At 31.9% G+C, this 144,179-nt stretch overlaps 3 protein-coding genes and 1 long non-coding RNA gene across 4 annotated transcripts; 2 read left to right on the top strand and 2 right to left on the bottom strand.

Moving 5' to 3' along the window:
* Positions 1-10,056: 10,056 nt before the first annotated feature.
* LOC135953513 (dnaJ homolog subfamily C member 2) lies at positions 10,057-12,228 on the top strand. The gene is made up of 3 exons (XM_065503445.1): positions 10,057-10,396; positions 10,450-10,595; positions 10,665-12,228. The coding sequence occupies exons 1-3, from the start codon at positions 10,155-10,157 to the stop codon at positions 12,170-12,172; spliced, it is 1,896 nt and encodes a 631-aa protein (XP_065359517.1). The 5' UTR covers positions 10,057-10,154; the 3' UTR covers positions 12,173-12,228.
* Positions 12,229-45,337: 33,109 nt separating this feature from the next.
* Positions 45,338-113,016, bottom strand: ICA69 (islet cell autoantigen 1-like protein). The gene is made up of 3 exons (XM_065503855.1): positions 112,379-113,016; positions 46,144-46,386; positions 45,338-46,082 (listed from the first exon to the last, which is right to left on the bottom strand). Exons 1-3 carry the CDS (start codon positions 112,958-112,960, stop codon positions 45,612-45,614), a joined length of 1,296 nt encoding a protein of 431 aa, XP_065359927.1. The 5' UTR covers positions 112,961-113,016; the 3' UTR covers positions 45,338-45,611.
* Positions 113,017-115,071: 2,055 nt separating this feature from the next.
* LOC135953288 (uncharacterized) lies at positions 115,072-115,912 on the bottom strand. The gene is made up of 3 exons (XR_010576204.1): positions 115,772-115,912; positions 115,614-115,700; positions 115,072-115,536 (listed from the first exon to the last, which is right to left on the bottom strand). It is a non-coding gene; the product is annotated as an uncharacterized LOC135953288 (long non-coding RNA).
* An 18,312-nt stretch (positions 115,913-134,224) lies between these two features.
* Positions 134,225-136,493, top strand: Sk2 (Sphingosine kinase 2). Its single transcript, XM_065504252.1, has 3 exons — positions 134,225-135,189; positions 135,255-135,354; positions 135,412-136,493. Exons 1-3 carry the CDS (start codon positions 134,309-134,311, stop codon positions 136,339-136,341), a joined length of 1,911 nt encoding a protein of 636 aa, XP_065360324.1. The 5' UTR covers positions 134,225-134,308; the 3' UTR covers positions 136,342-136,493.
* The last annotated feature ends 7,686 nt before the right edge of the window (positions 136,494-144,179 follow it).

The raw sequence follows: 144,179 nt of genomic DNA, 5'->3' as shown, positions 1-144,179 counted from the left end.
CTCTTCAGTGGAGCTTCACGTTTTTTCTGATGCCTCGGGGGAGAAATTTTTACTAATTTGCTTAATTGCAAGACAAAAGTGATTCCGATAAAATTGGTTACTTTACCGCATCTTGAACTTTGTGCTGCAGTTTTGGCTGATCTCGGTTTTAAGGGAAATTGATATTTATTGACAAATATATTAGAAATTGACAAATATATTGTTGGACAGATTATACAATCGTCCTTTTATGGTTAAAGAAAGATCCAAATTCTTGGGCTACATTTGTTGCAAGTAGAGTTTGAAAATTATTGACATAACGTGAAATCAGTTTCACCTTAAACTATAAAACATGCGTAGTTTCGAAATAACATTTTTTCAAATCAGATTGTAGATAAACAAATTTAAACCACTATTATTGTTATTATTTTCTTGTAATGCAGTTTATTTTTCCAGCTGAGGTATGACTCAGCCTGTCCAGGTTCGTTTCAGAGGTCTGCTTCCTTTGAAATAAAACACGAATATTTTTTGGATGTTACATAAAAATATTCAAAACAAAGCTTTTATTAACGAAACCTAATCTACTTATTAAATACTTAAATCTACGAAGTTATTCAGCAATTCAAATGCGTTGAAACGAGGAAACGTTGTAGCGGCGGGACGGTAGAAACTTATACGATGTTGAAACGGCGGAGTCGGTACGCAAGGTGAGTGGTGAAACGATGATGGAAAACGGTTGATCCTCGGCTTAGTGAAAAGAGAAAACAGACGAGAGTTTGTAGTGAAGTATTATAAATGGTTCGGGTTGTTGAGCAGTCTAGTATCTACGATCGGCTAAAACTACAACGAAGTCAAGAAGAATTCGGAAGTTCTTGAATTCGGCTACGGAAGCAAAATACAATTGTAAGAAGAATTCGGGAGTTATTACGATCGACTAACTACAACTAATTCGGCTACGGATGCAAAAATACGATTGTAAGAAGAATTCGGGAGTTCTTACGATCGGCTAAAACTACAACGAAGTCAAGAAGAATTCGGAAGTTCTTGAATTCGGCTACGGATGCAAAATACGATTGTAAGAAATATTCGGAAGTTCTACAACCGGCTACGATAATTCTATACTACGGTTAGTATGAATGCAAGAAAAATTCGGGAGTTCTTACATTCGGCAAACTACAAGAGCAGGTATCGGGTTAGATTCGGGTTATACTTCGGAAGTACAGCACGAAGACAATAACAGCTCTCCCGTTTATCATTAAACTCTGAATACTTATCTAAAAATAAAAATAAACTATTTGGGAATTATATCAACGTACATCAAACTGTAACTACTTAAGTAAAAACAAAATAAGAATTATAACATACAACCTGTATAAAACCAGTTTGTACGTATTACTCTCAGCTAGTGAGTTTGTGTGTGTGTGTTCTATTATTACCCAGCAGTTTGAAAAGTGTCAATTGGAAACCTTTCACTAGTTATACTACTACATGTACAACAAGGTTATATTATTACCCAGCAGTTTGAAAAGTGTCAATTGGAAACCTTTCACTAGTTATACTACTACATGTACAACAAACTTATTCGATATGGCAGAACTAGTGCAATGAACTGCAGGGTACTTATAGAACAAACTGGTTCGTATTACTTACATATAGCTAGTGTTTTTATTGTTACATATTAGATTTTATTATTATATATATATGTTTGTAACGACACGTTACAAATTAATTTCCTTAAATGTTTTAATGTTAGGCACCTTAATAATTCCTTTAAGAACATACAATTTAAATTTTATTCATTCTTAATAACCGAATTTTTCTACTGTGCACTATGGCCGAAAAACCCAAAGTAGCGGCAAAAACTATTTCCCGACAAGCTAGACACTCCAAATTTGGTATGCAGTCTCTGTCAAACTATTCGATTTGAGTAAAAATGGGCGGTCCACGTCGCCTTTTTTGTAGTGGGCCGCTCATAAGGAGGTTTTTCAAAAATAATTAATGCTTACTCTCTAAAACTCCCCCTTTATAATTTGATAGATAAATTTCTATAAACCTTAGACACAATTACGAAAGTCGTATCAGTTTTTTCGTGGGGCTCCCATATGAACTTACCTTTTGCAAAAGCATCATTAAGTCGTGAGTTTGCAACTATTTGTTATCCACGGGAGTTCAACTCCACAAAAGCTCATGCTCTCGGAAGAGGGCATGGATTGCAATGAAGCCGTCGATCCAACCGACATTGAAGATACCAACTCAGTTTCCGAACTAGTTGGTACCTTCTTTGAACGGATGGATGAGGTGGTGGACGAAGACGCCCTCCTGAACTCTGACCAGGAGGACGCCGACGTCACTGTTGTAAAAGTGGAGCATGGTGAGGGTGACACAGATAAACCTTCACCACTCTAAAGCAGCATCCGCTGCACTGCTCCTCCGAATTGCTAAGAACGGGGAGGAGTTAGTCATGGTCCAGGAACCTTGGATCCATCAGGATCGTATCTGTGGACTATGTTTGAAGGGCTATAAGCTCTACTACGCTAAAGGCGCAGGTAAAATTAGATCCTGTATACTGGCTAAAAGCTCTTTGAATATCTTCATTCTGTCTGATTACAGCAATGAAGATACAGTAGCAGTCTCATGGGAAACTAATGAAGGCTGTTTGTTATGGTTGATATCCAGCTATATGGCGCATGATCACGGATAGCATCCGCCAAACGATGCTGTCCGTAGTATTGTGAAGAAGGCGAATGAGTCCAGGATACCTTTGGTCATCTGTGCTGACGCTAACTCGCACCACATTACATGGGGTAGCAGCGACAGCAACACATGAGGTGAGAGTCTTTTCAGTTTCATACTTAATAGTAGTTTGGAAGTAGTAAATAGAGGTTCAGAACCTACCTTCATTGTTTCGAACAGAAGGGAGGTTCTTGACTTAACACTTGTGAGTGCTGAGCACCACAGCATGATTAATAATTGGGCTGTCTCTGAAGACTGCTCTTTTTCTGATCACCAATATTTTGATTTCAATATTAGTGTAACGTATAGGAGTGATAACATCATTCTAAATAGGAGAAAGACCAATTGGGAGATGCAGTGTAATATACTCTCTCGGTCTTTATCAAACTCTCCCCCCATTGAAAGTAGGGAAGATATTGAGGTAGCAGTTGAGACACTTACAGAAGCGTTCCAATCAGCTACTAATTTGGCCTGCAAGCCGAACATCCGCAGGGGTAGGAATAAACCTCCCTGGTGGAATCCTGAGATTGCGTACTCAGAACGGCATAGGCGACATGACGGTCTGTTCGTTCTAGACGCAAACGACGGTGTAGCTCCTTCAGCCGGTCTTGATAATCAACCCTATTATGTATGTCGTCGACGTCGACATCACTTTGTAGTCGTTATCACTTCGAGTCGACATCAACTCGACGCTAAATTGGTATTTACTAACAATGTTGTGTTGATGTCGACTCGTTATCGATAATCCAAAAGAAATCAGCCTTATCATGTAAGGCGTAGTCGTTTTACGACAACGACAGTTTCGTACTAGATTAAAGAAATTATTCAACCTGCTTCATTAATCTAGTACGAAACTGTCGTCGTAAAACGCCTACGCCTTATATGATAAGGCTGAATAAGTATCATCCCTATGCATTTCGTGAAAGCTGTTGAATTTTATTTATTATTCGTATAAAAAATGCCTTTTTCTATTAGATTCCAGTGAAACAAACAAATCCTTAAGCTTCAATGTAATGAAAAGAAGCTATGATTTGAATATTTTGAACACCGGCTTCGCTGGTAAATATTTTCATATGCAGCCGGCACTCAGCCGGGCGAAGTAAGCGCTCGTTCCTCTATGTTTGGTAGTGCCAATTGTTTTGTCAGTATCAGTTAGGAATGACCGTCGTCTGTCACTTCTTTTTATTGGCTTCATTTCATTGTATGAAATAAATACAACTAATGCAGCAATGTCCACCATATTAAAAAACATGGCCAATGGCCAGCGGTTTGTTGAGCGCTTGCATGTATATTTGCCAAGCATCTGGTAAATGGTATCAACGTCCGATTTGTTGGCGTTGTAATCCAAAATATAATGTTGTGTCGACAGCAAAATTACCGCTTTGTTCTTCTTGGGCACATAGTGCTATATCGCCTTCGTTGAAGCCGAAAAATGTGCTGTTGACAAGACGCGTATGATTTTTTTGGAATTCCCGAGGCACATATGTCTTATTCGAGCGCACTGTTCCAACATATGCGGTTTTCTTCCTGCATAAATTGTGCGGCCTGTATTTAAATATCTCTCCGAAAGTTGAAGTACAACATTCTGCCCTTGATTCACCTCTCGTGCCTGGTCAGGCAATTTCCCAGAGTAAATCATTCCTTTGACAGGATAAAATGATTTTGAGTCGCACAGCCACCATATCTTTATACCGTACTTGGCAGGAATCGATGGAATGTATTGTGTTAATCGGGTGCGGCCTCTGTATGGGAATAACTGCTCATCAAAGGTCACTGCATCATGCGGAGTGTAAGCTGCTGCCAAGTTAGACTGCAACATTTGCCAAATATCATCAATAGCCGCAGTTTTGCTGTTGATTAGTCGCTGCTGTCGCGTATTTCCATTGTCGAATCTAAGGCATTTTTTATGCACTTCATACGATCTAATGATAATGCAGCTTTATATATTGGACAGCGCGTTGGGCCCCATAACTCTTCAAGAGGTTCACTATTCGATTTAGTGAGTCCAGCATACAAAATAATAGCCAAAAAAGCATTGAACTCTTTCAAAGTGATCGGTTTCCATTCCTTTGTGTTAGTTGGATGTGCCAAATTCCATGCAGCGTTCACTTCCCTGCCTTTCCGATTTGATGTCTTCGGTGATGAGCGAGCGGAATATGGTAAAGGGATCATATGTGGTTCCTGCGTCTATGTGAGAGTAAAAGTAGGTATGAGTAAGCGTAAAAATTAAGGGTAAATTCGAACAACTCAAAAGGGACGGTAATAAAAATTCAAAAAAGGACGGAAAGTTTATTATGTTTCAAGGAAAGGCACAATAAAATAATCCAAAAAGTAACTAAAATTCAAGGAACACGTTTGTGATGTGTTCAAACAATAAAACAAGCCAAAAGACAGTGCATTTGTTAACGATTTCTTGAAATTTCAGTACACCTTTCAGCGGACCTTTTCACACGTTCCCGTAAACATTTAAATCTCAATAGAAACTAAACTATTGGTCGGATCGCTTTGATTTTTTTAAACGATTCTAGATAAAATTTCCTTGGAATACATGTGGGGGCGGGTATACTTCCCATGGACCATCAAGGAGTAATTTCAGTTTGAAAATAACGTAATTGTCAAATTTGATTGACTCCATAAAATTTTGCGAATTGCCATAGTCTGCTTTTACACACAGCAAAGTTTACTTGAAGCAAGTCTCTTCGATTCCCTTTTAAACTTGCTCGTCTGTTTACACACAGCAAGTCTGTGCTCAATTTTGTACTGAAAATAGTAAATACATCGTTGGAAACAGGAATTTTTCCAGAAAATTGGAAAACATCAATGGTAACACCAATTGAAAAGGTGGCAAAAACAAATAAATGTGATGAATTTCGTCCGATAAATGCATTAAAACTATGTGAAAAAATTCTGGAAAAAACTGTTAAGATACAACTAGAAGATTACTTAGAAACAAATAATATATTATCAAAATATCAATCCGCGTTTAGAAGACGTCACCAAAAATTGGTCGATTCAATGCCAAGACGATTAAAAGAAGTCATTAAAAAGATAGGCTACTCCACAAAATATTAAACTATTAAAAAAAAATATTTTCCTATTAAAAATTAGAAATTGTGTGAATATTTTTGTCCCCTTAAAATCGAACTTCAAAACATTAGTTAAATTTTTTTTCTGAAATGTGCCAACTTATGTTTAGTTTTTCCATATATTTCAATAAGTTATACGTAAATAAATATTTTAAAAATATGGAAGATTAAAGATAAATCTGTATGCTGTGTGAATATTTAAGTCCGGCACTGTATGTACCCCTCTTCTTTCTTCTTGCCTCACTCTCCTATAAACTTAGACTTGCGACAAGAAAACATTCCATGTGTAAAAGCAGATATATGTATGTATCAATTCATTGAGCATTGCCACAGCAATAAGCAGTCAGTTCAGTTGTCATTAATGTAATTTTTGTCTTTCTATGAGTCGCTGTGATTAATGCATACACATTTAATTTATTTAAGTACCAAAAAGTAAAAAAGCTAATGAAAAAATCCTTAAAAACAAAATGTTAGCAAAATCTCTCTTGTTCATACTGCAGATGCGTCTAAACTGGCGTTTACAAAGTTGGTGTATCAGCTTTTCTTCATTTAACCCCATCGGTTGTTAAACCATGAGTTTTAACAACTATTTCATGAAATGACCTTTTGGCATGACAGCAGTCATTATGTTGCTTTTTTTATTTACATACACGATTTCACAAATATGTACACTACACTAAAATCATAAAGAAATAAAACACGATTTTTTAGAATTTGCTTCGCTGACAATCAAAAACTAATGAAATATCAACATTTACATATTAAAAACATAACATGAAGTCTTAACATCATGTTTTAACAGCATGATGTTAACATAGTCCCCTTTTACAATGCAGAAATTGAAAGGCAGACAGACGAAGTTTGTGGGCAAGTGGTTGAAGAGGTAGAGTGTGTTTTACACAGGTTTAGGTTAGTTCAAAAGAGAATGAGAAAAATGTCTGCCTTTCAATTTCTGCATTGTAAAAGGGGACATACAAAGTTGAAAAAATCGAAAATAGTCGGAAAGTCGAAAATAGTCGATTAACTATAAAGTCGAAAGTTCGAAAAGTGGACTTTTTAAAATCGGAAAAAGTCGAAAGGTCGAAAAGTCGACTTTTGGTTTCAGCTTTAGAACCCTAATACGCAGCACTTCTTTAGCACGAAATTAAAAAGACAGCTAACTGTCAAACAGCATGTAAAATTTTTCGCATGAAAAAACCATAATTTTTCGCAAATATGAACAGAGTACTAGGATTAACGTCTATGGCGAATCATGTAATTCAGTTCGTCATTGGGGGTTGAATGACGATTGAGAGCGTGAATGGCGAATAATGCCGCCGTGAGAACGCTTTGATTCGCCATACAAAATTTCAAGTGCGAATTACCTTGTTCGTACGTTATTCAGTTTGAATTACCTTACGAATTACGAACAATTAAGTCTCATCTCTAATTTTTATCGAGTGTTTTGTCAATGTCAGCTGTCAAAACAAAAGTACCAAAACAAAACGAAGAAAAAAAATTTCAATAAAACAAGAAGAAGAAATAAATGTCAAATTGAATTACGAATCTGTCATGAGAACGGGTTGTTTCGCAATATTAATTCAGATCGTGAATTAAGTAATTCAACCGCTCGTCAGAACATGGTATTAACATCATGTTTAAACAGCACCTCATGTCTGTTGTAGACACGGTGTAAAGCAGCCAGCAATCGATGTGCTATTTTGCTTACCCTGCACCAGAGCTGTAAGTGAATCATTCTTTTTTGATTTTAATTCATTATGAATTAGCTAAATTTTGAATTAATTCATTGAATTGAAAAAATGAATTGAATGAAATTTGAATCAATTCAAACGAATTAGGTAGTCTTTTAATTTTAATTTTCCAAAACCTTTTTCTTTTGCAAAAATCCCAAACACTTGTTGCCGCTGCTTGTGTGCCGACAGATACATTAGATCAGCACATTTGTTTGATTGCGACATTTTCATGTTGCAATCGATAGTCAAAAAATATTAATCAGCTCAAACTGTTGTTTATGCCAGAAACAATAAAAACCAATATGTTGCAATATTTTGGAATTGAAATATGATATTTTGCTTTTTTACAGCAGAATAAATTATTGCTGAGTGGGAACTATACAAATACAAAATTTGAAATATTTTTTTTAAAAAAAACTTAAGTCCGGTTTACACCGTTTCCCTAACTTACACATGTAAGTACACAAAAATGTGTTTCTAAATTATTTTTTTAAATTCAGCAGTTTTAAGCGCCACACTTTACTTTTTGTTTTATATTTAAATGATGACAATCAATAAAACATAATTGTTATATTTTGGCATTTTAAATTTTTTTAGCCTTTCACTGTTTTGGTTTTATTATAATTTCTTTCTTTCGTTGACGTTTGTCTTACCTTTGACACTTGAAACAATGGAATTTTTTGTTTCACACTTCATGTGTGAAGTTTTCCGATGCGAGAAATACAGAAACGAGCTACTGGTTATCAAAATTTACAAAAATTGAAAGCTGTGAGGAATACAAATTGGCAGCAGAATAAAAGATTTAAAATACACATGCAATTTAAAATACACAAGAGTTATAACTTAAAAACTACCCAGCAGTTCAAAGAGACTGTCCCGTACTAGTGAATTTACCTATTTTCAATTAGGATGACAACTTTTGGATTACGATTAGACTGTCTAACAGACTGTCAACATTAAGATTTTATTTTTCTTATTTAAACTTGCATTCGCGTTTACTCACAAATATTTTTATAGCAGACAGTTTTATTTTTTATACATACATATGTATGTGTAGGTTTGTGTATATGTAAGTATTCCCAGGAGACAGTACCGAATTAGTGATTTTATCCATCATTTAGGGTGTCATTTTAACACGGGCATGTCCTAGGCAGGGGATCAATTGTCTCTTTTTGATTACAATTTATAGCTGGTCCAAAGTAGGCAACGCGTTGGATTCACATACTGGTTACATAGCGTCTGTTGCAGTCGTCCACAATTGGTTAATGTTAAATACTAGCATTTATTTATTCTTATTTTCCTTTATGTATTCTGTTTGTCTACTCTCAAGTAATGTTAACTTTAAATATTGTTTTTGATTTACTTTGTCTTCTATACATATGTATATACCTACGTACGTATTTGTAAAACTAACGGGCACTTTGAATTTGTCACGTAGATATATTAAACACATTAGACTACTTTAAAATAGAATGTAATTAGTTAGTTGGTTTTTAACTGCAGAGAAGGCAAACACAATAAAATTTTAAAGGTCTCTCTCTCTCTCAGTCTCTATCCTTTAATAACCTTTTTAAACAATATATAATTAAATAAAATAAATTGTTATTAAATAAAACGAAAAAATCGAGTACTGCTAAAATTAATTTTTGTCTCTGTCGCAAGTCAACAGCGTCAGTTACCTTGCTAGCTTTGTAACTGATTACTTGATCAGCTACTTGACTATTTTAACACGTGCATGTCCTAAGCATGACCCCCTGCTTTGATTGACCCTTTTGATTACAATGTGACTATCGGATAGCTGATCGAAAGTAGTCAATGCTTCTGGTGGGTAAAAAATGAAGTGCAGTACAAAAAAAAGTTTGAGGTGACTTCACCATAGATTAATAAGAGACACTTAAGTGATTATTGACTTCATGCTATGTTACATGGGATATCAGTATACTTAAGCATAAATAAAAATAAACTGTATGAGAATTATATTAACACAATTTGTAAAAAACCAGTTTGTACAAAGTGCACACACGTGTCAAATGACCAAAATATATAAAATGGAGTCAGCCAAGTGATAAGAAATTTGTGACAATTACTGTCTTTAAGGGATACATTGACTACTTGCTCAACTGCTGGGTTACGAATGAACTATTCATCTTCCCTCTCTTGCCAATAAAGTAAACTTTCATGCGAGAAAAATCTTACTGTGTAAACGATGACTTATGGGTGTTGATTGATATAAAATAGTAAGTTTACCTTCTGGTTGGTAAAATAACTACTTTATATAGTGCAGTACAAAATATACGTTACAAAATAATTGTTTTCCCCATATAGAAGAACATGAACAAAATTGTTCATAATTCTACATAAGTTTTGTTCTTGTGCGCACAAGACGATGTCTTGTCAAGACATGTGGTGACAACAAACGTCGTCAATTGTTGACAAATATTTGTAAAGTATAGACATGGTTACCGATAATTTGTCTGGCAACACTTATTTTTATTTGTCTATCACATTGTTCATAAATTAAAATCTGGCAATATTGCTTTAAGAGCATAACTTGACATGTGCGAATTTCACATTTTTTTTTATTAAAATTTAAGTAACACGAACTTTGATAATAATCGTAAAAATGGCTGATTTTATAGAAATTGAATGTAGTTTTTTAACAGTCCGAAGAAAAGTGCAAAGAGTTGGTAATGCGTATCTAAATGCGAAAAAAAAGTTTCATTCAGATCACATTGAACGCAGCGAATCTGAGGAGAAATTACTTGCGGATGAGTTTGTTGTAGATATTAATTATTTAAAATCGTTGGATCCAAAAGAATGGAAAGACCAGGATCATTACGCTGTCTTAGGATTGCGGAACCTAAGGTAAATTATTAAAAAAAAGTGAAAAATATTTTTTTTATCAATTTAATTCTTAGGTCCGAGGCTACGGATGACGATATTCGCCGTGCATATCGAAAAATGGTTTTGCAGCACCATCCCGACAAGCGTAAAGCTAAAGGAGAGGATGTTAAAACGGATGATGATTATTTTACTTGCATTACTAAGGCATATGAAACTTTAGGCAAGCAAAAAAAAAACTATTGGCCAATAATGTGTAGTTACATTTATATACGTATTTTTCTATTTATAGGAACACCAAAAACCAGGCGGTCTTTCGACTCCGTTGATCCAGAATTTGATGACTCTCTCCCAACACAGTCGGATATCGAAAATAATTTTTATAAATCTTTCCAAAAATATTTCAACTTGAATTCTAGGTGGAGTGAGAAGAAGGGAGTGCCCTCATTTGGTGATGAAAATTCTGTCCGTGAAGATGTTGAAAGATTCTACAGTTTTTGGTACGATTTCAAGTCCTGGAGGGAATTTAGTTATTTAGATGAAGAAGACAAGGAAAAGGGACAAGATCGTGATGAACGAAGGTGGATTGAGAAAGAGAACAAGGCAGCACGTATAAAGAGAAAAAAGGAGGAAATGATGCGCATTCGATCTCTTGTAGACTTGGCTTATAACAATGACAAGCGTATACAAAAGTTTAAGAATGAAGAAAAGGAACGTAAGTTGGCAGCTAAAAGAGCAAAGATGGACGCAGTACAAGCGCAAAAGGCAGAGCACGAAAGAGCAATTCGAGAGGCACAATTGGCAAAAGAGCGTGCGGAAAAAGCGGAACAAAAGCGCATAGAACAAATACGTATAGAAAAAGAACAAATTAAAAAGGCTATAAAGAAAGAACGTAAACTTTTACGAGACAAAGCCAAAGAAAGCAAGTATTTTGGTAATAACGATAAGGATGTTCTTAAGAATATGGAAGGCGTTGAAAAGATTTGCGAAACATTTAACATATCCGAATTACAAGAGTTGAACAAGAAAATGTTGGAAAAAAGTGGAAGGGATGCATTTTTTGTTGCTCTTAAACAGGCCGATATTAAAATTAAAGCTGAATTGGATGAAATCAATCAATTACAAAACAAAAATAAGCCTGCTGCTGTAAAAACAGAAAATGTGGTTAAAGAGGTTAAAAAGGGTGAACTATGGTGCAATGAAAAAGTACAACTGTTGATTAAAGCTGTTAATTTGTTCCCTGCTGGCACGTCGCAGAGATGGGATGTAATTGCCTCATTTATTAATCAACACTCATCAGGCAACAGTAATGTTTCAGCTAGAGACGTACTTAATAAGGCAAAGGCTTTACAAAACAGCGATTTCTCAAAAAGTACTCTTAAAACACAGGCCAATGCAAGCGCGTTCGAAAGTTTTGAAAAATCAAAAAAGGATGTCGTTGTATCTTCAGATATAACTGTCAACTCTGAAGTTGGCAATACCGATACCATCAGTGACACCAAAGAGAACCAAACAAATGGTAACAATATTAGCAACTGTCCGAAAAATACGCCACCTTCAAACACAAATTCAACAAAAACTTCGAAATCTTCCTCTGCTGCAACTGCGAAAACTTGGACAAAGGAGGAACAGGCCTTATTGGAACAAGCGATCAAGACTTTTCCGATAGCTACTCCCGATCGTTGGGATCGTATTGCTGAATGTATACCTAATAGAACAAAAAAAGATTGTCTTCGTAGAGTTAAGGAACTCGTTGAGTTAGTTAATTCAAAAAAAGAAGCTCAACAAGCTGTGAAATGATTTCATTCTATAATTTCTATTCTATTTAAATAAACAGTTTTCAAAAATGATACATATTTCAAATATTTTTACAATTATTGAAGAATTTAAAAAACATATTCAACACTAATTAAAAATCATTAGTTCTATAAAGAACTACTTCGGATTCTTTCATAACATCCATATAACTATTGTTAGGAAGTCGAATTTTTTTCCAAATGGTTTCAATTCAGTAGTTTTTTATCGATTTCGTTTTAGGTTCTTCAGATTATTTATTCCAAAAGTATGCTTTTACACAGGGCAAGTTTTCTTGCCGCAAGCAGTGATGTAATATACTTTTTTGAGAAATCTTTACGCAGCTCGAAAAAAAATCCCTATTTTTCCCTACGCGCTCAAAAAATTGTCTACAAAAATCCCTACAATTTTAAATGCTAATACCATAGAGAAAACACATACTCGTATATCAATGCAAATAAAACCCTTTCATACAGCCCAATTATGGATAAAAATTCCCCGAGAGTTTTTCTCATTTTTCCCGCGTAAATTGCCTAGTGTGAAAGGGGTCTTACAATCGTACAGGTGTAAAGCTACGTATACACGGTTGTCATATTCTTACAATATTGTCAGAAAATGTTCAATAAATGGTTAACACCCATATGTTTCAACATAAGTTCTAATGGTTGTGTTAACCATTTTATGAGCATGTTCGGACAATATTGTAAGAATATGACAACCGTGTATAAGTAGCTTAAGAATACCATTCTTACTGTTTCTTTAATGTAGTACGAAACTGTCGTAGGCGTATGACGTTTACGCCAACCACGATAAAGGGTGATTGCTATATTTGTGGAATCATTTGCTGGTAATTTTAAAAACTGGAATAAATTACTGGATGATCCTAGTATCAGATTTCGTGGTTGTCCTTGCGCCATTTTAGTAGACCACGTGTTATTCAAATTTCAATTTAATCATCTACATTGTTGCTCCGTAGCAAACTTTTGCTCCTAAAAACGAAAATATTCGTTGAGCACCAATATGGAAACATTTTCAGAATAGAGGACGAAAATACCTATTTATTGATGTATCGATCATTTTTCCAAGTACTTTCATTCAGAAGTGATATTGCAGCAAACTTTTGAAAAATAAAAAAATAAGTAAATTTTGTTTTTTTTTCTAAAATTAAAATATAAGTTGAGCACCAATATGGAAGTGAGTTCGGAATAGGGACAAAAATACCTATTTATTGATGTATTGAAGCGTTTTGCTTGTCTGCAGTTACACACAGAGTCTCTGGCGGGAATCGAACCCGCAACCCTCAGATTAATAGTTCAGTACACTATCGACTGGTCTATCGGGGCAAACTTTGATAAAATCGAATTAAATATACCTCTCTATCTATGTGTGTGCACTAGAGTGCTCCAAGATTGTATGGACGAAAAAAAATGTTCTAGGTACAGGCCGTCCCCCCTCTAGAATGCTTCTATGTATTGTAGAAACTCGTGTAAAATATTAGGATGATAGGATAACGCTAACTGGTGCCGCAACGACGCTGAAGTTTTGAGGTGCATTTACAAGGGGGAAAAATGCAATTTTTTCGGTTTTTGTAAAAATTTTGACATTAAATAATTACTTTTGCAATTTAATTTAAAAGAATCGAAATGTACACGTAATTGTCGTTCTAATAAGATATAAAAGACAAAAATTGGTTAAAAAATGTTAAAGTTATTAAAAAATCGCCAGTCAATTAACGTGTCGCAGGCCACTAGTACAAGAAATGTAGAAACAAAATAAACATATTTTGATAAATATTATAATAAAAGTACATTTTTACTTAAAATATATCCATATTTACTTGTATATGAGTTTTTGTCTTCGTAGGATACCGTTAACCTATTCGCAGTTATGACCAAAAAAAAATATTTTTTTTAAAGGCAGTTTCAAAACTCCAATTTCAAATTTTTAAAAATTTTGTTAAACAAATTTCAAAATTTTTTGATCATCACATTGGGATTTATTGAGAACATAATAGGTTATAAAAATATGAAAAAAGTACGAAAATACCTCTTATAGTTTTTCCGTACCTGCGATTTAAATTTTGAGATTTTCGAGAAAAACTATTTTATTGGCCATATTTTGGCGAATGAGGCGAATTTCTTTACTGTTATGATTTTTAAGCAAAAGCTATTCAGAATATTATATTCTAGGTAATTTTAAATATAGTCTGAAAGTTTTACTAAAATCGGAAAACGTTAACCCTTAAATCGTGAAGGTCAAAGGTCAAATTTTTCAATATTTGTAATTTCTCATGGAAAGATAGCAAAATGTTATATATTTTTGGGCCGATTTTGATGAAACTTAAGAAAAATATAACACATAGTCTAGTATTTACAAAAACTGCAGACAAATTAAAATTAACCTTTAATAGCACTTGGGGTTAAAATTAACCTCAACTTTTAAAATCACGAAAAACACAGTCAATATGAATGGTGCTAACTTTAATATTTTTCAGAATTAAATAAACTGAATCATTCGAGTTATTTTTTAAATCTAATAAATCAAAAGTGCACTAAAGGGTTAAAATCAATTTTATTATTCAAAAATCCTCAATAAAATATTAAATACGTTATTAAAGCAAAAATCAGGTATAAATAAAATATTTTGTCCTTTGAAAAATGTGTGGTCAAAATTGAACAAAATTGGGAACATTTTTCAGAATGGATTAGTAATACTATTTTCTAATACACAATACAATATTTTAAAGTTTGTTTCCTATAAAAATCAAATTTTGATCAGCACTATTGAAATTAACAATTATTTTATGGTTTTAGAAGTTTGGGGTCATTTTAACCCCAAGTGCTAGTAAGGGTTAATTTTAATTTTTCTGCTGTTTTTGTAAATACTAGACTTTGTGTTATATATTTCTTAAGTTACATCAAAATCGGCCGAAAAATAAATAACATTTCGCTAAGTTTCCATGAGAAATTCCAAATATTGAAAAAATTTACCTTTGACCTTCACGATTTAAGGGTTAACGTTTTCCGATTTTAGAAAAACTTTCAGACTATATTTAAAATTACCTGGAATATAATATTCAGAATAGCTTTTGCTTAAAAATCATAACAATAAAGAAATAAGGCCTCATTCGCCAAAATATGGCCAAAAAAAATAGTTTTTCTCGAAAATCTCAAAATTTATATCGCAGGTACGGAAAAACTATAGGAAGTATTTTCGTACTTTTTTCATATTTTTATTACCTATTATGTTCTAAATAAATCCCAATGTGATGATCAAAAAATTTTGAAATTTGTTTAACAAAATTTTTAAAAATTTTAAATTGGAGTTTTGAAACCGCCTTTAAAAAAATTAAATTTTTTTGGTCATAACTGCGAATAGGTTAACGGTATCCTACGAAGACAAAAACTCATATACAAGTAAATATGGATACATTTTAAGTAAAAACGTACTTTTATTATAATATTTATCAAAATATGTTAATTTTGTTTCTACATTTCTTGTTCTAGTGGACTGAGACACGTTAATGGACTGGCGATTTTTTAATAACTTTAACATTTTTCAACCAATTTTTGTTTTTTATATCTTATTAGAACGACAATTACGTGTACATTTCGATTCTTTTAAATTAAATTGCAAAAGTAATTACTTAATGCCAAGATTTTTACAAAAACTGAAAAAATTGCATTTTGTCCCCTTGTAAATGCACCTCAAAACATTATCCTAATATTTTACACAACGAGTTTCTACAATACATAGAACCATTCTAGAGGGGGGGGGGGGGGGCGGTCAAAATTCGCAATTTTATTTTTTTTGTAGCATTCTAGCAAGGCGTATTTAACAAGGTGACAGCAGTGGCGAATTGAAATAAATACAGGCGAATTCACTTATTTTTTATATATAGAGTTTGACATACGGACGTACGGGCGAATATTTTTTATATATGCAGTTTGACATTTGTGCGAGCTATTTCTATAATCAGCTGTGCTGCCGATGGCACCTTGCCAAAGTAAATTCAAAGTAAATTAATAAAGTTGACTCAGTAGAACAGCTGACTATTTTTTTTATTCAGTCTGAACTGTCAATTCACTTGTGGTTGTTGTGGCGAAAAATACAACAAGCCCAAAAGCAAAAACAACAACAGGCAACTTTGACAGGTCAGACCTTAAACCAAAAACAAAATTGCTTGTGGTTTTGTAAATGTTGTATTTGTTGTAGTACTGTCGCAACTTTATTAATTTACTTTGCACCTTGCATTCTAGTGTGCACACATCAAGGTGCATTTAATAAGGTGCCATCGGCAGCACAGCTGATTATAGAAATAGCACGCACAAATGTCAAACTACATATATAAAAAATATTCGCCCGTACGCCCGTATGTCAAACTCTATATATAAAAAATAAGTGAATTCGCCTGTATTTATTTCAATTCGCCACTGCTGTCACCTTGTTAAATACGCCTTGGCACACATGTACAAGCATAGCGGCAAACCGTATATAAAAAATGTTAACAAAAATTAACAAAATATAGCATTATTCATTAAATTACAAACAGCTCATTCTAGGAACTATTTTAATTTTAAAAACTGTAATTAATTACTGGATGGTCCTATTATCAGATTTCGAGGTCGTCACTTGCGCCATTTTAGTAGACCACGTGTTATTCAAATTTCAATTTAATCATCTCAATTGTTGCTTCGTAGCTGACTTTTGGTCCTAAAAACGAAAATATTTGTTGAGCACCATCAAGGTGCATTTAATAAGGTGCCATCGGCAGCACAGCTCAAAGTAAATTAATAAAGTAGCGACAGTACTACAACAAATACAACATTTACAAAAACCACAAGCAATTTTGTTTTTGGTTTAAGGTCTGAGCTGTCAAAGTTGCCTGTTGTTGTTTTTGCTTTTGGGCTTGTATTTTTCGCCACAACAACCACAAGTGAATTGACAGATCAGACCAAAGAGAAAAAAAATAGTCAGCAGTTCTACTGAGTCTACTTTATTAATTTACTTTGGCACAGCTGATTATAGAAATAGCGCGAACAAATGTCAAACTACATATATAAAAAATATTCGCCCGTACGCCCGTATGTCAAACTCTATATATAAAAAATAAGTGAATTCGCCTGTATTTATTTCAATTCGCCACTGCTGTCACCTTGTTTAATACGCCTTGAGCACCATTATGGAAACATTTTCTGAATAGAGGACGAAAATACCAAGGTATATTAATTATAAGGTAGTGTCATCGGCGAATTCAGAATACCGAGCGAATTGGTTATATTTTTTTATATGTAGTTTGACATTGTGCCTGCATTTGAAGGCGAATTGGCTGGGAGGGAAAAATGTCACAAAAAAGATCACAAATAAATCAAAGCGAATTTTTCTTAAACAAAAAATGTGTATAAATTTGAATCTGTATGTAATTTAATTTGATGTTTTTAAAAATAAAACTAATTTCGTGTAGTATTATTATTGGTTTTAAAACATAAACGAATTTAACAGTAAAACAAAGTTTGACATTTATAATGCACTACGGCAAAAAATTAACATAGTAGCAAAAAACGATCAGCTGGTCTGATAACACTACCTTATAATTAATATACCTTGGAAAATACCAAAGTAAATTAATAAAATAAAGTAGCGACCAAGGTGCATTTAATAAGGTGCCATCGGCAGCACAGCTGATTATAGAAATAGCACGCACAAATGTCAAACTACATATATAAAAAATATTCGCCCGTACGTCCGTATGTCAAACTCTATAGATAAAAAATAAGTGAATTCGCCTGTATTTATTTCAATTCGCCACTGCTGTCACCTTGTTAAATACGCCTTGGTAGCGACCAAAGTAAATTAATAAAGTAGACTCAGTAGAACAGCTGACTATTTTTTTTACTTTGGTCTGAACTGTCAATTCACTTGTGGTTGTTGTGGCGAAAAATACAACAAGCCCAAAAGCAAAAACAACAACAGGCAACTTTGACAGCTCAGACCTTAAACCAAAAACAAAATTGCTTGTGGTTTTTGTAAATGTTTTATTTGTTGTAGTACTGTCGCTACTTTATTAATTTACTTTGGTAGCGACAGTACTACAACAAATACAACATTTACAAAAACCACAAGCAATTTTGTTTTTGGTTTAAAGCGCACCATACACTATCAAAATACTCATCAAGCACTATGGTAGTATTAGTGAAAATGTGTTTGTATGTGTGACACCGACAACGCTTGATGGAAAATCAAAAACATTTTGATTTTTAGCATGCTTGATGTCACTTTTTGATAGTGTATGATGTTTTCTCATCAATCACGAAGTCATTTACAAAAATATTTCAAGGCGTGAGGTTGATGAGCGTGTCGGATGAAGAGAATAATTTTTTATATTACATATTTCGCTTATTATTTTGGTTTTTTTCTTTATTCTCAACATGTTCTCGTTATTGCAATTAAAGTTGCATACGATATTGACATTTTTAAATACATTTTAGTGCAAATAAAAATTAAATATAATTCCCGCTATTGGTGTTAACACCACAAAATCGAAAATAAAATGCAGATTGACGAGTCATCAATCAAGTGTACATCAAAGCATCAAATTACACGTACACGAAAGTGACATCAAGCATTTTGATAGTGTATTTTGACTATTTTTTTTATTCAGTCTGAACTGTCAATTCACTTGTGGTTGTTGTGGCGAAAAATACAACAAGCCCAAAAGCAAAAACAACAACAGGCAACTTTGACAGGTCAGACCTTAAACCAAACACAAAATTGCTTGTGGTTTTGTAAATGTTGTATTTGTTGTAGTACTGTCGCAACTTTATTAATTTACTTTGCACCTTGCATTCTAGTGTGCACACATCAAGGTGCATTTAATAAGGTGCCATCGGCAGCACAGCTGATTATAGAAATAGCACGCACAAATGTCAAACTACATATATAAAAAATATTCGCCCGTACGCCCGTATGTCAAACTCTATATATAAAAAATAAGTGAATTCGCCTGTATTTATTTCAATTCGCCACTGCTGTCACCTTGTTAAATACGCCTTGGCACACATGTACAAGCATAGCGGCAAACCGTATATAAAAAATGTTAACAAAAATTAACAAAATATAGCATTATTCATTAAATTACAAACAGCTCATTCTAGGAACTATTTTAATTTTAAAAACTGTAATTAATTACTGGATGGTCCTATTATCAGATTTCGAGGTCGTCACTTGCGCCATTTTAGTAGACCACGTGTTATTCAAATTTCAATTTAATCATCTCAATTGTTGCTTCGTAGCTGACTTTTGGTCCTAAAAACGAAAATATTTGTTGAGCACCATCAAGGTGCATTTAATAAGGTGCCATCGGCAGCACAGCTCAAAGTAAATTAATAAAGTAGCGACAGTACTACAACAAATACAACATTTACAAAAACCACAAGCAATTTTGTTTTTGGTTTAAGGTCTGAGCTGTCAAAGTTGCCTGTTGTTGTTTTTGCTTTTGGGCTTGTATTTTTCGCCACAACAACCACAAGTGAATTGACAGATCAGACCAAAGAGAAAAAAAATAGTCAGCAGTTCTACTGAGTCTACTTTATTAATTTACTTTGGCACAGCTGATTATAGAAATAGCGCGAACAAATGTCAAACTACATATATAAAAAATATTCGCCCGTACGCCCGTATGTCAAACTCTATATATAAAAAATAAGTGAATTCGCCTGTATTTATTTCAATTCGCCACTGCTGTCACCTTGTTTAATACGCCTTGAGCACCATTATGGAAACATTTTCTGAATAGAGGACGAAAATACCAAGGTATATTAATTATAAGGTAGTGTCATCGGCGAATTCAGAATACCGAGCGAATTGGTTATATTTTTTTATATGTAGTTTGACATTGTGCCTGCATTTGAAGGCGAATTGGCTGGGAGGGAAAAATGTCACAAAAAAGATCACAAATAAATCAAAGCGAATTTTTCTTAAACAAAAAATGTGTATAAATTTGAATCTGTATGTAATTTAATTTGATGTTTTTAAAAATAAAACTAATTTCGTGTAGTATTATTATTGGTTTTAAAATATAAACGAATTTAACAGTAAAACAAAGTTTGACATTTATAATGCACTACGGCAAAAAATTAACATAGTAGCAAAAAACGATCAGCTGGTCTGATAACACTACCTTATAATTAATATACCTTGGAAAATACCAAAGTAAATTAATAAAATAAAGTAGCGACCAAGGTGCATTTAATAAGGTGCCATCGGCAGCACAGCTGATTATAGAAATAGCACGCACAAATGTCAAACTACATATATAAAAAATATTCGCCCGTACGTCCGTATGTCAAACTCTATAGATAAAAAATAAGTGAATTCGCCTGTATTTATTTCAATTCGCCACTGCTGTCACCTTGTTAAATACGCCTTGGTAGCGACCAAAGTAAATTAATAAAGTAGACTCAGTAGAACAGCTGACTATTTTTTTTACTTTGGTCTGAACTGTCAATTCACTTGTGGTTGTTGTGGCGAAAAATACAACAAGCCCAAAAGCAAAAACAACAACAGGCAACTTTGACAGCTCAGACCTTAAACCAAAAACAAAATTGCTTGTGGTTTTTGTAAATGTTTTATTTGTTGTAGTACTGTCGCTACTTTATTAATTTACTTTGGTAGCGACAGTACTACAACAAATACAACATTTACAAAAACCACAAGCAATTTTGTTTTTGGTTTAAAGCGCACCATACACTATCAAAATACTCATCAAGCACTATGGTAGTATTAGTGAAAATGTGTTTGTATGTGTGACACCGACAACGCTTGATGGAAAATCAAAAACATTTTGATTTTTAGCATGCTTGATGTCACTTTTTGATAGTGTATGATGTTTTCTCATCAATCACGAAGTCATTTACAAAAATATTTCAAGGCGTGAGGTTGATGAGCGTGTCGGATGAAGAGAATAATTTTTTATATTACATATTTCGCTTATTATTTTGGTTTTTTTCTTTATTCTCAACATGTTCTCGTTATTGCAATTAAAGTTGCATACGATATTGACATTTTTAAATACATTTTAGTGCAAATAAAAATTAAATATAATTCCCGCTATTGGTGTTAACACCACAAAATCGAAAATAAAATGCAGATTGACGAGTCATCAATCAAGTGTACATCAAAGCATCAAATTACACGTACACGAAAGTGACATCAAGCATTTTGATAGTGTATGGTGCCCTTAAGGTCTGACCTGTCAAAGTTGCCTGTTGTTGTTTTTGCTTTTGGGCTTGTAGTATTTTTCGCCACAACAACCACAAGTGAATTGACAGTTCAGACTGAATAAAAAAAATAGTCAGCTGTTCTACTGAGTCTACTTTATTAATTTACTTTGGAGTCTACTTTATTAATTTACTTTGGAAAATACCTATTCATTGATCCAAAGTAAATTAATAAAGTAGCGACAGTACTACAACAAATACAACATTTACAATAACCACAAGCAATTTTGTTTTTGGTTTAAGGTCTGAGCTGTCAAAGTTGCCTGTTGTTGTTTTTGCTTTTGGGCTTGTTGTATTTTTCGCCACAACAACCACAAGTGAATTGACAGTTCAGACCAAAGTAAAAAAAATAGTCAGCTGTTCTACTGAGTCTACTGAGACCAGTGATGTTCATCCCATACAACAATTGTTTAAAAAATTTAAACACATTTGTTACGCTCTTTTAAAGAGCGTAATAAATGTCTCATTTTTTCAGAAATTCAATAAGCATTGTTGTTGGTTGGTTTTTGGATGAAGCATAGCAAACACACGCGTTTCAATTACAATTGAACACAAAAAAAACAAAGTTAAAAATAAATAAAAAATTTGAGAGTATTTCGGCCGTATAATGTATATTCTTTCATTTCCTTAAAATTTAAATTATATTCATTTAATAAGTGAATTCGCCTGTATTTATTTCAATTCGCCACTGCTGTCACCTTGTTAAATACGCCTTGAGTGATGTTCAAAAATAAAAATGAAGATATTTGGTGAGAGAGCTACCCAGCAAACATAATGTCAAACACTTAAAATAACAACAAAATGAAGAAAGTTTAAATTTAGAATTTTTGTCAAATAAAACCAATTTATTAAATGAATATAATTTAAATTTTAAGGAAATGAAAGAATATACATTATACGGCCGAAATACTCTCAAATTTTTTATTTATTTTTAACTTTGTTTTTTTGTGTTCAATTGTAATTGAAACGCGTGTGTTTGCTATGCTTCATCCAAAAACCAACCAACAATAATGCTTATTGAATTTCTGAAAAATGAGACATTTATTACGCTATTTAAAAGAGCGTAACAAATGTGTTTAAATTTTTTAAACAATTGTTGCAAGGCGAATTTATACAAGGTGGAGTCCAAGGTGCATTTAATAAGGTGCCATCGGCAGCACAGCTGATTATAGAAATAGCTCGCACAAATGTCAAACTACATATATAAAAAATATTCGCCCGTACGTCCGTATGTCAAACTCTATATATAAAAAATAAGTGAATTCGCCTGTATTTATTTCAATTCGCCACTGCTGTCACCTTGTTAAATACGCCTTGGTGGAGTCAGTCAAACAGCTGATAATTTTTGTTTTCGCTTTTTGGTTCTAACAACTGTCAAAGCTTGTTTTTATTTTTAATTATCTACATATTCTAAGCTTATTAACAAAATATTTATTGTTTACATAAATAAGTAAAGCCCTCACTATTCAATTATCTACACTATATTAAGTTTAAATACTTATTTGTTAAATTTTTCATTTTGGTTTTTTGACATTTGTTAAGACCAATCGTTGTTTTTGTAGAACTGACACCACCTTGTATGAATTCGCCTTGAATTGTTGTATGTGATGAACATCACTGATCTATAGATAATTTTCGCAAGTACTTTCAATCAGAAGTTATCACCAGAGCACGAAGTCGATCGGCTAAAAGTCGGCTATTAGCCTCCGCCGACATATATTGCATCACTAAAGTCGGCTAACCAGCTAAGCTGATTTATTTTATATTTGTATAAAAACAACAAGCTTTCTACACCCAGCAGCAATAAAGAAGCAGTTGTTCGTACTTGACAACAGGACGATAGTCGAAATCTTCTTATCAAATTGACTTGCATTAGTCGATATTATTTGAAATATTGAATTTTATTAACTTTTTTAGTTTTTTTGTTTAATTTAAATTTGATATATTTAATTTTGTTATTGTCCGTTACCGACTTAGTCGACTTTAGCCGCCGCTGAATTTTTTGTTATTAGCCGCCGCCGAAAATTACTCGACTTTAGCAGACTATTAGCCGCCGCCGTATTATTTATAAGTTAGCCGCCACCAGCGTTAATTACGGATCGGCTTCGTTCTCTGATTATCACTTTCTAAACTTTGAAAAAATCTAATATTTTCAGTGAATTTATCAAATTAAAAATTGGGAATTTAGCATAAAAACAATTTTACTAAAATACTAATTTTGTATTCCCGAATAACCAAATAGAAATTAGTTTAATTCGGCTACAGCGGCAAAAGCAATCGTGTGGTCGTGTAGCTGTGCTGTCGTCAAAAGAATCGTCTTCATATAAACGTGTGTATTCTAATTTTGACAGATTGCAGTTGGTAGCCTGCTGTCTTCAATGTGTTCCATGCATAATTTCTATTTTTGTCAACTACAAAACAGAAATAGTGTTGCGAATATAATAAAAAAATGTAAATCAAATTAGTGCTTAAAAAAATATATTTTTTTACTTAATTAAGAGAAGTTTCTGATAACCATATTGAAATAAATTAATAACAGGTACAAAATTAATTATAACCATATATATATTTTTACTGAAAATAATTGTTTCAATCTTAATTACTTTGGAATTTTGTACGGTTTTTTTTTACCAATGAATTATAAATCCGCTGTTTACTTTGTAGCTGTCGTCTTTAAAATAATTCAGTAGCTGCCACACGACTACAACTGTAACCAGCGGAATTTGTGTTCGTGTAGATTGTTGTCTTGAATGTGTTTAATACATTAATTACGCTTAGTACATATAGTTTTATGTAAATTATATGGCAACACCTCAATAAAATAATGCACAGTGAATGGCTTGTTCTTCTTCTTTTTAATATATGGGAGAGGATTTTTGAGTTAACAAACTACTTTTCACTGTTTGTCAAAATTTACAAGCTACACGCAGTGTTGTCAGATTAGGGGATTTTTCCCCAAATTGGGGATTTTATTTTGTAAATGTGGATAAATAATTGGGTTTGGGGAGATGGGGAACAGTTGGGGCAATGTTGTATGTTTTGGGGATTTTTATTACGTTTTACTTTTCGTATTTACGGAATTGTTCTATTTAATTTATGTAATATATACGATTTACGGCCATTTTCACAATGTACGATTATTTCATTTTAACCGGAAAATTAACTAACTGTCGGTTTGTTTAACGGGGACCATTTAACCAACGGTTACCGATTTACGTTTCACCATCATTTGATTACTTAACCAAAGCATTCAGTAGAAAGTATGGCAATAATGCATACATTTGTTTACGAAAAATAGTGTAATGAAAGATTGAAATATAAAAAATTGTCTAAAAGACGGCATAAAAAATAATAATTTGTGTTTTCTTAGTGGTATAATAAAAAAACGTATAAAACTCAAAAATATTAAGGTACCTAACTGTAAAATTTACAGAACAAACTGAACAACAATTACTGAAAACCAACAAGGAAAAGTGCACATTTGTTGTTTGGTTTGTAAGTGCAATATCCGGGTGGTATATGGATCACCCCGTGCAAAATTTACTTTTCTTCGCTTTACACATTTAAAAATTATAATTATTACAAAAATATAAATGTTTTTCCATGTTCTTTTATTATATTTCTTACAATTAAGATGCTAACCGGCGAAATTTGTTCGGTTATATTTAACAGCAACTTTGTTGTTAAATAGTGTCAATTAAGAATTAATCGTACATTGTGAAATTCAAATTAGCCTAACTTGCGGTTAAAGTTCACGTTGACTTTTAATCGTACATTGTGAGAATGGCCGTTAATGTGTAATAAAGAACTAAGATTAAATGAAATGATCTAGCAGTAAGAATTTAAAAGCTATCAATAATTGCGGGTTTCATCATACTACTTAGTTAATAATCGATTTTCGATCAACCATTTTCATATCGATTTTTACAGTCGATTAATCGAACCCAATAATCGATTTTTTAATAATCGATCTGCATTTTTAGGAACTATAGCAAATGACCCATAACGTTATAATTACGGAAAAAAAACATATTTTGGGAGAGTTTTATAACTCAATTATTGAGAGGTGCTCATTTTATAAATGCAAACATTTGACAACAATTTTGTGGACAAAATACTCCGAGCATAAAAATCGGAGTATATAATTGATCAGGAAAAAATCGTTTTTAGACCCTGAAATTCGATTTTCGACCATAATCGTAATCGATTTACATAAGTTTAGATTCAATGGATTTGGGATACAATGTTGAAGAAGAAATTAAAAATCAACCATTGATTTTGTCGTTTAAAATAAAGATTTTATGTCACGTTTTTGATTTTATAAACCAACATCATATTTAACTTATATCATTGGTCACTGTGAAAGTATTGTAGTACAAATAAAGTACAAAGTAAAAAAATTAAACTATTATTTTTAATGGGGATTTTTGGGGATAGCACAAACTGTTTTTTGGGGATAGCACAAACTGTTTTTTGGGGAATTTCGGGGATGAAAATTTTAAAATTGGGGATAAGTCACGAAAAAAATCTGGGAACACTGGCTACACGCAACATGAAAGCAATTTTAAAGGGCACCATACACTATCAAAATGCTTGATGTCACTTTCGTGTACGTGTAATTTGATGCTTTGATGTACACTTGATTGATGACTCGTCAATCTGCATTTTATTATCGATTTTGTGGTGTTAACACCAATAGCGGGAATTATATTTAATTTTTATTTGCACTAAAATGTATTTAAAAATGTCAATATCGTATGCAACTTTAATTGCAATAACGAGAACATGTTGAGAATAAAGAAAAAAACCAAAATAATAAGCGAAATATGTAATATAAAAAATTATTCTCTTCATCCGACACGCTCATCAACCTCACGCCTTGAAATATTTTTGTAAATGACTTCGTGATTGATGAGAAAACACCATACACTATCAAAAAGTGACATCAAGCATGCTAAAAATCAAAATGTTTTTGATTTTCCATCAAGCGTTGTCGGTGTCACACATACAAACACATTTTCACTAATACTACCATAGTGCTTGATGAGTATTTTGATAGTGTATGGTGCGCTTAACAAAAATGTAATCAGCTGTTTTTTTGATTGAAAAATGAAAAAACAAGGACATTGCCCTATCAAAATGCATTAGTCGTTTTTTGGCACCACGAAAGATATCGGTTTTAGGAATGAAAAACTATATATATATAGTGTTACTCTTTTTACAACTTTATATGGTATACCCTGTAAACGGCTAATTTTTCGAAAGTGACAACACCCTAGCGCGGTTCCTAGGACATTGCCCTATCGAAATGCGTTATAAATCAGCTGTTTACTTTGTAGCTGTCGTCTTTAAAATAGTTCAGTAGCTGCCACACGACTACAACTGTAACCAGCAGAGTTTGTGTTCGTGTAGCCGTGTAGATTGTTGTCTTGAATGTGTTTAATGCATTAATTATGCTTAGTACATATAGTTTTATGTAAATTATATGGCAACACCTCAATAAAATAATGCACAGTGAATGGCAAAGTAAATTAATAAAGTAGCGACAGTACTACAACAAATACAACATTTACAAAAACCACAAGCAATTTTGTTTTTGGTTTAAGGTCTGAGCTGTCAAAGTTGCCTGTTGTTGTTTTTGCTTTTGGGCTTGTTGTATTTTTCGCCACAACAACCACAAGTGAATTGACAGTTCAGACCAAAGTAAAAAAAATAGTCAGCTGTTCTACTGAGTCTACTTTATTAATTTACTTTGGTGAATGGCTTGTTCTTTTTCTTTTTAATATATGGGAGAGGATTTTTGAGTTAACAAACTACTTTTCACTGTTTGTCAAAATTTACAAGCTACACGCAACGTGAAAGCAATTTTAACTGTTTTCTTGATTGAAAATTGAAACAAGTTCGTTTCAATTCTTAAAAGTGTGAGGCCAGTTTTCTCAAGAAAAAACGTTGCTGCACGTACATATATCTATATATGGGGGATTTCATGTCAAGTGAACCAACTTTTGAAATCGATGTCTTCCGATCGGGATGAAATTTGCACCAATGTTTTGTAACTCAAGACATACAATTTTTGTGTTAAAACATTTATTTTGATAGATATCCCACTCGCATCCCACTAAGGGACTAAAAATATCTTAAAGGAATGGACCTAGGCTTTCTTTTGAGCAAAAAAAAAAAATTAAAAAAGGGCCCATATTGGAAAAAAATTTTGATTTTGCAAAAAAAAATTAAAAAATTGTATTCTTGCGTTACAAAATATTTATTTTGATAGATATCCTACTCGCATCCCACTAAGGGACTAAAAATATCTTAAAGGAATGGACCTAAGCTTTCTTCTGACTACAAAAAAAATTTTAAAAAAAGGGCCCATTTGGAAAAAAAATCGTATTTGCAAAAAAAAAAGTCAAAAATTGTAAGTCTTGAGTTAAAAAATATTTATTTTGATAGATATCCCACTCGCATCCCACTAAGCGACCAAAAGGGTCTTCAAGGATAATATCTAAGCTTTTGTTTGACCTAAAAAAAAAGATTAAAAAAGGGTCCATTTTGAAAAAAAAAGTCAAAGTTTTTGATTTTGCAAAAAAAGTCAAAAATTTTATGTTTTGAGTTACAAAATATTTATTTTGATAGATATCCCACTCGCATCCCACTAAGCGACCAAGTAGGTGTTCAAGGAAAATATCTAAACTTTATTTTAAGAAAAAAAAATAAATAAAAAAAATAGCATATTTTAAAAAAAAGTCAAAAAAGTTTTTGATTTCGGAAAAAAAATATTAAAAATTTTTTATTTTTTTTTTTAAATATTTTTTTTCGAAAGATCGAAGAAATAGCTATCTATACTATTTGGAACACATTTTTCTAAGAACAATAGGTAATAAGTTACATGGATAAGAAAAAACCCCTGTTTGACCAAATTGTCAAAATTTTACCCCCTATAACTCAGAGAGTTCTCGACCGATGTTGTTGAAAAATTGTGTCTGAGTTACTATCCAATAGAGCTAACCTTGGTGCAAATTTCATCCCGATCGGAAGACATCGATTTCAAAAGTTGGTTCACTTGACATGAAATCCCCCATATATAAAAGAGTAACGTTACTGACTGACTGACTGACTGAATGACTGACTGATTCATCATCGCACAGCCCAAACGGCTGAAGCTAGAATCACGAAATTTTAACTGTGGGTTCCTCCCTCCCCAAAACGATCCGATAAGAAGGGATTTTTGGAAATTCGAACGTTTAGGGGGTAAAAAAGGGTAAAAACGGGTAAATTCGGTAACCTTATATCTTCAAAACTAATAAAGATACAAAAAAACTTAAAATAGCATGTTACTCCATTTAAAAAATAAGCTGACAGGTGTTTCGTACTTTTTGGAAATTCGAAACTTTTAGGGGAGAAAACGGGTAAAAACTGTATTTTGGTACTTTTTTTGCACCCTATGTATCTTTTAAACCAATAAACATAGAAACAAATTTTAAATCGTATTCTTTAACTAACAAAAAATAAAAAATATAAGTTTGGTACTTTTTGGAAATTCGAACCCTTAAGGGATAAAAATTGTGTTAATTTTTGGTACTTTTTCATAAAATATGTTTTTCTATAATTTGACATAGACATACGAATATTTTATTATGAGCTCCCACCACGTTACAGAAATTTATTTGAATGAAATTGTACCACCTCAATGGGGATAAAAAAGGTACCAAAAAGGGGATAAAATCGGGAAAATACATTATATTTGAAATTATTAAGCCAATTTTGATAATTTTTTTTAACGTTGGTTCCTGGATTCATACAAAAATTAACTAACAGCGTGTTATTTGGAACTCGAGTACCAAGGTGTATATTGGGCCAAATCCGGGTAAACAGTTTGGTACTTTTTTTAAAACATATTTATTCTTGGGCACATTAACACAGATTTTAATATTTTGATACATGCCTATAGCATAAACAATTTTGGCAAAATGGAATATTTTTAAATTTCAAACTTGAGGGGTGTTCAAGTAAGAAAAGGGAAATTGGTACTTATGTAACATGTATGGTCCTAAGTGAGTGAGAATTCTATCGGGAGACTTTTTGGTACTTTTTCTTTATTGGAATGGTACTTTTTGTAATTTCTTCACCAATGAACCTAGAAACATGAAATAAAGCTTATATATAAACCGAGTGAGTGGAAAACCACAAGTGTGGGTTTTTAGGTACTTTTTCTATATTCTAATGGTACTTTTTTGAATTTTCTATAACAATGGAATTAGAGACATGAAATTAAGCATATATGGTCCTAAGTGAGTGAGAATTCTAGGGGAGACTTTTTGGTACTTTTTCTTTATTCGAATGGTACTTTTTGTAATTTCTTCACCAATGAACCTAAAAACATGAAATAAAGACCGGAGTGAGTGGGAATCTACTTTTTGGTACTTTTTCTATATTCGAATGGTACTTTTTGAATTTTCTGTAATAATGGACATAGAAATATGAATTTAAGCATATATGGTCCTAATAGGGGGGTCAGACGGCATGTATTGCTTGTGTATTGGGACATGTATTCAATACATATGGAATTCCATGTGTATGTCAAAATTCACGTTATACATATGATTCATAATTTCCACGTTCAAACGTACATATGTAATTGCATGTGACATAACCTCTATTAGTTTATATGTTTGTTGTTTTTAACAATATATTTATTTAAAACATTTTTAAATCACAATATATATATTTAATGCAATGAAATTAATTTTGTTATGATTTTTCTTTACTCTTTTTTGTTTTGTTTTTTTTATTTTGCACTCATACAGTGTTGTATTTCAAAATACAACTCTGTTATACACACGAAAATAGAACATGCTCTAATTGCCAAAAATGTCACGAGTAATACACATGTATTTTACATACACAAATTTTCATATGGATCACACGGCATGTATATGTTTACATATGGAAAAATGTCCCAATACATGGCACAAAACACAAGCAATACATGCCGTCTGACCCCCCTTTAAGTGAGTGAGAATTCTAGGGGGAGACTTTTTGGTACTTTTTGTTTATTCTAATAGTACGTTTTTGAATTTTCTATAACAATGAACTTATAGGGGGGTCAGACGGCATGTATTGCTTGTGTATTGGGACATGTATTCAATACATATGGAATTCCATGTGTATGTCAAAATTCACGTTATACATATGATTCATAATTTCCACGTTCAAACGTACATATGTAATTGCATGTGACATAACCTCTATTAGTTTATATGTTTGTTGTTTTTAACAATATTTTTATTTAAAACATTTTTAAATCACAATATATATATTTAATGCAATGAAATTAATTTTGTTATGATTTTTCTTTACTCTTTTTTGTTTTGTTTTTTTTATTTTGCACTCACACAGTGTTGTATTTCAAAATACAACTCTGTTATACACACGAAAATAGAACATGCTCTAATTGCCAAAAATGTCACGAGTAATACACATGTATTTTACATACATAAAGTTTCATATGGATCACACGGTATGTATATGTTTACATATGGAAAAATGTCCCAATACATGGCACAAAACACAAGCAATACATGCCGTCTGACCCCCCTTTTAGAAACATGAAATTAAGCATATATGGTCCTAAGTAAGTGAGAATTCTATGGGGAGACTTTGTGGTACTTTTTCTTTATTCGATTGGTACTTTTTGTAATTTCTTCACCAATGAACCTAGAAACATGAAATAAAGCTTATATGGAACCGAGTGAGTGGGAAACTACAAGTGTGTGCTTTTTGGTACTTTTTCTATATTCTAATGGTACTTTTTGAATTTTCTATAATATAATGGACCTAAATATGAAACTAAGCGTATATGGTCCTAAAAGGGGGGTCAGACGGCATGTATTGCTTGTGTTTTGTGCCATGTATTGGGACATTTTTCCATATGTAAACATATACATACCGTGTGATCCACATGAAACTTTGTGTATGTAAAATACATGTGTATTACTCGTGACATTTTTGGCAATTAGAGCATGTTCTATTTTCGTGTGTATAACAGTGTTGTATTTTCAAATACAACACTGTGTGAGTGCAAAATAAAAAAAAACAAAACAAAAGCGAGTAAAGAAAAATCATAATAAAATAAGTTTCATTGCATTAAATATATTTATTGTGATTTAAAAATGTTTTAAATAAATATATTGTTAAAAAAAATAAACATATAAACTTATAGAGGTTATGTCACATGCAATTACATATGTACGTTTGAACGTGGAAATTATGAATCGTATGTATAATGTGAATTATGACATACACATGGAATTCCATATGTATCGAATACATGTCCCAATACACAAGCAATACATGCCGTCTGACCCCCCTATAAGTGATTGAAAATTCAAGCGGATACCTCATGGTACCTTTTGTTTATTCTAATGGTACTTTTTTTTAATTTTCTATAGCAATGGACTTAAAAACATGAAATTAAGCATACATGGTCCTAAGTGAGTTAGAATTCTAGGGGAGACTTTTTGGTACTTTTTCTTTATTCGAATGGTACTTTTTGTAATTTCTTCACCAATGAACCTAGAATCATGAAATAAAGCTTATATGAACCCGAGTGACTGGAAAACCACAAGTGTATACTTTTTAGTACTTTTTCTATATTATAATGGTACTTTTTTGAATTTTCTATAACAATGGACTTAGAAACACGAATTAAACATATATGGTCCTAAGTGAGTGAGAAGTCTAGGGGGAGAATTTTTGGTACTTATTCTTTATTAAAATGGTACTTTTTGTAATTTCTTCACCAATGAACCTAGAAACATTAAATAAAGGTTATACGGACCCGAGTGGGTGAGCAACTACAAGTGGGTGCTTTTTGGTACTTTTTCTATATTTTAATGGTACTTTTTGAATTTTCTATAACATAATGGACCTAGAAATATGAAATTAAGCGTATATGGTCCTAAGTGATTGAAAATTCAAGCGGATACCTCATGGTACCTTTTGTTTATTCTAATGGTACTTTTTTTTTAATTTTCTATAGCAATGGACTTAAAAACATGAAATTAAGCATACATGGTCCTAAGTGAGTTAGAATTCTAGGGGAGACTTTTTGGTACTTTTTCTTTATTCGAATGGTACTTTTTGTAATTTCTACACCAATGAACCTAAAGCCATGAATTTAAGCTTATATGGACCCGAGTGAGTGGGAAACCACAAGTGGGGGATTTTTGGTACTTTTTATATATTCTAATGGTACTTTTTTGAATTTCCTATAATAATGGACCTAGACTTTCCAAAAAATCGAAGAATTTCAAAACCGCGGTTTCGGTTTTAAAAAATTAAAAACCGATCGGTTTCGGTTTTGTGATAATTTATTAAATCTTAAGTATTATAGAAACAAAATTAGTTGATAATATAGGAAATGATATACAAATCTAAAATTCAAGCTTGACGGGTTATGGTTTAGTGAATGCGAATTTAAAAGTGATAATCAATGGTACTATTTCCTTATTGCAATGGTACTTTTTGAATATTTTATAATAATAAACATAAAAATTTAAAATTCGGAACACATTTTGCATTTTCTATAATAATGGAAATATGAAATTAGACATTTACAATTAGATTCACAAAGTGAGACTTGATAGTACTATTTATTTCTTCTAATTGGGGTGGCGAAGCGCACCGGGTCAGCTAGTTTATATATAAACCAGCGAAATGCAAACGCACACCACTACAGTTTTTAGATATTGTAGCTGTATGAGTTGAGAATTATTCTCTGGCAAAAACAAAAACAACTAGCTGAAATAATGAAATAAACAAGCATAAAAGCGTAACACAACCTGCTTCTATCAATGCTCATGCGAGACCACAAAGTATACAGAGGCGTCACGAGACAGAAAATAATATAGTTCTATATTTGTTTCATTTTTAGTAACTGCCCTTTTCATTTTGTTTTAGTCTTAATTTTCTGCCGCAATAATTCAATTTCTTTATGATTTAGTTTGATGCAATCATTTATTTTTGTAATATTTCACTTTTAATTGCCATTGTACATGTGGAGTTTTATTTTGCAAATGTAAAAAACAACAAAGAATTTTGTTTCATTTAAATTTACACGTAAACAATACACACATTTTTATAATTTTCCATTTTAAAAAATTTTGTGCCACAGACTACGAAAAAATTGTCTTTCAAATTTATTTGTTTGTTTTGTTCACATTTCTTTGTCTACCAAATTCGTGTTGTATATAGCGTTTTGCTTTAACACATCACTGATATTGTAGTACAAAATATATTGCTATCTCTTTTTATGAGAACTGCCCTAACATCTGATTTGGCGTTTTTTAAACGTCAAATTTGACACTTCTGTATATTCTGTGTGCGAGACTGACTGTTTTTATACAATCTGTGTGCTTGCGTACATGTGAAAATAAAAACAAGAGAGCTCATTTGAGAGCTCATTGCATTTCGCTGATATAAAGTTTATATTATAAACATACCTTTCATTTTCGTTGTCCATATTATATAAAAAACACTTTTTAATAATTTTTTAAACTTTTTCTTACAGTTTGGCTATTTTTTAAAAGAAAACTGTTTTTATATTTTTAAGCAAATGTCAAATGTTACCAGCGTTGCCAGAAAAATGTTGAAAACAGAGTTGCATGCAAAAACTCGTTGTTTGTAACTAGTTTTTCTCAAAAGATAGTTACAAACCTGTTTTTGTTTTGTATGGATAAACAAGTTTCTCAAACTTTGGTTTTCTCAATATACGAACAAAAAACATTATTTTCAGATGGCAATACCTCTCAAAATAGATGTGAAAGTTGGGAACCCTGCCTTCAAGTGACAACTAGGGTTCTATAAGTCGATTGTTCGATTGTTCGAACAATCGACTTTTTGCTGAAAAAGTCGAAAAGTCAATCGACTTTTTGGTCGGAAAAAAGTCGAACAATCGATTATGTTATCTAAAAAGTCGAAAAAAGTCGAATAGTCGATAAAAGTCGAAAATAGTAGATAAAAGTCGAAAAAGTCGAATAGTCGATAAAAGTCGACTTTTTAGATTATATATTAGATTAAATAAATGTTTATAAATTAAAGCTTTTTTCTACACAACATTCTTCTAACTATTATCGCCTTGATAAATTTAATTTTTATTGCCAAAATGCGCATAAATGTAGAAACTACCCAGCAAAAATTTTGTGAATTTTTGTACTGACAACTACTTATTTCATCCATTCATTTGTAAGGAGTGGTGGTTACCCAGCACATTATTTTATTTACTAAAATAAGTACTTATTTTTATACCGGCTGGTAATGAACTTTTACATTTAGCACAGCTATCTAGTGTGTTTGACTGGAAAACGGGAGGTTAGTGGTTCGCCACCTGTCAAAGCCATCAATTTTTTTTTCATATCATATTCATTTATATGTTGATGTTAAAACTATTGTTAACATCCAATAAAATAACTCGTACATGGAGCAGTGAGTTAGCAGCTTGACTATCAAACACAAGCAAATAATGTGACTGTTCGATTCCCACACAAGGCAATATTTTTTGTGTTTTTTTTAGCTACATATTCTTGTTGTGAATTTACTACTTATTTCTCAACTGATTGTAAGTACTTTTGTAAGCTTGACCCCTGAATTTTTTAAAAATCTCGAACAACGGTAAGTAGTGTTTCAGTCAAATAATAAGTAGTTATCGCTTTGCTCCAATTATACTTGCTGGCTTACTAGGTAAGTAAAGTTTTTGCTGGGTATGTATTTTTTACATGAAATGGTAAAAAGTTGAAAAAAGTCGAAAATAGTCGGAAAGTCGAAAATAGTCTAAAAAGTCGAAAGTTCGAAAAGTCGACTTTTATAAATTACCAAAAGTCGAAAGTTCGAAAAGTCGACTTTTTAAAAAACGAAAAAAGTCGAAGTTCGAAAAGTCGACTTTTTAAAAAACGGAAAAAATCGAAAGGTCGAAAAGTCGACTTTTTGTTTCAGCTATAGAACCCTAGTGACAACATGTTTATATAAATTTACTACAGGTGACGTTAATAAGCCAGCTGACTATTTTTTGCTCGATATGTTTTTTATACCCGTGAAAATAACAAACTTTTTGAACAAACTTTTTTGTTTTCACTCATTTTGAAGAGAGTAAATAAAAAATACTCTCTGAGAATAATTTGAAGCAGACAATTGAGTGGTTTCTGCTTTACAAACTGAATTTTCAGTGCTGCCAAGTTTAAATACACAAATTTACTATATAATTTATATAAACTATCAATCAACATTGAATGCCCATTCTTCTTCATTTGTGTGCATGGGAGAGGATTTTCGGCCTCTAACAAACTTTTATTCATTTTCTAACAAACTTTACAGTCACTTTAACTAAATTTTATTTAATTTATTTAAAATGATAATAAGAAATAAAATAAATTACATTTTTAATTTATATATTAAAAAAAAAATTATTTTAAAAACACTCATGTTATGTATGCTTCAAAAGCAAATAATAACGTTTATACAAAAAAATCACTCAAACCACTTTTTAGCCTATTGTTTAAAAATGTGGCCTTGTGCTAAAATTTGGAAAACGGGGCGTGATAGAGGAAGGTCTTGGCTACATTCCCCTATACTTGGTTTTTTCCTGTACGGATAGGCCTTCCAACAAATTTTTCAAAAAACTGTTTTTTGAAAAATCACTCTAACTATTTGTGGACATATATGGCAAGAATGGTTATTTGTGCCAAAATTTGGAAAACGGGACGTGATAGGGCATGTTCTTGGCTACATTTTCCCATACTTGTTTTTTTCCTGTACGGATAGGTGTTCGAACAAATTTTTAAAAAAAACTGTTTTATCAGGTATGTTCTGTAATCCACGTGATTTCAAATCACATACCGTTTTAAAATCACACATGTGATTTGTGCCTGTTCTGTAAATCACACTGTTATTATATTTTTCGGTGTGATTTTAAATTTTCGAAAGCACAAGAAAACAGCTGATTCGTTTATTTTAAATGTTTTGTTTTGCTAATAATTTTGTAGAAATATTAAAGTGAAAATAAAAAAATGCCTGGAGCTTCTGTTATATCTTTAATGGAATTAAAAAGAATGGAACTACATTTTATAAAAATTTTGCAAAAACTATGGCGCAAGCTCAACCACTATGTCAAAAAGAAAACAAAACAGTAAAGCTGCCACAGTACACAATTGCTTTTGGTTACCACTTGCTTCAACTTTGTTGCATTTTTTTTTTCCAATTTGCGCAAAAAACTTAACGCATATTGATAACTTATAATATAATCTAACAAATATTATAAATTTTATGACGAATTCTATAATTAATTTAAAGATATTGAACATATTTTAGACAAACATTAAAAAATTTTAGTCCGGCAAGCTTCCATGTATTTTCGAAAATCATAAACAGCTGACAACTGAAAACAAACCTGAAACCACAAAAGAAATCACAAAAGCAAATAAACTTATTACAGCAGAAAAGGTGTCTCTAGATTTTTATTAAATTGTAGGTGTTTTTTTAATAAAACAAGTAATTCTATAAGAAAATTAATAAAGGACATATTGTTTAATTTATTTAAATAATTTATTTTAATATTTTCCATTCAATAGCCGCAGAAATAACCAAGTGATTTGAAAACATTAGTGACTTTGTTGAACGTTTTAAAATCACAAAATTATGTGCTCAGAACACCATTTTTATAAAATGTGATTTGCAGAACATACCTGTATGAAAAATCGCTCAAACTATTTAGGGACATATAGGGCAAAAATGGTTGTTTGTGCCAAAATTTGGAAAACGGGGCGTGATAAAGGAAGGTCTTGGCTACATTTTCCCATACTTGGTTCTTTACTGTACGGATAGGCGTTCAAACAAATTTTTCAAAAAACTGTTTTTTGAAAAATCACTCAAAGTTTTTGGGGACATATAGGGCAAAAACGGTTACTTGTGCCAAAATTTGGAAAACAGGCTGTGATAGGGGATGATCTTGGCTACATTTTCCCATACTTGGTTTTTTACTGTACGGATTGGCGTTCGAACAAATTTTTCAAAAAACAACAAATTTTTCAAAAATCACTCAAAGTTTGACATATAGGGCAAAAACGGTTACTTGTGCCAAAATTTGGAAAACGGGACGTGATAGGGGATGATCTTGGCTACATTTTCCCATACTTGGTTTTTTACTGTACGGATAGGCGTTCGAACAAATTTTTCAAAAAACTGTTTTTTGAAAAATCACTCAAAGTTTTTGGGGACATATAGGGCAAAAACGGTTACTTGTGCCAAAATTTGGAAAACGGGCTGTGATAGGGGATGATCTTGGCTACATTTTCCCATACTTGGTTTTTTACTGTACGGATAGGCGTTCGAACAAATTTTTCAAAAAACAGTTTTTTGAAAAATCACTCAAACTATTTGGTTATATATAGGGCAAAAATGGTTGTTTGTGCCAAAATTTGGAAAACGGGGCGTGATAGAGGAAGGTCTTGGCTACATTTCCCCATACCAAGTTTTTTTCTGTACGGATAGGTGTTCGAACAAATTTTTCAAAAAACTATTTTTTGAAAAATCACTCAAACTATTTGGGGACATATAGGGCAAAAATGGTTGTTTGTGCCAAAATTTGGAAAACGGGCTGCGATAGGGGATGATCTTGGCTACATTTTCCCATACTTTGTTTTTTACTGTACGGATAGGCGTTCGAACAAATTTTTCAAAAAACTGTTTTTTGAAAAATCACTCAAACTATTTGGGGACATATAGGGCAAAAATGGTTGTTTGTGCCAAAATTTGGAAAACGGGCTGTGATAGGGGATGGTCTTGGCTACATTCCCCAATACCAAGTTTTTTCCTGTACGGATAGGCGTTCAAACAAATTTTTCAAAAAACTGTTTTTTGAAAAATCACTCAGTTTTGTGGACATATAGGGCAAAAACGGTTACTTGTGCCAAAATTTGGAAAACGGGACGTGATAGGGCATGGTCTTGGCTACATTCCCCCATACTTTGTTTTTTCCTGTACGGGTAGGCGTTCGAACAAATTTTTCAAAAAACAGTTTTTTGAAAAATCACTCAAACTATTTGGGGACATATAGGGCAAAAATGGTTATTTGTGCCAAAATTTGGAAAACGGGCTGTGATAGGGGATGGTCTTTGCTACATTCCCCCATACCAAGTTTTTTCCTGTACGGATAGGCGTTCGAACAAATTTTTCAAAAAACAGTTTTTTGAAAAATCACCTAAACTATTTGGGGACTTATAGGGCGAAAATTGTTGTTTGTGCCAAAATTTGGAAAAAGGGCTGTGATAGGGGATGGTCTTGGCTACATTCCCCCATACCAAGTTTTTTCCTGTACGGATAGGCGTTCGAACACGTTTGTTTATTTCCTTTAAATAAACCGGATACTTTTGATTGCAAATAAAAGCCGTTTGTTTAGTAGTACTCTTTATTTATTTAAAATGTACAACAACAGAATTAAATAGTCACTCAATGTTTTTTTTATGCACGTTTATAAATTCGCAGAAATACAGACATATTTTATAATGTACACGAATTCACTTGAAAAACACAGCACACTTTAAGGCACTCAGTTGATGTTTATTCGAAAAGCGTCTCTGATAAACTCACTAACGACTGCAATCTCTGCCACTATTTATAACACTGCCATCTGCACTCTAGATTGCTCTTTAACTGTCAAAGCTCGTATATTCTAGAGCTTTCTAATACATACGCCATCTGTGGTGTACTTTCTACAATGTTCTTTAACTGAATATTCGAAATCAAACAGCGTTGCCAACTTACGACCAATGGTCAACTGAAAGCTTTTATTTAATAATGCCCACAGATATGTTACAGTTTGCTATTACAGCACTGTTATTTAAAAGCATTATTCAACTTTTAAATCAGCCGTTAAAATCGTTATATTTGAATTCAAGTACAATTTCGTCACAATATTATTTAATACATTGTCGCCTTGATAATTTCAAAATGCGCATCAATAAATGTATAAACCATTAATTGTTTACAAGATATAGTAAAAAGTCGATTAAAAAAACAAGTCGAATGTTAGAAAAGTTGACTTTTATAAATTACAAAAGGTCGAAAAGTCGACTCTTTAATAGTCGATAAAAGTCAAAAGGTCGAAAAGTCGAGTTTTTGTTTCAACTAATAAATCCTATTATTCCCAAATTAAATTTTACACAAACGAAAAACTTTTAAAGCAAATCAGAAAATGTCTTTATTAGTATTTCAGAAATTTGTAATAATATTTATTAAATTTATTTTATAAAAATTACTATTACATATATTTTTATTGGAAATTTCAAAAAAAATAAATAAAATAAGAAATTTCTGAAATATAACCAAAATTTTCTGAAATACAATTAGAAATATCTGAAATACAGTATAAAATATATATTGAAATGTAGTTGTACAAATCACATAGAGCGGAAACTTGAAAAAACTCAAACAAAAATATTACTCAAATTAATCACACATACGAGTATTGTTTTTGTTTTCACATAGTTTTTTCTACTAATACATTTTCACCTCTTAGGTTTTTGACATCTGAGTTAGGTCTTTGGCAGGAGAGTTTCCGCTCTATGTCTATTCTCTATGTTTAAAATGTTTGTATGAAAAACACTCAAAAATTATTTGAAAACTGAGTGATTTTCATACAAAAATTATAATATCGTTTTCCTTTCGTGTTTCTGAATTAGGCCCTTCTTTACACAAAATTTCATGTAAAAGTTTTCTAATTTCAAGATTTTCAAAAATATTTTCTTAAGAAAATCTGATGTACAAAAAGATTTTCTTAAGAAAGTCAGTTAAATCAGTTGATTTTCTTAAAGGGATGTAGCCAAGACATTCCTCTATCACGCCCCGTTTTCTAAATTTTGGAACAAATAACCATTTTTGCCCTATATGTCCCCAAATAGTTTGAGTGATTTTTCAAAAAACAGTTTTTTGAAAAATTTGTTCGAACGCCTATCCGTACAGTAAAAAACCAAGTATGGGAAAATGTAGCCAAGATCATCCCCTATCACAGCCCGTTTTCCAAATTTTGGCACAAGTAACTGTTTTTGCCCTATATGTCCCCAAAAACTTTGAGTGATTTTTCAAAAAACAGTTTTTTATAGGCTAAAAAGTGGTTTGAGTGATTTTTTTGTATAAACGTTATTATTTGCTTTTGAAGCATACATAACATGAGTGTTTTATAACATAAAATTTTTTTTTAATTTATAAATTAAAAATGTAATTTATTTCATTTTTTATTATCATTTTAAATACATTTTTAAATAAATTAAAAATTTAGTTAAAGTGACTGTAAAGTTTGTTAGAAAATGAATAAAAGTTTGTTAGAGGCCGAAAATCCTCTCCCATGCACAAAAATGAAGAAGAACAGGCATTCACTGTTAATTGACTTTTATATAAATTAAGTAGTAAATTCGTGTATTTAAACTTGGCAGCACTTAAAATTCGGTTTGTAAAGCAGAAAACACTCAATTTTCTCTGCTGCAAATTATTCTCAGAGAGAATTTTTTATTTACTCTCTTAAAAATGAGTAAAAGCAAAAAAGTTTGTTGGCCAGAGCAGCGTTGCCGCTTTGGTCCAATTGGACCAAAATTGGTAGTTTGAAGTTAACAAATTGACTTTTGGTAGTTTGGTTGGTTTGTTCCGATATTTGTCGTATTTTGGTAGGCTACGATATTTCTGAATACAGAAGTATTTTTAAGAACAAAATAATTAAAATAATAACGAAAAAACTACTTATGTTAAGCCAAAATAATAAAACTACATATTTGCAAAATATGAAGATAGCATTTTCTAAAATATTTAGTTTAGTCAGGTAAATGTGTATTTATTTAGTAGTGTTGAGTTCAAAAAATGCCAAAGGGCTCTCAAAACTTTTATTTTCTAATAATATGTGTTAAACTCTGCTTCAATATCATTCTTCCTCTGGATAATTTTATAGCAGCAATAATATAAGTTTAAGCTAACTATTAATTTTGAAACGAATTCATATAGCATTTCTCAAATATTTTTTAAATTTGGTAGGTTTTGGTAGGCTTTGGTAGTTTTTAATTAGAAATTTGGTAGGAAAAATATTTTATGAGTGGCAACGCTGGGCCAGAGCAAGGCGTATTTAACAAGGTGACAGCAGTGGCGAATTGAAATAAATACAGGCGAATTCACTTATTTTTTATATATAGAGTTTGACATACAGACGTACGGGCGAATATTTTTTATATATGTAGTTTGACATTTGTGCGTGCTTTTTCTATAATCAGCTGTGCTGCCGATGGCACCTTATTAAATGCACCTTGGGCCAGAGTTTGTTATCTTCTCGGGGGCATTAATTTAAATTAACGTTTTTGTTTCTTTTAATAAAAAATATAAAATAGTAGAAAAGTGAATAATTGATAATATAAAAGTGAATGGAGTACTTATTGAAAGTAAATTTCACGTATTTATTTATTTTCACCCGTATTTGATTTTTGCAGTCTGCGGTTGTTAGCAAATAATCATGGTGTAATGATATACAAGGTGGTGTCGGTGGCGAATTCAGTAAAATACGAGCGAATTCATGCATTTTTTATATATGGAGTTTGACATTCAAAACCACTCTCTCATTGTTTCGAATGTCAAACTTCATATCAAGGCGTATTTAACAAGGTGACAGCAGTGGCGAATTGAAATAAATACAGGCGAATTCACTTATTTTTTATATATAGAGTTTGACATACGGACGTACGGGCGAATATTTTTTATATATGTAGTTTGACATTTGTGCGAGCTATTTCTATAATCAGCTGTGCTGCCGATGGCACCTTATTAAATGCACCTTGCTCCATATATAAAAAATGCATAAATTCGCTCGTATTTTACTGAATTCGCCACCGACACCACCTTGTATATAAATTCGACCGTATGTCAAACTCTATATATAAAAAATAAGTGAATTCGCCTGTATTTATTTCAATTCGCCACTGCTGTCACCTTGTTAAATACGCCTTGCCTGTAAGTAAATATGTCTTGGACACCCGGAATCAAGGCGAATCTATAGAACACAGAATATACAGAAGTGTCAAATTTGACGTTTAAAAAACGCCAAATCAGATGTTAGGGCAGTTCTCATAAAAAGAGATAGCAATATATTTTGTACTACAATACCAGTAATGTGTTAAAGCAAAACGCTATATACAACACGAATTTGGTAGACAAAGAAATGTGAACAAAACAAACAAATAAATTTGTAAGACAATTTTTTCGTAGTCTGTGTCACAAAATTTTTTAAAATGGAAAATTATAAAAATGTGTGTATTGTTTACGTGTAAATTTAAATGAAACAAAATTCTTGGTTGTTTTTTACATTTGCAAAATAAAACTCCACATGTACAATGTCAATTAAAAGTAAAATATTACAAAAATAAATGATTGCATCAAACTAAATCGGAAAGAAATTGAATTATTGCGGCAGAAAATTAAGAATAAAACAAAATGAAAAGGGCAGTTACTAAAAATGAAACAAATATAGAACTATATTATTTTCTGTCTCGTGACGCCTCTGTATACTTTGTGACACCGGCTTCTCTAAAATCACTTTTTCTGTATATCAAAATCACAGATACCCAGATAAGAAACCATTGACAGCTGTCAAAATAGTAATATCGAACCGTATGGTTTTGTTTACATTTTTTGTTTACCATTTTTTTAATTCCACCATTAAGGCAGATCTAAGAGCGAGAGAAAAAATAAAATGTAGTAAAAAATCGATGAGTGTGTGAGACGAGATATAGAAAGATAAATAAATAAAAGATACATTTATATGTTTGTCCCTCTTTTAAATCTACCGTGGTTTATTATTCATTTTCTTTTGTTAATTTTTCGTAAATTTTTTTTGTTTGCCTCAGCCATGTTGCTAAAAACAGCTGATTTGGGTCTATGTAGTCTATGATCAAAATTTTCTGAAGTACTGTCATATAAAATCAAAAAGTAATTTTTGGTTCACAATATTAATAAACTGTACCATATTATATACATATCATATTAAAGGTATTGTGAAGCAATGATACCCCCCATAACGATCAGTTTGTTTTCCAAATATATGAGAAATGTACTATTTATGTATTGACTTTAAATTCATATAACTCTTAAACTAAGAGAGATCAGGCAAAAATATTAACGTTTTTGTGCTTCTAATTATGAGAGCTATCAACACCAAAGAAATTATAAAAATGCAAGCTGTTTCGCTGATCTTGATTTATACCAAAAATTCATTATATTCCAGTAAGAACAGAATCTGTGTTGTCTGTTTTCGCATTCAAATACAGAAACACTTTTTTCTCGCACATCGAGAAACGATGGAATATTTTGTTTCACACTTCATGTGAGAAGTTTTCCGATGCGATAAATACAGAAACGTGCTACTGTATGTAAAAAAACGCTTCTGTCAAAATTTATTTATCGGTAGTACACCTACATCATAATCAGTTTGAGGCATAGAGAAAACACATAGAGCGGAAACTCAGTTGTCAAAAACCTAAGTGCTGAGAATGTATTGGTAAAAAAAACCATGTGAAAACAAAAACAACATCGACCCAGCGGCGAAAAGAAGTAGTAAGAAGGCCTTCTGGAAGGCCTTATTTATCAGACACAAGGCCTCATTGCTCCATTCCATACTCATATATTTTTTACACACGATGTCCTAGCCAGCCAAGGCCTTCTTCAACAGGCCTGATAGAAGGCCTTCTTCAACAGGCCTGGCAGCAGGCCTTCTTCACAGGCTTGTTTTCAGGCCTTTTGTAAATAAATTTTGTTAAATAAATTGAATCTTTGATTAAGCCTAAACTATGTTGAAAATTTAATAACTTACCCGGCCTAAGCGATATCTTATTTATTTTAATTTTTTTATAATAAAATCCAAAAATGACCAAGTAAAAAATTCTCACAACCGCTTTGTTCAAGAATTAAAGCAAAACTATTTTAAGTTTACTTCTTTTTCTCTCTTCACTTTTTGCATTTTTTTGTATTTGTAGTTTTGTCTTTGGAATGTGAGTTTTTAAAGGTATTTTCTGCTTGTACTACGTTTGTAGCAACAAAAAGAAGGGAGCAAGTAGGCCTTCCATAAGGTCTTCCTGAGAAGGCAAGCGAGCATGAGTACTGGATCTAAAAAAAGGTCTAGGAAGGTCTTACAGAAGGCCTTATAGCTGAAGGCCTCAAAAATTTCGCCGCTGGGGAGTGTTGTATTTGTTTTCACATAGGTTTTTTACTAATACATTCTCAGCACTTAGGTCTTTGACAGGAGAGTTTCTGCTCTATGTATTTTCTCTATGGTTTGAGGCAAAGTATACCAAGTAGTCCAACTCTCTATTTTTTAAAATTACTCTCTCACATATACGGGTACTGTGTACCCTTGTGAGAGAATTATACACATCAAAAGTCTCGAGATTTTAACTATAAATTGTCGAATAAATATAGTTTGATACACGTAAATTCACTAACACACATTATTTTATATTTTTTTTCAACACATTTAGCACTTTTTCTTTTCCGAAGCACGTCCATTTCGCACAAACTAAAAAATATTTTTTTTTTTATTAATTTTGACGTTTTATTTTGTTTGTGGTAGGTTTTAAAATATAGAACAGAGTTTCAATTTTTGGTATTGAAAATAGAACAAAATTTAAATAAATTAAAATTTAAACGTTTTTATAGAACTCTGTGTGTCTGGTGAAAATTAAAAAAGAACCAACACATGTACATTTTTGTTACTAACACATATTTATACTTAGGTACTTTTTCACTAACACATGTATAGAGTTAGGTACTGCTGTCAAAGAGTTGGACTACTTGTTATACTTTGGTTTGAGGTATGTTCAGATTATTCTATGTGATTAATGACATTTTTAAGTTTTATTCCTGTCAATTTGAAGTGATCAACAAAACGTTTAAAATTTAAACTTTAAATCTATGAATAATTATGTATCTCGATTTTGATGCGATTAGAGCTTAATCACAGTTGAGATGATTAACTCTGCAAATTTGAACATGCTATTAACACATATGTTTAATTTCATATAAAACGACAGAAATATTTGAAGAACAATTAATTATACCCAACATACAAGGGATACGTTTTTAACATTATGAAGAATTTATGTTTGTTGAAAGTTTTTACTATCTCCACTTAATTTTAAATCGAAAGCTTCAAGATTAGCTAGAGGATCCAGATCAGCAAAAAGTTCGATCCATGGATTTGGTTTTAGGTTTTTAATGGGCTTTCTTTTGTCGTTTGCGATAACTTTTGATGATCCTAAATAAATCTCTTGTTCAGCACATTTGTTTTTTGTTGATGTTAAATGACCTGTATGAGAGTTTATTGGTGATAGTGGTGTCAGTTCTGATGAAACCGAGACTTTTGCATTTAATATTTTTGAAAGCAAATCGCTCGATTCACCAAACTTATTGGCATCCTCTACTGATTCATTTTGATTTTGGTCATACAAATCCATTATATTTTCATTATTGAGTAATTCAATTAATGTATCATCCGACATTTCAGTAACATAAGACTCTTTTGGCTTATTATCATTGACATTAGCATCGTTATTATCGATAAAATCTTCCTGAAATTGAAAATGTTTATTAAAATAGTAAAATAAAAATTGGTATAAAACACAAACTTACTGCAAAAAATAATGACTGGTCCTTATCGAAGGTCGCTTTATTGTGGTTTATATTTTCAGGCTTTCCTTCATGTTGTGTTAATTCCTTAAGTACACAAAAATCATATTTAGGTTTTTGTTCTAGGGCATTTGAAATTGCCTCAAATGTGGTATTTGTCTTCTGCGCAAATTGTCTCAATTCTGACATGTAAGAAACTAACACATGCGAGAACATATTACACCTGGCAGCGGCTAGTAGATCAATCTAAAATATAAGGGTTTTCATATTATTTTTTTCCATTCAATCTGTTTCAGTTAGATTTGTTCTGAGATTCTTTTTACTACTACTGGTGTGGGTATTATGCGTTTGTGCTGATGTTTGTGACGCCCAAAAATATTATGGGTCGATTATGGATGGCAACCGAACTTCAGTTGCGATGTCAGTTGCCTAATTGGTATTACAGATGGCAACTGGCAGCATCATTTTCTGTTAACAAACGCCAACCAGAAATTTGTTGTTGCCCTCTGGCAACGCAACTGAAGTTCGGTTGCCATCCAGACGCTGTTCAAATAAACATCAACTACCAGTGTATAAATTATAAAATGTTTAATTTAAGTGTGTGTATTTCTGAGAATTTATAAACGCACATAAAAACACTGAGTGACTATTTAAACTGTTGATTTATAATTTTAATAAATAAAGAGTTGTACAAATTTGACTACTAAACTGCTTTTATTAGCATACAAAAGTATCCGGTTTATTTAAAGGAAATAAACACAGTTTTTAAAAGGTAAAAACTTAACAATTGGTGTCAGAAGTGGGATCGCAAAATAATAAGCATGAAGTTTGAAGAGCTTAAGGCTGGGTTAGCCGACCGTTGATGTAATGTAACCGTAATGTTGACTTAACGTAACACTTTAGTGCGATTATAGAACATTAAAAACGTGTCATATGTTTTTGACATAAACAAATTTAAACAGCTGTTTGAAAGTGTTATCAACACAATTGTTTTAAATACTGTTCAAGCGATTTTACAACTTTTTTCTGCGATTTAAAAAAAAAAATTATTAAACTTTTTTGGTAATAGTACTCATCATCATTGTGAAGTGCTTCGAAGTGACTTCATATATGTTTATATTAACCCATTAGGAGACAATTATAAATATTATTTATTACCTTGTCATACAGACTTTATTTATTAAAGGTCCGATAACTTAAAAATTAATTAATATTGTATTGTACTTTATACTAAGGGCCATTATTACAACTTGCCTTTATGTTCGTAATAGTAATAGTTAACTTTAAGGGTAACTTTTTCTATTGCTTAAAGTTTCACCTTTCACTATTTCGAACATAAAGGCAAGTTGTAATAATGGCCCTAATTTGTTAATTTAATTTGTCTATACAAAATATTAATTTAATATTTTCAAACTTATTACTTTCGACTATTATTATTGGTATACATTTTATAAATGCTTGTATGAACTAATTTGTATAATAAGTAAATATTACCATAACAATAAAAGTTTTTTTTTAGTAAAAATTGTGCTAAATTTCCCAATTATTGATAAATTCACTGACATTTACTGTTGTGGGATATGCTAGTTCCTTTGTCCCCGTTTACAATGCAGAAATTGAAAGGCAGACATTTTTCTCATTCTCTTTTGAACTAACCTAAACCTGTGTAATACACACTGTACCTCTTCAACACCTCGCCTTCAAACTTCGTCTGTCTACCTTTCAATTTCTGCATTGTAAACGTAGACTATGCGCATTTCACTGGTTGCTTAGGCCAGATCATCATTAAACCTTTTCCCAAAAGGCTTTAGAAAAACCAAAGATATTATACAAATCAAACTATAGAGTGAATGAGAATTACAGACACTCAAGCTTTATTTGTAAAAATATCAAAGCTTAAACAAAAAATCAACAATAAACAGTGAGTTTATCTTTTCTTACATTTTGTTTTTTATTTATGTATTTATATTATTGAAATATTTAAAACATTTTTAGAACATTGAAAATATTGTTAAGCGTTCTGAGCATAAGTATTTTTTATACAAGACTTTTAAAATCAACAAGTTGACAACACCGTTAGTAAATGTCACGTAGAAACGTAAAGAAATTCTGTTTTTAACAGGTTCAGACGTTACAGTTACGTTACATTTTGTCACTATAACTGCTTTAACTATTTTACACACAATAGAAACGATCAGCTGTTCCGTTCCGTTAAGGTTACATTACATTACAGTCGGCTAATCCACCCTTAACCCTTTGAAGTCAAATGTTGCTTATAGGCAACATTGTATATTTTCGGTCATAGTTCCTGTAATTTATGCTATTTTTGCTTACGGTTTTTTTTCAACTGAAATTAATACGTGTGAGCATTCGATTACGAAGTTACATTTTTAAAAACTCTACAAGTGTTCATTTGCGAGCTAGTTGAAGTGGTGTTCAGACTTGTGCAAAAGACAGTGGAAAAAGTTGTTCCACAGAAATTCAAATAAAAACTAATCACGCAAGAATTTGTTTATAAAAATTGAATTTTACTATGCGGCAAAAAGGTCTCACAGAATCAGAAAGATGGTGAAGAGTTATATGATTCCAGTTTGGAGATAGTAATTCAATCAACAAATGATCAGGTAGCTGAAAATTCAGCTTCAGAATGCAAACGCTGGTGTCGTAAATAAAATAAGTATATATATGAATATACGTAGATCAAGACAGAAAAACGAAACATATGTCATTGTTGAATTTCCAATTGATGATAGCAAACGAGATTCTACACGCATCTGATATTACGCCAAGAAACCAACACAAAAGAGGTCGTCCATCGGCAATCCTTTCAAGCATGCAATCAGATTTACCGTCACCATCGTCTCCAGCACCATCTAACATTTCAAACATTTCATCACAAAGTTCATCGTCGTCGTTTTGTTGACGAACACACACGAACACACATCTGATATCCAAAATCCATGCGCCTTGATCAAGACGGTCATTGGGTTGAATGGCAAGCGAAAAGAAGGCAGTGCATGATTGACGCATTTACAAATGCGCAAAAAGTTTATCACCATGTTACACAAAGATGTTCAACGATGTTCAAAATCATGTATTAGACGAACACCATGCTTTTCTTGCAACAAAACGTTTGTTTGCAATATTTGTCTTTATCATTCGATTTATTAAATATTTTGCAACACTTACATACGCGGTTAATAACATCATTTATATACATATATTTTAAGATCTTGGCCTTCATCTATTTCAATGTAATCATTATAAATGTCGTCCTCAATATCACTTTCGACGACCGTTTCAAAATCACATTCTCCGTCACATTCAACTCCACTTTAATCTAAGTTAAAATTTTGATTATTAATTGCAATTCTTCTAATATTTCGCCAGCTAAATAACAAATGTTTTATTCCGTACCTTTTATTTTCATTGGTTCAAGTCCTAAGTTAAAAATTTTGAAAGATTTGTTTTTAGAATTGTAACTTCTTGCAGTAACATTTATATATTTATAGAAGCAGCTATCGGAACACTCATCTAGTTTGTGTTTGTCTTTAGTTATTTGTCGAATTTCAGAAACAATACAATTTTCGTGAGTCATTATTACTTATTTAAATTTGAAATTATGAAAAATTTTAAGCAATTTAATAAATTTAATTATTATTCGTTTTATTCGATTGTTCAACATAAAATTGTTCAATTATTCGTTATTCGAAAATGGCCATTTTTAAATTGTTCAAATATAAATATAAATTTGGCCAAATATTAGACTTGTCACCTTTTGAAATTTCCAAAACGGGACACCACTAAATGATCAGAGAACGATGGAAAAAAACATGGAAAATGACCTAGCGTGGGTTATAGGACTTGCTGAGTACATTACAAATTGTGTCAAAAAATTTCAGAAACACCTTCAAATTCAGAAGTTATTCTGAAAAAAACGTTTACAGTGATTTTTTTCAACTTATCGATCTGTAACTCAGTCAGTTTTTGTTCAATTTTTTGATTTTTTTAAACGTGTTGGGAAAGAAAACTTATTACGCTTCAAAATGACAGGCATTTATTGATACATTTGTAAGTTATAAGTATTGTTTTTGTTACGATCTTTTTTGATTTGAGTCGCTTTGCATTGCTTATTTTGATATGAAAGCTTATAAAAATTTATATCATTGTATAAAGAAAATAATAAAAAAAATTTTAATTTTTCAAATCGGATGAAAACTGTAAAAGTTATTCAACTTTTCATTAATACCATTTTGAGTATTTTCTCCCCCAGCGCATATAAATGTAAAAAAACCAGGGTAAATATTTTCGAACTTTTTTCGAAAAAGTTTAATAACTTTTGCAAATATAAACCGATTTTAATAAGTAATATCTCCTTTTTGTCTATATAAAATTGTCTTTAAAGCACTGTGCAAAAAAAATTTGGTTTTCATAGAAAAAAATTAAAATAACTATTGTTGAATTTGAAAAATTACGAAAAAAATAAAAAAAAAAATTTAACTTTTTTAATAACTTAAACAATTTCTTAGATTAATTTTTAAAATATTGAAATCGGTTTTAAAATGTATGAGTTAGAGGTATTGAAGTACTACCTACCCTAAAACACTTGTTTCAAAATAACTCAACATTTTGAGACTTTTGAAAGTCTTCGAACTTTATACAGGAGTAAATAGTCATTTTCGAATATCTGGAGAACTATAATTGTGGAACTCTTAAAATTTTGCCCTAATATCACCCTTACTATTCTACATTTTTTGGGTGAAAATGTTATTGTGTTAGTGGGCGTGGCCTCTCTCATACAAAGTAAATAGTTAATTTCGAATATCTGGAGTACTATAATTGTAAAGTATTTAAACTTTGTATGAATCAAATTCTTGTCACTATACGGAGATTGGCTGAAAATGGGCGAGACTGAATTTTTTAAAGTAAATAGTTATTTTCAAATATCTGGAGTACTATAATTGTGAAATTCTTAAATTCACAATTCTGGAGTACTATAATTGTAATGCATTTAAACTTTGTATGAATCAAATTCTTATCACTGTACAGAGTTTAGCTAAAATGGTCTAGATCGGAACAGTGGGTGTGAAACTTTACATTCAAAGTACATAGTAAATTTTGAATATCTGGATAATTAAAATTGCGAGATTCTTCAAACTTTGTCTGAAAATTAATTTTTTTATAATTTTACCTAATTTGTTTCACCTCATTAAAAAAATAGTTTATAAAATCTTTAAAATTTTTTTATTTTACTACGTAGGAGTAACGAAGCGCAGCGGGTTATTTAATAAAGTTTACCTATTTCAGTCCATAATTTAAAATTTATATTTTTAATCGCTTTTATCAGCTTTTTTATTATTATTTGAAGTAATAAATTCAACAAACTCAGTCCATTTCAATGGACCAACAACTCACCTTTAACTAAAGGTACAAGCATCCTAGAGCGAGTATCGTGCGATTTATTTTTCATGAAAGTTAAATAATGTTTACTAATGAGTTTATTGAAACTCATAGAAGTTAATGCATTAAGTACCTATGTATATTGTTAAATAGTGATATTCAGTTTTTATAAAATACTATAAGAAAATAAATCATCCTTGTTTATCGGTATTTCCAATTTTTGATTTTTTATATTTTTTGTGGTAATTAATGAAAAAGTTATGTTTTTTTTTTAAACGGGACAAATGGCGTCCCGTTCAGAGTATCGCCGGGACACGGGACATTCGTCTCTAAAACTGGTCTGTCCCGACGAAAACGGGACGGTTGGCAAGTCTACCAAATATAAATACTAAAAGTTCGAATAATTATTCGTAAGAAATTATTCGATTAATCGAACGATCATTAGACGAATGAATACCCTATGGAGAACACATAAAGGAAATGTACCGAATGGAATTGCGTGGTAGAGTGCAAAAACCCAATCAGACGCTGCAAGACTTTGCGGCGGAAATCGAACGTTTGATGCAACTTACATATCCAGACGAAAACCATCCATTATTGGATCATTTCAAGATTGAGGTATTTGTGAGGTGGTACAAAAACAGCAAAGATAATTTCAAAGCGCCAAATATGTAATGTGAAAATAAGGAAAATATATTCAACGAATTAAAGGATTTAAAACACGAACATCCTTACTATGGACATTATTGAAAAGTAGACAAAATTATCTATCCATTGATATATAACGTGTCTACCTTATGTTTTTTACATGGCAAATTAATTAGGAAAAACTCATAAAAAAGCATGTTGCCTACATAACAACATTTTTATGAGTGTAAATAACATTGCCAGGTAAATTATCTGCGAGTTGTTAAGTTTTCCCTAATTAATTTGACACGTAAAAAACTTAAGGTAGACATGTCAATGGATAGAGGATTTTGTCTACTTTTCAAAAATATTTATAACTTTTGACAATTAAATATTCATGGAATACTTTATTGAAAACTATGACAAAAAATGTTTTTATTGAATTTTTGCATAGATACAAATTTTTCGAATTGAAATTAAATTTTTATTTATGAACAGTTTTTAATGAAATTTCACAGTTATGTAGATTTTTCTATATAAAATGGAAAAATAAAAACAAATTTTGAAATTTGTAATCACGAATCCCGCAATTCCCAAAAAAGTATTGAAAAATTCCAAAAATGGGATATTTTGGTTTTTAGGCTATAATATCCATACCAGGGGCGGGGTTATCGGAACCAGAGATCGGATTGAATGCTCTATTTTGTGCTTTTGAATGCATTCACAAAAATGAGCCTTTCGTTGACAATAAACATTAATTCTGTAAAGCAATGCATGACATCATTCATAAAATGGAGTGCAACGAAAAAAGATGCATGTATTGCTTGTCTTCTATAAAAGTAAACTGACACTCCCAAAAGCAACGAATACTTAACGAATGATGTGAATGGTTTTAATGCTGATAGAATGAATTTACGTACATGTTAAAAGTTTTACAGTACACAAGTTTAACTTAACATATTGGTGTTGCACAGTGGTATAGAAAAAAAATAGAGGGAAATAAATCTGTAACTTCTAGACGCTTAGTCCGATTTCAAGAAATTTGACGTGCACAAAGAGGAAATATTGTCGAGTTTAAGTTTTGAGTTTCGACCTCATGGGCCCACCAGATGCGCGGCCAGGGGTCCCCAAAGTAGGACACCTCGAGTATGTTACATTATTAAAACGTTCCTATTTCTTCGTTTGGGTTACGTTTTCCAAAAAATTACATATAAAGAAACCTTGTCGAGTACTATAAAAAACATCGTCCTAGCTACCAATTATCTCTTATAGCTTAGGAGATATTCGCATTTTAAAATTAAATTTTCAAAATTTTTACCCACCCAACTCCAGTTTTTTGATAATATCGGGACTAAATATTTCCCGAACTTCTCCATTTTTATTTAATTGGACTAACAATAAATGTATATGTTAAACAGAAAAAGAATTGTTTAAAAATCATGACCAATGCATTGTTATATGCATTTTATTTAAAAAAATTTTAAATACTAATTCCGTTTGTATGTTCACAAACTACATATGTATGTACACAAATGTCAACGAATTCTTAACGAATGGTGTGAATGTTTTTAGTTTCTTTCATATGGCAATCAGAAAACCAAATGTGTTTACGTATAGCTCCGCATTTTTTTGTTATTGTCGATTAAAGGCAATGCAATAGCAATGAATTTATGAATGGGCAGTAAACGTGAATGTTTTCAATTCATTCTCTGATCGGAGCCCTTTACAAAATAATTAAGAACATATTGGGCCATCTAAAATGGGTTACTATATTTTGATATCGACTATGCGATTTGAGAATTTTTGCCCTAAACTTGAATTTTTCATAAAAAATAGACGTTATTTGGATGGACCTGGTCCCCTCGATATTAAAAATTTGTAATTTTTTTTTTTATTTTAAATATTTTATTTAATGTTAGCTTTTTAAAAAATACAAATTGCTTATACATCATCTTAGAAATTTTTTACATAACTTAAAAAGAATAAAAGTACTTTAAAAAAAATGGCACAAATCGGAATACAACGAAGAAATAGGATCATTTTAAAAATTGACCATAACCGAGGTGTCCTACTTCTTAAACTCGACAACACTTCCCCTTTGCGCATGTGCAATTTCATTCAAATGGGACTAAGGGTTTAGAACAGAGGTTCGCAAAAATAAATCCTCTCACCAATACACTTACTCTCACCAACACATTCAATTCTTTATTTTATACACTGCACCTACAAACACACAAATACAAAAACTGAAAAAATAAAGAAAAAGTCATACACCAGTGCTCATGCGTATTCCTAGTTGTCTCGTTGAGTGGACAACGACTACTAAAATGTAAGAGCATAAGAATACGTGTGATTTGATTCTGCACAATTGTGCTATGGGCTGCGCCAAGGCGAATTTATACAAGGTGGTGGTAATTCTACAAAAACAACAAATGGTCTTAACAAATGTCAAAAAACAGAAATTAAAAATTAAACAAATATGCATTAAAACTAAATATAGTGTAGATAATTGAATAGTGAGGGCTTTACTTATTTATGCAAAATATAAATATTTTGTTAATTAGCTTTGAATATGTAGATATTGAAGTATAAAAACAAGCTTTGACAGGTGTTAGAACCAAACAAGCGAAAAAAGAGTAATCAGCTGATTGACTGACTCCACCTTGTATAAATTCGCCTTGGGCTGCGCATTAATGGTTTAGAATAAAGACCTGCACATGCTGCATTGTTTAACATGAAGACAATTGCCACATGATGCTTTTGTCATGTCATGTTATGTTCTTTTACCTACTTAACAGCAACACGCAAAGGCAATGTATATCAAAACAAAAAACAAATGCAGCATCATTTTAACAACATCATAACACACAGAACATTAAAAAATTAACAGATGCATGGATGACAGGAAAATAATTTCAAGTCATTTAAATCATGTATGAGGCATTTTTTGTATGAGATGATTTCAATTCATTTGTAGTATTTATTGTGTGCAATAAGAAAAAATTTACTATAAAAATACAACTGAAATATATATTTATATTATATAGGTCAAAATAAAAATCCGAAAGTACACCAATGGGTTTTTCAATGTTGTTTTGAAAAATTTTACAATATTTAGTAATATTACCTGTTATATTATTACTTAAAAAGGAATTCGTTGAATATAAGCCATAAAATGCCAATAATTTTCATGGAATTAAAAATGTAATGTTTTTCACATACATATTTTAAATACTACCTGACTTAGGTACAACAGCTCGAATATTATTAACGGGACATTTAATAATTACATTGCAAAATAAAATAAAACTCCATGAACAAAGCCAATTTTGCCTATTAGACGGTGTTTAATTAACTGTGAAGTTTATAATATATTTAATGATATTAAAGACAAACGTGTTTATTATACGCGTTGTAAAAACGTGTTTAAATTTAATGAAGTGTCTCTGAATCATTCGCGGCATAATTGCTACAAAAATATAAATCTACGAAAATGTTCCAATGGAACAAATGCAACTGCCCAACGATTTGAAGAAAATGTGTAGGGCATTTATTGCGTAACTTCACAGAAATTTTTTTCCTATTTTTTGTTTTCAAATATAATCTAGGAGGCTTGAACAAAATTATTTAAATTTTCTAGTATATTTTTATGTTATTCAAAAATGTTTGAAATTTTTCTTGGAAAATATTTAATTTTTTTATGATTTTCAGCTATACAATGAGAAAATATGGGCTAAATTTACTGCATTTTTTGAATTTTAATTATATTATTTACGTTTCAGACTTTTCGATACATTTAGAAATATTGGCCAATATTGGGATATTATACAAAAATATTTGAACTACATAATGCAATTTATTATAAAATAGCAACAAATTTGTGTAAAAAAGCAAAAATGTCCTTCATGTACAATTTTATAATATTTATGAACATGTTCTTATTCTGAATGAAAAAAGTTTGGAAAAAATTCATGTTCGATTAATAATATTTATTAAAAAATTCATTCCAATTATGAATTTCTTTTTCCTGTGTTACACTTTATTATTTATATTTTTTAAACATCCTTATATTATTTGTTCTAACACACATAACAACAGCATCATCAATAGTTATAGACATGACACAACACGGTTTTCGCGGCGCGATGACATGGTACAACATGGTTTTTGCGGCGCGATGACATTGAACAACATGGTTTTTGCGGCGCGATGACATTGAACAACATGATGTGCGCGTCGACACAACAAAACAAAGCATCAAATTTTGAAGTAAGACATTTTCTACAAAATGTTGTCTTGTGCAGGCCTTTAGTTTAGAAGTTACAGATTTATTTCCCCTTTTTTTCTCATACCACTGTGCGATGGCGATTATTTCGCGTCCAGAAAAATTCATTTTACTCTTCCAAATGTTGATTTTGCGAGTCATTTTGACGATTGTTAAACGAGTTATACCATGTTCACACGACGGCATTATTCTCATTCACGCTCTCATTCGTCATTCAACCCCCAATTACGAACTGAATTACATGATTCGCCATACAAAATTTCAAGTGCGAATTACCTTGTTCGTACGTAATTCAGTTTGAATTACCTTATAAATTACGAACGATTATTTATTTATGTATCAAAATCAGCTGTCCAAACAAAAATGTCAAAACAAAATAAAGAAAAAGATTTTTGTATTGAATAAATAAATTAAAAGAAATAAAAAGTCTGATTAAAGTTAAAGCCACGCAGCTCTGCCATTCTTTCAGCCCACACCTCTAATAAAGCCCGCTCGCTGCCCTGATCCCACTTGCTTGCACTTTTTCTTTTTTCTAATAATGAAAATAATAATTAAATTATATTTGTTTAATTAATAATGCTACCATTTTATGTTTTTACTTTCCTTTTTTATCCATTGCCAAATTACAAATTTAAAATTCGCACCAAACAAACAAAATAAACAAAAAAACAAAACATGTAAACAGAAGAAGAAATAAATAAATAAATGTCAAACTGAATTACGAATGTTGTCGTGTAAACAGGTTGATTCGCAATCGTAGTTCAAAACGCGAATAAAGTAATTCAGACTGCCGTGGAAACATGGCATTAAGCGTCGATAAAGCATTTTGTCGACCATTGCACGATTGTTATTTCACTGTAATCGTTATCTTGTAAATGTTTTTGCGAGTCTTAATTAAAAAAATGTTAAATGTTAAATTGTTTTCTTTTGCATAAAAGAGTTTTTTTTTTATAAAATTAAAGTGATTTCTTTAAAATATAACAAATCAATAATGATAAATTTTCAGTGGAATATACGGAAGAAGTGAATTGAATACACCATGCAGAACGACTACTCAATGACTTGTGATAAAGTTTCAACATAATTGGATTTAAGTGCGGTTTCCACCGCTTGGATCGTGGAAACAGCACTATAATATTTTAATCTGGATTGTGGAAACAGCACTATATTTTAAACTAAACTAGGCAATTTAGTTGCGCAAGTCTCTTGCCCAACAACAAAATAACATTCTAAATTTTCTTCCCCTTAACCCGACATTAACTCTGGCATCAACAAACACAAGAGACTTGCGCAACTAAATTGCCTAGTGTGAAAGGGGTCTTAGATTCCAATGACGCCACTCAAATAGTGCAGTACACTCCGTTAACTACCATCGGTAAAGGCTCACATAACCACATATAATTTTTATACCCTTCAGCTTCGTGAGAAGGGTATATATAAGTTTGTCATTCCGTTTGTAATTTCTACATTTTTCATTACCGACCCTATAAAGTATATATATTCTGGATCCTTATAGATAGCGGAGTCGATTAAGCCATGTCCGTCTGTCTGTCTGTCTGTCTGTCTGTCTGTCTGTCTGTCTGTCTGTCTGTCTGTCTGTCTGTCTGTCTGTCTGTCTGTCTGTCTGTCTGTCTGTCTGTCTGTCTGTCTGTCTGTCTGTCTGTCTGTCTGTCTGTCTGTCTGTCTGTCTGTCTGTCTGTCTGTCTGTCTGTCTGTCTGTCTGTCTGTCTGTCTGTCTGTCTGTCTGTCTGTCTGTCCGTCTGTCTGTCTGTCTGTCTGTCTGTCTGTCTGTTGAAATCAATTTTCTGAAGGCCCCAGATATCTCCGGGATCCAAATCTTCAACAATTCTGTCAGACATACTTTCGAGAATTTTGCTATTTAAAATCAGCAAAATCCATCCATAAATAACGGAGATATGAGCAAAAATCCGAGACAACCTCTGAAAATTTCATCAAAAAACACAATGTATTGCATGCTTTGACAAAAAAACAACAAAACGTATGCTTGGATGTGCAAGCTTTGTGTATTTTGTTTTTTTTGTGTTTTGTTTCTTTTGGCGTTGTTGTTGTTGTTTTTTATACAACTAAACTTTTGTTTGGTTGTGTGTTGGTTTTTTTGACAAAAAAGCAACAAATCGTATGTTTGGATGTGCATGCTTTGCGTTTTTTTGTTTTTCTTTTGTGTTTTGTTTCTTTTGGCGTTGTTGTTGTTTTTACAATATACAATTAAACGTATGTTTGGATGTGTGTTGGTTTCATTGCCTTGCGTATTTTGTTTTTGTTTTTTCTTTTGGTGTTTTGTTTCGTTTGGCGTTGTTGTTGTTTTTTGTGTTCTTGATAAATTTAGGATGCTGTACGCTGAAAGTGGGCAATGTACATACATATATGTATACTAATTATAAAAAATAATAATGCATCCACAACAAAGGTGAAGGGTATATAAGATTCGACATAGCCGAATATAGCACTCTTACTTGTTTAAACTAATCTAATTTTTTTAGATTCCAATGTCGTCACTGAAATAGTACAATCCATTCTAATGCATAACACCAATACAGGACCAACCAGCAGATAACGCGACTGGTATGATGACATTAGAAACGAAGTTATCGGTTTATTTATGATATAAAATTTGTATTTTCATTATTTCTTTTAGTACAAATAAGATGTTTACAAAAATTTTAGAGGAAATGCGGGCTCAAAAGCAGCAATTCGGCAGGTTAACAGAGGAAGTGGTAACCCTAAGAATGAAGACAATAAAAGAAGGCACTAATTCTTTACCTCTAACAACTGTAAAACAGTTAGAAGAATTGCATGAACAAGTACTACAGAACGAGGATATTGTTGTGGATTTATGACATGCTCTTACAGTACAGGCTTGGGCGATGCCAATTACATTTTCCATTAAATTACTTTAGGTGTAATTGCAATTGATAATTTCAAATTACAATTACATGTAATTGTAATTGAAGAATTATGATTACTGGTAATTGTAATTGCGATTTTTCAATTACAATTACATGTAATTGTAATTTGAAAAATTCAATTACAATTACTGTTAATTGTAAAAATGGCAATTACAATTACCAGTAATTGTAATTGATAGAAAAAGCATATGTAATTTATTAAAAAGTAATTTAGTTACTTTAAATTCAATTACATTTATAAATATTAAACCGGTTTACAGTTTTTTTCATCTTTGTAAACTCGACCGGTTTCAGGTTTCTTTAACGGTTTTAATGAAATATGTTTTTTTAAAGCTCATTTAAACATATTTTTAAAAACTTTGATACTATTTTTAAAAATATTATTTCGTCAAAGATATAAAATAATTGCATAAAGAATTAAAAAATGTAAAATTTTCGAGGATTTATTACTCAATTCTTAAGGACCATACAAGGACCATTTACGAACACATTAAGCTGCATAAATATCTAAAAAATATTAATATTGAACAAAAATTCCATACCTATCCGTAATTTATATTTGCAAATCATACTACAGGATTTTGTGAATATAGTCCATATTTGGCTATACCTCCCATATAAGGTCAACTCCCGAATAAGATCGTAATAAATTTCTTACAAATATAGTTATCAAGTTGAAATTCGAAACAAAAAATTTCAATATATATAAAAATCACTGTACTCAATTTTATGAAGATAAATTATCGTCATAGCCTTCGCATGAGAAACATTTCCGGAAAACTCATTAACCTTCACAAATCTCCAAAATAAATCTTTACTGAACCAAGTAGGTCATAGCCCCACATATGTCCCTCAACCCAAAAATACATTAACGCACATTTATATCGATCAAAATTTTAACAGAAATCAGTTTCAAGTAGACAGAAATCATACTATTTGATTTTGAGACTATGGGTTCATAATTATATATTGCACGTATATAAGGCTCATATCCGGAAAATTCATTAAACGCGAATATATGTATATTAAAATTTCCGTATGCAAAATTTTGAACTATGTCTAAATATATTTGTATACCCTTTTTTATAATCGGATTCTTCACTTGAATTATATATAATTATTTTACAATCAAAATGAAATAACTTCTGCGCAAAATAGTATTTTTAACAATTGTTATATTATTTCATATATTTATTTAATAGTATTTCAATGACCTTTTCTCAATCCTCATACATAATAGGATCTTTATACCAATGTAACTTCTATAATTCTCATCATATTTCGGTGGAGGGTATTTCAGACTCGGCACGGCCGAATATAGTACTCTTACTTGTTTTTAAATGTAAATCATAACTTACAAATTTACTTCGTTTTAAAAATAGTTTGTTAATTTTGTTCAATATTCGTACATCATATTTAAAAAATGGTCAATATGTTAGTTCTGAGAAGTAAATGTTCTAATTTAGAGGGATATAAAATGATATAAAGTTGGAGTTTCGAGTTAATACGTCTTGAAAAGAGTAGAATGTATACTTTGAATTTCAGAGAATTCGAAGTTGCTAAAAATCCATATACATATGTACTTCGAAAAAATTTAAAAAATATTGTTTACAAACTATACTTTTCAATCTTTTTTGGGAAACTGAAGACTAATTTAATTAATCGAGTATGCATCAGTAGATATGTATGTGTTACTATATAATATACTGGTCTTCGGCATTCTACTGCACACTATAAAAATAAGTAATTGGTAACTTCTGTAATTTTATATTTTTTAATAATAAATACTTTGAAAGTAATCATTACATAGTTTTAGTCATATTACTATTACTTTTTCTTAATTTTGTAATTGTAATTGACATTTTTCAATTACAATTACATGTAATTGTAATGTAAAATTTTGCAATTACAATTACTTGTAATTGTAATTGAAAAATTCAATTACAATTACATGTAATTGTAATGTGCTATTGGTCAATTACACATTACAAGTAATTGTAATTGCAAAAATCCAATTACAATTACAAGGTAATGGTAATGTACCAGTAATATATTACACAATGTAATCATTACCGCCCAAGCCTGTTACAGTATTCTAATTTTTTTTTCTTTTCAAAGATGTCTGCCATTCGAAATTCCCCAAAGCGGACGATGCACACTGTTTTTTTTTTACGTTTTTCTTTTGGCATAAACTCTAATTAAGAAGCAATTGAATTGAAATTTGGATTGTATACATTTTTTATACTCCCAAGATGACCTGCCAAGTTTCATATGATTTGGGGCACTATTTCATATAGCTGCTATATAGCCGATCTGGCCGATTTGCGCCAACTTTTTTGTTTATAAAGCTATTGAATTGAAATTTGGTTTGTGTAAATTTTTTATACTCCCAAGATGACCTACGAAGTTTCATATGATTTGGGGCACTATTTCATATAGCCGATCTGGGCGTTCCGACCGATTTGCCCCAACTTTTTTGTTTATAAAGCTATTGAAGTGAAATTTGATTTGTATACATTTTTTATGTTCCTAAGATGACCTACAAAGTTTCATATGATTTGGAGCACTATTTCATATAGGTGCAATATAACCGATCTGGCTTACATTTTGACGTTTCCACTAAAAATATAATTTTTAAATTTTGATTTTCGAAAACGTGTTGATTCGGACAAAAAGGATTAGTTTCTTATTAATCTGCACACTTTGGTTAATAACTTCTGACTTACAACTTTTTGCAACGCTTTGCCATGCAAAAGTACTGATCCACGAAACACAACTACACTTGTTAAGCTCATTCTAAAAATACATATGTATAAACAAAACAGGGTCAATTGGACAAAAACACATAACAACGTCACAAGCATTGGTAAACTATAGTTTTACATACCAGGATAAACGTTTTCCATATTAATCCTTTTCACTTTTGTGTAAACTTTCGCCGGAACAAACACTCAAAGTTGCAAAATTTTCCCCGCCAATTTTACACAAAACGTGTGGTACATAATAAGCTTTCTTTAACAGCGAGCAAACAGAACAGTATTGGTCCACATGTTAAAGTTAAATATTTTTTTTCTAATTAGGGTGTTTAAAAATTAAAAATCAACAAATTTAATCGCCAGCTCCGATCGCAAATGATTTTTCTACGATCGAAAATGCTAGCTGGATATATGAGTCTCGACAACATTATATTAAATACGAATGCGTATAAGTACTAGAAATGATTCGATTCTGCTCACTTTTTCACTACTCATTGCTGATCTGTAATTACATATATAAAAAGAAATGTACACTTTGATGTCACTACTAACTGTGGAAACGGATCGACCGATTTCAACCAAAATTTCAGGGTACGTTAGTGATGATCTGTAGATGGTTTGTGTGAATTTTGCACGAAATGGCTTTCCGGAGATAGATTTAGATTTTCCTATATCTTCTATATAAATAAAAATTAAATGTCGTTCGTTGGTAATTGCATCAGTTGAGAACTTAAAATGCAATCAATGTTATTACAAGCTATCATAAATAAGCCATGAACTGTTTGAAAATATGTTTCTGGAATGCAAACGGCATACGCCAACACAAAAACGAACTCCAATATTTTTTAAGAAACTAACAAATTGAATGTCCATTTTGAAAAAAAAGTCAACAAAGTTTTTGAGTTTGCAATAAAAAGTCAAAAATTGTATGTTTTGAGTTACAAAATATTTATTTTGATAGATATCCCACTCGCATTCCACTAAGCGACCAAATAGGTGTTCAAGGAAAATATCTAAGCTTTATTTTAAGAAAAAAATAAAAGTAATAAGTTACATGGATAAGAAAAAACACCTGCTTGACCAAAATGTCAAACTTTGACCCCCCCTAACTCAGAGAGTTCTCGGCCGATCTTGTTGAAAAATTGTGTCTGAATTACTATCCAATAGAACTGGTGCAAATTTCATCCCAATCGGAAGACATCGATTTCAAAAGTTTTTTCACTTGACATGAGATGCCCCATATACTTTTAAATATTGGTAGATTTGGTATAATAATAGTAGCTGTAAGCTTATACATACTTAATTTTCTTTTGTAATAAAATATAGACGCCTTTTTCTTGGGCAGACTAAATACACTTTGTAAATCATAACAAATTGTGCAATTTGTCGGCTCCTATTTTTGTCTATCGTTATAACGATCAGATCAATGCATCTTTTTCAGCCTTATGTTCTTCATAAATATATTTCTCGTTGGTTGTTAAAACATTGTCCTTGTTGTTAAACAAAACACACTTGTCGCACTGGTCTTGCTTAGGTTTGTAAAAGCAAATGTTAAAATCGTTTTTGAAAACTGATCGATAAATATGTAGAGCAATGGGGTTTTCATAAATCATTCATGTCAAAATCCATATACAAATGATGTAAACAAGAGTTTAAAAACACCTTGTTATGAATGCATTGATCTACGTTTTTGTTATGACAGTGAAGCAAAACAATAGTGATTAATTTTTCAATTTTTGTATGAAAATTGTAGTCTATACGCCAAACAGTGGCGTATGGAGCTAAACAATATTTATTTAGTCTTAAAATTGTGGATATAGACCAAAGTTAACACCCGATATCTGGAAATCGTACCAAATGTTGAAAAATGGTTTTCGGAATCGGAAAGATGTCCAAATTATATACAATCCTAACTCATTATTTTTAAAAATGTTCGGTGGGTCAAACAATATACTGACGATATAAGATTTTTTTTTCTTGGACCAGTACCCAGGGGATGACCCCTACTCATGCAAAGCATTGTGTTGGAACTAGGAAAATAGGTTATGGGAGGGAGGATAGAGGGAGTAGTGTTTGTGGACATTTGATTTGAATTTTCCTATATTGAAAGTGACAGGAAATACTTCAGGAGGAAGCTTATTCCACATACGGACAGTACGGCTAAAGAACGAATTTTCCCTGTAATGTGTTGTGCGATCTACTGTCCAGTCGACAACGAATTGATGTGTCCTTGCCGAAGAGCGTGTGTTGCGTAAAGATCTACGGGTTTCGGGAACAAGTTCCCTAATTTCAGCAGAGCACATACCATTGTAGTATCGGTAGAACAGTGAAACACAACCCACATTGCGACGATGTTCCAGTGAGTCAATAGAGCTGGATACCCTACTGTCACCGATAAGCATCTTCGCCCTCTCCTGTACGCGGTCGAGTAACTCCAAAATAGACTTCGAAGCACCGGCCCACACATGAGAGTTGTATTCCATCAGATCAGATGGAGTGAAGTATTTCTTACACCGTTTTAGAAAACCAAGGCACTTGAATGCTTCTTTCGACACTCGAAAAAATTGTTTTGTCCAGCGGACATCGCACTGAATACTCATGCCTAGAACATCAAGAGCTTCTAATTCCTTAATATTTACACCACCCATAAAAACAGATGGAGCAACAAGATCTGTTGTGCGTTTGTGGGTTAACATACAACATTGAGTCTTGCGCGCATTAAAATCGACTCAATTCGCACAACCCCATTCAGAGATTGTCACAAGATCTTGGTTGAGCGTATCATTCATATTTTGCATCATTGCCCCAATCTCCGACAGGCTTGGTCTATAATTGAATGCATATGAATGGCAAATGTTGCTGTCATCTGCAAAAGAGTAGATAGGGTTGGAAGTTTGACGTAGAAGGTCGTTTATAAAGATAAGAAATAGAGTAGGAGAAAGTACGGAGTCTTGCGGTACCCCTGAATTGATCTTGAACTCGTTTGATGAAATTCCATCTATAACAACTCGTATAGTGCGATCTCTGAGAAAGCTCGATATAAATCGACAGAAGTTATTACCAACACCAATAGAACCAATAAGAACTCGTTGAGCTCAGCCCAACGAGCCTTTTCGTAAATAAAAGTTGAACGTTTCGTAGCTGGTCGTGAAACGATACCAAGTTCAGAGAGCGAAAAGGAGGCGGAAATGGTGCAATGATCTGAATTGCCGAGAGGTGCAAAAACATCTACTTCATACTTGTCAGGGTGTGAAGTTAGAAAAAGGTCGAGGGTGTTATTTTGGTGCCCATCAACGCATGAAATATGCATTGGTTCATTCATTAATTGCGCAAGGTGATTGAGCGCCGCGAATAGTTCAACATATTGGCCTTCTGTAGTTGTATGACTTGAATGGCGAAGCCAAGAGGAGTTGTGAACATTAAAATCACCAGCAACAACAATTTCACTGTTAGGACAACTCTCAAGAATCTTCAATATGGAATCTGAAAGGGCATCGAAGCTAGATATAGTAATATCCCTTCCCGCATTTGGACTTCTATAAAGAAACTCGAAGTGCAAACAGTGTGTCCTGATTTTGAACTTAACCCAGAGACAGTTAAATTCTACATCATACGTACCTAATGATTGCTGGTACTGGTACACGACTTCATTGCGTATGTACATGGCAATGCCCCGATGAAAGTTAAAAAGCGATAGAAAGTGATACCCAGGTATCTGAAAATCCTGTGGATCAGCATTCTCGGATACCTGCGTTTCACATAAGGCGAAAACATCCGGCCGATGGAAACAAACATGGGCGTAAATGGAGAAAAAATTCGATCGTCATTTCAATATTCAAAAAATTCAAATAAAGTATCTATTTCTATGATATAAGTAACAATGATATTAATTGCTGTTATTAAGACTCGTTTAGTGACCAGTGTTATACCTTCGTCACCAAACAGTCAAACAACAATTAATACAATTGTACAAATATCATCAAAATTATTACACAATGACGAGAGGCCATAAAAGCCCTGATCTGGTCATTGAGACAGAGAAACGGCCCGTAGTGCCAATACTATTGCTGTTGTATCAACACTGTTCTCTGAGAGGATATTTTTTTGTTGATTGTTTATTGTTTTGCCGTGGTTGTTGTTTGTGTATGTTAGCTGTTTATTTTCGTTGATTTTATGTTGGATTATTTGTAATTGTTTTAAAGCATTTGTTGTTTATTGTTATTTTTTTGTTGTATTTAATTTTGTTTATATTATCAATATTGGACGGATCACGACATTTATTTGAGGACAAAATAAAAATGCGTGTAGACGCGACGGACGACAGAACACTACTCCAATTGAATTGAAATCAATTCAAATTAATTGGCTTATTGGCAGAAACTCTACGCTTAGTTTAGATTGTAAACTTCTACTTTATAACATGATCATAAAACCTGGGGCACGGCCTCAGCGTCAAATGTAGAAAAGATCCAAAGACGCCAAAAATAAGTTTTTTATAATGATCACAGTTGCCCCCTGGTATATCAAAAACGCGGATATCCACAAAGATCTAAACGTGTCCCTTGTAAAAACTGAGATCACGAAAAATGTACAAAAATATTTAAAAAAAACTTACCCAAACCCACTCGATTAAGAAGGAGGGGCACAGCAGACCTAATCCAAAGACAAGAAGGAAGAATCAACAATGAATAAAACAATTTTCGTCCGGCACTGGCTGGACTAATTAAGTTATAATTTTTAGATATAAGATTTGAAATACTTGTTAGTTCATTAAGTAATGAAGATTCAATAAATAAAAAAAAATGAGAACGGCTGGACCAATTTGGAATTTTTTTTAAATGATAATGAACAACTTAGGTTTTTATGCAAAGAAAAATTGAACACGCCCACTTTATCTAAATCTAAATTCGAAAACGGCTGCACAGTTCACCGAATCAAAATCCGGTCTCATCCGATCGGATGATTGGTTATGCGAACGTGTTATAATCGCTGCGAAAAACATTGAAGAATTGAATTTTAAGATTCAAAGAGAAATTGCAGTCGAATTGATGACGTACACATCGGTACGTTACTTCCCAAGATGATGTCATCAACTATCCAACCGAGTTTTTAAACTCGCTTTACATATTTTCAATACCATTGTAGTGACAGCAAAATTTCCTTCACTATGGAAAACTGGTTTGGTTTCATCCCATTCCGATTTGGAAAGTTCGATTTTGTATCACAGTGTAATCAATAAAGAAATCAAAAAAATAAAAAATTTGCAGTAATTATTCAGTTTGTATTCTATATTTTTTTTTTATTATTTTTAAATACGTATTTTATTTTTCTCATTTACTTCGAACAGATTTATAACTTTGTGGGAGATTCCCAATAAAGCTGGGTTTCCGCATACACCGTAATCGGCGCCTATAACGAAAACTGAAAAACGTTGGTGTTCGTCACCGTCTCGTTTCTGAATTGTTTTCGTTTCAGTTGGGTGCGTTGGGGTATAAAACAGAAACGAAATTATATTTTAATTTTGGATGTCGCACATTAAATAAAATTTCATTATTTTTGACAAACTCTATTATTTTTTCCTCTTCCAATAAAGAAAATTTTTTTTTTTATTCATTTTGATTTTCTTTAAATTTTAAATAAAAAAATAATTAAAATAATTTCGTTCCTACAGCACCAAAAACAACCTTGTTTTCGTTCCGACCCCAAATGATAGGTTTTTCGTTACTGATCGGTGCCATTTCGTTCCCAATTTTCGTTGCCGATTTCTTAAACGAACTATTTTTCTGTGAAAATGTATGGAATTTCGTTTTCGGTGCCGATTACGGTGTATGCGGAAACGTAGCTTTACTTGAGAGCCGAAAAAATAAAAACGATAATTCAATATCTTGAAATTAAAAGGCAAACGAATGTTATTAATGCCGAATTAGATAAAGTAAATAATTGTATCACACTATTTGAGTTAAATATGAAGTCTGTTAGCTACAGTACAGGAAGATTTCTATCAAATTTGCCTTCTTTAAATCATACGAATATAAAGAAAACAACTACAATACTTCTTGCTAAATTTTCGAGAAACCAAACCAAATTAATCCAATTTAACGTTAATATGCAAATGGGACACATCAGCCAATAGTATCAAATACAGTGACGAACAATAAAATAGAATCACTACATATGAATTCGATTAAAGCGGTAAAACTACAAAATTTGATTTCAAAATTTAAAATTTGTTCATTATATATTAATTTATATATTAATTATATTAATTCTCCAAAATATTTACATACAAGTGTTATCCATATTTTCTTTAATCCAATAATGTGGACCACCGCAATACCAAGAAAAGCATCCTCATATAATAATATTTCCCCAACCATGTTTAAACGTTTTTGATTTTTGCCATTTTTTGGACGTCTAACCCATGTCTTATCATCACTACCAATTAAATGAATGGTCGTTTCGTCCTTCCACAACACATTTTGCCACTTCTTTATATTTTCTGGCCCACACCAATCCTTATGATTGCTCCTAGTTTTAAATGAAATATTGATAGTGATTCTATTGTAATGTCCGTCACTGTATGTGTGGAGAATCAATACCCCTGGATCAAAAGCTTCCAGTAGACAACTCAGATTGGGTTGATAGAATTAATCCTCTGTGTTGAAATCCATGGTTACTCTATTAACATACACTTCGAGTATCAAATAACGATGATTGATGGAAAAGTATGTAATGCAATAACGGAAACGGATTCCGCGTAGAAATTCTGTATATGCGGAATGAAAAATTGTAATTTTCCAAAATTTTTGACGATACCCCGATTACGACATCTTTATGCTGAATGAAAAAATTGGAATTTTCTAAAATTTCTGAAGATACCCAGATTACAACATCAGTCAACAAAGAGGTACTTCAATTCGGTATATCTTCCCTGCATGCAATGATACGATTTTTAGAATACATGCTTCACCTCGAAAACAAACAAAAATGGTTAGAAATAACAAAGAACTCATGGAAATGAGTGCCAAGGAAAATCAGAGAATTCAACAAGATTTTAAAAAGAGATGACTGGCTTAAATATAGACAAACCAGTTTTATTGGATATGACAGTACAAATGATTGGAATACGGCAAGAAGGATTTTCCAAAATTACGAAATAACATCGACAATAACTGGCATTAATGAAGAACTTCGAAGATGTCATGTTATACTGTCGGCAATAAACAGTAAAAATAATAATAATGGAGATAAATTTAAATCATATACTATAGAAATCTTCTACGTTTCTTGTATGAATGGAGAGAACTAACTCCTACTAAACACAAAGTTCTTCGACATGGTCGTCAGGTTATATAATCGAATCTAGATGAACTAACCGAAGAGACACAGGAAGCGAGACATTGTAAACACATACTGTTTTTTAATAGAAGAAAGTGTTGTCTTTTGATCCCGTTCTATCTTCAATTAGAAAAAATGGAGCAGTGACAACAATATGTGATATGAAAAAGAATACAAATAATATACATCTAAATGAAGATTAATCTACAGCAAAATATGTGTATATATGTAGTTATTTTTACTGCGAAAAAATTCATTCTATATTTGTTTGAATTCATAAGGTACAATATGCATGCAAAATATAAAAAAGGGGTCAAGGTTTGTGGAGCCTCCGAAGAGTAAATATAAGCTTTTTATAAAGGTACTGCTGACCCGACATACAGTTGCGAGCATAAAAAATGCAACGCTATGCTTTGTGATCTTCAATTGGTATGATTTTTCTTATAACGGAATCCAATTCTCCCCATCTGATATTTTTGTATTCTTTGTGGTCATAGTCAATTATTGTATGACATTTTGTCCAATATTTTTGTACGTAAGGAAAATTATAAAATTTTTATTGAAATCAGTGATGAATTTGTGCGAGCAAAGTTCCTCATTAATGCCAAGTTCCTCATTAATGCCAGTTATTGTCGATGTTATTTCGTAATTTTGGAAAATCCTTCTTGCCGTATTCCAATCATTTGTACTGTCATATCCAATAAAACTGGTTTGTCTATATTTAAGCCAGTCATCTCTTTTTAAAATCTTGTTGAATTCTCTGATTTTCCTTGGCACTCATTTCCATGAGTTCTTTGTTATTTCTAACCATTTTTGTTTGTTTTCGAGGTGAAGCATGTATTCTAAAAATCGTATCATTGCATGTAGGGAAGATTTACCGAATTGAAGTACCTCTTATTGTGGGCCAGAAAATATAAAGAAATGGCAAAATGTGTTGTGGAAGGACGAAACGACCATTCATTTAATTGGTAGTGATGATAAGACATGGGTTAGACGTCCAAAAAATGGCAAAAATCAAAAACGTTTAAACATGGTTGGGGAAATATTATTATATGGGGATGCTTTTCTTGGTATTGCGGTGGTCCACATTATTGGATTAAAGAAAATATGGATAAGCACTTGTATGTAAATATTTTGGAGAATGTTATAAAGCCACATGCAGAATGGAATATGCCCTTAAAATGGCTCTTCCGGCAAGATAATATTAAGAAAACAACAAATTCTTATGATGATTTTTTATTTTTAATCATTTTAAGACTTGAATGTCGCATATTTTATTTAGTCTTTTAGATTTGACATCGTTTTTAACATAAGAATGTGTTATTTTTTTATTTTATTTTTTTCTATTTATTGTTTACGTTATGAGCATTAATATATAATGAACAAATTTTAAATTTTGAAATCAAATTTTGTAGTTTTACCGCTTTAATCGAATTCATATGTAGTGATTCTATTGTATTGTCAGTCACTGTATTTGATACTATTGGCTGATGTGTCCCATTTGCATATTAATGTTAAATTGGATTAATTTGGTTTGGTTTCTCGAAAATTTAGCAAGAAGTATTGTAGTTGTTTTCTTTATAGGATTACAGACAATTCATTATTAATTCATTATTCGTATGATTTAAAGAAGGCAAATTTGATAGAAATCTTCCTGTACTGTAGCTAACAGACTTCATATTTAACTCAAATAGTGTGATACAATTATTTACTTAATCTAATTCGGCATTAATAATTTCAAGATATTGAATTATCGTTTTTATTTTTTCGGCTCTCAAGTAAAGCTACGTTTACGCATACACCGTAATCGGCACCGAAAACGAAATTCCATACATTTTCACAGAAAAATGGTTCGTTTAAGAAATCGGCAACGAAAATTGGGAACGAAACGGCACCGATCAGTAACGAAGAACCTGTCATTTGGGGTCGGAACGAAATCAAAAAACATGAATGAAAATGTGAATAAAAAGATTACATATAATGAAATTTGGATAAAGCTCTATTAAACCGTTAACCGTTGTTCTTTTTCAAAAATAATTTAACGCTCCACCTTACTTATTACATCATGTTTTTTTATTTCAAATTTAAAGAAAATCAAAATGAATAAAAAAATAAATTTTCTTTATTGGAAGAGGAAAAAATAATAGAGTTTGTCAAAAATAATGAAATTTTATTTAATGTGCGACATCCAAAATTAAAATATAATTTCGTTTCTGTTTTATACCCCAACGCACCCAACTGAAACGAAAACAATTCAGAAACGAGACGGTGACGAACACCAACGTTTTTCAGTTTTCGTTATAGGCGCCGATTACGGTGTATGCGGAAACCCAGCTTTATTGGGAATCTCCCACAAAGTTATAAATCTGTTCGAAGTAAATGAGAAAAATAAAATACGTATTTAAAAATAATAAAAAAAAATATAGAATACAAACTGAATAATTACTGCAAATTTTTTATTTTTTTGATTTCTTTATTGATTACACTGTGATACAAAATCGAACTTTCCAAATCGGAATGGGATGAAACCTAACCAGTTTTCCATAGTGAAGGAAATTTTGCTGCCAATACAATGGTATTGAAAATATGTAAAATATGCTTCTCAATGGATGGATACAATATTTTTAAAAACCGTATAGGTAATTCATCAACTCCTAAAGAATTTGACTTAACATTGAAAAACGCTTTCTGTAGATCAGTTTCATTAAATCGACATATAGAAAAACACCTGTATCATTCATAGGAACTAATGAACATAAATCATTAGATTGATTAGATATAAATGTGCTATTCAAAGTATCGGGATTCTCACAATTAGTGATTTCATTGTTCATACTACATCCATTATCTTTCAGTAGCCTCCAAGTTGTGTCAGCATTACCTCTGACAAATTTTTCCCTACATTCCACATTGGGGCAGACATATGGAGTCGGTTGGCGATAATTCGAAAATGAAAACTGTTTTTTTCGGGGAAAAAATTATATCGGCGGAAAGCTGACATTTTTCTCTATATGGAACCGTAATCTGATTTTTTCAGTCGGATTTCAATGAACCGCTATGTCTTCTCAAAGTTAAGAAAAAAATTGTCATGAAATAGTTTTTATTAATATACTTTTTTTATACACCTGAAATTAATGCAAATTTATGTATTAAAACCAGGAAAAAAATAAAATTTGCTTCTATTCCAATACAAAAATATGTCGCGAATAAACAGATAACATTTTCGAATTAATTTAAAGAAACGCTGAAAGTGGGCATTGTACATACATATATGTATACTAATTATAAAAAATAATAATGCATCCACAACAAAGGTGAAGGGTATATAATATACCCTTCACCTTTGTTGTGGATGCATTATTATTTTTTATAATTAGTATACATATATGTATGTACATTGCCCACTTTCAGCGTTTAAAGAAAATGTATATATTTTTGGATTTTTTTATTATTATTTAAAAGTTTAGAAGTAAAAAAAAGTATGAAATTCTCCCGAATTCTCCATAAATTTCTTATACAAAATACTCGGTGAAATGTTTTGAAATAATTTTTTTTGAAATTGACGAAATTATTTTAATAAATATTTTTCCGCCTAAAAACATAAAATATTTACTATTATATAAAAAAATATATAATTATTTACTTGTGTATAAAATATTTTTGTAATTTTACGTTTTTTTGGTAGGTAAAACTAATTTTTTTTTTACATATTGAAAATCTATACAAAATTACCTTTTTGATTTAAAATTTTTCAGAAACTTTTTAACACGATTTCTAAATTTGCAATATTTAATTATTTATTTATTATTTTTTTCAACAACATAGCTTATTGGCCATAATCGGTAATATGTAATCTAATTGGATTCAGTCTTGTTTTCATAGTAGGCTCGGTAAGCAATATCACGTAAATAACGAGCGCTTCTAACCTGCTCATTATTACAAAAACTATTAGCACTACTATTTCTTCTGGTTCTTACAGGGACGCATGTAAAAAGGTGGAGTAAAATGGAATTCAAATGATAAATTTGAAAATTAACATCAGTAGTTGTATATATAGCACTAAAATCAGAATGAAAAACCATATGTTCAAGCAAGTTATAATCTATACCATTATCTTATATATAACAAGTAAGAGCTAGTTTCTTACTTGTCAGTTAAACTCAGCTTAACACGCTGTTATATTAATCCTGAAATATATTTTGCCGGAATTTAACCAATGATTGTGTTTCTCACTAGTGGATTAATTTTGTTAGCATTGCCATACTTTTCAGTCAAATCACATGTTTATTCTTCAAATTTTTTCATATAAATATGGCAATACTATACATTTTATAAGAAAAAGCAACCGCGTTACATAACTTTTTTTGTAAATTTTAACTTTCTAACAGAAAAAACGACATAAAAGTATATAAAATGTATATTAAAAATTATATTGATGTTAATAAAGCAAATAAAAACAAAGAGCTGCTGTGCTGAATTGTTTATTTTATTTTCCATCTGTTTGTGCTTTGGCATTTTATACTTAGGTTTAACTCACCAATGATGCTCAGTTAAACCTAGATTATATAGCATATAAACAATATATAAAAGAGTAACGTTACTGACTGACTGAATGACTGACTGACTGACTGACTGACTGACTGACTGATTCATCATCGCACAGCCCAAACGGCTGAAACTAGAATCACGAAATTTTAACTGTGGGTTCCTCCCTCCCCAAAACGATCCGATAAGAAGGGATTTTTGGAAATTCGAACGTTTAGGGGGTAAAAAAGGGTAAAAACGGGTAAATTCGGTAACCTTATATCTTCCAAACTAATAAAGATACAAAACAACTTAAAATAGCATGTAACTCCATTTAAAAAATAAGCTGACAGGTGTTTCGTACTTTTTGGAAATTCGAAACTTTTAGGGGAGAAAACGGGTAAAAACTCTATTTTGGTACTTTTTTTGCACCCTATGTATCTTTTAAACCAATAAACATAGAAACAAATTTTAAATCGTATTCTTTAATTAACAAAAAATAAAAAATACAAGTTTGGTACTTTTTGGAAATTCGAACCCTTAAGGGATAAAAATTGTGTTTATTTTTGGTACTTTTTCATAAAATATGTTTTTCTATAATTTGACATAGACATACGAATATTTTATTATGAGCTCCCACCACGATACAGAAATTTATTTGAATTAAATTTTACCAAAGCAATGGGGATAAAAAAGGTACCAAAAAGGGGATAAAATCGGGAAAATACATTTTATTGAAATTATTAAGCCAATTTTGATAATTTTTTAACATTGGTTCCTGAATTCGTACAAAAATTAACTAACAGGTTGTTATTTGGAACTCGAGTGCCAAGTTGTATATTGGGCCAAATCCGGGTAAACAGTTTGGTACTTTTTTTAAAACATATTTATTCTTGGGCACATTAACACAGATTTTAATATTTTGAGACATGTCAGTAGCATAAACAATTTTAGCAAAATGGAATATTTTTAAAGTTCGAACTTGATTGTTTCAAGGAAGAAAAATTAAATTGGTACTTTTCTCCTAATGGTACTTTTTTTAATATTTTAAATTATTTCACTTATCGACATTGAATTTAGCTGATATGTATCTGAGTGAAGTTTGTGTTAGGAATAGGGTACAATATTTAGGTACCAAAATGTGAGAACTGAACTATAGGTACTTTTTTATTCATTTAATGGTACTTTTTGAATTTTATATGACAATGGACTTAGAAACATGAAATTAAGCATATATGGTCCTAAGTGAGTGTGAATTTTAGGGGTAGACTTTTTGGTACTTTTTCTTTAATCGAATGGTACTTTTTGTAATTTCTTCACCAATGAACCTAGAAACATGAAATAAAGCTTACATGGGCCAGAGTGGGTGGGAATCCACAAGTGTCTGCTTTTTGGTACTTTTTCTTAATTATAATGGCACTTTTTTTAATTTTGTATAACAATGGACTTAGAAACATGAAATTAAGCATTTTTGGTACTTTTTTGAATTTTCTGTAATAATGGACATAAAAATATGAAATTAATCGTATATGAATTCCAGGGGGAGACTTTTTGGTACTTTTTCTTTAATCTAATGGTACTTTTTTTAATTTTCTATAACAATGAACTTATAAACATGATATTTAGCATATATGGTCCTAAGTGAGTGAGAATTCTAGAGATAGACTTTTTGGTACTTTTTCTTTATTAGACTTTTTGTAATTTCTTCACCAATTAACCTAAAACAATGAAATTAAGCTTATATGGGAGTGAGTGGGAAACCACAAGTGGGGGCTTTTTGGTACTTTTTATATATTCTAATGGTACTTTTTGAATTTTCTGCAATAATGGACATAGAAATATGAAATTAGGCGTCTATTGTCCCAAGTGAGTGAAAATTCAAGGCCATACTTCTTGGTACTTTTTCTTTGCTCTCATAGGTACTTTTTTGAATTTACTATAAGACCTAGAGTTTCCAAAAAACCGAAGAATTTCAAAACCGCGGTTTCGTTTTTTTTCGGTTTTGTGATAATTTTTAAATATTAATTGTTATAGAAACAAAATTAGTTGATAATATAGGAAAGGCTATACAAATTTAAAATTCAAACTTGACGGGTTATGGTTTAGTGAGTGCGAATTCAAAAGTGATAATCAATGGTACTATTTGTTTATGGCAATGGTACTATTTTATAATAATAAACCTAAAAATTTAAAATTAGGAAAAAATGATTCTGAATGAATTTGAATTCACAAAAGGTGACTTTAGTGGTAACTTTCTTTTGCATTTTCTATAATAATGGACCCAGAAATATGAAATTAGACATTTACAATCAGATTCACAAAGGGAGACTTAATAGTACTATTTTACTCTTCTAATTGAGGTGGCGAAGCGCACCGGGTCAGCTAGTAAACAATAAGTGAGAAACACAATTTTTAGTTTAATTTAGGTTTAAGCGAAGAATGTAGATTATCTCTATCCCAGAAACTAGCTCTAAGAGTGCTATATTCGGCTATGCCGAATCTTATATACCCTTCACCTTTGTTGTGGATGCATTATTATTTTTTATAATTAGTATACATATATGTATGTACATTGCCCACTTTCAGCGTACAGCATCCTAAATTTATCAAGAACACAAAAAACAACAACAACGCCAAACGAAACAAAACACCAAAAGAAAAAACAAAAACAAAATACGCAAGGCAATGAAACCAACACACATCCAAACATACGTTTAATTGTATAAAAAACAACAACAACGCCAAAAGAAACAAAACACAAAAGAAAAACAAAAAAACGCAAAGCATGCACATCCAAACATACGATTTGTTGCTTTTTTGTCAAAAAAACCAACACACAACCAAACAAAAGTTTAGTTGTATAAAAAACAACAACAACAACAACAACGCCAAAAGAAACAAAACACAAAAAAAAACAAAATACACAAAGCATGCACATCCAAACATACGATTTGTTGTTTTTTTGTCAAAAAAACCAACAGACAGACAGACAGACGGACATGGCTTAATCGACTCCGCTATCTATAAGGATCCAGAATATATATACTTTATAGGGTCGGAAATGAAAAATGTAGAAATTACAAACGGAATGACAAACTTATATATACCCTTCTCACGAAGCTGAAGGGTATAAAAAGAAGTGTACATTTTGATGTCACCACTAACTGCGAAAACGGGTCGACCGATTTCAACCAAAATTTCAGGGTACGTTGGGGATGGTCTGTAGATGGTTTATGTTTATTTAAGTTTGCACTAAATCGGCATAGTTGTTCTGGAGATATGGCTGGATCGATTTTTATCAAATTTTCAGTGAATCTTCAGATTTTTGATTTTCGGTCTGTGGGCGGAGGGGCATGGTAAAATCAAATTTTTACACTATACCGCTAATTATTTCAAGGTCAGTAATTGTGGCCAAACTTTTTGTCCGACGCTGTATATTCAAATCGAGATGCAATCACCCCTATTATGTATGTCGTTGTCGACGTCGACATCACTTTGTAGTCGTTGTCACTTCGAGTCGACATCGACATCACCTCGACGCTAAATCAGTATTTACTAACAATGTTGTGTTGATGTCGACTTGTTATCGATAATTTAAAAGAAATAAGTATCATCCCTATGCATTTCGTGACAGCTGTTGATTTTTATTTATTATTCGTATAAAAAATGCCTTTTTCTATTGGATTCCAGTGAAACAAACAAATCCTTAAGCTTCAATGTAATGAAAAGAAACTATGATTTTAATATTTCGAACACCGGCTTCGATAGAAAATATTTCATATGCAGCCGGCACTCGCCCGGCCGAAATAATGTTTTACACTGTGGTAGTACGTGGCAGGATAATTTTTTGTTTATTTTGTTTACAATAGATAACTCCGCTAATAGCAATATTTTTTAAGTGATTTGAAAAGTGTCAATAGAACTGACTTAAGCCTGAGTTCATCCCAACCATGGCAGAATCATGTTTAAAATTAATTGAAAAAATAAAATATAAATAAATTGTAGCTCTACCTTCTGCCATTACGGTTTCAAATTGCTTCCCAATGCTGATTTAATGTTTTTAATTTCTCTAATCACAACTATTTTCAAAAAGACTCGTTTTCAGACAATGTCGACTTTAACGCGTCTTAGACAATTTCAAATTGCTGTCAATAGTTAACAATTGTTATCGATATTGACTTCGCAAATATCGTTTTAGCGCCGTCGAAGTGACTTAATGTCGACAACGACATACATAATAGGGGTGAATATAAAACAGAATTATTGTAAGGGCCAGCAACGCGGACCGGGTTCAGCTAGTAGTCTATATATATTTTTGATCATTAAGCATGATATGGTATTTGTGGCCTGGGTTCGATTCCCAGCCGCTGCCAATCAACAACATCAGTTTGTAATAATTATTAGGTTACTAATAACTATTATTTATCACATCGCCCTCCTCCTTCGGTGGTATAACATTAAAACGCCACCGAAGTAAAATAAATAAAGGTTGTTGGTTTGACTAATGCGCCATCTCACCACCAGAGACTCTGCAACCTGCACTAATAACAAACATAACGCACAATTTCTGAGTTGTCAATTAAAAATCTTTTATCCTCCTTTCACCACCATTTCTTCCACACTCTATCCCCTTTCCAAAGAAAGTAACACAATTATATATAGGCATATTAATTGCCTGAGTGTTACTTCTTTTTTTTTTTAAAAAAAAGCTATTAGTTAACACATAATCAGCCTTCGTGTTACTGGGGGTTAGGCAAATAGACAATACTCAATAGAATGTGTACACTTTCACACATTACTTCTAAAAATAAATATTCAACACAGTCCGGGTTAGATAAATCAAGCACTACCTTCAGTCTTTCAGTCACATAAATTGCCATTCCTCCAGCTCTAATACCATCACTTCAACCCTAAATAACTTGTAATCTGGCACATGAAAAAGCAGGATTCATTTGTTCCATCATGTTTTTAAAATTTTTATTAGTTTTTTCAAATCCTGATTAATATAGTGTCATTACTCAGGAATTTTATTTCACTATTATTGCTGATGGGAGAAGATACATTGTCATCCTGGCAATTTCCACAAAAGAAACCAAGCATACTGTTGTTCATAATTAGTAGGGTATTCAATCGATTAACCGTTAATCGGTTAACGGATTAATTTTGAACGGTTAACTGTTGGAATAATTTAAAATTGCCGATTTTCAAATAACAAATAAACCGATTAATTTGTTTCGATTAACCGAAATTTCTTTTTTTTTGCACTTTGTGCCGATTTACACCATGACTTTTAAGACGTCGTTTTTTCTTAATTCTCTTTTGAAGTTGCTTTTACTCCACCTCTCTTATCCCAAACTCAAAATATCAAAAGAGAATTAAGAAAAAACGACGTCTTAAAAGTCATGGTGTAAATCGGCACTTTAACATATTTTTTTGTATTTATTTTTCCAATTCAATTCAATCACAAATTTCAAATTAAAATCATACACCCTAACTATGAAAGAAATTTTAAAGTTAATTTTTGTTAAAGTCGACTTTATTTTAAAATAGAACTTTTGTTTTTATTTGAAAAAAAAAGCTTCAAAACTTTTTCAAACATATACATTCAAATAATTGAAAATATTTTTCAATGAATGTAAATAACAAAAGAAAATTTCAAAAAATTAAAAAAACAAAATGTACATAAAAGTTCAAAACAAAAAGCATTTTTTGAAAATAATAAAACAACATTTTAAATTATATTTGAAATTTGTTTTATGGTACGAAATTTAAAACAATAGTCTTTATTGACTTGAAATCGACTTTAAGGCTTTTATAGTTAGGCTGATATATTTTTTTCGAACATCCAAGAAAAATGTTTAGTGAGAATAACAACTGACATATTTAATTTACATGTATTTAAAACATTGTTTGCGTTTACATGTACAGAACTTAACGAAACTATCAAAAGTATTCAATATCTAAAACAATCCAAAAAGGACACCAATATGCTTAGAAAAAACTAAAAAAAAACTGAGATAATGAATATTCTTCATCATGCTTTCGATTTCTCCAACATCTACAATCAGCGAAAGAGTTCTTTTCAATTCAAGTTTTATTAAATCTAAAGAAAACAAGTAAGAGAGCTATATTCGGCTGTGCCGAATCTTATTTACCCTTCACCAAATTATACTTCAAAATAAAAATTTTAAATATTTTTAGGTAAACAAAATTTATTTTTTTTGCAGAATTTTTTTTTTTAATTTTAACAATTTATTTTTTTAAATTTAAATTTTTTTTTGTTTTTTTTTTTAATTTTTATTTAATATTTAGCGAAAAAAACTTTTGGTGAAAAAAAAATATTTTTCCTATTTTAACCCATTGTAGGTCCAACTTACTATGGTTTTATATACATCATTGCAAAGGTCTTTAAAATATCTATCATTAGATATCAATATTGTCTATACTAATGACTTAGTAATCCAGATATATGTCAAAAATAGGTCAAAAATCGAGCTTGTCCTGGTTTTTTCCTCATATCTCAGCCATTTGTGGACCGATTTTGCTGATAGCAAACTTCTCGAAAGCATGTTTGACAGAATTATTGAAGATTTGGATCCCGAAGATATATGGGGTCTTCAGAAAATTGATTTCAACAGATAGACGGACAGACAGACAGGCGGACATGGCTTAATCGACTTCGCTATCTATAAGGATCCAGAATATATACCCTTCTCACGAAGGTGAAGGGTATAAAAATCGTTTAAAAAGAAAAAAAATAAATTATATTAATTTTATAAAAGATTATTTCGAAAGATCTCACTAAAATCCTAAAAAAAACTCAAATGTGTATACAAAAATGATCTCAAATACCATATTTGCTATTATTTTTTTGTTGAATTGTTATGTTTTGTTTGTCTTTTATGTTTTTGTACACAAAATTCGTGGTTGTATTTTCAATTTAAAATAGATATTATTCGGTTAATCGAATAATTTTAAATTAACCGATTAAACCAGAAACCCGATTAATTGAATACCCTAATAATTATTTTCATCTCATCATTATTGACATTTGCACATTTAAGATGGCACCAGTTGTCACATATTGTACATTGAATAGCTCCAGAGCAAATACATTGATGGTCAACAGACATGTTAATATTTTATATTTAGCAGAGTTGGGGGCACTCATTTTTAACTATCACTAATAGTTAGTGGTAGTGGAAAATAATTCACTAAGTCTTTTAATGTTTAGTGATGAGTTGAAAAATATAAGGCCCACTCAATAATAGTGATAGTGTAGTTAAAATCAGAGTTTAAAATTACTACTATATTAGTCAAAAAATTGCAAAAAAATTCACAATTTTACATGAAAACTGCAACAAATATTTAACAAGATAATATTTCATTGTATACATACTAAAAATATAAATACTATTTTCCAATTCCATATATGCACAAGCTTCATGGTAGAAATATTTGTCGCAATTTTTCCAAAAATATTTTGCCATACAAAATATTTTACGTTGCAGCTAGAAGACAAAATGAAAATTTTTCATTTTTAAAACTTTTGCTGCCTAAATATATGTATATTTTTGGTTAGCAAAAACAAATGAAATTGCTTGTGTATAATATACAAAAAAATTACTACAAAAACATCATACATGCAAACAAATTGCAGCGTGAAAACCATAAACTGCAAACGATATGCGCAGTGAAAAATTCAAACAATGAAAATATGGAAGATGCTAAAAGTAGACTGCCAAACCATACGAAGTTGAAAAATGTAAAATACGAAATTGTGCAAAGTTAAAAATGTTTAAAGCGAAAATGTTTATTTTTAAAATATTTCCGCCGCATATATGGTTTTGTTTTGCCGCATATAGTCATTGAGTAGAAAAATGTGAAAAAAAACTATGAAGTTGATTTGGGTGTACAAAATAAAAATTGTATTGAAATGTGTGTTAATAAAGAATTTTAGTGCAATAAAATAGAAGTTTTATTTTTTGAGGTATGTAATTGTATGTATTGTGAAAGATAAATTAAATTAAATAAGATTCTGGACAAAGGATAGCTAGCCGAGGATATTATTATTGAATTTTTTGATTGATTGGCTTTTTTAATACGAATTCAAATGTATTCATGCTGGTGGTAATAGGAGTCCAGAAAAATTAGTAAGAAAAAAAATAATTTTGTATGTAAAGCGGTTAAAAAAGGATATATAATGCAACAACAAGATGTGACAACAACAGCCAAATACCATAAATAACAGGATCATTCATTTTATGAATAAAATCTATCATAATAAAGTGTTGTACATTCAAATGTTTCCTTTTGTAAAATTTGTAACAGGAGAACAAACAAAAAAATAAGCAGCACAGAAAATAATTGTGGAAGAACAATTTTATGTGTAAGATATAATGCAAAAAAGGCTCAGGTATAATTACAACAGGAGCAAAAGGAAATTAACTGCAACAACATCAACTTATACACACAAGTAGGTAATTATAATTACCTACTTGTGTGTATAAGTTTATAATTATTATAATTACCTACTTGTGTGTATAAGTTGATGTTGTTGCAGTTAATTTCCTTTTGCTCCTGTTGTAATTATACCTGAGCCTTTTTTGCATTGTTCTTCCACAATTATTTTCTGTGCTGCTTATTTTTTTGTTTGTTCTCCTGTTACAAATTTTACAAAAGGAAACATTTGAATGTACAACACTTTATTATGATAGATTTTATTCATAAAATGAATGATCCTGTTATTTATGGTATTTGGCTGTTGTTGTCACATCTTGTTGTTGCATTATATATCCTTTTTTAACCGCTTTACATACAAAATTATTTTTTTTCTTACTAATTTTTCTGGACTCCTATTACCACCAGCATGAATACATTTGAATTCGTATTAAAAAAGCCAATCAATCAAAAAATTCAATAATAATATCCTCGGCTAGCTATCCTTTGTCCAGAATCTTATTTAATTTAATTTATCTTTCACAATACATACAATTACATACCTCAAAAAATAAAACTTCTATTTTATTGCACTAAAATTCTTTATTAACACACATTTCAATACAATTTTTATTTTGTACACCCAAATCAACTTCATAGTTTTTTTTCACATTTTTCTACTCAATGACTATATGCGGCAAAACAAAACCATATATGCGGCGGAAATATTTTAAAAATAAACATTTTCGCTTTAAACATTTTTAACTTTGCACAATTTCGTATTTTACATTTTTCAACTTCGTATGGTTTGGCAGTCTACTTTTAGCATCTTCCATATTTTCATTGTTTGAATTTTTCACTGCGCATATCGTTTGCAGTTTATGGTTTTCACGTTGCAATTTGTTTGCATGTATGATGTTTTTGTAGTAATTTTTTTGTATATTATACACAAGCAATTTCATTTGTTTTTGCTAACCAAAAATATACATATATTTAGGCAGCAAAAGTTTTAAAAATGAAAAATTTTCATTTTGTCTTCTAGCTGCAACGTAAAATATTTTGTATGGCAAAATATTTTTGGAAAAATTGCGACAAATATTTCTACCATGAAGCTTGTGCATATATGGCATTGGTTTATAGTTTGTATATTTTCAGTATTTGTGCACATTAATATGAAAACGATTCATATTTATTGCGCAGTCGGTAGTCAAATGTAAAAAACGTTTAACTAATTTTAAACCCTGGTTAAAATTGTTTAACTAAAAATATTTTTTCTACACTAAAATTTTTAGTTAAAAAATATTCCTGCAGTATTTTTTTCAACAAAGAAATGTTTTACTCTATTCAAAGTAAATTAATAAAGTAGACTCAGTAGAACAGCTGACTATTTTTTTTATTAGGTCTGAACTGTCAATTCACTTGTGGTTGTTGTGGCGAAAAATACAACAAACCCAAAAGCAAAAACAACAACAGGCAACTTTGACAGCTCAGACCTTAAACCAAAAACAAAATTGCTTGTGGTTTTTGTAAATGTTGTATTTGTTGTAGTACTGTCGCTACTTTATTAATTTACTTTGACTCTATTCATAGTTCCCTCTCTTTTACTTCATACATCTCCTTCTTAACTTCTTCAATCTTCTTCTTCTCCCTTTTTCACTTATATCTGTCCCTCTTTCTTCTGCTTTCTTCTACTTTCAGGTAACACAAAAGGACCATTGCTGGACCCATGTGAGCTGCTCTTCTCTCTTCCTCATTTCGTGGCTGCCTGGAAACCTAACCTAACCTAGTTAAAGTTAATATATTTTAGGAAAAAACGTAATATTTTATGATGTCCCATCGAAGTCCCAAAAATCAACAAAAAATACTTACGATGATAGGATACAACTTTTTTTTCTTTTTATAAGTAATGACATTTCCCTTTCTTTTTAAAGAATGGGATGTATTTGGTGTATCTTCCATTATACTGCCATCGCTATCAAAGTCTGTATTTTCCATTTTTAATATAACTTTTAACAAATTAAATCTTTCTTGTAATGTCCTATAATTTCTTCAAGTCATTATTTTTATTTAGTTTTTTAAGTCAAAATTATTTTTCATTATACATACAGTGGTGGCCACCAATTTAAGACAAATACTTGAATTTTTTTCATCAACTGAATTTTAAGTGCGTAGAGCCAAAATAAAAGGACCTCTAAGGGTATGAAATTTATTATTAATGTTTCTAGTTTCTGAAAAATGTTTGGAAAAATCGGTAAAACATATATGTGGAAATACGTTGACCCACCTCAGCGAACATCCGCTGTTAATAACATGATATGACCGAAACTAATGGAACTAAAAATACGAAATTTGGTCCGAACATTTTATAATAATAAAATTGTAATGATATAAATGTGAGAAAATATGTTTATAAAAAAAATTTTTTTTGGTCAAGTTGTAGAAAAATTTTATTTGTAATATGCAGGGAAACCAAAATATGCAAATGCATGTTTTTTCTGGTGAGTCTAATGAGCACATGGATAAGATATTTACACGTTTCAGAACTATTTAAGAATTTTGGCATCGATTTGTTAGTGCATATTTTTGCATATTTTACCCTTGAATACATATTTTTGCATATATTTGTTTTAAGAGCATATTTATGTCATATTTTGCGTTTTTAGAGCATATTTTACTGTTTGATAGCATATTTTGAGTTTATCAAAAACATATTTTTTTTACTTATTTTTCCCTGTTGTGTTACAGGTTTTTACTTCCTTTGTTTAAAATTCAAAATTGAAAAATAGATGGCTTTTCACCAAAAAAAATTTAAAAAACAGAAATTTTTTTTTTTAAATTTAAAATAATAACTCGAAAAATTTTTTTATCCAAAAAATGAAAAAACTGAAAAAAAATGTTCAAATAAAAAAAAAAAATTTTTTTCCAAAAAATTAAAAAACTGAAAAAAAATTTTGTTCACCTAAAAATATTTAAATTTTTTTATTTTGAAGTATAATTAGGTGAAGGGTATATAAGATTCGGCACAGCCGAATATAGCTCTCTTACTTGTTTTAATATAAAATAAGCACTATTTTAATAATAGCTCCATCTAAATATCAAATTTTAGTTCTAATTCAAACTTAACCGTTCTAAGTGTTAAAGAAATATTGTCTTTTAAATTTGTATAAAAATGTTTTCAGATCCAATAGACAACGATTTTTATTTGAAAATTTAAGTAAATTTTTTTTGGTTAAAAATTATGTAAAAGTTTGTTTTTTTAAGAGTATATTTTTTAAATATTAAGAGCATATTTCAAAGTTTTTACTGCATATTTAAAGCGCCTAAAACGCTTTTTTAAGAGCATATTTCCGGTTTCCCTGGTAATATGTATGAACTGACACAGTCGAATAAAACACACTTGTGTGTTAAAACAGTCCTCATGCATACATATTTGTGGAAATATTTGAAAAAATAATTGACAATTACATGGAATTTAGCAAACAAGTTTTGTCTTAAATTCCTGGTCGCCACTGTATATGAGGCATTTCATGTCAAGTGAACCAACTTTTGAAATCGATGTCTTCCGATCGGGATGAAATTTGCACCAAGGTTAGTACTATTGGATAGTAACTCAGACACAACTTTTCAACAAGATCGGTCGCGAACTCTCTTAGTTATAGGCGGTCAAATTTTGACATTTTGGTCAAACAGGGGTTTATTCTTATCCATGTAACTTATTACCTATTGTTCTTAGCAAAATGTGTCCCAAATAGTTTAGATAGCTCTTTCTTCAATCTTTCAAAAAAAAAATATTTAAAAAAAAATAAAAAAATTTTAATTTTTTTTTTCCGAAATCAAAAACTTTTTTGACTTTTTTTTAAAAATGGGCCTTTTTTTTTCTTAAAATAAAGCTTAGATATTTTCCTCGAACACCTATTTGGTCGCTTAGTGGGATGCGAGTGGGATATCTATCAAAATAAATATTTTGTAACTCAAAACATACAATTTTTGACTTTTTTTGCAAAATCAAAAACTTTGTTGACTTTTTCGAAATGGACCCTTTTTAATTTTTTTTTTAGCTCAAACAAAAGCTTAGATATTATCCTTGAAGACCCTTTTGGTCGCTTAGTGGGATGCGAGTGGGATATCTATCAAAATAAATATTTTTTAACTCAAGACTTACAATTTTTGACTTATTTTTTGCAAATACGATTTTTTTTTTCAAAATGGGCCCTTTTTTAAAATTTTTTTTTAGTCAAAAGACTAAAAATCGATGCAAAATCGAAATTTTTTTCCAATATGGGACCTTTTTTTAAACATTTTTTTTGCTAAAAAGAAAGCTTAGATCTTTTCCTTTAAGACCTATTTTGTCACTTAGTAAGATGTGAGTGGGATGTCTATCAAAATATAAATGTTGTAACTCAAGACATTCAATTATTGACTTTTTTTTTGCAAATTCGAATTTTTTTTCAAAATTGCCCCTTTTTGTAATTTTTTTTTGCTATAAAGAAAGCTTAGGTCTATTCCTTTAAGATGATTTTGGTCGCTTAGTGGGATGCGAGTGGGATATATATCAAAATAAATGTTTTGTAACTCAAGACATACAATTTTTGTGTTAAAACATTTATTTTGATAGATATCCCACTCGTATCCCACTATGCGACCAAATAGGTCTTAAAGGTAAAGAACTAAGCTTTCTTTTGAGCAAAAAAAAAAATTAAAAAAGGGCCCATTTTGAAAAAAGGGCCCATTTTAAAAAAAGTCAAAAAAGTTTTTGATTTCGGAAAAAAAATATTAAAAATTTTTTATTTTTTTTTAAATATTTTTTTTCGAAAGATTGAAGAAAGAGCTATCTAAACTATTTGGGACACATTTTGCTAAGAACAATAAGGAATAAGTTACATGGATAAGAAAAAACCCCTGTTTGACCAAAATGTAAAAATTTTACCCCCTCGACCGATCTTGTTGAAAAATTGTGTCTGAGTTACTATCCAATAGTTCCAATGGTTCACTTGACATGAAATGCCCCATATATTTATTTTTGCACAATAACTATTTACTCCAATTATTTTAATAAATTGTCTTCACAATAATTTATAAATATTAAAAATATATTGCCAATTGTAAAACACGTTTACTTGCACATTCTAGCGTTGCCAGTAGGACTTTATGGTACTATACATATATGGTTAAAAATTTTCAAATAATATACATATAAATGAAGATTAATCTACACTAAAACTCATATTAATTGCTTTTACTGCTTGATTGATTATACCAGGAAATTTTCAGTATACATTTAATATGTAAGTACAGTATTGTTCGAAACCTAAGCAACTTTTCTTTATAAACAAATCAAAGTCATATGTATTATTTTTAAATTGATTTATTAAATATAAATCAATTAATTTATATTGTATTACTAGCTGTCTCGGCAAACGTTGTTCTGCCATACAAATTATTTCTAGTGAATATTTTGGTTGCAGCGGTATGAAATATACTCCACGACCTATTCTCATACTTAAAGACGGGTCAGACGGCATGTATTGCTTGTGTTTTGTGCCATGTATTGGGACATTTTTCCATATGTAAACATATACATACCGTGTGATTCATATGAAACTTTGTGTATGTAAAATACATGTGTATTACTCGTGACATTTTTGGCAATTAGAGTATGTTCTATTTTCGTGTGTATAACAGTGTTGTATTTTGAAATACAACACTGTGTGAGTGCAAAATAAAAAAAACAAAAAAGAAAAATCATTACAAAATAAATTTCATTGCATTAAATATATTTATTGTGATTTAAAAATGTTTAAATAAATATATTGTTAAAAACAACAAACATATAAACTAATAGAGGTTATGTCACATGCAATTACATATGTACGTTTGAATGTGGAAATAATGAGTCGTATGTATAACGTGAATTTTGACATACACATGGAATTCCATATGTATGGAATACATGTCCCAATACACAAGCAATACATGCGTCTGACCCCCCTATTACCAATTATACATACAGTGACGGACAATACAATAGAATCACTACATATAAATTTAAGTAAATCATTAAAACTACAGAATTTAAATTATTTCAGTATATATTAATGCCTATGGAATACACAAAAAATAAATAAAACTAAAATAAAAAATGAACACATTCTTATGTTAAAAACTATGACAAATATAAAAAAACTAAATGAGATACGCGACATTAAAATAGAATCAATCAGTCTAATACTTATAAAAATTAAAGAACATCTTAAAAACGCATCGTTTTCCTAATATTTTGTTGCATAACCATTATTTTTGATAACAGCATCACATCTTTTTGGCATTGAATTTACCAATCGCTCGCATGTAGAACGAGGAATAGCGTACCATATATCCTGAATTTTTTTGCCATAATTCTTCCTTGTTTTACACTTTTTCAGGTCCAAGTTTATCTTTGACTATTTTCCATAGGTTTTCGGTAGGATTTAAGTCAGGGGATTGTGTGGGCCACTCCATAATATCAATTTTGTTATCTGAAAACCACATTTTCGCAAGACCTGAAGTGTGCTTTGTGTCGTTATCTTGTTGGAATAACCATTTTAAGGGCATACTCCATTCTGCATGTGGCTTCATAACATTTTCCAAAATATTCACGTACAGGTGCTTATCCATATTTTCCTTAATCCAGTTAATTGGGCCAACGCCATACCAAGAGCAGCATCCCCATATCATAATATTTCCACCACCATGTTTGAACGTTTTTGTTGTATACCGAGGATCTAATTCAGCATTTTTTGGACATCTGACCCATGTTTTATCATCGCTACCAATGAAATTAATTTTTGTTTCATCCGTCCACAACACATTTCGCCACTTTTTTATATTTTCCGGGCCACACCAATCCATATGTTCTTTGGCAAATTTCTTTCTTACCAGTATCCTCAATCCTCCAATCTTCTTTTAACAGTTCTTGTGGATACTTCACAACCAACCTTCTTCCGGATTGCGTCAGCGGACTTAAATGGATCTCGTTTGGATATTATAACAATTAAATTATCTTCATGACTAGTTTTTCGTGGTTTTCCTATGGAACGTGGCGGCTTGCGGATGGATAATGCATTGAAAACAAATTTCTGGGATCGTCCTACTAATTTAGCAATTTCACGTTAAGATCGGCCGGACAACTTAAATTTTTTATAATTTTCCTTTCTTCTTCAGCGCAATGTTTTGCGCGACCCATTTTTTGATAAATATTTTATTACCGATAGCTAATATTTAATAATTACTATTAAAATATTTTCTCATTAACAAAAAAATCCAAAAATGAAAAGTCAAAGCCAACTTTTAATTTAATTTTTTAAATGTGATTCTATTTATTGTCGCAATGTATTCAACAAAATTTACGTTTCATATCATTTAATTTGAAAAGTAACAATGTTATTAATATTGTAATAAGTTGTTATTGTAAGCGTTGACCACATAGACAAAATTCAAAGGCAAAAAAAAAATAGAGTTTAATATATTATATATAAATCATAGTTTTATATGAAATATTGGTAGTGATTCTATTGTAATGTAGAGCCGTTTCGTTCTGTTTGAATTATTTAGATATTTTGCTAATATAAAAATACTTAAATCGCGATTAAAAAATGTGTAAATTTGGGGTTACATGTATTTTAACTCAATATATTACTGTTCGAAACTTAAGCAACTTTCAGGACTGTTTGGCATCAATCCAAGTTTTCCAAAATTGTTATAAAAATAAAACAAACAAATTTCAAGTTTAAATTAGAGACGAAGATCTCTTTTTATTGTAAATAAATATTACCTCGGATAAGGAATATATTTCGTTTTTCAGTAAGATGCACGTAGTGCTTATGTCGAAGACAATTTGACAAGTGTTTTTTAATGCTAAAATAACAAGCATAATTTGGTGGCAAACAATATTTAAGGACCCGTTAACGGTTTACTCGCTAGAATCTAGTAAAATACTTCCAGCAAAGTTGCATAAAAAAGGAAGCAACAATAGATTCTAACGTTGTTAAAAATAGTATACTACGTTTAATGTAGTTATTACCAAAAGGATGCAACCTAAACATTGCCGGCCACCTTGCAACACTAATGTGTGTTGTAATGTTAACAGCATAGGTATGGTTTTTAGACAGATCCATAAACTGAATGGTTTTTAGACAGATCCATCAACTGAATGGTTTTAAGACAGATCTATCAACTGACTGTTAAAGGCATTGTTTTTATAAAGAATATAGTAAAATAATACATACTAGGGTAAATCGTAAATATACATATTTCAATGAGCTTTTTTAATGAAAATGTAAATATACAATTCGAATGTTAGTTAAAATGTTGAATTCATTTGTGTTTAATTCATAGATGTAGATCCATAGTAATAAAAAGAGGAATTATCAAATGACAGCATTAGGTCTTTTAGGAAATCCCGAGTTAGTGAAATACCATTAACTGATAATTAACTGGACCTGTCAGTATCCAGCCAAAAATTGTTCTCTGAGCCAATAATGACCCTAATACGTCTCGTCGAATTTCCGGTAACATAATTTGCGGATATAAATCAGCCCCAATAAGAATATCAACAGGCCTGCTATCGAAAGGACAGGAATCTGCCAAATGAAGATTTTGCAATAATCCTTTAATGTCGGCGTTTACAGAAATCGAAGGCAAATTCCTGATATATCTGGCAAAACAAAGGCCTTGGTATTCAGTACTACAGAAGAATCCAATTCAGAGCCGATCTTCAGAGAACAAGCCTTTCTCGAAACTACAGAAACCGTATTAGTTACGCCAGAAACTTTAGCATTTGCAGAATGCGTGGGAAGTTTAAACCTTTTTCGTAATCGATTACTAACGAATGAACATTCCGAAGCTGAATCAATAAGAGCTCGGACCTGATACCTATTGCCATTATGTATGATATTTACTGATGCAGTTCCTAAGATAACAGATTGATTTTGACGTGTATGAAATACTTGTCGAGTTTGCGTAACATTAGTAGAAGTAGAAGGTTGATGATAACTCGTTGTCGAGTTAGTGGGTCGAAGAACCTCAGCAGAACTCTGGCCGGAAGAAGTCGTAGGTCATTCCACGTTTGAATTTTCTATTGGCTTTTGATGAAGCATAGTATGGTGTCGATTATCGCAAATTAAACAATTATTATTGCTTTTACAATTGCTGACATGGTGTGTCCTTGAAAGACAATTAGAACAACAGTTATTTTCGTTCACAGCTAAAATTCGGTCAGTTATTGGAAGACTTTTAAATCGTCGACAAGTGCGTAAAAAGTGAGATTGGTTTGGACATAAAATAAATGAAATATTCGAAGAAGTAACATCGTCAGAAGGTACAGAATATTTCACGTGGTTTGACTTTGTTTCCAAAACGTTACCGTTAAGATTGTTAAGACAGTCCAATGTCAGAATTCTTTCCGTCAGAAAGTTATCCAAATCTTGCCAAAGGGAGAGAGCCGTCTTGTTCTTTATGTTGAACAAAATGTTTTTAATACTTGTATTTAATACACTTTGTAAAACAATAATTTATAAAATCGTTTTGTAATTGAATTTTATGTTATTTGAAGAAAAAATATTTTTTCAGTTCAGTTTCTATATTCAATATATTTACTCAATTTATTATACAATTTTATAAATAATCACATCCACAATTATTTAACCCGAAAGGATATTTAATATTTAATATTTAATATTTAATATTTAATATTTAATATTTAATATTTAATATTTAATATTAAATATTAAATCCAATAGGTTATGGGCCTTTAGTACATCTGTGATTGATAATTGTGAACGAATTTTTTGAGTAAAATGGAAGATATCAAATCTTGTGTGAAGAAGCTGAACGGGGAGAACTACCAAATATGGAAGTACAAATTGGAACTATTGCTGATTAAAGAAGATCTGTGGGAAATAGTTTCCAATGAAAAGCCTGTTACTCCGAATTCATTTTGGCCTCAAAAAGATGGTAAAGCTCGGGCAACAATTGGTCTTTTAGTTGAAGATTCGCAGTTGGTGCATTCACGAAACCTAGATACTGCACATGATTACTGGGAATCATTGCGAAAAGTACATGAGAAATCTACTTTATCAAACAAAGTTATGCTTTTGAAGAAATTGTGCCGAATACAATTAAAAAATGGCCAGGATATGGAAGCACATATTTCGGAAATGCTAGAAACGGTAAACAGATTAAACGGATTGGGAGAAAATTTAGCAAATCATCTTCAAGTGGCGTTTTTATTGGGAAGTTTGCCAGATGAATACAATGGAATAATTACAGCTTTGGAAGTACGATCTGATGAAGAATTGACTTTAGATATTGTCAAGGAGAAACTTATTCAAGAATACAGGCGAAAACAATTAAGTGATCAAGAATCAAGTTCATCGAATCTAGCTTTAAAAATGCAAAATTCAAAATACATCAAGAAATGTTATGGATGCGGTAAAGCTGATTGTCGTGTTAAAAAAACTCCTGAAAATAAAAATATAAAAATTAAAGCTAATAAAATTGTTGAAAAATCCAATGTTGAAAACCATGAAGAATTTTGCCTAAATTCTGGTGAGAAATTAAATCAAAACGAATGGTATGTAGATTCTGGTGCTAGTTGTCACATGAGCAGCAATAGAGAATTTTTTTCAACATTTAATGCGGAAATTGGTGGAGACATATTTTTAGCCAATGGTAAGAAGATAACTGCTCAAGGTTCTGGTGATGGTTTTATTCATAGTCGCGGTAAGCAACTTAAAATCAAGAATGTGTTATTTGTACCAGATCTAGATGGAAATTTGTTATCTGTCGCTAAAATGGTTCAAAATGATTTACAAGTTTTATTTAAAAATAATAAATGTGAAATCTCAAGAAATGAAGACATTCTAGTGACGGCAAATCTGGTGAATAATTTATATATTATAGAACAAACCCAACAAGCAAATATTGTGTCAACAAATGAAATTAATTGTATTCATACATTTCATCGAAGATTTGGTCATCGTGATAATAAAGTCATAAAATCTGCTATTGAGAACAATTTAATATCAAATATAAAACTGAAATCGTGTAAGTGTGCTGATATTTGTGAAGTTTGTTTCAAAGGCAAAATGACGAGGCAAGAATTTCCAAAAACTACCCAAAATCGTGCAGAAAATATTTTGGACTTAGTACATTCTGATTTGTGTGGACCGATACAGGAAGTAACCCCTAGTGGTAATAGATATTTTCTTACGATGATTGATGATCATACCAGGTACTGTATCGTTTATTTTTTAACAAACAAGAGCCAAGCATTTGATAAAATTAAAGAATATGTAGCTTATGTTGAAAACTTATTTCAAAGGCGAATAAAAATTTTAAGAACAGACAGAGGAGGTGAATTTAAAAATAAAGCCTTAAGCAATTTTATGAAAAGTAAAGGAATTAGTCAGCAATTTACAGCTCCATATACACCAGAGCAAAATGGCGTAGCTGAACGTAAGAATAGAAGTCTTATTGAAATGACTCGTTGTTTGCTTATACAATCTGGTTTGGAACTAAAATATTGGGCTGAGGCGGTGAATACTTCAAATTATTTACAAAATAGACTACCCTCAAAATCGACAAATAAAACGCCTTATGAATTGTGGTTTTCAAAACAACCATCGATGAAACACATTAGAACATTTGGTTGTGAAGTATATTTCGTAAGAAACTTGATAATGTAGCTAAGAAGGGATTTCTGGTTGGATTCTGCGATGAATCGAAAGCATTTTAAATTCTTGATAAAGATACTGATAAGATAACTATCTCGAGAGATGTTAAATTTATTGAAAATGTTGATATCTGTAGCAGTAATACAAATCTGAATGAAGGTATAGTTTCTATAAATCTGTTGAATTGTTCTGAAAAAGAAATTGTAGATCACCCCGAGTCTAATGAGATTCAAGATGAACATGAGGAAAGCTTTGATACAGCCGATAGTGACAGTGAACATTCTTTAGAGATTTTAAGTACTAATAATGTAATTAATGATGATTCGCTTCAAAACGAAGAAGTTGTTGATGAAACACAACCAATTATTAAAAAATCTTCTAGAGCCAACAATGGAATACCACCAGCAAGATACGATTGTAGAGCTGCTTTATTTGAACCAACTAACTATAAAGAAGCAATAGAAAGTCCAGATAATGAAAAATGGATGGGTGCTATGGAGGATGAAATACAAGCAATGTATGCAAATAATACTTGGGATTTAGTTGAATTGCCAAAAGGAAGAAAAGCTGTGGGAAGTAAGTGGTTGTACAAAATCAAGATATTGGCAGATGGTTCTACTAAGTACAAAGCTCGTCTTGTAGCAAAAGGTTTTTCTCAAAAATATGGACAAGATTATGATGAAGTATTTGCTCCTGTAATTAAACAATCCACATTTAGAACTCTTCTGGCAGTTGCATCATACAAAAATATGTTGGTTCATCACATTGATTTTAAAACAGCATTCCTAAATGGTGACTTGGAAAATGAAATTTATTTAAAACAACCAAAAGGATTTGAAATGCCAAATAAAAATAATCTAGTTTGCAAATTAAACAAAAGTATATATGGACTGAAACAGTCAGCGAGATGTTGGAATCAAAAACTTAATGAATCTTTAATAAGTTTAGGATTCAGAAGGGGAAATACTGACTGCTGTTCATATACAAAAGGAAATAACGAAAATATTATATATTTACTAGTTTATGTTGATGACATACTAATTATTACGAAAAATGAATCGCTTATAGAAGATTTAATTAAAAAAAATTTCAAATTTATTTAAAATTACTAATCTTGGAACTCTGAAATTATTTCTAGGAATTGAAGTTGAAAACATTGACGGAAAATTCTTCCTACATCAACAGAGTTATATCAAGAAAATTTTAGAAAATTATGGATTATCAAATTCGAAACCATCTAAAACACCATTAGACGTTGGATATATAAAAGAAAATGTATCATCAAATGATCAGTTAGAGTCAAATGATTTATACCGACGTGCAATTGGATCGTTATTATATTTATCAAATAACACAAGACCTGATATTACTGTTGCTGTATCCATTCTAAGTCGAAAAGTATCATGTCCCACACAAAGAGACTGGAATGAGGTTAAACGAATATTTAAATACTTATATGGAACTAAAAACTTAAAGTTGGATATGCTGATGCAGATTTTGCTGGCGACACAAAAGAAAGAAAATCCACAAGTGGTTACGTGTTTCAACTAGGAGGAGCAACAATTTCATATGCTAGCAGAAAACAAAAGCAAGTAACCTTGTCTTCAACTGAAGCAGAGTTTGTTTCCTTAGCTGAAGCTACTCAAGAACTTTTGTGGTTGAGAATGCTATTTAAGGATCTCAAATTGAATATTGCTGATATTACTCTGAAAGAGGATAATCAAAGCTGTTTGAAATTGCTAGACATTGAAAAAATCAATTCTCGCACAAAGCATATTGATGTTAAATACTATTTTGTACGCGAAATCAAGCAAGCTAAAGAAATTAAATTCGAATATTGTCCTATTGAAGATATGTTAGCAGATCTTTTAACAAAACCATTGCAAAATATAAAGATAGCAAAATTCCGTAAAATGATTGGCCTTACCTAATGTTTTACAAATTGAGAAGGGGTGTTGAACAAAATGTTTTTAATACTTGTATTAAATACACTTTGTAAAACAATAATTTATAAAATCGTTTTGTAATTGAATTTTATGTTATTTGAAGAAAAAATATTTTTTCAGTTCAGTTTCTATATTCAATAAATTTACTCAATTTATTATACAATTTTATAAATAATCACATCCACAATTATTTAACCCGAAAGGATATTTAATATTAAATATTAAATCAAATACTTTACACTGTGTTCCCAAAGAGAAACTGTCGATGAAGGCAGTCTTTGAATGCATATAAAGATGATAATTGGGTCCCAATTATCCGTAGACACTTTATAAATAGAAAGGGATGTAAGACAACTATTAATTCCGCGTTTTAAGGTCTTAAGTCCAGCACTAGTTTCCTTGTCAAAGGAAGGAAGGCTAAATAGAAGTTTCAGTTCGTTGTTAACCAACATACGAGGATTCTCATACGCCATCTTAAGATCCCGCCAGGCTATATCAAAGCCCTCATTACTCAAAGGACTTTTCAAAACAATTTCCTTAGCTTCTCCTTCGTTCCACATTACTAAGGCGCGAGTTAATATAAATCGCCGTAAATAAATCCCTAATGGCCGGCCAATAATCATAATCCCCTCCAAATGCGTCGACATCGCAAGGGGGTAGTGTCAAAGTATGCCCAGAATTAGAATCAATCGCTGGCGAATCACCTGCGTTCGGTACCGATTTAAATTTGCGCACCTTCTCATTAATCGCACCTAAACATTTAATATAGGCTACATATGTGACTTGATATTTAGACGCATCTACATCACTAGGCTCTGTATCAGAATTCTCCAAAAAATCTAAACAGGCCTCATATGTTGTCTTAACTTTCTCCCATAACACTTTTATTTCAGCGCTCTGAACCTCCAAGGTATAAATATTATGAATGTCCTCAGGAAAATCATTAAAATTTGCCTCAAAAGCAATAAGAGCATCCGATGCTCTAATGAATCTATTTAGTGGAGTGATCGGCATTTTCCTTATTCAATTATCGATAATAAATAGAATTAAATTTCTATTTAGTTACAAAAATATGTAAAATTCAACAAAAATATTTCCCAAAACTATGTTTAGTCAAACTGACCGACCGTAGGGTGACCAATACAATAGAAGAAGAAGAATTAACCGTATATGTATATTTGTTATTGTAATGTACAGATGTAAATCTGTAAACATAAAATGTACAAAAGAAAATGTAAGAAATACTAATTTTTATTTATTGTCCGTATAAATTAAGTTTTAAACAAATGAAATAGTGTCACTTTTTTTCTTTTAAACCGAAGAATTTAATGAAATAAAACACAAATGAAATGTGTATGTGCGTCGCGTTAATATCAAACGAATTTTAATCACTTCACTTTAGCTCACAATTGAAATATATTTACGTACCTTATCAAGGCGAATTTATACAAGGTGCTATCAGTTCTACAAATACAACAATTGGTCTTAACAAATGTCAAAAAACAAAAAAGAAAAATAAACAAATATGTATTAAAACTTAATGTAGTGTAGATAATTGTATAGTGAGAGCTTTACTTATTTATGTAAAAAATAAATAGTTTGTTAATACGATTAGAATATGTAGATATTTAAATATAAAAACAAGCTTTGACAACTGTTAAAACCAAAAAGCGAAAAAAAAATGATCAGCTGTTTGACTGACTCCACCTTGTATAAATTCGCCTTGTACCTTATTTTATGAAAAATAAATAATAAATATGTATATTGCCGGTGGACTGTATTATTGCCAGGGGATGATGGAGTCAATGATGCCCAAAGATCCAGTACTCGTTTAAAAATCCGGTTCGCTAGGACCAAATGTTTGGCATCAATCCAAGTTTTCCAAAATTGTTATAAAAATAAAACAAACAAATTTCAAGTTTAAATTAGAGACGAAGATCTGTTTTTATTGTAAATAAAAATTACCTCGGATAAGGAATATATTTCGTTTTTCAGTAAGATGCACGTAGTGCTTATGTCGAAGACAATTTGACAAGTGTTTTTTAATGCTAAAATAACAAGCATAATTTGGTGGCAAACAATATTTAAGGACCCGTTAACGGTTTACTCGCTAGAATCTAGTAAAATACTTCCAGCAAAGTTGCATAAAAAAGGAAGCAACAATAGATTCTAACGTTTTTAAAAATAGTATAATACGTCTAATGTAGTTATTACCAAAAGGATGCAACCTAAACAGGACTTCGTATGATACCCTTTGTTTCTTATGACCTCCGCACATCACATTGGCATATATTCTATAAGATTTGTTAGTACTGTGGTTGGTATTGATACCCACTCTGATTTTAAGCAAGTCATCACGTCCTACTTATTACTAAAACAGAGAGTTCCGACCCTACGCTTTAAAATGACGAAAATGTTCTGCAATGGGATTCAAGTCTGGAGATTAAGCTGGCCAATCCAAAAACTTTAATCCCATTAGCTGATAAACAATATTTGTACATTTTTTGACGAGTATAGGGTCATTATAATGCTGAAAACCCCATAGGTGGGGTTTTTTCCCATTCGACATATTGAAGCATGTGGTTGGCTAAAATGTCCCTATAAACAAAACGATCCATTTTTGTTTGTATTTCGACAACAGGGCTAACTCGACTCGCCGAAAAGCAAGTCCACACCATTATATTTTCACCCCCATGCTTTATTGTGAGTTTACAATAACGTGGATGTGATCGCTTTCCCTACGGACTACGTACGTGGCTTACTCCATCTGAATTTAACAAGTTAAAGTTAGACTAGTCGCTAAATAAAACTGTTTTCCATCTTAAAATTTCATAAAAGTAACGAAAAAGAACTTGAATACTTATTTGTATTGAAATTAAATAAAATATAAAAACAATACGTTGCAATCATTTAGACAAATATTTTTTTAAATGTTTCTTCGTCAGTATGGGTTTCTCACACGGCAGTTATTTTCCAATGATCGTTTTCCATAACGTGTACGGGCCATAGCAGCACTTCTAAATAATTGGTACCAAATGTGCAGAAATAACCAAAATTTAAATTTTCTTTGTCAAACTAAACGAGATTTAAATGACTGTTTAAAAATTTAGTTTTTTGTTGTAAAAAATCACAACAATAAAATAGTTGCTTAAGTTTCGAACATTAATATATAGAGTTAATTTTTTTTCCCAGAAAATGATATTAGCAGGGCAACCAAAAATATGCAATATCATATTTTTTGCTGTTCGTCGTATAAACATATGAGTTAGTTTTATATCCGTTTCAGACAATTTTAAGAATTTTGGCATCGATTTGTTAGTGCATATTTTTGCATATTTTGCTATTTACTGCATATTTTAGCATATTTTGCGTTTTATAACATATTTTTGCATATTTAACTCATAACTGCATATTTTTGTTGCATATTTTCTTTTATTTTTCATTATTTTATTTTCCTGATATAATTTTATTGTTTGTATTGTAATTTTTCATTTCTATATTTTACTATTTTGTTGAGGTCCAATGATAATTGGTCTAAGCTACTTAAATACAAAAATAGAGCACCCATAATCGACTTATCTTCATAGAATTTTCGTTGACTTAAGGGTGCTTAGTTTCCATATATTTCAATTAAATTAAAAATATACACATACAAATATTAAAATTTAACAAATAGTAAAAATACGTAAAAAATTAAAAGAAAATTACAAAATTGTATGTTATTATGGGCAACTTCATAACAAATTTTTGGATACATTTAAAAGAAGGAATTTAAGTCAGCTTGAGACAGTTATGGTTGGGCATTAATAGTTTACCAATAATGTAAAATTTAATAAGTATTCAACAGATGTTCAGAATATTAAGATCCATCGAAAATTTCGCGTTCAAAACCCATTGATATATGTATTTACATAACTTGTAAAAAAATGTTATTAAGAAATCATTAAAAAACTATATACGTACGTGCATATCGATAGACGATACAATGGATAAGAAAGGAAGAAACATGGGAATTTTGAGTCCCAATGATAAATCTTGAATAAAAAGTTTTTTATATTTTTTTAATAGCAGTCACTATTGTAAGGATTTTTTTTATAATTCTATTTTGATGAAAATATGGCAACCACACAACGTGAATGTCTCTATTCTTTTTGTTCCTTTTATTTATGTTTCGTTTATGGAACTATGTAATTTAACATTTTTGCTTTTGTTATTCATTCCTTTTTAAACCATTGAATTGTGAACATCATTTTTAAGTTTAAATAAAAACTATATTTTAAAATAAAAGCAACAGGTTATGGGACCAGACGTCGTAACCTTGAATTGATTATATTATTTTGTGCTGAAGGACAAGTGCGAAATGAGTAGTGTTTTACAAATAGAAAAGTTGGATGACTCCAACTATGAGAGCTGGTCGGTGCAAATGAAAAGTGTTTTAATACATAGTGGCTTTTGGTACATTGCATCCGGCAGGGTTGAAAGGGAATCGTGTACAACTGACAAGGAGAGAACAACATGGGTCGCGGATGACGAAAAGGGCTTGGCGTCAATTATATTAAGTGTGAAACCAACTCAACTTGGTTATATAAGGAACGCCAAAACATCCCATGAAGCATGGTTGACTTTACAGACAACATACCAGCCCAAAGGTCCCATACAGAAAGTATCCCTATATAAGCGTTTGCTAAGTCTTCAAATGAAGGAAGGTACCAATGTGATGCTGCATGTCAAAAAGTTTTCTGAGACAGTGGAAAAATTGGCTGAAACGGACATAGAAATGCAGGAAGAGCTTTTGAGCATTATGTTGTTGTTGTTAATAAACTTAGAAAAGAACTGCCATTTTATTCAATTTCATATACATATTTCATTACATGTGACAGTGATGTAAACTTACTGACTACTTTGTATAAATAGGTTATTCAAGTACATACATATTCACAATATTCCACCTGAATAAATTATTTATACAATTAATTATATTTTAAAAAAATTATTACAAACCAGATTTTGTACTACACGTATTAAGTCTATCTGTACTAAGAGCCTTAGTTAGAAAGTCTGCTACCATATTCTTAGTATCCACATACTTCAAAAGAATCTGCTTACTGTCCAACTTCTCTCTGACAAATTTAACCTTGAGATCTACGTGCTTGTTCTATTAGAAAATGAATTATTCTTCGCTATAAGAATAGCACTTTTGCTGTCGCAATATAATGTAATCGGTTCTTGTACATCTTGGATAAGCTCCCTCTGTAGTCGCTGTAACCATATACACTCTTGCATGGCTGATACCATTGCCATATATTCAGCTTCGGTTGAGGAGAGTGCCACAGTACGTTGGCGCCTTGTACACCACGAAATTGCACCACTTTGCAAAGTAAATATGTAGCCGGTAGTAGAACGCCTATCGTCGATGTTGCCTGCCCAGTCTGCGTCACAAAAACCAACTAGACTGCTTTGTTCGTGTCCATATGTAAGGCCTTTATCGATGGTGCCCTTCAGATATCTCATAACCCTATTTACTGCAGCCCAATGAGTTTTACCCGGATTCGCATTAAATGTGCTTAACAAATTTACAGCATAGCTGATATCGGGACGTGTGATTTGTGCAGCAAACAAGAGACATCCCACGGCTTGCATATATGGCACCTTCGCCATTTCTTGCTTTTCGAGATCATCGGTAGGACTCATTTCTGATGTCAATTTCTGACCAACATCCATAGGTGTCGATACCGCCTTACACTCACTCATTGAAAAACGATTTAATACTTCCTCGATATACTTGGATTGATCAATTTTGATTGTGCCACTTTGACTATCACGAGTGATTCTTACACCAAGAACAGAAAACGCTTCACCCAGATCCTTCATCTTAAAGTTGGTTGCTAAATCAAGTTTTAGTTGTTTGATCATATCCATATCGTTGCAAAACACCAAGACGTCATCCACATATATGGCCACATAAAGAATTTTACAACCATTAACGCAATAGTAGACACACTGATCGACTTCACTACGCTGCAACCCAAACTTCAACAACACTTCATTCAACCTCTTGTTCCATACACGACTGGATTGTTTTAAGCCATAGAGTGACTTATTCAAAGAACAAACTCGACCGCTCCCGTCATCGAAGCCTTCTGGCTGCACCATAAAAATCCGTTCTTCTAAATCACCATTAAGAAACGCAGTAACCGCATCTAGCTGATGTATCTTAAGATTGTGTTTTGCTGCTAGGGCAAATAGAAATCGTAGCGATGTGTAACGCACCACAGGCGCAAAAGTCTCCTCGTAGTCAATTCCCTTTTGTTGACTGCACCCTTTTACCACCAGCCTTGCTTTGTGACAGACTTCGTCGCCGTTTGCGTTGACCTTTGTTTTATAAACCCATTTGCATTTTATGGCCTTTTTTCCTTGCGGTAATTCAGTGAGACACCAAGTATTGTTTGCTGTGAGCGATTCCATTTCGGAAATCATTGCCGCCATCCATAAATCTGCTTGCGATGACAAAATAGCATCATCATAGGTTTCGGGGTCACCCTGTTGGCTACCACTCTCAGTTTTTGTAACACATAAATTGTACTTGCGCAAAGGTTTATTTGCAATACGTTCTGAACGACGAGGTGTATCGATAACGTTTTCGACGTCTTTGTTGTGTTCATCGCTGCTGTTGTTTACGTCTTCAAAATCGTCACTTTCGAAACCAAAAAAATCTTCTGCAGTTGACAATTCATCAGTAGTTTGCAATTCCATTGGACTTTCTTCCCCTGAATTGGAAACTTCATCCTCAACACCAATATCAACTACGGTAGAATTACAATTATTAGAAGTATTCTCATTGACACGTACCTTGTTATTGTTTTCGATGAAAACCACATTACGGCTGATGATGATGTTACGGGTAATTGGGTCTTGTAACCTGTAGGCCTTACTCTCGCTGCTATATCCCATTAAAATGCACTCTGTAGATTTCGCATTCAACTTGCTACGTTTCTGTTTTGGTATATGCACAAATGCTCTACTGCCAAACACACGTAAATGTTTCAAATTAGGTTTTCGGCTCGACCACATTTCATCCGGACAGCTTTCGTTACCACGGCACGGTACGAGATTAATTAAATAAGCTGATGTCACTGCCGCTTCTGCCCAATACACTTCATCCAAGCCCGCGTCCAACAGCATACACCTGACTCGTTCCATTATAGTGCGATTGATACGTTCGGCTACGCCGTTCTGTTCCGGTGTATATGGTGCTGTTTTCTGATGTTGTATACCGCAATCTGCCAGATATTTTTCAAATTATTTTCCAGTGTACTCCGTACCATTATCGGTACGCAAAATTTTGATTTTTGCATCACACTGCTTCTCGCAAAGCATTTTGAACCGCTTGAACTCTTCAAAAACATCGGATTTATGTTTTATTGGAACCACGAATACTTTGCGTGAGTAGTCGTCGACAAAAAATATCCGGAAAACGATTTTGTTCTGAGGGGACCCATCACGTCTGAATGTACGATGTGTAACAAACCTGTTGCACTATGGCCCGGCTCCTTGAATGAAGCTCGTGTTAGTTTACCTTTTATGCAAACAACACATTTTTCGTGCATGACGTCACCATCACATTGTATGCCGCTCGATGCGCCTATTACCTTCTTCATATTATTGTCACAAATATGTGCAAGTCTTCTGTGCCACAATTCAAAATCATTAGACGCTATCAAGGCATTTTCGTTTTTGCTCACATTTACATCGCAATGCAATTTGTATAAGTTGTCAACGGCTTTGGCAGTTGCTAGTAATTCTCCGCCTTTATTAAAAATATGACATACGTCGTCTTCAAAAACCACTTTGTTACCTTTTAAAGTCATCTGTCTAACCGATAGCAAGTTGACGGACATTTCAGGAACGTATTCAACATTTCTTAAAAATGCTTCTGTCTCTTTCTCGCCTGAATGCAGAACGACACTTACATCACCAGCAGACTCAATCGCCATTTTGTTATTATTGGCAGCTACCACATGTTTATCATTTATTTTCCTTGAATTGCACAAAACATCTTTCGAATTCGTCATGTGCGACGTAGCCCCAGAGTCAATAAACCACTCTTGAATGTTCATATTGCGTTTTGTTAGAAATAAAGAAGACGATGTAAGCAAGGACGCCGCTAATGATGATTTTTCTTCTGGATTTTTCTTTTTGGTTATGTTTGTTTTTGTCTTTTGGGTGCAATTTTTTGCAATATGCCCCTCTCTTTTACACGCATAGCACTTGACTTTACGGGTATTATGTTTCTTATTAGAAACTAAGGCTTTTTCGTCAAATTTTGGGCAATCAAATTTTGCGTCTTGCAACAGCAAATTTTTTACCATATCAACACTTAGATTTGCTTTAGAATTCTCTACTGCCATTACAAGGGGTAGAAATTCTTCAGGCAATCCGGCCAGCATTAGTGAAGCAACCAATTCGTCATCCAGCTTCAAACCAGTTTGCTGAACTTTCAGCGACATCATGATCATTTGACTTACGTATTCTTGGACTGAATCGAAATCAGATAACTTAAACTGAACCAAACGCTTAAGAAGTTCCACCTTTCTGGTCAGACCTGTATCCTCAAAGACATTCAACAGTGCGTCCCATGCTTCTTTTGCGGTGTTCGCCGTCGCTATATGAGCAAAATTGGCCGGCTCAATCATGAGAGTAATTTCAGCAAGTGCACGTTCGTTTTTTTCCACATCGTTGGGAGTAGGAGTTTCTGTGAGACCCACTGTCACCATTTGCCAACAGCCCTTCAGTACCAAATATGACTTGGCATGGCGTTTCCAAACATCAAAGTTTTCTCGCCCACGTAATTTGTCAAATGGTATAGACAAATTATTTAAAGCCATCGTTGGTAATTGAACTTAAGAAAAATCACAAACAACAAAAAAATTTCCTAATTTTTTTCCATGAAATTACTTAAAACGTTCTTTCTATTTTTCGCGTATCATGCGGCCCATAACCTGTTGTTAATAAACTTAGAAAAGAACTGCCATTTTATTCAATTTCATATACATATTTCATTACATGTGACAGTGATGTAAACTTACTGACTACTTTGTATAAATAGGTTATTCAAGTACATACATATTCACAATAGTTGTTGTGCAGCCTCCCTAGAGATTTTGAAAATTTCGTGATAGCCATGGAAACGCGTGACAGTCTTCCTAGTCTAAGTGTCATCAAGCAAAAACTTCTAGAAGAAGCCGAAAGACGAAAGGAAATAGTAGAAGGAGAAGAAAAAACATGCAGTCAGCAACAAGCTTTTAACGTTCGTTCTACGCAAAAACAGAAAAAACATTACAACAACAAAAAGACTTTTACTGGTAAATGTTTTATTTGTAATGTAACGGGACATTTTGCCAGCCAATGTGACAAAAAGAAAAAACAGCAAAATCAACAACATCAGGCTTTGTCTATGGTGACAAAAACAACAGCATTGTCTACAGTAGCAGAAGCAGATCGTAAAATGAAACCAAGTGTTTGGTATGTCGATAATGGCGCAACAACACACATGTGTAACGAAAAGAGTATGTTCAGCAAGTTCGAGCAGCACAACGAACAAATTGTATTAGCAGGCAACAAATTCATAACGGCAACAGGAAAAGGTGATGTATATTTGAAAATTAATAATATGAATATTACGTTCGAGGATGTACTGTATTCTCCCGAGTTGCAGGGCAATTTTATTTCTGTTACTAGAGTTGTCGACAGGGGCCTAACGGTCAAGTTTGATGCAAACACAGCAACAGCCAGACGACAAGATGGTACAATTATATTTCGTGCTACAAGGGAAGACAACCTTTTTGCAGTATACAAGACAACAGAATCGCTGTTTGGTATGACTGATTCAAATGAACTATGGCACAACAGGTTTGGCCATTTGAACTACGCAAGTTTGAATGAATTGAGAAAAGCAGGCATAGTAACAGCAGTGAATGTCAACAACGATAACAGGCCATGCAGAACATGTATGATGTGCAAAATACATGTTCTACCATTTCCTAATGAGAGTGATCACGTTTCAACAAAACTGTTGCAATTGGTCCACTCAGATGTGTGCGGTCCATTTAGAACACAATCGTTGGGAGGCGCTAAATACTTTATTACTTTCATTGACGACAAGTCGAGAAGAATTTTCGTTTATTTTATGAAGGCGAAGAGTGAGGCGCTAGAGAAGTTTAAACAATTTAAGCTACAAGTGGAAAATGAAACAGGCGAAAAAATTGTGATGTTACGTACAGACAACGGCAGGGAGTATGTAAACGGTGAGTTTGAAACATTTCTGCAACAACAAGGTCAAAGTAAATTAATAAAGTAGACTCAGTAGAACAGCTGACTATTTTTTTTACTTTGGTCTGAAATGTCAATTCACTTGTGGTTGTTGTGGCGAAAAATACAACAAGCCCAAAAGCAAAAACAACAACAGGCAACTTTGACAGCTCAGACCTTAAACCAAAAACAAAATTGCTTGTGGTTTTTGTAAATGTTGTATTTGTTGTAGTACTGTCGCTACTTTATTAATTTACTTTGAACAAGGTATACAACGTCAGTTAACAGTGCCGTATACACCACAACAAAACGGCGTTGCTGAGCGCTGTAACAGAACACTTGTTGAGATGGGTCGTTCTATGATGTTTCATGCTGGCGTACAGCAGAATTTATGGGCAGAAGCTGTTAATACAGCAGCATATATTCGTGACAGATGCCCAACAAAAGCAAATAATTTCAAAACACCATTTAAACATTTACGTACGTTTGGATCGTTTGCGGTTGCATTGGACAAAACGAAGAAGTCAAAGTTCGAGCCAAAGGGCGACCAACTGATGATGGTCGGCTATTCAATGGTGGCGAGGGCGTACAGACTGTATGACGGAAAAACACATCGTATAATTGAGCACAAAGATGTATTGTTTGATGAGAACATTTTTGACAACAACAAAACGGGTGACCAACAACAATTCTGCGAGGAAGATAATTGTTTGAAAGTGTGTGAGAAAAAGGCGGATGATACAAATCAACAACAGCTCTGTAAAGATAACGATTATTTAGCATTGCATTTGGAAAGAACAGATGACATAGAAAATGTTGCAGAATCACAACAGATTGAAAATGTTGATAGCGTCGAAATTGTTGCAGAAACTGTGAAAAATGATGACGATGAATTTAATACAGCCGATGAGGATAGTCAATCTGAGCTACAGGAAAACGTTGAACAAAAACCAAGAATAATCGGGAGAGGCAGGCCGAAACTTGTCAGGGATGGTAAACCCGGCAGACCACGCAAAGAGTTTAATGAATTGAATAGCATGGTGGAAATGAAAATTCCACAGACTACAGAAGATGCGATTTGCTGTAACGAAAAAGACTTATGGTTAGCAGCTATGAATGCAGAAATTTCTTCTTTGGAGAGAAATAAAACGTTTACATTGTCAGATTTGCCTGATGGCCATAAAGCCATTTCGTGTAAATGGGTGTATGCTCTGAAAAGAGACAAACAAGGTAATGTTGAACGCCATAAGGCTCGTTTGGTGGCAAAGGGGTGTAGCCAGCAGTACGGAATTGATTATATGGAAACTTTTTCCCCTGTGGCCAGGCACTTCACCATAAGAATTTTATTTGCGCTAGCTGTTGAGGATAAAATGCATCTACATCAAATTGATGTAAGTACCGCATATCTGAATAGTGATTTGCATGACGAAATTTACAGTGCTTTAAGAATGAAAGGTACCCTAATAAAGTTTTACGCCTTAATAAGGCAATATATGGCTTGAAGCAGTCAGGTAGGGAGTGGAACTCCAAATTGGATGCAGTATTGAAGAAATTTGGTTTTCAACCGACTGAAGCTTACCCTTGCCTGTATAAGAGAAAAATTAATGATAATTTAGTGTTGATAGCCGTGTACGTAGACGATATTATTATCGGGTGTGCTGATAGGCAAATTGTGTTGGAGGTCAAAATTCAAATATGCAGCGAATTTGATGTGTCAGACAAAGGGGCATTACACCATTTTTTGGGTATTGAAATTGATCGGTGCGGCGAGACTGGTGCAATAAAATTTGGTCAAACAAATTATATTGAGAATTTGTTGAGGAAATATGGCATGAGTGAGTGCAAAAGGATTTCAACTCCACTTGAGGCTGGTTATCAACCACAGTGTGCAGATAATTGCGAGAAGGTTGATCAGCAGGAATATCAATCCATGATTGTCGCTTTGATGTATTTGGCCATCACCACTCGACCAGATATTTTACACTCAATATCTAAGCTGGCTCAACGGAACTCTGATCCACATCGTGAACATTTGAATGCAGTAAAGCACGTATTGAGATACTTAGCAGGTACAGCGGACTATAAATTGAACTTCGCTACTTCAGGAAACTGTTTATTATCTGGCTACGTCGATGCTGATTGGGGTGGTGACATTTCTGATCGAAAGTCATATACTGGTTTTTCATTTTTTGTCGGCAGCTGTTTGGTGTCGTGGGAGTCGAGAAAACAACATTCTGTAGCGTTAAGCAGTACTGAGGCAGAATACATGGCCGCATCTGAAGCTGCGAAAGAGGCAGTTTATCTACGGCGACTTTTAATGGAATTAGATCATTCCAATGGTGAGCCAGTAACTCTTCATATTGATAACCAAGGAGCACAGAAGCTGGCGACTAACCCCGTATACCACAGACGGAGTAAACACGTAGATATAAAATACCATCATATACGAGAGGTTGTTGGGGCAAATGAAATTGTTTTGCAGTATTGCCCGACTAACAACATGGTGGCAGATGTTCTTACTAAGAACTTACCTAGAACTAAACATAATTTTTGTATTGATCAGATGAATTTAAGATAAATTAATATGAAGATACATCCACTTTGAGGGGGCGTAATGAAAATATGGCAACCACACAACGTGAATGTCTCTATTCTTTTTGTTCCTTTTATTTATGTTTCGTTTATGGAACTATGTAATTTAACATTTTTGCTTTTGTTATTCATTCCTTTTTAAACCATTGAATTGTGAACATCATTTTTAAGTTTAAATAAAAACTATATTTTAAAATAAAAGCAACATATTTAAATTTTAGAAGCCGTATTCAGATATTAATCTAGACAAATGATGAATGCTCCAAAATCCATTGCAATTTTTACCATAAAATGACACAGGCTATTCATAGAGTTTTTGAAACATTATTTAAATGGTAAAAAAGTTATTAAAGCTTCATATAGAATAGAAACATTTCGAGAAATTGATTGGGTACATCCTTAGTAGGGATCCTATAAACATTGGGACACATGGATTGAGAAAGTAAAATATTATGCCACTAATTACCAAAAAAAAGTTTGAAGTATTACGCAGTTTAAAAGATGAGACAAATCAATTGATTAAGATTGTCTAAGAAACTCGGAAATCTAAAACAAAGATTTAGTTTAAAAATTTTAAAACTTAAGTAAACACATAGTAATTTATTGCTAAATATAATAAAATGAATTGAATCAAACTATTTTCATGTAGTGCCAAATTCACTAAAATCGAAATTTAATCCTATAATAACCAATTTTAATTTATGAGCTCAATATTTTATTTACTTCATATATGTATATTTTTTTAATGAAATTTTGAAATCAAACAATAACCAACTATTTTTAAGTGCATATTTTTTATATTTTAATAGCATATTTTTCGTTTTTAAGTGCAAATTTTATGCGCATAAAACACTTTTTTTAGAGCATATTTTTGGTTGCCCTGGATATTAGACTTAGTTTAGTTGTTGTTACTATTATAATGTAGGTAATAATGTAATAAATTTTAAATTAAATATTTTATATTTAATAAATATATTTTAAAACAAGTAAGGAATTATGGTCGGTCAAGCCCGACCATATAATACCCTACACTAAGTAAAAGAGCAAAAACTTTTTTCTTTTAAAATTTCAATAATTTATATATTTATATGGGGGCTATGACCAATTATGGACCGATCACCATGAAATTAAGTCGTGTGATTTATGTCTATATTAAAGTTAAGTATGTTGAATTTTGTCTGTGTACCAAAATTTTTAAGCGATTTATGCACCTTAAAGTGTTTTTCGGAAGCGGGTCTATATGGGAGCTATGACTAATTATGGAACGATCGTAACAAAATTTGGTGACATGAATTTTGTGTATATAAAACTAATTTGGAGCGGATTTTGTGGAGATACATATATACATTAAACATTTATGACCGATAAAGTCCAATTTCGGGAGGACATTTTTGTATTTGTATAATATGTACCAAATTTCATCGAAATATCTTGAAAATTGCGACCTGTACTCTGCGTACAAGGTTTACATGGACAACCAGCCGACCAGACGGACGGACGGACATCGTTTAATCGACTCAGAAAGTGATTCTAAGTCGATCGGTATACTTTAAGGTGGGTGTTAGACTAATATTTTTGGGCGTTACAAACATCTGCACAAACGCATTATACCCTCCCCACTATGGTGGTGTAGGGTATAATAATATATAAGACTTTGATTATTTTATAAGGAAAAGCTGCAATACTGTATATATCATAGTTGGGGGTAGTGCACTAAATGTTGATTGAAATCAGCATTGCACTATCACTCATTAAAATTGGAAAAAATTTAGTTAGCACTATTTTTTATCAGCTTTAGTGATAATGCTTATTTCTTAACTAGCACTAAAAAAAAATAGTGATAGTGATAATTTTTTAACTATCACTAAACGAAGATTTAGTGCAAAAATCTGCACTACAATTAATTAGTGCAAAATTTTAACCTGCAATCAAAAAAAGGCTGCATTAAACATACTATCACTAAATTTTCAAAAATGAGTAGTCATGAAATTGTTGAATCCAGATTCGAAAAATAAAAATTTTGAATATTTTTTGTTATTTTTAATGAAATATTAGTCTTAAGTTTTAAATTAATGTACAGAAACAAACTTAAACCATTTTGAACTTAAAAATTTAGTGTACAATTTGAAGTTGCACTCAAATTAGTGCATACAAAAAAGTTGCAATAAACTGATGATTTCATTTTTTTAAATCAACTAATTTAATTTTGAGTGCAAAATTTTTTAACTCACTATTACTAATGTTTAGTGAGGCTGCTAATTTTCAACTCATCACTAAATATGAACAAAATGATTGCACTAATTTTGCACTATCACTAAGTATTAGTGCAAACTGCAAAATTAGTGCACTACCCCCATCTATGGTATATATACACATTTTGCATGCAATATATGAAAAAAGGTTATTATTTTTATAAGGGAAAGGTTTTTGCAGCTTCTGAATTGTAAATATAAGCTTGATCAATGCCCTTGTTTTCAAGTTTTGCAGTAAAGTTAAAAGAAAAACAACGAAGAACAACAAAAAGCCATAATTTCTTAATTGGCATGGTAAAGTTTATTATTATAATAATTTTTTCACATGAGTTGAAATAAAACTAAAAAAATATATATTAGCGGAGTTCTCAATCTTGTGCAAAAGAAATTGCATCATTGTATATGCATAGCATTTTTACTTTAAACTAACAAAATATACAGAAATACACCATGAATTTGCATTACAAATGCACAAGATTGTGAATGTTATTGCAGTGTTCCTTAGTAATTTTAAAAATAAAAATTTTTAAAATTCTCGTCAAAGGGTTAAAAAATAAATTTTTATTAACTGAATTAAAAGTAAAACTTCCTACAAAAATGTTTTTTTTTTATTTTAATGAAACTATGGTCGAATAGAACTATGAATGCCTGTTCGAATATCTCTCGGGGAACATAACATGTACAATGCAATGACAAATGGATTTGTGGCACTATTACATTTTGAGTGGCACAACGGCATGCATTAATTTCGAAAATAGATATGAAAAATAATCAAGTTTATTTATTGAGCTATAACTTCAAAATAAATAAGGTTTGCTAGATACCAGGGATATATGTATATTCAGCACAATATTTTAAGATCAAAACGAATTTAAGAAGAACTTCAGTACCAAAACAATTAAGAATGTGTAGTCGGTCAAACCCGACCATATGATACCCTACTCCGAGAAGATTATTATACAGTTTTCTTTTAAAATGTATATGTGAGCTATGCCTAATTATGAACAAATCACCATAAAATTACGTGGCATGTTTTCTGATCCTATGAAACTTATTTGTGTTGAATTTTGGCACTAAATATAAATGATAAAATCCCATCACTGTTTTTCAGACCTGTTAATTCATTGTTATACCTTTTGAATTGAATCCATTGACAAACTATCAAAGAGTTGTTTAGCATTTCGTACATGAGATTGCGCTGTTCGAAATTTTTCCAATCCACGGCCTGTGTCTGGATCAAGCTCAGTGCTTGCAGATTTCATCCATTCGAGAGCTGCTCTATATTCAGTGCGCTCTTTTTCCATAGATGTAATAGTGTTTTGCGTATCAGTAACAGCGCGATAACGAAAAACGTCTACTTCGTGTTGCAATCTTAAAAGTGGAACACGGACACACATTCTCTGTTGGCCACAATAAGAAACAGCTTTTCCTGTGTTCGTAATAGTTTGGCCAGTTGTTTTACTTCTTTTGCCAGCTTCCTTCAGGAACCGACCAAACACACTTTCTTCTTGCGACAATATGCAAAGTCTTTCTTGATATTGATCAATTATTTTTGACAACTCTATACTAGTCGCAGATATTGATTTAAAAACCTCAATTTTGGCATCCAGATCCGCATCAGAAGATATTATATGTTCGTCTTCCTTAGAACCAAGTTTTCTTTGGACGGTTTTCTTGGTAATCCAAAATTGATGCTGCATTTCAGATTTTAACATATTTAAATTTTAACTTTTCTTTTATGCTGATAAGTATGCTATGTTTTAAAGGTATACTTTATTTTTTACTGTCCAAGGTGCATTTAATAAGGTGCCATCGGCAGCACAGCTGATTATAGAAATAGCACGCACAAATGTCAAACTACATATATAAAAAATATTCGCCCGTACGTCCGTATGTCAAACTCTATATATAAAAAATAACTGAATTCGCCTGTATTTATTTCAATTCGCCACTGCTGTCACCTTGTTAAATACGCCTTGGTGACAGCCAAAGTAAATTAATAAAGTAGACTCCAAGGCGTATTTAACAAGGTGACAGCAGTGGCGAATTGAAATAAATATAGGCGAATTCACTTATTTTTTATATATAGAGTTTGACATACGGGCGTACGGGCGGATATTTTTTATATATGTAGATTGACATTTGTGCGTGCTATTTCTATAATCAGCTGTGCTGCCGATGGCACCTTATTAAATACACCTTGGTAGACTCAGTAGAACAGCTGCAAGGTGCATTTAATAAGGTGCCATCGGCAGCACAGCTGATTATAGAAATAGCACGCACAAATGTCAAACTACATATATAAAAAATATTCGCCCGTACGTCCGTATGTCAAACTCTATATATAAAAAATAAGTGAATTCGCCTGTATTTATTTCAATTCGCCACTGCTGTCACCTTGTTAAATACGCCTTGAACAGCTGACTATTTTTTTTCCTTTGGTCTGAACTGTCAATTCACTTGTGGTTGTTGTGGCGAAAAATACAACAAGCCCAAAAACAAAAACAACAACAGGCAACTTTGACAGCTCAGACCTTAAACCAAAAACAAAATTGCTTGTGGTTTTTGTAAATGTTGTATTTGTTGTAGTACTGTCGCTACTTTATCAAGGCGAATTCATATAAGGTGTTCTCATTAGCCCAGCTGATCATCAGCTGTTTTATCCAAACTGTCAAAATTTATGTTCGTGTTGGTGCGCGCCATATATATGTGTGTGTTTGTATTTGTGTGTTTTTAATGCGTCCACTTTTTTCTGTTGTTTTATATTCAATTTCTTCTGTTTCTCCACGCGTTTGAACTCATCATTGAACATTTTAACATCCTCCACATAAAATGAAGCAATAAAAATATATATTACTCCAGTTTTTTGTTAAATTCCACTTTAATATTGAATTCGCCTTACTTGTGTTTTTTGACAGATTGGGTAAAAAGCAAAAACAAAATGTATGTTGTTTTGTATTGTTGTATTTGTTGTAGGGATGAGTACACCTTATATGAATTCGCCTTGTACTTTATTAATTTACTTTGGTGACAGCAGTGGAGAATTGGAATAATAAATACAGGCGAATTCTGTTATTTTTTATATATAGAGTGTTACGAAACCTCCTCTTGGTCATGTATGTGGGTCGCTGACTAGCTCAAAAATCTTTATACAGGGGTGGTCCACCGGAACCCTCACCACATATCTGCTTCGCACAATAAAACAAAAATAAAAAGTAAACAAAAGAACACTACAAAAGAATACAAAATGCACGGACATTAAAACACCCTACAGTACACCAACTTGAAACACTAATACCCTGGGACAGATGTGACACCCAGACTCGTCGTTGCCCTAGTCCCAACCTATGTCATCACATTAAGTTCATATGACCCCTTTTTTCTGATTAGGTTTACCAACAACTTACCCTTTTATACCTTTTTGACCATCTCGAACCAAGACGACTGAAAACCAATATTTAAAATTTACCAAAACATTATTTATTAAATATTAACAAAACTACATTACAATAACTTAATACTAAGGTGGCTTTTATATATTGTATTTATTTTTATTCTATTTCCGTTTCCGTTTTCCTGATTATTGTAAAACAAATTATTCTTGTCTCAAATTATGGTTTTTGGAAGCAAATTACTATGGTTTTTAGATGAAATTGTTCTTATTATTCAATTTATCAATAAAAAACTAAAATTATCAATAAAAAAAAAAAACTAAGATCTAAATTAAATCTATGATTCTAACTGTTTTACAAAAAAAAAACTAATTTAAAGGATCAAACTTGATTTGTAATTGGCTTATCATTTAAGCCTGTAGTACTAAATTTTCCCGAATATTATTCCTATCCCTAAAAGAGCTCGTTGAAGGACAGATTTATTTCGCAAAACCTAAATATTTCTCTGGTTTGTTTTTGTTATCGGTAAACTAATTTATAAATATCTCGATGGATCCTTTTTACAAATAACGCCCTAATAGTTTCAAAACTTAATCTAATAGGTTTAAAATATAATTTTCCAAGATCCCCTAAAAGTAATTCCTAACTTTAACCTAATCCCTACAGCCACTGAGAACAATACGTTTGCCTCCCTTTTCTTCTAAAATTTCCAACTGGGATTTCCGTTCCCTCCACAGTTAAGACTTATTTTCTTGGGTTCAGACTCTTGCTAAATACAAATTCTTGGAGAGAGCTTTTACTTCTTGTACAGAGCTTTTACTTCTGCACAATGAAAGCTTTTTCCAACCTAGGGTCACCCAGTTTGTAATATATTGGTTGTGCTGCCACTTTATAAAAATCTAATGAAAATTAAATAAAGAAAACGTTACCTTATATGCATATTTTAAAATATATACATGTAAATTAAACATCTTACTGGTTCTGCACTACCCGTTGATGACTCTAAGATGGTTCCAAGAATCAGTTCTGGTCCAATCACTGTTTATCTTTACTCTTCACAAATCTGTTGAATTTCAAAATATTCTTTAAGCAAATGCTCATTTAAGCAGAACTATGTTCACGCTATAAACTTACTTGTTTAATAATTTTCTTGAAATATTTTCAATATTCCTATTCCAAATTGTATGTTTAATTTCAGAAACACAAAAATCAAAAGATTGATATTATTTTCCTTTAATAATATTATTCACAATCTGAACTCAAATTTGTTCGTAAAATGAACTTGACTAAACGTCTGCCACTTTAATATTAAATATTCTAAGTATATTGAAGCTACGCTAAGTCCTCAGTGCAAATCAATTGCAATAACAAATAAAAAAAAACAAATACTATAATAAAAAAAACATATACCGGTTAATAACATAACAAATACACAACACACAAGTACACGAAATAACATATAAAAGAAGGTCAATGTACTTTTCCGATGGCCTTGCATTTTCCAAATCTAGAGAGAAAATTAATTTTCTCTTAATTTGGAAATATTTCGCCTCATGACCATTACATCTGGTAGCTTTACCATACTAAAAACTACTAAAAAATACAACCCTACCTAATGATTTCCAGTCTGCAAATAAAAACTTTTTTGACAGCTAGACATTAACAACACGAAACACTACAATCATATAAACAAGCTAAAAAAAATATAAACAATACAAACAAGAAACATTAAAAGAAATAAAAATCAATAATTTACATCAAAATAAACACCACAGAATGAATGAATACTTTCCACAACAAAAACAACACAATTCACAAGGAATACCAACTAATCACAACATCCACATTAATAACAAACCAAACGACAGGAACACAACCACTAGCAACAGAACTCCTGGGACAGTTCAGATAAACACGACGAGACACCACTCCTCAGTTAAGGCCTCCAGAGTCTGGATTCCCGACCTCCGCTAACAAAACTCCGGTAAGTACCCTTAATTATATTGTTCAATTATCTCAATATTTCCTGATATCTTCTAACCCACAACAATACAGATACCCAGCGAACAATTCACACCACCAAAAGAAAACCTACAACCCGAAGGCAAACAATAACCATTTCCACCATCGCAACAAAACTCCGGGTTCGCTGACATCAGCCAGAGGAGACGGTGTGCGAATCCATATTTGCCTTAAAATGCCCAACGTGGGGAATTCTCATGGCCTTGAGATTAAGGGTCTCAGCCTACTTCAAAGTTAGCCGGGCAATTATTGGTAAGTACATTGTTATTCTCCAAACATACAGTAATGTTCTTTTTCATCTACTAGGAACCGCGTAACTCTTCATGTGACTAGTTGATACGCTTTTACTAGTTTCCCTGGACACACAGCACTCTCCCGAAATTCTTTCTTGGTGGAAAGAAATCGTAGAGGCAACCCTTAACAAACAATCTAAAACTAAATTTCTTGTTACTGATCTTTAATCAGTAGTGCACACCAGTGTGCTTTTAAACGAACGCCCATAAGGCAAAATAAAACAATTGGGTTACGCCTCTATTAATTTTTCCACCGATCTTCAACTTTGTGTCCAGAACTAGTGAGAATCTCTGAATTCTTTTTATTAATAAAAAGTTCAGAGGTTTCATCAACTATACTTTATTTAATTGTTACGGGAAGTATTTTCATATCGAACCAAAATAAAATAAGCATTTACTTTGTAAAAATATCTTCTTATTTTCAGGTCAAACATCACTGAAGAATGGATTCCTATAACATCGATAGCTAACCTAGATTGCACAGCCCATAAATTCATCCCTATAAGACACAAACAGGAGAGACAACAGATTTCATCACAGGTCTTGTGTTACACATTTTCTAGTATAATTTGAACTTATACTAATATCACAGCTAAGACACTTATGGTACCTAACATGGTGTATGAATGGAATGTAAAAAAAAATTTATCACAGCCAAGACACGAATGGGACAGACAGAATGGTGTAAAAATAGAAAAATAATCAACATAAAAGGACAAATTCAGCTTATAATCTAGTGAAATAAAAAAAAATATTGCACATGTGAGTAAAACTAAACTAATCCTAATATTGCATACATTCCCATTACTTCAAACCATTTGATACTGTCCTTTTTCTTTCTGACACTACTGTCGGATATCTTTGGCATGATAAACTCCAAGAGATTTTCCATTTAGTGTCTCTAGCTCATACATGTTGTTTCCCAGGACTCTTGTTACTCTACATTTAGAGAATTTCTTACAAAATTTCGCATTTAGATTTTTACTAAAATTACTCAATACGAAATTTCTCTTAAAAACTTCTTGTCCTGGGATAAAACGTGTGATTCTAGCTCCCTTATCATATTTGAGAGAACTTTTCTCATATTGTTTGTGTATATTCTCCTTTATTGTCTCGCGTATGATTCTTAATCTATCCCTATTCTCTAATAATACTAGTTCGCTATCATCTAAAGATTTAAGTTTTCGAGCTAATTTATAATCCGTACCGGAAGTGAACATATTTTGACCAAAAAGTGCCATGAAAGGGCTAACACCAATAGCTGAATGGACTGAATTTCTTAGTGCTAGTTCTATTGACGGTAAGTTCAAGTCCCATTCTCTATGGTCTTCTTCCAAATATATTCTTATCGCAGATAAAATACTTTGGTTAACTCTTTCTGCTGCGTTCGATTGTGGGGAATGTACTGCAGTTCGCATATGACATATTTTAAAATCTTCCACCATTTTTCCAAACTCTTTAGACGTAAACTGTTGTCCATTATCTGAGTGGATTGTTTCCGGTACCCCGAAATTATGGAACACTTGTTCTACTAAAAACTTAACAACATTTTTGGTTGTAGCTTCTCTCATAGCTTTGAGGAACACAAACTTTGTTAAATGATCTAAAACTATAAAGATGTATGCGTTTCCAGTTTTCGATCTAGGATATTTACCTAGAAAATCGATGTATAGTTTTTGAAAGGGACGATTAGTGACAACTTCATTTCCTATTCCCGGAGTTAATCTTACATTTACAGACTTGCATTCTTTACACTTAATACAATTATTTACAAAATTTTTGACCTGTAGAATCATATTCGGCCAATAAAATTTACTTCGTAAAGATTCTAACGTTTTTCTTATTCCTCCATGAGATTTCTCGGCAGGTTCGTGTGCAAGTCTGATTAGCTCATGGGTCAAAGAACCTGGGACCCAAAGTTTCCATCGGAATTCTTCTAAAATGTCAGAATCTGATGAATAACTTTGTTTTTTATATACCATTCCATTTTCTACTTTAATGTCCGGGAGTTTATCAATGTTTGCCAAAATTGTGTTTCTCAATTCCTTATAATCTTCTGTTTCAAATTCTGTTGTTTCAAACCCTAGTAAATCTTCTGGAGAATAATCAATTTCCTCAATCGCTCTAGACAATGTATCAGCCACTATGTTTTCAGATCCCTTGCGATGTTCTATTATAAAGTCATAGCCTTGCAATTTTAGAGCCCATCTGGCCAGTCTACAGTTTAGATCCTTTAAAGACATAAGCCATTTTAAACTGGCATGGTCTGTGATAACCGTGAACGGCATCAGTTCAATATATGGCCGGAATTTGTTAACTGCTAGAACTGCAGCTAAACATTCTTTTTCCGTAACGCTATAATTTTTTTGCGCCGGATTAAGCTTCATAGAGAAGAAAGCTATAGGTTTTTCGTTGTTGTCTTCGTCTTTCTGAAAGAGCACTGCTCCAACACCATAATCCGATGCATCGCATTGGACAAAAAATCTTTTCCTAAAATTGGGATGTGCCAAAACTGGTGCAGAGGTCAAGGCAATTTTCAATTTGTTGAAACTTTCAGTAGCTTCTTTAGTAATTATGAATTTTGAACCTTTTTTGATCAAGTCTGTTAATGGAGCGGCTAATGTCGAAAAGTTTCGAATGAAACGCCGATACCATCCGGCTGTCCCGAGAAAACTTCGGATTTCTCTAACCGATTTCGGTATTGGTATTTGCCTTATAGCCTCTATTTTATTCGGGTCGGTTTTCATTATTCCACCCCCTACTATAAAACCTAAATACCGCAACTCCTTGAAGCAAAATTTTGATTTCCTGAGTCCGATTGTTAGATTAGCCTTTTCAAGACATTCAGCTACCTTTTTTAACAAGATCAAATGCTTTTCAAAATCAGCTGAGATTACCAGTAGATCGTCTAAGTAGACGAAGACATTAGTTTTAAGTTCCTCTGGAATCACTTTATCCATGAGTCTACACAGCCTTTGTGCCGCGTTACATAAGCCAAATGGCATTACTGTATACTGATATAACGGGCGACCTGGTATAGTGAAGGCTGTGTAGGCTTTAGATTTGGATTCCAGAGGAATTTGCCAAAAAGCAAACTTTAAATCAACACTACTGATATAAAAAGTTTCATCCAGCCTGCTTAGTATCGCCTCAATATTTTGAATAGGATAGGCGTCTTTAATGGTCCTCTCATTCAACTTCCTAGCATCAAGACATAATCTATTTTTGCCTGGTTTTCTGACTAGAGTACATCGACTACTCCAGGGGCTTTGACTCTCTTCTATCACACCTAATCTTAACATCTCATCGACTTCTGCGAAGATTAGCTCTTGTACCGCAGGGGATACAGGGTAATGTCTATCCTTTACCGATGTAGCTCCTTCGACCAGTTCAATTGTATGCATTTCTGCCTCAGTTCTACCTAAGCCATGCTCTTCATAGGACCTAAACTTTCTCTTTACTTCCTCCAATTGTTTCAGTTCATGATCTGATAACTCATGTTGTTCTATGTTATCGGTTTCAAGAGGAAAATCTTCCTTCAACTTATCAATGTTAATTTCATTACAATTGAAAATTTCAGGTGCCAAATTAAATGTCTTCCAGAAGTCTACTCCTAGATAGGCTTCTTGGACCAAATCTGGGCATACATAAAATTGCACTGTCTTAATTTGATTCTTATAATCTACCGGTATGCTTATTTTCCCTAATACGTTATATTCATTGCCTCCTGCAGTCCTAATGCTAACATAAACTGGATCTATATCTAAATCTAACTTATCTATAATTTCATGACAATTATGACCTAAAATACTAATCGAGGCACCTGAATCTAACAATCCTTTAACTTCTATTCCTTCTAATTTAATATTTGCAAATGCCCTTGGATCTCTTATGATTCCTTTCTTTGCTTCACAACACATTTGGATAGTGTATCTTATCCTTCCGCATAGTTTTCGTTTTCGGCGAAACTTGTTTCTTACTTTCCTTATCCTAATTAATCTATTTATTCCTATTTCTTCATTAAATATTCTATTTCTTACTATTTTATAGTTTCTTAATCTTTCCTCATACGACTTATACTTTCTATTCTTTTTTAATGACTTTCCTTTTTCTACTACATCTATTTTCTTCCTATCACTGGTATCTAGCATCATATTTTCATATTCTAACGATTCCCTTTCATTGAATTCGTTTGGCCTAACCTGTACTCCAGCATCTTTCAATTTGTGTCGGGAGTTTGGGTGGAGCGTGACTCTCCCGTCTTCGACACACTCCTCATTGAGTTTTCCAAACATTTTGGACATTTGGGTGTGATTACTCCTATCAATCCACATTTATAACAAAATAAATTTCGTTGAACTGATGGACAATCCATGAAAGAATGGCCTGGATAACGGCAGTTCCAACAGATCAACGACACTTGATTCGATTCTGGTTTTGTAACCTTATTTCTATTCACCCTTATTTCCTCCACTTGTTCCCAATCTTCAGATTCTGTCTGATTTTCATAAACTTCTTCTACTCTTCTAGACCGTGCAAATCTTGAATCTGGCATTACAATATGCTCTCTTTTAAAATAATTCCTCTCAATCTCTATACATTCGTCGCGCAATTGTTCTACGGTGTAAATTTTCATGGGGTATAAAATCTGAGATAAGTTAGTTCGTAAGTTTCTCTTTATTATTCTTACGACTTCATGTTCTGGTAACGGTGTCCTTAATCTGGTTCTTAACTTTCTCATTACAGAAAAATATGTGTTTATGGATTCTCCTGGTCTTTGGCGACGTTCTTCAAAGTCTCTCATGAATTCGTATTCGCTACGGTTCGATCGGTATTGTTGTAAAAGAGCACCTTTCAGATCGGACCAATTTCTAATTTGCTTTTCCCTAATCACAGACCAATACCATTCTTTGGCCTCTCCACTTAACAATCTATGGAAGTCTCCCATAACTTCCATCCAAGGACATCCATGGTGTTGTTGCAGGTATTCTATTCTGAATATGAAATCTTCAACATTCAGATTCTCATTATTCCCATCAAACACAACGTCCCATTTGTCAATCCTTATTGAGGAAATTTGCCTATTATTGTTCGGTAGAGGATTATTAGGGCCGTTCAAATTTGAATCTGTTTCACTATTTAGTGGTACATATTGGAAATCTAATCTCCTAGGCATTATATGTTGAATCTCAGATTCTTCTTTTTCAATGTCTACTACATTGTTTCCGTCGCCTTTTCTTCTCTCCTCACTCATTTCGCTCGAACTTGCAGAAGATCTATTTAATCTGGCTATTTTCTGTATTTCTTTCAGCATATCTGAAAACCCTAATCTTAAACTATCTTTTATTTTCAGTTCAATCTTTTCCTCTAGATCCGATCGATACTCTGTGTTGGATTCTCTTATCACGTTCCTAATCACATTGGCATATTCCCTAGCATTTTTCTCCACTGGCGGATGAGTTTTCGGAATCAATGGAGGTGGAATAGAAAAATTTGGAAATTGCTGAGGATTTGTGGTCTTTGGAATTGCTCCCTTCGATGTTGTTGTGGCTGTTTCGTTATTCTGAGGTGGGTTATTAGATGGAGTATTAATTGTCTCTGACATATCAATAATATTCCTATCTCTTTCCTCTCTTTCAGGTTTACTATTTAAAGGCTTCTTAGCTGAATGACCAACAAACATCTTGATCATCAATTCTACACAAAAACTAAACTCAAAATTCTTAAATCAAATATTCAATTATGTAGATTTAGATTCAGTAAAAAAAATTAAATTTTTCTATTTGCAATTGTGTGGTTAACAAAAAATATTAAAATATTTTGTACATACAATTAATACAATAAACAAAAGATTTACACAAATTTCTAAACACAAACAATTACTACATTTATATGGATTTCAGCTCAATCTTGTTCTTACTTTATGGTCAAAAATTATTTTATACATTAATTTAAATTTTTATTATTGTAAATTGTTGGTAAACATTCGACGATTCCTAATTGTGTTTGCTTTATTTGGTGTACCATTCTAGTAAAAAAAATCTTTTGGAACTACTATCAAATTTATTTTATAGGATTCCATTTCCGGTTGTAACGTTAGGGTTAAGCAAACTGATTTCATTGAGTCAGGACATAACCATTAACATTACTATTAACTTAAAGTTTATTGTTAATGCAAACAAGCAATATTTGCTTGGCTACTAACTCTTAATTTTCTATTATTCTGAAACTATAAATTTACTAATTTTGTTTATCTTCCTGAGATTTGTTTTTAAATTCACTTAATGCGTAATAAGTATAATGCAATCTACAATCAGTACTATAAGTCTGAGATAAACTACTAATTATACTACAACATACTAAATGAAATTGTCTATTTCCTATTGATTTCCGGTCTATAAAATTGGGCGCCATTTACTGTTACGAAACCTCCTCTTGGTCATGTATGTGGGTCGCTGACTAGCTCAAAAATCTTTATACAGGGGTGGTCCACCGGAACCCTCACCACATATCTGCTTCGCACAATAAAACAAAAATAAAAAGTAAACAAAAGAACACTACAAAAGAATACAAAATGCACGGACATTAAAACACCCTACAGTACACCAACTTGAAACACTAATACCCTGGGACAGATGTGACACCCAGACTCGTCGTTGCCCTAGTCCCAACCTATGTCATCACATTAAGTTCATATGACCCCTTTTTTCTGATTAGGTTTACCAACAACTTACCCTTTTATACCTTTTTGACCATCTCGAACCAAGACGACTGAAAACCAATATTTAAAATTTACCAAAACATTATTTATTAAATATTAACAAAACTACATTACAATAACTTAATACTAAGGTGGCTTTTATATATTGTATTTATTTTTATTCTATTTCCGTTTCCGTTTTCCTGATTATTGTAAAACAAATTATTCTTGTCTCAAATTATGGTTTTTGGAAGCAAATTACTATGGTTTTTAGATGAAATTGTTCTTATTATTCAATTTATCAATAAAAAACTAAAATTATCAATAAAAAAAAAAAACTAAGATCTAAATTAAATCTATGATTCTAACTGTTTTACAAAAAAAAAACTAATTTAAAGGATCAAACTTGATTTGTAATTGGCTTATCATTTAAGCCTGTAGTACTAAATTTTCCCGAATATTATTCCTATCCCTAAAAGAGCTCGTTGAAGGACAGATTTATTTCGCAAAACCTAAATATTTCTCTGGTTTGTTTTTGTTATCGGTAAACTAATTTATAAATATCTCGATGGATCCTTTTTACAAATAACGCCCTAATAGTTTCAAAACTTAATCTAATAGGTTTAAAATATAATTTTCCAAGATCCCCTAAAAGTAATTCCTAACTTTAACCTAATCCCTACAGCCACTGAGAACAATACGTTTGCCTCCCTTTTCTTCTAAAATTTCCAACTGGGATTTCCGTTCCCTCCACAGTTAAGACTTATTTTCTTGGGTTCAGACTCTTGCTAAATACAAATTCTTGGAGAGAGCTTTTACTTCTTGTACAGAGCTTTTACTTCTGCACAATGAAAGCTTTTTCCAACCTAGGGTCACCCAGTTTGTAATATATTGGTTGTGCTGCCACTTTATAAAAATCTAATGAAAATTAAATAAAGAAAACGTTACCTTATATGCATATTTTAAAATATATACATGTAAATTAAACATCTTATGACTCTAAGATGGTTCCAAGAATCAGTTCTGGTCCAATCACTGTTTATCTTTACTCTTCACAAATCTGTTGAATTTCAAAATATTCTTTAAGCAAATGCTCATTTAAGCAGAACTATGTTCACGCTATAAACTTACTTGTTTAATAATTTTCTTGAAATATTTTCAATATTCCTATTCCAAATTGTATGTTTAATTTCAGAAACACAAAAATCAAAAGATTGATATTATTTTCCTTTAATAATATTATTCACAATCTGAACTCAAATTTGTTCGTAAAATGAACTTGACTAAACGTCTGCCACTTTAATATTAAATATTCTAAGTATATTGAAGCTACGCTAAGTCCTCAGTGCAAATCAATTGCAATAACAAATAAAAAAAAACAAATACTATAATAAAAAAAACATATACCGGTTAATAACATAACAAATACACAACACACAAGTACACGAAATAACATATAAAAGAAGGTCAATGTACTTTTCCGATGGCCTTGCATTTTCCAAATCTAGAGAGAAAATTAATTTTCTCTTAATTTGGAAATATTTCGCCTCATGACCATTACATCTGGTAGCTTTACCATACTAAAAACTACTAAAAAATACAACCCTACCTAATGATTTCCAGTCTGCAAATAAAAACTTTTTTGACAGCTAGACATTAACAACACGAAACACTACAATCATATAAACAAGCTAAAAAAAATATAAACAATACAAACAAGAAACATTAAAAGAAATAAAAATCAATAATTTACATCAAAATAAACACCACAGAATGAATGAATACTTTCCACAACAAAAACAACACAATTCACAAGGAATACCAACTAATCACAACATCCACATTAATAACAAACCAAACGACAGGAACACAACCACTAGCAACAGAACTCCTGGGACAGTTCAGATAAACACGACGAGACACCACTCCTCAGTTAAGGCCTCCAGAGTCTGGATTCCCGACCTCCGCTAACAAAACTCCGGTAAGTACCCTTAATTATATTGTTCAATTATCTCAATATTTCCTGATATCTTCTAACCCACAACAATACAGATACCCAGCGAACAATTCACACCACCAAAAGAAAACCTACAACCCGAAGGCAAACAATAACCATTTCCACCATCGCAACAAGAGTTTGACATACGGGCGAATATTTTTTATATATGTAGTTTGACATTTGTGCGTGCTATTTCTATAATCAGCTGTGCTGCCGATGGCACCTTATTAAATGCACCTTGGTCAAACTCCATATCAAAGTAAATTAATAAAGTAGACTCAGTAGAACAGCTGACTATTTTTTTACTTTGGTCTGAACTGTCAATTCACTTGTGGTTGTTGTGGCGAAAAATACAAACCCAAAAGCAAAAACAACAGGCAACTTTGACAGCTCAGACCTTAAACCAAAAACAAAATTGCTTGTGGTTTTTGTAAATGTTGTATTTGTTGTAGTACTGTCGCTACTTTATTAATTTACTTTGCTCCATATATAACAAATTAATGAATTCGCTTGTATTTTCCTGAATTCGTCACCGAAACCACCTTATTAGGGTTCTATAGCTGAAAGAAAAAGTCGACTTTTCGACTTTTTCCGTTTTTTTAAAAAGTCGACTCTTCGAAATTTCGACTTTTGTAGTTTATGAAAAGTCGACTTTTCGAACTTTCGACTTTTTAGTTAATCGACTTTTTTCGACTTTCCGACTATTTTCGACTTTTTTCGACTATTTCCGACTATTTTCAACTTTATACCATTTCTTGTAAAAAATACATGGTTTCTACATTTATTGATGCGCCTTTTGTAATGTTTAGCAATAAAAATTAAATTTATCAAGGCGATAATAGTTAGAATAATGTTGTAAGAATTTTGTGAAGAAAAAAAGCTTTATTTTATAAACATTTATTTATTTATTATTTACATATATTAGCATACACTACAAAAAATGCAAGTGCAATATTTTTTTCAACAATCTAAAAAGTCGACTTTTATCGACTATTCGACTTTTATCGACTATTTTCGACTATTCTACTTTTATCGACTTTTGAGATAACATAATCGATTGTTCGACTTTTTTCAGGAAATAGTCGATTGTTCGAACAATCGACTTATAGAACCCTACACCTTATATATAAATTCGCCTTGATTGTGCCAGTACTTGAAGGCGAATTGGCTGTCAGGGAAAAATGTCAAAAACAGCTAACAAATAAATCAAAGCGAATATTTGTTAAACAAAAAATGTTTATAAATTTGAATCTGTTTGTTGTTGTTGTTGTAGCAGCAGTGTTTGCTGAGTTGACAGCCCTTGGCCGAGTGAACTCGGATCATTCCCAAGGCGTATTTAACAAGGTGACAGCAGTGGCGATTTGAAATAAATACAGGCGAATTCACTTATTTTTTATATATAGAGTTTGACATACGGGCGTACGGGCGAATATTTTTTATATGTGTAGTCTGACATTTGTGCGTGTTATTTCTATAATCAGCTGTGCTGCCGATGGCAACTTATTAAATGCACCTTGGGTCATTCCGGTTCGTAGAACCGGCTGTCGTGGGACCACGGCGAAAAATTAACATAGTAGCAAACAAGGCGAATCTAATAAGGTGCCATCGGGAACACAGATGATTACAGAACTAGCACGCGTTAATGTCAAACTACATATATAAAAAATATTCGCCGGAACGCCATTATGTCAAACTCCATATATAAAAAATAAGTGAATTCGCCTGTATTTATTTCAATTCGCCACTGCTGTCACCTTTTTAAATACGCCTTGGTAGCAAAACACGATCAGCTGTTCTGATAACACTACCTTATAATTAATATATCTTGCGCCACTGATGTCACCTTGTTAAATACGCCTTGAGTCAGCTCACGGGCGAATGTTATTTATATAGTTTGGCACAAAGTAAATTAATAAAGTAGACTCAGTAGAACAGCTGACTATTTTTTTTATTCAGTCTGAACTGTCAATTCACTTGTGGTTGTTGTGGCGAAAAATACAACAAGCCTAAAAGCAAAAACAACAACAGGCAACTTTGACAGCTCAGACCAAGGCGTATTTAACAAGGTGACAGCAGTGGCGAATTGAAATAAATACAGGCGAATTCACTTATTTTTTATATATAGAGTTTGACATACGGGCGTACGGGCGGATATTTTTTATATATGTAGTTTGACATTTGTGCGTGCTATTTCTATAATCAGCTGTGCTGCCGATGGAACCTTATTAAATGCACCTTGGCTCAGACCTTAAACCAAAAATAAAATTGCTTGTGGTTTTTGTTAATGTTGTATTTGTTGTAGTACTGTCGCTACTTTATTAATTTACTTTGGTTTGACATTTATGTGTGCTATTTTTCTTTTATAAGCTGTGCATCCGATGGCACCAAGGCGTATTAACAAGGTGAGTGCGTCCCGGCAACAGATACAACAATGCAAAAACAACAGGTAATTTGTTTTTGTTAAAATGTACGGTAAATGTCAAAATCAAGGCGAATTAAAATATTACTATGTTATTTACAATAACAAATGTAAACATAAACAAAGTTTGACATATAGTGTACATAAAACCACAGCGAATTAAGAAACAGCTGATTTTATGCACTCACCTTGTTAATACGCCTTGGATGGCACCAAGGTGCATTTAATAAGGTGCCATCGGCAGCACAGCTGATTATAGAAATAGTACGCACAAATGTCAAACTACATATATAAAAAATATTCGCCCGTACGCACGTATGTCAAACTCTATATATAAAAAATAAGTGAATTCGCCTGTATTTATTTCAATTCGCCAATGCTGTCACCTTGTTAAATACGCCTTGGATGGCACCTTATTAAATATAGCTCAAGGCGTATTTAACAAGGTGACAGCAGTGGCGAATTGAAATAAATACAGGCGAATTCACTTATTTTTTATATATAGAGTTTGACATACGGGCGTACGGGCGAATATTTTTTATATATGTAGTTTGACATTTATGCTTGCTTTTTCTATAATCAGCTGTTCTGCCGATGGCACCTTATTAAATGCACCTTGATATAGCTTGTGCAAACTCAAGGCGTATTTAACAAGGTGACAGCAGTGGCGAATTGAAATAAATACAGGCGAATTCAGTTATTTTTTATATATAGAGTTTGACATACGGACGTACGGGCGAATATTTTTTATATATGTAGTTTGACATTTGTGCGTGCTATTTCTATAATCAGCTGTGCTGCCGATGGCACCTTATTAAATGCACCTTGTGCAAACTTTTATTTTTGAATTCGCCTCAGTCGTTAAACTGTCAAAATTCGTGGCGAATTGAAATAAATACAGGCGAATTCACTTATTTTTTATATATAGAGTTTGACATACGGACGTACGGGCGAATATTTTTTATATATGTAGTTTGACATTTGTGCGTGCTATTTCTATAATCAGCTGTGCTGCCGATGGCACCTTATTCAATGCACCTTGTTTACAATTGTTAGCACTTATTAAATTATAATTTTATTTTTTAGTTTGTTTTTGCACAATAATACGTAAAAAATTATAATTTTTAACTAAAAAATTAAGTGTTATTGAATAAATCAATTTCTTTGGTTTTAATTTGTTTTTACTGTTAATAACTTCTTGCATGTATTGGGGGCCATTGTCTGGACGCACACATTAAATACTTAAAAATTACATTGAAGGGATCTATCACAGGGATCTATTTTATGTCCTCTCCTTTTTGTGCTTTATGTGAATGATGTTGACGTTATTCAAACCAGTAATTGTAAACCTTTTCTGTTTGCAGATGATGTTTTTCTTTTACACACAAAAAAATAATCGAGGCTATATTAACTAAGCTTAATTAGTTAATTTCTTTTTATATGAAAACTAAAAGCTAAGTTTTATTATCTATGCCAATAGGTAATTCAAACAATACACTTTACCTAAAAACTACGTTAATATAACTATTGGAATTAGTTATTTGATGTTTGGTATCTTTTTCGATGTTGTTTTTGTTTATTTTATTGTCAATTGAAAATATTTTTGGTGCAAAAGGGTATGTATTAGGGTTCTATAAGTCGATTGTTCGAACAATCGACTATTTCCTGAAAAAAGTCGAACAATCGATAATGTTATCTCAAAAGTCGAATAGTCGAAAAAAGTCGAAAATAGTCGATAAAAGTCGAATAGTCGATAAAAGTCGAAAATAGTCGATAAAAGTCGACATTTTAGAATGTTAAAAAAATATTTAATTGCAACATTATACTTAAACTATTGCAATTTGGTACACTTGCATTTTTTGTAGTGTATTCTAATATAAATAATAAATAAATGTTTATAAATTAAAGCTTTTTTCTACACAACATTCTTCTAACTAATATCGCCTTGATAAATTTCATTGTTATTGCTAAACATTACAAAAGGCGCATCAATAAATGTAGAAACTATGTATTTGTTACAAGAAATGGTAAAAAGTTGAAAATAGTCGGAAAGTCGAAAATAGTCTAAAAAAGTCGAAAAGTCGAAAAAAGTCGATTTAACTAAAAGGTCGAAAGTTCGAAAAGTCTACTTTTACAAATTACCAAAAGTCGAAAGTTCGAAAAGTCGACTTTTTAAAAAACGAAAAAAGTCGAAGATTCGAAAAGTCGACTTTTTAAAAAACGGAAAAAGTCGAAATGTCGACTTTTTGTTTCAGCTATAGAACCCTAGTATCTAAAATTTTAGTTATATCAAGGCGAATTCATATAAGGTGACCTCATCCCTACAACAAGTACAACAATACAAAAACAACATACATTTTGTTTTTGCTTTCTTGCCCAATCTGTCAAAAAAACAGCTGTGTATAAAGCAAGGCGAATTTAATAATAAACTGGAATTTAACAACAAACCAGTGAAAGATTTATATTTATTTTTATTTCTTGTGGAGAATGGTAATATTATCGATGAAGAGTTCAAACGCGTGGTGAACAAAAGAAATTTAATATTAACCTTCGCTTTACCAATACCCACCCGGGTGACCACATCGATTTTATTGGTTTAATATTTTTTTTAATTTTGTTTCGATTTAAATGAAATTTGTACTCACTGAACAAATTCTAGAGTTCTATAGAATTTAATAGAACCATTTTAAACTTTTTATAAGGTTTTTTAAATTTTTTAAAATTTCGTTCGTCGCATATATTTATAGAAGTGTAGTGTCACCCGGGTGGGTATTGGTAAACCATGTACATAAAAAACCTTCGGTAAAGCGAAGGTTAAACAGCGGAAACAAAGTGTTTGGAACAAATACGGGAGTGTGGCGAGAGATTTACTCGGCAAATTTCACTCCACTTCTTCCGACTTAGTTCATCTTTAGGTACGCGGAACAAAGTTCCACTTCCCTTTGGATATTTAAATTTACAATAAGTGCACACACGCATATTTTAAAATTGATTTTATTATTATTAATATCACTTTTTAAACTTTATGCTTTTTCTCACTTTTTACATTTTTTGGCGCGCACTAGAAAGTAAACAACAAGCCAACAATTTTGACAGTTTGGGCAAAACAGCTGATGATTAGCTGGGCTAATGAGGTCACCTTATATGAATTCGCCTTGAGTTATATCAAGGCGTATTAACAAGGTGAGTGCATAAAATCAGCTGTTTCTTAATTCGCTGTGGTTTTATGTACACTATATGTCAAACATTGTTTATGTTTACATTTGTTATTGTAAATAACATAGTAATATTTTAATTCGCCTTGATTTTAACATTTAACGTACATTTTAACAAAAACAAATTGCCTGTTGTTTTTGCATTGTTGTATTTGTTGCCGGGACGCACTCACCTTGTTAATACGCCTTGAGTTATATTAACTAAGAAACTTTGTAAATGCCATTCTACCCTTGCGCTTAGTTAAATTTATACTATATTCTTAGGAAATATAACCTATGGATTTTTTTTGTGTGTATTTAGAGGTAATAGAAGATTCATTGAAGTTTTTGAGAATGATATTAACTCTAATTTGTAGCATATTAGACTTTGGATGACTGCCAATTTATTAAAGGTTAACACAACTAAGACTAAAGCCATGATGTTTGGTCCTACTAACCGTTTCTTTTCTAATTTAGATGTGTTCTTAGGTGATGATTCTATACAATTTGTTGAACATCATAAATGTTTGGGTGTGGTTCTAGACTCTAAACTCTCCTTCAAGAATCATATTGACACTGTGTCGGGTAGAATTTGGGGTTCTTTACTTAAGATTTATCGTACTAATCTATTTTTATCTAAGGATGTGAGAACAAAATTAGCACATGCGATTCTGATGCCACAGATTCTTTACTGTTTTGAAGTTGTATCCGGGACTATCGGTTTATGTCTTACTAGATCGAAGCGCTTGGTTAATTCGATAGTTAGATTTGCTTTTAACATTCGACGTAGAGAACATATTTCCGAGTCTGTGAAATGCTTTCTTGGTTGTTCTTTTAATGAATTTGTAGTTTCGTAATTTGCTAAAGATGTATAAAATTATGAAAACTGGTAGACCTTCTGTTATATGCGATGCATTTATTTTTCTCCTCGCAACAGGAATCCTCACTTTGTTCCCCCTAAGATATTTAAATCTTTTTTCAGTAGGTCTTTCGTTGTTAGGATCACAGGTTATTAAAATAGTCTGCCATTAGAGTTGCGTGTTTTCACGCACTCTAATAATGTTTTCAAAGTAAAACTTTTACAATATTTTTCAGACCCTTTGTGATCTTCTCAATATTGTTCTTGTTTTCGTTATCCCTAACTGGACCGTATTACATTTGTCTCTTTTTTTCTATTAAATCTTGACATACTTATCTATACTTTTTTTATCACGGCTGGGGAGCTCATTTGAAAGTATTGTATCATGAAATTTATTGAATAATTAAACCTTGTTTTTATACTTAGGTTTATTGTATTACAATGTAATATTATTTTGGCCAAATTGGCTTTTAATTACTGAATAAAATAAAAATAAATATACAGAAATTGAATACATGCGGTACAAAGTTGTCGAAAATGAAAACCATCTTTCCGATGACACGTAGAATTCCAAGGTTCTTTATTTATTGGTAATAACCAAGGCGTATTTAAATGCGCCTTAGTAATAACCAAAGTAAATTAATAAAGTAGCGACAGTACTACAACAAATACAACATTTACAAAAACCACAAGCAATTTTGTTTTTGGTTTAAGGTCTGAGCTGTCAAAGTTGCCTGTTGTTGTTTTTGCTTTTAGGCTTGTTGTATTTTTCGCCACAACAACCACAAGTGAATTGACAGTTCAGATCAAAGTAAAAAAAATAGTCAGCTGTTCTACTGAGTCTACTTTATTAATTTACTTTGGTAATAACCCTAAGTCTCCACGTAGCAATATTTATTGCTGCAATTGTCAAATTTGATTGCGTCAATGAAATTTGCGAGTGTAGACCGCAAATTGCCATATGTAGCAATCCATTGCGCAATGATTGCTCTGCTGATTGTCTGAGCAATTATTGCTAAGCAATAAGCTGTCAGTTCAGTTGTCATTAATGTAAAATTTCTTCTTTCTATGATTCGATGCGATTAATTCATCCATATTTAATTTATTTAAGAACCAAAACAAACAAAAAAAACAAAGAAATTAGTGAAAAAATCATTTAACGTAAAATAAACCAGTTTTTCATAGAACTTCTCGCTTTGAAAATTTTGTATTTGTGACGAACGTTTTCTCCACCTAAAGCAATCAGCAATTACTCTGCTGTTGCTCTGCCGACGTTATTGCTTGAGCTTAGCAATAAAAATTGCTACGTGGAGACCTATGGTTACATTGAACAGCAGGCCTTTGGCCGGGTGCACATATGTGGTAGTTTTGTTTACTTAAAACAGCATTCAAATATCGAAATTTTACAACATCATGTGAATTATATGAAGTAAAAGTTTTTCAATGACATGCAAATGTAAAATTTACTAGTTTTTCATCTAAAATATTACAAAATATTAATTATTTCTAAAATAAAGTATTTGTTTACAATTTTTTTATCAGCCGATTTGACATTTTGCCTAATTTTTCACAAAAACAAAGAGCATGTTCTTTTGATATGGAGTTTGACATAAATGCGTTCCAGCGAATATTTTTTATATGTGTAGTTTGACATTATCGTGTGATATTTCTATAATCAGCTGTGCTTCCCATGACACCTTTATAAATGCACTTTACATAGGGTCATTAATTGTTATGATAATATTTGTCAAGTATAGACAGGGACAATAAAAAAATAAAAAGCTTTTACTTGCGTGTGTAAACACTCTTCCAAAAAAGTCGATTACGATTTTATTCAGTTTATGTCGAAAAGCTCTGTTTGCAAGGATACATTCTCAGTGTTACCAGAACTTTATCAAAAAAATGTGGAAATTCATATAAAAAATGTTAAAATTGTTATTTTGTATAGAATTTCTAATCAAATGTATAAAATTTTAGCAATTTTTAAAAAAAAAACTGCAGCAGTCGATAAAAAGTGATTTTTTACGTAATTTTTGGATTTTAAATGCCGATATGACAACACTGATTATAGAAACTCGCTAATTTTAATGTGTAGAGAATATTAATTCATATGAATTTGTAGAAAAACAAAAAAAAAAACAAACAAAAAAAAAATGAAAATTAATTTTAAACAAATCCATATAAAATGCAACGAATCTCAATGAAAATCGAAAACGATTCTGAGAAATCTGATTTATGTTCAATTTCCAATGAGCTAAGAGATACATTTTACTCAAACAGTAAAAAGGGTAATGTCTTCCACGTACTCCTCAACTCCAATGGTTTGCTGTTACAACGTGAAACAGCTGGAAGTCGTAAGGATCATCTAGTGAATATTTGCGACATAATTGGTGGCAGATGTGTTTGGATTCAGAAATCGTCCGGCTTCGGAGCAGCTGGTACATGTGGATCATGTACCCCAAGTATTACAGAAAAGCAAAAAATTCGTGATGAACACGAAGATGCATATCTTTATGTCTTTGCCTATATGCTTAAGAAGAATCTTAGAAAAGCAATACGTCGTGAACGCACTGTCATAACGTTGCGCTTCCGTTCATTTGACAGCCATGAAGACAACATGCGAGAGGCCGAGAAGTGGTACAAAACATTGAAATCCTATAGAAACAATCATCTGTTAATGTGTTGTTTAAAGGGAACAGATTCTATTGAAAATACATTAAAAACCGAAAAAAAACGTCTACTTGTTTTATTGAATCCAAAGTCAGGTTCCGGGAAAGCGAGAGAGCTATTCAATCACCAAGTTGTTCCTATTCTTAATGAGGCAGAAGTTGCTTACGATCTTCATGTTACAAAACATTCCCAATATGCTTCCGACTTTGTGCGCCAGAAAAATTTGTCAATTTGGAGTGGTATTGTTGCCATTGGGGGCGATGGATTATTTCACGAAATATTAAATGGCATCCTTAAACGCAACGACTGGAATCATGTTGTAAAGAATGTTGCGCTTGGCATCGTTCCATGTGGTTCGGGAAATGGGTTAGCCCGATCAATAGCTCATTGTTTTCAGTATGTGTTATAAATATTATTAAGTAATTCAATTATTGACCTCTATTCCCTGTTAATTTATTCAGGGAACCATATGAACCAAAGCCAATTTTAGGTGCAGCATTATCGCTTGTAGGCGGCCAGTCAGCTCTTATGGATGTTGTCGAAATAGAACTGAAGAACAAAGTATACACACATTTAACATTGATTTGCAAATATTAAACATGTTTTTATTCCTCTTAGATCGCATATTCCTTTCTATCAATAGGCTGGGGTCTAATTTCTGATATTGATATCGAAAGCGAACGCTTGCGGCCCTTAGGTTACCAAAGATTTACAATTTGGACACTACATCGCTTATTAAATTTGCGTACATATCGTGGTAGAATATCATATTTACCGAAAAATCATACATCGGAACATCAAAATACTCCAGAAATTATAACTAAATCTAGTCTTCAGCACAGTATGAGTTGTAACACATTTCCACCACCATATGATTCAAGAAAGCAATCTATATCAAATGTCGGCAGCTCGGAATTTGAAGACGTCATATCTTTAGAAACAGTGGCGAATCAGTCTTTTCGTTCACGATGTAATAGTTTACTATCGTCGGGATCAAGAGTCAGCACATATTACTCCATTGCTGATAGTATTTATCACAGCATTTCAGGTAATAGTGATTGTTGCGAATCAGACATGCACGATACAGAAAATCCAGCGGACTATCAATGCTCTCGGCTAGGTCAATTAGAAGAGAACACCTTACCCGCGCTACGAGATCCCCTACCGAATTCATGGCTTGTGGAGGACGGTGAATTTGTTATGGTTCATGCCGTATATCAAACTCATTTGGGTAGTGATTGTTACTTCTCACCAAACTCTAAGCTAAATGATGGTACAATTTATTTGGTGATGATACGTGGTGGTATAAGCCGTTCGCAATTATTCAATTTCCTAGTCAACATGAGCTCTGGCACTCATTTACCCAATAAAAATTCCGAGTATATCCGAGTAGAACGAGTCGTTGCTTTTCGTTTAGAGCCACGCGAGAATAGTGGTATACTTACCGTGGACGGCGAACGAATGGAATGTGGGTCATTACAAGCAAGAATATTTCCAGGAACTGTTAACGTTATGGTTCCCAACAAAGTTGCATTTAAAGATTGTTAACTGTAAAATTAATTTACAAACTTATATACGTTGTGCACATAAGCAATCTATTGTATACTTACATACTATGAATATATTAAATAAGAATCTCATTGCTATTTATTAGAAGAATAAATATACAAACATACGTTATTTACCCTCATATTAACTTATATATTTTTTTTAATTCAGTAATATCGTCCCCTCAATAAAACAAAAGTGTATAATAAAAATCTACATAAATGATTCTAAATGTGGTCCAAATTTGGTGAAATTCTACTTCCACAAAGTGGGTCAAAAGATCAATTGAAATATTAGCGCCAGATAATATTGAAGGAAAATAGCCAACTTTGTCAAAAAAAAAAATCGGCAAATTATCGGCAATTATTTTATTTATTTATTTACATGTTATTAAAACTTATATTAATATAAGACTAATATTAAAAAATTAGCGAGAGCAACGAAGGCTATCAGCTAATTATATTAAGTAAGAATTAGATTTTTGGAACAAATCAAGATCCGCGTAACAGTTTATATTTTCATAATTTTTTTTCTGTTAATATTCACATTTTCTGTATTGCCGGCCTTTGGCCGGGTGAAGGGACTTTTAACTCTGGGGTGTATCGAACACCGAATTCGCTAAAGTCACTTTTTCTGTATATCAAAATTTTCTGAAGTACTGTCATATAAAATCAAAAAGGATTTTTTGGTTCACAATATTAATAAACTGTACCATATTATATATCATATTAAAGGTATTGTGAAGCACTATTCAATGATACCCATAACGATCAGTTTGTTTTCCAAATATATGAGAAATGTACTATTATATGTATTGACTTTAAATTCATATAACTCTTAAACTAAGAGAGAGCAGGGGAAAATATTAACGTTTTTGTGCTTCTAATTATGAGAGCTATCAACACCAAAGAAATTATAAAAATGCAAGCTGTTTCGCTGATCTTGATTTATACCAGATTTTTGGCGTTGATGTTATCATTTGATGTTTCCTTAAGAAGATTGAGACCATTGTTTGATAGGTATTTGGATTGAAGACTACTTAGATAGGGACAAGTAGAGAGAAGGTGTTTGACTGATATTGTGGAGCCACAGTATGGACATTCATTATTAAAGTTGGTATTCAGTAGATGTTGATGTGTAGTGATCGTGTGTCCCATACGTAAGCGTGAAAAAACTTTAATTTTATTTTTGTTAATGTTCGTTGGATATTTAGGTGTTATTATATCGGGATTAATTTGAGAATAGTGTGGGTGGTAATAACTTTTCAATTCTGTAATTTTTTGTTGTTTCAACTTGGTAATAATAGAATTATATCGATATCGAGTCTTTCGGTTAATGGATCTTTTAATAAGGGTGCTGAACATGCTACTTTTGCTGCTGCATCTGTATAAGTGTTTCCTTGTATTCCGGAATGACCAGGTATCCAAACTAATTTAATTTTACCTCTGTGTTTTATTAATATGTCACGAATATTGTTAACCGATGCCCAACTGTTATTTGTTAGGTTTATTATTGCTGATATAACGGATAAGCTGTCGGTGTAAATAACAGTGTTTTTACTGGTTTTAGACGCAATTATTATAGCTTGTAGAATACCTGCTGCTTCGGCTGTAAACATTGAAGAGAATTCGGCTAATATTTTTGAAGTTATGATGTTACCATTTTGATTCACCACTGCATATGCTACATTGCTGTTGTTCTTTGATGCATCGGTGTAGAGTTGTTGCCATTCTGGATTTTTATAAATGGTTTGGTAAAATAATTGTTTGTACATATCACTAGAGGTAGTTTCTTTCTTATAGGTTGAGAGGCTAATGTCACAGGTGGTGGGGTCGAATGACCATATGGGGTTCTTGTTGATGAAATTAAAAATTTTATGTTTAAAGTTAATTATATTGTGTTTGCCACATTTGTATAAAGCAGATTGTATTCTTTGTTTTTTTTTGAAGACAAAACTTTTGCAACGAATCTATAATTGAATTGTGAAATGAAAGAAGTTTGGGTAAAAGTCGGTTCATACACTCAGAGATATTTTGTTCAAGCGAGGGGATACCTGATTCCATTATTAGTATTTTTATTGGTGTTGTTCTATATCCATACGTACTGGTACTTAGTGTTTGGTGATATAGAGTTTTAATTTGATTTAAATTAGTTTTTGCTGCACTGCCGTACAAAAAGAGGCCATATTCGATTTTACTCAAAATAAGAGTAGTAACGAGGTATTTAATAGTATCTATGTGTACATGGCATCTAGTGGATAAATATCTAATGAAGTTTGCTCTAGTGACGAGAGATTTTTTGAGCTCTAAGATATGTTTTTTTCAGCTATAGTTTTTCTCAAATATTACTCCTAGTATTTTTTGTTCAGTCACGTTGGGTATTGTACTGTTGTTGATATTAAGATTTGTTGGAGTACAATTGTGCTTTCTGCATACATGTAAAATTGATGATTTTTCTAAGGATATTTTTGCCCCAGACACTTTGGACCAGTTCTCAATATCTAGAATTACTTTTTCAAATGTATTATTTATTTTAGAAGTGTCGTTATTTTTGGGAAGTATGTACAGGTCATATGCGTATAGGCAATGATCAACATATTTATATTTTTTAATAATTTTGCTTATTTCATTAAAAGCTATTTGGAAGAGGACAACCGAAAGCGGTGAACCCTGTGGAATCCCGTTGTTAAGAGGGTAGTTTATTGAGAGAGTATTGTTTACTCTGACCTTAATTTTTCGGTTGGTTAAAAAAGATTTTACATAATTAAAAATTTTAGGACCGATGCCCCAGTCATTCATAGTTTTCAATATGACGTGTATTCCTATACGATCGAACGCTTTTTCAAAATCAATTCCCAAGATGGATGTGTGGTTTTTGGATGAAAGTGATTTAGTAACGTAATATTCAATGTGGAGTAATGAGTCTGTACAACTGCGATAATGTTTAAATGCTACTTGATTGATGGCAATTAATTTTCTTGTTTCCATATACCATGCTATACGGTTTGCAATCATTCTTTCCAAAATTTTTGACAAACACGATAATAATGAAATTGACCTATATCCGCTAAAGTGTAATGGGTTTTTTGAAAAATACTTACAAATAATCTTACAAACATAAATCTGAAGATTTCTGGAACGTAATACTATTCTCAGACGAAAGTAAGTTTAATAATTTTCAATCGGACGGCAGAGCAATAGTTTGGAGAAGGCCAAACACTGAATTGGAAAAGAACAATATAGTAAAGACTGCCAAACATGGCGGATGAGGGGTCATGTTGTGGGGTTGTATGGCTGCATCTGATGTAGGAAACTTAGTTTTCATTGACGGTTAAATGGACAAAACTGTATACCTTAATATTTTAAAAGAAAAACTACTACAGTGTGCTCTAAAGTTAAAGTTTGGGAACATTTCTATTTTCAACAATACAATGACCCCAAACACACAGCCCATGACATTCTCCAGAATCCTCCGCAATCACCTGACATGAATCCCATAGAACATCTGTGGGATAAATTTTGAGGACGTGTAGAAAGGACCATATTATTAGTAAGACTCAACTTAAAGAAGTCCTGTTGAAAGAATCGAAAAAATGTTTCCCTTAAAATCGAACTTCGAAACATTAGATAATTATTTTTCTGAAATGTGCCACCTTATGTTTAGTTTTTCCATATATTTCCTTAAGTTATATGTAAATAAATATTTTTGTTGAAAGCCGTACAAATGTTGGGGCCTTCGTTTAAAAAATATGGACGATTAAAAATAAATCTGTATGCTGTGTGAATATTTAAGTCCGGCACTGTATATTCTGGATCCTTATAGATAGCGGAGTCGATTAAGCCATGTCCGTCCGTCTGTCTGTCTGTTGAAATCAATTTTCTGAAGGCCTCAGATATCTCCGGGATCCAAATCTTCAACAATTCTGTGAGACATACTTTCGAGAATTTTGCTATTTAAAATCAGCAAAATCCGTCCATAAATAACGGAGATATGAGCAAAAATCCGAGACAACCTCTGAAAATTTCATCAAAAAACACAATGTATTGCATGCTTTGACAAAAAAGCAACAAAACGTATGTTTGGATGTGCATGCTTTGCGTATTTTGTTCTTTTGGCGTTGTTGTTGTTTTTTATACAACTAAACGTATGTTTGGTTGTGTGTTGGTTTTTTTGCTTTGCGTATGTGGTTTTGTTTTGACAAAAAAGCAACAAAACGTATGTTTGGATGTGCATGCTTTGCGTATTTTGTTTTTCTTTTGTGTTTTGTTTCTTTTGGCGATGTTGTTGCTTTTTATACAATTAAACGTATGTTTGGATGTGTGTTGGTTTTATCGCCTTGCGTATTTTGTTTTTTCTTTTGGTGTTTTGTTTCGTTTGGCGTTGTTGTTGTTTTTTGTGTTCTTGGTAAATTTAGGATGCTGTACGCTGAAAGTACATACATACATATATATATGGGGGATTTCATGTCAAGTGAACCAACTTTTGAAATCGATGTCTTCCGATCGGGATGAAATTTGCACCAAGGTTAGCTCTATTGGATAGTAACTCAGACACAATTTTTCAACAACATCGGTCGAGAACTCTCTGAGTTATAGGGGGTAAAATTTTGACAATTTGGTTAAACAGGGGTTTTTTCTTATCCATGTAACTTATTACCTATTGTTCTTAGCAAAATGTGTTCCAAATAGTATAGATAGCTATTTCTTCGATCTTTCGAAAAAAAATATTTAAAAAAAAAAATAAAAAATTTTTAATATTTTTTTTCCGAAATCAAAAACTTTTTTGACTTTTTTTTAAAATACGCTATATTTTTTTATTTTTTTTTTTTTCTTAAAATAAAGTTTAGATATTTTCCTTGAACACCTACTTGGTCGCTTAGTGGGATGCGAGTGGGATATCTATCAAAATAAATATTTTGTAACTCAAAACATAAAATTTTTGACTTTTTTTGCAAAATCAAAAACTTTGTTGACTTTTTTTTTCAAAATGGACCCTTTTTTAATCTTTTTTTTTAGGTCAAACAAAAGCTTAGATATTATCCTTGAAGACCCTTTTGGTCGCTTAGTGGGATGCGAGTGGGATATCTATCAAAATAAATATTTTTTAACTCAAGACTTACAATTTTTGACTTTTTTTTTTGCAAATACGATTTTTTTTCCAAATGGGCCCTTTTTTTAAAATTTTTTTTTGTAGTCAAAAGAAAGCTTAGGTCCATTCCTTTAAGATATTTTTAGTCCCTTAGTGGGATGCGAGTAGGATATCTATCAAAATAAATATTTTGTAACGCAAGACATACAATTTTTTAATTTTTTTTTGCAAAATCAAAATTTTTTTCCAATATGGTCCCTTTTTTAATTTTTTTTTTTTGCTCAAAAGAAAGCCTAGGTCCATTCCTTTAAGATATTTTTAGTCCCTTAGTGGGATGCGAGTGGGATATCTATCAAAATAAATATTTTGTAACGCAAGACATACAATTTTTTAATTTTTTTTTGCAAAATCGAAATTTTTTTCCAATATGGGACTTTTTTTTAAAAATTTTTTTTGCTCAAAAGAAAGCTTAGGTCTTTTCCTTTAAGACCTATTTTGTCACTTAGGAAGATGTGAGTAGGATATCTATTAAAATAAAAATGTTGTAACTCAAGACATTCAATTATTGACTTTTTTTTTGCAAATTCGAATTTTTTTTCAAAATGGGCCCTTTTTTAAAAATTTTTTTTTAGTCAAAAGAAAGCTTAGGTCCATTCCTTTAAGATATTTTAGGTCCCTTAGTGGGATACGAGTGGGATATCTATCAAAATAAATATTTTGTAACTCAAGATATACAATTTTTGATTTTTTGGCAAAATCAAAAACTTTTTTGACTTTTTTTTAAAATGGGCCCTTTTTGTAATTTTTTTTTTGCTATAAAGAAAGCTTAGGCCTATTCCTTTAAGATGGTTTTGATCGCTTAGTGGGATGCGACATACAAAAATTGTATGTCTTGAGTTACAAAACATTTATTTTGATAGATATCCCACTCGCATCCCACTAAGGGACTAAAAATATCTTAAAGGAATGGACCTAGGCTTTCTTTTGAGCAAAAAAAAATTAAAAAAGGGCCCATATTGGAAAAAAATTTTGATTTTGCAAAAAAAAATTAAAAAATTGTATGTCTTGCGTTACAAAATATTTATTTTGATAGATATCCTACTCGCATCCCACTAAGGGACTAAAAATATCTTAAAGGAATGGACCTAAGCTTTCTTTTGACTACAAAAAAAATTTTAAAAAAAGGGCCCATTTGGAAAAAAAATCGTATTTGCAAAAAAAAAAGTCAAAAATTGTAAGTCTTGAGTTAAAAAATATTTATTTTGATAGATATCCCACTCGCATCCCACTAAGCGACCAAAAGGGTCTTCAAGGATAATATCTAAGCTTTTGTTTGACCTAAAAAAAAAGATTAAAAAAGGGTCCATTTTGAAAAAAAAAAGTCAACAAAGTTTTTGATTTTGCAAAAAAAGTCAAAAATTTTATGTTTTGAGTTACAAAATATTTATTTTGATAGATATCCCACTCGCATCCCACTAAGCGACCAAGTAGGTGTTCAAGGAAAATATCTAAACTTTATTTTAAGAAAAAAAAAAATAAAAAAAATAGCGTATTTTAAAAAAAAGTCAAAAAAGTTTTTGATTTCGGAAAAAAAATATTAAAAATTTTTTATTTTTTTTTTAAATATTTTTTTTCGAAAGATCGAAGAAATAGCTATCTATACTATTTGGAACACATTTTGCTAAGAACAATAGGTAATAAGTTACATGGATAAGAAAAAACCCCTGTTTAACCAAATTGTCAAAATTTTACCCCCTATAACTCAGAGAGTTCTCGACCGATGTTGTTGAAAAATTGTGTCTGAGTTACTATCCAATAGAGCTAACCTTGGTGCAAATTTCATCCCGATCGGAAGACATCGATTTCAAAAGTTGGTTCACTTGACATGAAATCCCCCATATACTAATTATAAAAAATAATAATGCATCCACAACAAAGGTGAAGGGTATATAAGATTCGGCATAGCCGAATATAGCACTCTTACTTGTTTTTATTTTAATTACTTTTTTTAACGTTTATTTATTTATCGAATCTGCCTTACTTAGGCCTGACATGGGCCACATCTTAGCGGGTTCGGGTGGTTCCGTAATTTCATGATGTATTTCTCACGGACATTCTTGAATTCATCATTAACTAACGGTACTTGTAGGTCTCTATGGATGTTCTCATTTCTTATGTACAAAGGTGCACCTCTCATTGTCCTATGAATTTTCGATTGGGCGCTCTGTATAAGTTCAATACTGGAATTACTGGCCGTTCCCCACAATTGGATTCCATATGTCCAGATTGGTTTTAAAACACATTTATACAGGATGACTTTATAGTCAAGGCTTAATTTAGATTGGTGATTGAGTAAACAGTGAAGGCTAGAGGCTCTTAACTTCATGTGAAGTCTCTTGGCTTCTATATGACGACGCCAGGTAAGTCGTCTATGCAAGTGAATACCAAGGTATGTAACAGTATCTGTCTGTGGAATGTTTATGTTATTTAGTGTGATAGGTGGACAGTCACCCCTTCTGAGAGTAAATGTAATGTGTTTACTTTTGAGTTCATTTACTCGTATTCTCCAGTTATTCAACCATATCTCCACAAGTCTCAGATAATTGGCCAATTTCGTAGAAGCTACCTGCGGATCTGCATGTGAGCTAAGTATTGGCGTATCATCAGCGAATGTTGATATGGTAAGTCTATCACACACAGGCAAGTCAGAAGTATATATCAAATAAAGTGTTGGTCCGAGAACCCTTCCC

Source organism: Calliphora vicina, chromosome 3, assembly GCF_958450345.1.
Source record: "Calliphora vicina chromosome 3, idCalVici1.1, whole genome shotgun sequence".
Lineage (NCBI taxonomy): Eukaryota > Metazoa > Arthropoda > Insecta > Diptera > Calliphoridae > Calliphora > Calliphora vicina.
Note: the sequence above shows the minus strand (reverse complement) of the source record. Positions and strands in the feature narration are given on the sequence as shown.

Bases quoted from the DNA above. Each gene is read 5' to 3' on its own strand.
- LOC135953513 (XM_065503445.1), top strand. From the start codon at position 10,155: ATGGCTGATTTTATAGAAATTGAATGTAGTTTTTTAACAGTCCGAAGA. The intron at 10,397-10,449 runs GTAAATTATTAA...TTTAATTCTTAG, and splicing joins TTAGGATTGCGGAACCTAAG to GTCCGAGGCTACGGATGACG. The intron at 10,596-10,664 runs GCAAGCAAAAAA...TTCTATTTATAG, and splicing joins TAAGGCATATGAAACTTTAG to GAACACCAAAAACCAGGCGG.
- ICA69 (XM_065503855.1), bottom strand. From the start codon at position 112,960: ATGTTAAAATCTGAAATGCAGCATCAATTTTGGATTACCAAGAAAACC. The intron at 46,387-112,378 runs GTATAACAATGA...CTTATATTTTAG, and splicing joins CAATGGATTCAATTCAAAAG to ATTGATCTACTAGCCGCTGC. The intron at 46,083-46,143 runs GTAAGTTTGTGT...TTTCAATTTCAG, and splicing joins ACCAGTCATTATTTTTTGCA to GAAGATTTTATCGATAATAA.
- Sk2 (XM_065504252.1), top strand. From the start codon at position 134,309: ATGCAACGAATCTCAATGAAAATCGAAAACGATTCTGAGAAATCTGAT. The intron at 135,190-135,254 runs GTATGTGTTATA...TAATTTATTCAG, and splicing joins TCAATAGCTCATTGTTTTCA to GGAACCATATGAACCAAAGC. The intron at 135,355-135,411 runs GTATACACACAT...TATTCCTCTTAG, and splicing joins AAATAGAACTGAAGAACAAA to ATCGCATATTCCTTTCTATC.